This window comes from Hesperophylax consimilis, chromosome 10 (assembly GCF_061612785.1).
Source record: "Hesperophylax consimilis isolate HC1 chromosome 10, BYU_Hcon_1.0, whole genome shotgun sequence".
In the NCBI taxonomy this organism is placed as follows: Eukaryota; Metazoa; Arthropoda; class Insecta; order Trichoptera; family Limnephilidae; genus Hesperophylax; species Hesperophylax consimilis.
In genome coordinates, this window is record NC_142845.1 from 11,623,153 (window position 1) to 11,767,331 (window position 144,179).

The window sequence follows — 144,179 nt, forward strand, 5'->3', positions numbered from 1 at the left end:
TCGAAAATTGAAAAATCACGGGTTAGTAAGATTTATATCGAATAATTATACGAAACATTTGAATATTATTGATTGGGTGCTCATACAGACACCCATCAGTTGCCTGAGACAGTTGAGAGTCGTGTACCCTCTTATGTGGCAATCAATTACATGAAACAGTTGAAAAATCACGGGATAGGATGAACTAAATCTAATGTTGAATCCTGGGGAAAGAAAAATACAGTTCATCAAATAGGAGGCAGTGGTCGCTTCTATAACAAGACCACTAACCAAACAAAATAGAGATGACGATTCTCTTAAATAAAAACGTCAAAACCAAACAAAAAGCCTGGAGTTCGATAGTTCTCCAAAACAAACTATCAATAAGATCTTATTTTACTAGTATTTATTAGTATCACCTTATTATTATGTATTTATTAGGTTACCAAACCTAGAGTTTCGCAGAGTTCTTGGCACGAGATCCGAGCTTGGGATGCGAGGCAAGTAGCCTTGTATTGCAAGTTATAAGCCTTTCCCAAAACGTATGTATACATTTATTTATTCGTATGTACTGTTTACTGGAGAATGCGGACCTGCATACAGCTTGCATTTTAGGTCTTCTGGACCATTCTCGCATTTTCTCTTAAACGTAAAATGAGGATTCACGACCCGTAAGTCCACACCAACCGTGAGTATATGATTGTATATAGGACGAAACTGGTTCGCCCTAAGTAAATTGTAGTCCAAGGAGGGGCCGGAATTTGGGGGTTTCGGGACTCGAGAAGAGACTTAAAGGCAGTGCATGATGACGATGGAAGGTTCTTTGGGACGCGGTAACTGAGGTACCAATCAATGAACCGTGTCAAAAGATTGTGCGAATTTCTCGTTGATTCTCGATCATCTCGTTTATTTGCAGGAGGATAGGAGCCAAATTATGCCAGCAAAGGGCTATTCCGAGTTCGTCAAATATGCAATTAACTAATTACATTAACCTACTAAATCAATCTTTACATGTACCTTATAGCAGCAGAATCATAAAGGAGTGGCGCCAAACAGACACAAGAGTTTACCAAAATCAAATTTACTAACAATTAACCATTTGAGTTATATTTAATCACCTGTTCAAATAAACATGTATAATATCTTTATCAGCGTTTAACTACGACTTTGTTAGGGTGCAAAGAATCAGAATAGTTACAATAGGAAAGCTAGCTTATTCAGAGAAATCATTTAAGTCTAGGTTTGCAATGGAAAGACCAATTCAATTTTGAAACTCAACGCCTTGATCAGAACCAAGAGGGTTACCACAAAATTAAAGTTATTAAAATCCTATATCATAAATCAAAAAAATTACACAACGTTTGATGGAATTTAATTACAATATAAATACGAAAATATTTGCGTTCAAGTTCGTAAATAACGTATTAATTAGTTAAGTACATATGTCTATAAAGATATATAGTACAAGAGAGCTTTAAGTAGCTTTCTGTAGATATCAAAGAAATTAAGGGTCCAATTTTCATGGAGGCTTATGTGTTGTAGGGGAGGAATTTTCCATCCCTGCGAACACATATGCAAAGCCTTAGAGAAAAAAAAATTAAATATCGGTCATAGCCAAGAGAGAAGAAAATTTTATATTGTTTTAAACAAATAAAAGAATGGCATCTTCATTGAGAATATTATAGGGTTATGCGTGAATATATTTACTACATTTAGAGGTTTAACATCATTTGATGAAGTGGAATTTCGCCTTTTTAAATTGAAGTGGAAATTGGAAAAGAGTTTATAATTATTAAAAAATGATTGTTCAATTCATTCCACTGCATATGAAGTGAACGGCACTTTGAGGGTTATGTGTAAATATATTTACTTCATTAATAGGTTTAACATCATTAAATGAAGCGGAATTTTGCATTTGTAAATTAAGGTGGAAACTGGGAAAGCGTTAATAATTATTAATAAATTAGTGTTCAATTCATTCCACTGCATATGAAGTAAACGGAAGTTGGGGGTAATGTGTGAATATATTTACTTAATTAACAGGTTTAACATCATTTAATGAAGTGGAATTTTGTCTTTATAAATTGAGATCGAAACTGGGAAAGAGTTTATAATTATTAACAAATTAGTGTTCAATTCATTCCACTGCATATGATATTCACTCACGCAGAACCAAATTTACAATAAGTACAAAACTTTGTCGATTTTGTTTCAATACTTTAAGCATTAATGAACTTTTTTTAAGTTTTACATAACTGATAGTTGTTTACCATTTTTAGAAAATTTAAAACAGCGTTATTTGTAATGTGTGTTTAATAATAGTAAATTGAAGAAAGGAGGCTCGCTCGGTAACTGGAAAAGACAATCAGAACACAATATCCGGTATATCTGGCGTATTATCTTGGATGAATGAGAATTCGACGAAGCCACAACATAACGATTTTATAAACCGCACAAGCGTCTCAACTGCTACCAAATATAGGGTTTTCCAATAAGAGGTGTAATTTTGATATTCAATCGTAAAATATCAATGGTTTCGTTGCTTGTGTGGCACGTAGCGCCGTCTTGTTGAAAGTAAACGTTGTCGAGATCAATATCATCCAATTTCGGCCATAAAAAAATCATTAATCATCTCTCGATAGCGCAATCCATACATCGTAACTGTTGCTACAGCCTAATTTTAGAAAAAGGATGGTCCAATTACTCCGCCGGACCATAAACCTCACCAAAAAGTCACACGTTGAGGATAGAGAGGCTTTTCAACAATAACCCTTCAGTTTTCCGAGCCCCAAATGCGACAATTTTGCTTGTTGACGAAGCCACCGAGGTGGAAATGGGCCTCATCACTCAAAATGATTTGCATTTGATTTACTCAAGTAAATTTTAATAATTTCAATGCGTTGTTGAAGCGTGTATCATTCCATATTTATTAATGACGTAGTTTCTACTTGTCAAATGTCAAAAAATGACAGCTTCAAATGTAACATCTACCGAAATAGCGGGCGATTCGGTAAGATAATAACACCTCTTATTGGAAAACCCAGTATTATCGCATCCCCGCTTGGGGTATATTGTGAGGCTGAAGATTTCGGGGAGGGGAATGAGATAGGGAAGAGGAAGGTGGGAAAGTATCGGGTTATTCATATCTTCTCACGAAACACGGCCAAAGTCATTTCAAACAACCTTTAAATTTTGAATGGTGGTCTTACATCATGGCGCTACCAATAGTGTATTCCACTATGGAACATGCCTCAAATATAATTCATATTATTTTAAATGAATAAGTTATAAAGTTGAACATTAATTTAATATCTATAGCAACGTAATGCTATCATCAGGTTGTTTTAGCAAACAAAAGAATCTCCCTAAAATAACCTCAGCGCTTTATTGAGAAAATAATCTGTAATATGCGTCTATTTGGTTTTGAAATCATAGTATGCTTTATTTTTTACCGGCATGTCATTTATCCAGTTCCTACCTATCCCTAACCATCACCTTGCTGGAAAAGTGTTTTAAATTTGGAACAATAGAACACTTCGAATTCGTATGCGTTTGTTTGGAAAAAACAAGAAGGAATGAAGTACTGGTAGCAAGTTGTTGATGTTTCTCGTATACCAAGAGGTATCGAAGTGGAAATCTTACAAATTATATTGTGATTGTGTCGTGCTTGATCTCGCTATATTGTGTTGTGTGCTGCTTCTTGGTAAGTGATTGGTCATCCAGTCTCCCTGTTTCCATACGTTATTTCATTCCTTACACATACTATCACCCAATTTCAACAAACTCCATTTCATTTCGTATTGTTTTAATTCATTTACAGTCCACAATAATTAATGTTCATCTGTAGCAATTCGGAAGCATTTTCGGATGCAACAGCTTCTTTGTATGTATGTACGAGTATTACATAATCAGGAAATAAGTTTAATTTTCGTATGTACCCAAATTCATTAATATTTAATCTGTTTGAAACTTTGTATACCTACCTATTTCACATAATAATACATTATTAAGGGTTGGCGCATATTAAATTACCGATAGATAATGATTCAAGGAACTAGTAAACCGATATTTAAATATGTATGCGCTTAACTAATATCTTAGATTGAATAATGAATATACCACATTTTTAATATGATAAAGAAGAAACAAATATTTCACTACATAATAAATCTATTCGTACAAAATAAGTTTTTTTTAATCATAATAAAAATAATTATAAAAACAATTTACTGAATTTTTTAACCTTCCTCCCCAGGGACTGTATTTAACCGTGCTAACAACTGAGCCAGATCCTGATTGAGTAGGACAACATTTATTTCGTATATTAACTGCTGTAATACAGGGTTTTCCAATAAGAGGTGTTATTTTGAATAGCCCGCTATTTCGGTAGATTTTACTTTTAAAGCTGTCATTTTTTGACATTTGACAAGTAGAAACTACGTCATTAATAAAAATGGAACGATACACGCTTCCACAACGCATTCAAATTATTAAAATTCACTTGAGTAAATCAAATGTAAATCATCTTGAGTGATGAGGCCCATTTCCACCTCGGTGGCTTCGTCAACAAGCAAAATCGTCGCATCTGGGGCTCGGAAAACTCAAGAGTTATTGTTGAAAAGCCTCTCTTTCCTCAACGTGTGACTTTTTGGTGCGGTTTATGGACCGGCGGAGTCATTGGATCTTACTTTTTTGAAAATGAGGCTGGAGCAACAGTTACGGTGAATGGATTGCGCTATCGAGAAATGATTAATGATTTTTTATGGCCGGAGTTGGATGGTATTGATCTGGACAACGTTTACTTTCAAAAAGACGGCGCTACGTGCCACACAAGCAACAAAATCATTGATATTTTACGATTGAATATCAAAATAACACCTCTTATTCGAAAACCTTGTATAACCCAAATACATAAAAAATGTGATTGCTATCAAAAGTTTATAAACTGCACTATGTGATAATTTGAATACTCACATAAATAAACAATAAATAATAAACGAACGTGCTCCAAGAGATTTTTTGTCTAGACTGGCAACATGGGATAGATGAAAGACACGTTTTTTTTTAAGTAAACACGTTCCCACGGGAAGGGAGCAGAGATCGCAGGGCAGACAGTCGGTTTTTGAACTTGGATACGTTGACAGCTCCGAGAAATCAGTACAAATCAGAAGTGATGTGTGAGATTACAGTTAATTAGTGAATTCAAATGGTGTTAGAAAGTATTGTTGAATATTGAATTAAAGTGAAATATTATTGAACCGGTGTTTGTGTGAAGTGAAAGTGGTTGTACTCAGTGAGTATTAGAAATGATACTAATAACAGTGATAATGATTGGATAATTTGTAGAGCGCCGTTTTGTGAAAAATCACCTCAGGGGCGCTAGGTGTTGTGCGATCGCGATTATGTTCTAAAAAATTGTGTTAATTTAATCGTGATTTCGTATACGGTTCGAACTAGATTACTTATTTTAAAAACATGGAAATAATAATGATAATGATTGCGTTTTGAAACAGAGTGAACGTATTTAAAGGCAGGAAGTGTTTAATCGGGCTAGGGAGGAGTTAGTGGTTGGCAAGATGGCGTTCTGTCCTGAGGAGACCGTAAACCAGAGAATCAAACAAATCATAAAACTCGGGTTCGAATCCTGACAGAGATTAGGGAGGTACAATTTTATTTACAGAATTAGTTAATTACCCTTTTATAGGTTTAGGGAAGGGATCAAAAATTGAACAAATTGCAAGGATTTCGCTAAAAGGAGAAAATGATTAATGTAATGGAATGCCGGTAGGGAGGAGACCGTAAAACTAAACTGATTTAGCTATTTAGTGTGTAACCAGGTAAACTTCACGCTGAGATTGAGAGATGACTAACTGGGTGAGTTTTTTTAATATTATTTATTAAATTCCAGAGGACGGATTCATCCGAACAACAGAAACCAAGTTTACAACTCCTGCCACCCAAATTAATGTTTCAAAAAGGAATGTGCCCGACAATATTATCTATCAGCTGTGTGTGGGAAACGGGCCAGCGACCTTTTCATATGTAGGCCGAAAACGTTTGTTTAGGGGAATGCTTCGGACCGAGGGTCATATTGAGAATCTACCTACTGCCGATCTGTTATTCTTTAAAAACTTTACGAATCAAATCTTGGCGTTGCCCCTGCGATAGGTATTGAATAGCCGACGAAAACATTAAAACAGGTACTTATTACAAATAAGCCAAGCAATATAAACTCGCAGTATAAAAAACACCTATCTACAAAGTACCTACCAAAAAACTGGCGTACCATTTAAAAGGGCGATCACCACCAGCCGGGACAAGATGCCGGTACAGTCAGTCGAAGGGGAAATTTTGCTAGCGTATGACCGCCCGAATAGAAAGCGATCGGATGCAACCAGACAGAACAAAAATGAATACTTTTCTTCTGTTATTTGACTTTCTAATTTGATACTTTTCATCTATTGTTTGACTTTCTAATTTACAAATTGGGATGCACAAAAACAAATCTAGAGTCAAAGAGGGAGATGGTAATCTCCGAAATAAAACTACCAACCGAACAACTTTTCTCAACAGGTACCTTTCGAGAGGTAGGCAGCCTCTTTAAATTAAATGCAAAAAATCAAACCAATTATACGTTTATACCTACCTGAGAGGATAAGTATTCAATAGAAGTTACCCATACCTAATACACGAGGATGCTAGTAACCTCATAAAATAATTACTGGAACCAAATACTAAAATACAGACAGTCCTCATCCTAAATTTGGCATTTCGAGTAAACCTTGGATATATTTCACATGATAATTGGCTGAATGGATAGGCACACAACCTATCGATAGAAGCAGGCTAAATGTCGACAAGATCGTCGTGTGTTATCTATGTTATTGACCTAGAAAGGGATGTAAATTCCCGACGACGAGGAAGTTACAGCGTTTTCTGGAGGTGGCAAGTAACTTAGGACCTCACGTGTCACATTTTCGCGACTAGATTCGTGACAAGGGACGTCATGGTTTTCCCCTTCTACACTCAGTAAAGTAGATTTTCCTGGAGGTGCAATGAGGTTGGGGCATTTCTGAAATTGGTGAGGAGACCTGGTTTTCTTTATTCTGGCGTGACGGTTGCCAATTCGGAACAAGGGGAGACCCGGCCGGTTCGGATATCCAGACACGCAGATATCGATCGCCTTGTTCAAATTATCATCCATCAGATTTATTTGGTAAAGAGGAGGAGCCAACTTTAGCTTGAACAAATTCATTCCGTTCCTCTCCCTTCCCTCCCAAAATATATACATGGATGGCGCCAACAACTAACACCATAAATTTATCGTATGTTTATCACATATATAAAATCTAACACTTTATTATACTCACATTACCCTATGACAGGTAGAATCACGTAGCTAGTTGAAGAGCAGGCAACTCAGAAAAATAAGGTTTATGAAATGGCTTTAAAACACAGCGGTAATGGATTCAACTCACTATATCTCAAAAGAACCGAGGGTACCACACACATACAAAGATAACTAGGTTTCTATACCGAGAAACAAAAAACCAACACAACGTTCGGTGAAACCTTTTTATACTGAACCGTCACGTGAAATGATTACGTTCAAGGTCGTAAACCACGTAGACAAATTATGATGCACACAGTTGAAGGGGTGTGTAATTTTACAATAAATAATTTTTGATTTGATTTGATTTGAAAATAAAGGGAGGAGCAAAGGCTTGTAAGACATAACAATCATTATATTCTTTTACAAAAGTTATTAGGTCTAGGAATTCACGGTGACCTCTATAGATGGATCGCATCATACGTCAATAATCGGCATCAAATCACGGTTGTCAATGGTTTTGCATCTTGCTTAACGGAAATCGTCTCAGGTGTGCCCCAGGGATCGCATCTTGGACCACTCTTATTTAATATTTATATAAATGACATTTACGTATGCTTTAAAAATAGTTACTTTGTTTTATACGCGGATGACATGAAAATTTATAAAGCTATACAGAGTTTACCCGATTGTATGGAATTGCAAAGCGATCTTGATAATTTGTGCGTATATTGTGAATCAAATTTATTGTCCTTAAACATATCTAAGTGTCACTCGATTACATTTACTAGAAATAAAAACAAAATCATATATCCATACAACTTGAATAACAAACCTTTACAACCTATGTCTACGTGTAAAGATCTAGGTGTTTACTTAGATAGCAAATTAATTTTTGACAAGCACATTGAACACATTATTTCAAAATCCTACAGAATGCTAGGTTTCTTATTACGAATATGCAAAGTTTTCAAAAGTGCTAAGACTCTGAAAATTTTGTTTTGTTCATTGGTCAGAAGTCCACTGGAGTATGCTTCCACAATATGGAATCCTCAATATAAGGTATACATAGATTTAGTAGAAAGTATACAGAATAAATTTTCGAAACATTTGCTCAAGAAATACAACAAAACTACAAATAATATGTTAACTTTACAAAAAAGACGCACATTGTCAGACCTGTTGTTTCTACATAATCTGCTAAATAATAAAATAGATAGTCCCGAATTGCTATCCGTCATTGGTTTAAATGTTCCAACAAGGCGTACCAGGCACACTACACTTTTTCATATTGAAGCCAACAATACCAATACAGCAAACAACTCAGTAATTACTCGCGCAATCACAACATACACCCATTACGAAACATTACTACATTTAGACATCTTTCATGATTCCTTTCTAACATACAAAACTAACTTATTAAATTTCTTAGCATGACATATTTCAAAAATATTTTCACATCATTTTTCAAAACTCCTATGTACATATTAACAGTCAATTACAATTCGTGAGCTTATTATAATTATTAAATTTCTTGGCATGACATATTTCAAAAATATTTTCACATCATTTTTCAAAACTCCTATGTACATATTAACAGTCAATTACAATTCGTGAGCTTATTATAATTCTTGTTTTCAATTCATTTATTACTATTATTATTTATCATTTTTATTATTATCCACACACTTCCTTCCTTTTATAACAATCTCAGGCGAAATTACGTAATGATATTTTATGGACATACGTAATAGGTACTACAACTATGTAATAACTAAATTTATCTAACTGTATCTTATTGTACTGTGTATGTCTTAAAAAAAAAAAAAAAAAAAAAAAAAAAAAAAAAAAAAAAAAAAAAAAAAAAAAAAAAAAAAAAAAGACGACAGGGAGGATATTCCTACCCCGGATATATACATGACCAAAGCCTTATGGAAAAGTTACCTATGGGACTTAAAGAAAATTTATCGTAGAAAGAAGAGAAGGAAAATTTTGAAAAGTACAGATCATTACAACTATCTGCATAGTTTCAGTTCATTCGGATGTTGAGAAGTGGGATAATTTCCGCTTCCAAGATTTTTATTTATGCATTCGCAAAAACGAAATCGAAAACCGTATAGATACATTTAAAAATTAATCAAATTCTTTGGTAGCATTTGTTAAATCGTAACAGCATTGTCAAATAATTATAAGAATTCTTTCACTTTGTAAATTCCCACGTTAGTAATAAGTTTTTAATAACAATTTCCTTACAGAAATATAATGATCTCTATTCACAGGCACGTCAGCCGGAAGATTCACCGGCTTGGAGACGGTTTGGGGAGAGGGAGGGGGGTTGAAGGTTGCAGCAGGAAGCGGATGTGAACACCCTCCATCTTGACATTTTATCCTCTACGAGGTAAGCGAAGTGTGTGCAGAAATAGAGACCGAACAAGGACTCACAAATTTTACGGTTCGGCATTTCGGCGGCGGGATTAATAATGCAGCACGGGTCAGGCATAAAATTGTAATGAGTAATAAATGCCACATTGTGTAGTTTTGTTAGTGTTGTGGATTGAACAATTTCAAAATGGAGAAATGCTTGTGATCAGGTATTTGTTTCCTGACAAAATAAGTTATCGTTTCGGGTAACAAAAACAATAATATAAATATTAACCTTTCCCTTACTGTGCTAAAAAAATCCACGCGTTCCGGAGCTGTGTAGTCAATACACATCTCAAAATGAGCGATTTAATATCGGAAAAATATGAATATTCATAGTTAATTGCTTATGTTTATTTTATCTGATTTCAAAAGTGATAAAAATTGTAATTTAATTGCTGAAAACATGAAAAAATCATCGGTAGATGCTAAAAAAACGTGCGAGGGGTCCACATCTAACGACGGTCCGCGTCCGACTGGTTGGCGGCTGATACACACACAGCTGTGCGGTCGTAGGTATCGATGGTCTAAATCAAAATACAACTGCGGAGTTGTGGATTTCTCATATTCATAGCTAATTGCTTATGTTTATTTTATTTTATATCAAAAGTGATAATAATTGTAATTTAATTGCTGAAAACATGAAAAAATCATCGGCAGATGCTAAAAAAACGTGCGAGGGGTCCACATCTAACGACGGTCCGCGTCCGACTGGCTGGCGGCTGATACACACACAGCTGTGCGGTCGTAGGTATCGATAGTCTAAATCAAAATACAACTGCGGACGTGTGGATTTCTCATGTTCCCGCGTAGCAAACTAAAGCGGGATATTAATAGCGTGTCATTTCCTCGCACACTCTTCGCGTAGCAGTATCACACGGTTGATTGTATTGGTGTATTTTTTTCCGATTTTTAACAAAAATCTCTGATTTTTAACAAAAATCTCTGATTTTTAGTTGAATTTGAAAACTATGTAAAATATTATTTTTTAATACAGTGCATAAATGTATAACGGAGGAATACCTGAAATCTGAACCCAGAATTTATTATATTAATAGAGTTATTAAAGTTATTAGAAGCAATGTGTAGTAAATACACACCACAAATAAGAAAAAGTTAATAATGTACATTTTAATAATCAGATTATTTTTCATTTTATTTATTAACTTTATAAACAGTCTTCACACATTCATATTAATAAGTGTTTTTTTGAATTTTTCTATATCATTGACCAATTAAATATCGATGTTAAAAATTAAGACCAAAATGAAAAAAAAATTACAATATAAAGTACTCAGTTCTGATGAAATGTGTCTATAGCTGCAAAAACAGTTTTTTAATAATTCCTAGGTTTAAACTTTAGCATAAAATGTTTATCAATAATACTAATAAGAGGACGTGATGTTATCCAATTCAAAAGTTTAAAAAAGGAAATTAGAAAAATAATATGGTTCCTCCTATCCATATCGATATACTTGTATTATTTTAGTATCGGAAATTCACGGCGAATCCAACGGTTGGTCCTATAGCTTGATGACGTAGAGCAGTTAGCTAAAGGTTCTTCAGTTCTATTTCCGATAGCTACAATTACATCTGCCACGTGATTTTACCGTACTTACATATTTTTGTATCGGTTCTCACATACTTTCAATATTTAGAGCTTTATTTTCTGTACAAAAACCTTTACCTTTGAACAGGATTACATACAATTTTTTGCAAGTTTTTATTTATTGAATGACTGTAGGGCTTTAACATGTATAATACAAGTCGAAATTTTACATAATGTATAAGTACTTACACATAATAAATATCACTAGGAACAATAAATACATTTTAAGTTAAATTATCGAAGAATTCGCAAGGAGAACAAGCTTACAATGTTATCGTTACTCCCGTTTAAATATTTATTTTTATATTTCATACAATACATTCCCGAATATTCACATAGTTATTTGAATATTTCATACAATATATTCACGAATATATTCATATTTATTTGTGTATGTATTTATTAACGTGAAAAAAGATATATTTTTTAAATTTATATGCAACATTGTTAAACAAAATATATCTACTAAAATGAAAAAAAAATTGCGTTATACAACATCGGAGTATGTTTCCCAAATTTTGGATTCGTCTCATAGTCGTGTAATACTGCGACGTATAATGAATTTCTACAATAATATAGTAGGTTCTGTTTTCTAACTGGCCTACCAGGAACATGGAACGAAATTAAATAAAGCAACTCACGGGAATAGCTGAACATCGTAAAATTTTATTCTTAACACATTTACTTAAGTATCCATGTAATTTAACAAACACAAAATATAAACAAAACCCAAAACTCACCAGAAATAATTATGGTTAATAAATTACTAGATCTTATCAAAAACCATCAGAGTGAAAAATTTTAACAACAATGTTTTAGCGTTGAAATGCTACATAAGTAAGTACCTACTATGCAAAAAAAAAATTAAATTGTGTATTTTATTAAATTTCCATCCAATCCATCCAAAATGTAATGTCTAAATAGACTAATTTAGGAATACAAAATGGAGATGGTTAATGGAGATAGCAAAAATAGATACATTAAACCACTTGGACATCAGAAACAAACATCGCAAAAATATTTAAATTAAATTTATGCACAAATAACGTAACACTTAAAGCACGAAAATAAATTCATTACCATGGAAAATTCAGGCGATGAAGACATTTATCTAAATCTACACTGTATAATTAGTAAAAATTATAACTTCAGGTGGGTAGATGAGATTTATGGTAAAATATTTTGTAACTGAGCTAATTATGATATTCAACGAATAAATTGATGAAAGGTTTTCGCAATATGAATTCCAGGGAAGAGATGAAAAAATGGAACACAGTGGAAAGAAAAAACCCATCGGTTGATCTAAACGCTCCTGCTCAGGCGTGACGTCAGTTGACACTGATTCCCCTGCCCTTGAAACGACCTAATACAGGGTTTTCCAATAAGAGGTGTTATTTTGATATTCAATAGTAAAAGACCAATGGTTTCGTTGCTTGTGTGGCACGTAGCGCCGTCTTGTTGAAGGTAAACGTTGTCCAGATCAATACCATCCAATTCCGGTCATAAAAAAATCATTAATCATCTCTCGATAGCGCAATCCATTCACCGTAACTGTTGCTCCAGCCTCATTTTCAAAAAAGTAAGGTCCAATGACCCCGCCGGACCATAAACCGAACCAAACAGTCACACGTTGAGGATAGAGAGGCTTTTCAACAATAACTCTTAGGTTTTCCGAGCCCCAGATGCGACAATTTTGCTTGTTGACGAAGCCACCGAGGTGGAAATGGGCCTCATCACTCAAGATGATTTGCATTTGATTCACTTAAGTGAATTTTAATAATTTAAATACGTTGTTGAAGCGTGTATCGTTCCATTTTTATTAATGCCGTAGTTTTTACTTGTCAAATGTTAATAAATGACAGCTTCACAAGTAACATCTACTGAAATAGCGGGCTATTCAAAATAATATCTCTTATTGGAAAACCCTATATATGGGCCCTGTGTTAACGGGTGTACGAAATTCTTCAATACTTATTTCCATATGAAAATCTGCTTAACACGTTTAAATACTAAATTTTAAATTAGACAATGAATATCGATAATAATACACTGAATTGCATTTTGACATCAATATAATATAAATAAATAGCTTTACCGTAAAAAAGTCGAAAAAAAAAATCATTTTTGAACTTCCGGAATGTAATTATAAATTCTTAATTTTTTCCCATTTTTTTCCATATAATAACAAATCTATAGCTATATTTAAATTGATTTTCTCTCAGTATTTAAGTTTCAGCGTCATTACATTTTTACGGAATTTTCTAAGTGAATCCAATTTTGTGCTCTCTCGTCCTTCTGAAACCAATAACTCAAATGAAATGTAAAATTTAGCTTTTATAACATTATTACATGTATTTTCACTTTAATAAAACTGTGATTATTACTTTTAGCCATCAAATAAAACTATTACTGGGAACGCAGATATTCCAGATGTCATATCACTCCCTCCCTGTGAAACTACCTTTTAGTGCTGGACATAAAGTCAGTGGTTTATTGCTTGGACGCAGAATGCACACTTCCAAGACCGATTGCAATTGCCAGTAGCTCTGCTTTATTGCTTCAATAAAATTGAAATGCCAGGATTGTGAACTATAAAAATATACGTCTTTTAAAATTCCCGCTTGTCTAATGAAATTGGGTGGGATTTAATAATGGTTTTATTTTCAATGAAAACTGAAAGAAAAACATTCAGATGATACAATGTGAGGTGAAGCCATCCATTAATATTCTTAAAAGGACTGCCAGGTACTAGTATGTGGCTAGTATTTCAAGCCAGGATAGCAAGCTACTATGCCGGCATCTCATCCTGGTAAGATCCTGGCTTACTCTCCTGTCTTGGCAGAAGCAAGAGTAGTTCACACGATGCAAGGAAATTTTAAGCCAGTATCATCTCAGTGACTAAGAAGGTAACAAGCGCATCAACACCGGACACTAGTGGATCATTTTCGATTGATGAAAAAAATCCTTTGTTTTTAATTTTATTGAGTTATATAGGGTCAACCGGTTTCGGATCTACTCAACTTTCTTTAGGCTAGTGGTAATATAAACTACAATTAATTAAACGACAATTATAAAGTAAAAAATAGTAAAAGAGAAAGCAAGTGCGAGAGGGAGATAGCATCAAAGACAGACTGGTGTAGGGGTAGGAGGAGCGGTAGATAGATCATTGTCTAGTTCCGTTGGCCACCCGAAGCAAAACACAAAGCCAGGATAGTTACTTCACTAGAGGGGGCGCTACTAGCTAAAATAATAGATCCCTATCTGATTAAACCTTAGAATAAAAACTAACACAGGAAGTGCCTTGTGGGCGTGCTTCATGTTCCAAATATAAGCCTGATTCGGGCCTATATTTCCATATCATACTGTGTTTCTCCATGATTACGAAATCGAAATAGGATAGCGATATACGGTTTGTGGCAAGTGTAAGAGGGACACACCGCGAATTAAATGGTCTAGAACCGAAAATCTAAGTCAGTTGCACATTTGTTTTCATTCAAATTTGTATGGAAACCAGTTGATTTTCTTCTTTATTCTTATGACCCCGTTGTCAGGGTCAGTTTTACCAGTAGTGGAATGTTAATTAATATTCAGAATTTAGGCATAAAGCTGTTTAATTTTAATAATTTGCTCATGGAAAAACGGTTATTTTATGTTTCTGAAATTGGAATTGAATTTGAATTATATTTAACATAATACACAATTTACCTGGCCTCAAGAGAACTCTTACGACGGGTTGTTTCTGAGAATTTGAACAATTCTTCAAATTTCAAAGTTAATTTTCAAGTTCTGTGAAAGATTTTTTCCAGTTCTGTTATTATTTCAGTTATTTCAAGCAAATAGCCTATAATGATATAATAACCGAACTTGAATAGGACTTTCACAGAACCCGAAAATGAACGTTGAAATTTGATAAATAGAGCACAGTAATTGTTATATTGTGCAATGAATGCGACCAAAAAAGTTCATTCTGTCGTTCAAAATATTCTTCTTCCAATTGCAAACGTCCAGGTTTCACTGTGTTCCGCGGGCTATTGACGGCAAATCCGCACGTGTCAGGGCCATCGCCTGACGACGCATAATAAACGTACTTATTATAGTTAGTGAGTTATTCGCTTTGATACTACTCACCTGTGATATAATTATCCCCGGTCTCCCCTAATAAATACAGGGTTTTCCAATAAGAGGTGTTATTTTGATATACAATTGTAAAAAATCAATGGTTTTGTTGCTTGTGTGGCACGTAGCGCCGTCTTGTTAAAATTAAACGTTGTCCAGATCAATACCATCCAATTCCGGCCATAAAAAATCATTAATCATCTCTCGATAGCGCAATCCATTCACCGTAACTGTTGCTCCAGCCTCATTTAAAAAAAAAGTAAGGTCTAATGACTCCGCTGGACCATAAACCGCACCAAACAGTCACACGTTGAGGATAGAGAGGCTTTTCAACAATAACTCTTGGGTTTTCCTAGCCCCAGATGCAACAATTTTGCTTGTTGACGAAGCCACCGAGGTGGAAATGGGCCTCATCACTCAAGATGATTTGCATTTGATTCACTCAAGTAAATTTTAATAATTTCAATGCGTTGTTGAAGCGTGTATCGTTCCATTTTTATTAATGGCGTAGTTTTTACTTGTCAAATGTTAAAAAATTAGAGCTTCAAAAGTAACATCTACCGAAATTGCGGGCTATTCAAAATAACACCTCTTATTGGAAAACCCTGTATAAGATACGTAATAATATGTTCCTCAAAGTTCTCTTTAGTTTTTTCCAGTCAATTCAACACAGCAATAACGTTGTGATCATAATTAACTTGCTAGTACGCTTCCAACCACCCTCCGCTTTACAATTAATTCGACTGCAGCATTCAACTCACGGTAACAAATTGCATTCGCTTCAATAAATGAAATGAAAAATTGGAATTGAAATTGAAATTTTCCATTAAAGTGGTTCACTTTCAGCCATCGATATTGAATCCACCAGACGAGTTCTATGCTCACTGTCAATCTGTAAAATTCGGCGAAAAAATAACCAAATAATATTATTTCGTCTAGCTTTTTCATTTCTATGAAAATTGAATAGTCAAGCGTGGAGACAGTTTTCAACCTACGCACGTATATATATTTAATAATGCCACTTTTATTTGAGTTGCATGATATTATCTTCGAATATTATATACTGTGCCAGGAAACAAGAACGGAAAACTTGTGAATCAGTAATGTAACAAACGGATTACTAATAGTTACTAAAATAAAGTTATACTTTCTACATAACGGATGTTAGGTGATTCAAAAATGTTTGAAATTTTTTCTTATTTTTCATGAGCCACCCTTACATGTCTAAATAACATAATAATTTTTTTTTTAAAGTTGTGTTAGAGGTCGCTGTGAAAGTGTAAGGTTTAACCAAAAAATAAGAAGTTGATATTTAAACCGAGTATTTGTTGTAATCAATTTTTTATAATATTTTTATTCTATTAATATTTTTGTATTTAATTTTTACAAAATATAACATTATATAGCTTACATATTTTTTTACACTCTCCTACAAAAGCTGACGCTTGTGGTTAGGAGAGGACAACTTATTAATAACTTATAAATCCTTATCAATTACTTAAGAATTTAATATATTAGATTTAGACTTTATAATATTTTTTAAGATTTTATTTTATTTTTTAAGTTTTTTTATTCATTGAATTGTTTGTTACATGCATTGAGGAGTTTTCGACAACAATGCTAGGCACATGCCCGTGTTATGGTGGTCGTAAATTAGATTATAAAGGTAATCAAAACAAGATATGTATGTAGGATGTACTCGTACTTAAAACATTAGGAATAACAAAACAGTCCAGAATATATCTAAGAGAAAGTTAAAATTAAATGGTGGTACTACAAAAATATGTTTTAATTTTTTTTATGTTGGTCGTATTTTTTTTCTGTTCGCATATCAGCGGGTAATTGATAAAATAATTTTATTCCTTTTAAATACATAGTGATTCCATGCTGTTATGGTTCTTACGGGTGGTATAGTTAGTCCACCAACAGAAATATTCCTTATGCTAATATTTAACAGTGAGGTATTATTTTCATTAAAAATATCTTTGTGGAGCTGAAGTAGTGCAATTTTGCCGTAAATTTTTTTAAGTGTTAATATATTTGTTAAGTTAATATAATAAACATAAACATAGATGACATCAACTTGGACTACTTGGAGTCGGGAAATTTTTGTCGAAAACCTTTAACCGCCAAGAGAAGATATTGATTCTGAGTTTCATCGGTGGTGTGAAGACGATTATATTCTTCCATGAATCCAATTCCTCTCTCTGCTATTAACAAGTATCATAAAACGTACAAAATTATTATATTTGTTGTAGTCATCGTTATCTTTCCAGGTCTTAACATATTTCGTCGGGAGAGGAGTGTTTTAAACCTATCCGCAGCTTATGTATGCACTACGCCTACGCCTGCGTGGTCTAAAGTTTTGCAATAATTTTCTTTGATGGCGACCCTTAAAATTTATTTAAATGAAAAAATGTATAATGTAAAAGGGTTCTCCGACAAAAATCTTTTTTAGATACTAACATATAATTTTTTTTTAAAGAAAGACAAAGATTCCCGGGTCACGAATAACCCAACAATGTTTGAAAATCTCCTTCTACCACCACGAAATTATTTAAAAAATTACTTCGAAAGTAGTTCATTCGAAGTAATTATGTTGCATCCTGTAGATTTTTATTTTATATCAGTGTTCCAAGTTTACACAGGTTACCGACAACAACCACGTTCGTGAAGATTTTATTTGAAGGATTCGTTGCTAACGTTGTTGTGACGTTCTTAACATCCCCTGGCTTAACAGTAATTTAAGTTCGTGCTCGCCAGTTTTTAAAAAAGATCATAAAATAATTATTATTGGACACCCTGACATGATTTCAATATTTTATTTCAAATTCCAGTTACATGATTACCCTTTGTTTTGTCTTCATTATTATATCTTCGATATAAAAGATAATTCAATTCTGTTTATTCATTTCAAAAACATTACAAAATTGTTAATTTCAATGCGTTTTTAAAATATTTTTGTAATAATAATAATTTTGTAATAGTGTGTATATCAACTATACCGGTAATAATAGAACTTGCCTTTTAAAGGAAGCTTCATTGATGCTAAAAATGTCGATATCCGAATTGATTCTGTTCAACAGCAAGATTACTCTCCCCACAGGCACGACCATTGGCAAGTTAGTTCTGCAGGCCTAGTAATAGAGTAATAGAGTACTAGAAAGGTTTTCTTTGCGATGAAGTATTTAAAAAATAAATTAATACCTTGAATAAATCATTCAGATGATAAGTGCATTGTGTGTAACTTCTTAAATACGTAAAATGCATTGTCTTGTAAATGAGTATTGTACAGAGTGCAGCAAAACAGACAATGTAGTTTTGGAGAGCCGATATATCCCTTGTAGTGGTGATAATAACCTGGGAGGGGTCTCATTATGACAGGAAGGTCGTGCTATTTTCAGTCGTTAACATGGTTTAGTCAGGACAAATCCGGGGCTGTGACGTCCGGAAGTTTCTTGAAAATGGCCGTTCTTTCGTCGCCACCCAGCAGGCCTTCCGGCTGCAATTTGCGCCTTCTTCCTGTAGGGCTACCTGAAGAAAATGTTTATAAATATCGAAGTCATAACTTGGAAGAGATCAAGGATCAAATTAAGGAGGAAATCGCAGCTATACCGGTCGAGATTTTCCAAAATGCGACCGAAAACTTCAGATATCAATGTATCGCTGCTGGGGGTTATCATCTTTCTGATGTCATCTTCAGGACGTCATCATCGTAATGCATAAAACAGCATAGTGAACCAAATAAAATAAAATAAAACCCATTTTTATCACCCTTCAAAACTGCACTGTCTTTTTGCACCGTCTGTTTTGACGCACCCTGATTTCTGGTATAACGTCTTTTCCAAACATAGTCTTTTTGTAAGAATCTTTAAATAACTTTAAATGTTTCCTGTGTTCACCATGTTGATTTCAATTAATTTTTGCATTGGTTTATCTCCTTATAAGTTTGTCTTTAGCACCTTTTGATGTTACTTCCTTTTTAATGCGATTTCCACACGAGAGTTCCAACTGCTAACAGCCATGGCATCAACAATTTAGCGTATTTTGTATTTGTGAAGCCGAAGGAAGTGGGGAGTGGACGGTAAGGAAGTAACTGGTTAAAAAATAAAGCTACAACCGTTTTCTAAGTAACGTTTCCGGTCAATGGCTAAGTTGGCATCTCGCGTGGTTCCCACCCAGACGTTGTGAGTTCAATTCTTCTGCTTGCTACGTCCTCCATCACGAAAAAAACAATATTTTCCGCTTAGTCTGATGGTAGCAGGAGATTTTTCAATATTTTCAGGTTATTCGAAACTCGGTAATGTTAGCCTATCTTTTATATTTTTTTAATTGTATTGTGTATTGTGGTCAGTCACTAGGGCGATACTGGAAATAACTACAAAATTAACTCCTTGAGCTAATTCGTTCAGTTTTGGAAATAAACAGCTGATACCTACAAGTCAATTTATTTGCTTTTCGGAAAAGCTTAAATGGTCTTATAAAAATCGTTGTCTCTCCCGTCGCAGTTAGAAATACAAACTAAACGGTGTTAGAAATAGACATAACCAAGCTTTATATTGAAATATGGAAGTTAACCACAAAATAATTAAAATTTACACCTCTATGAAACCAAAGGATCCGACCGAAAAATGTGTAAAGATTATTTGTTGAAAATCTCTTTAAATTTGTGGTCATTCTTTAAAAACGGAACTGTAAGCCGCTTCCCGATAAAGTGTTGCTGACTTCGTAATAATATAGGAACACGTGTTCATCCACCTGCGTTTATCTTGGCAATGGTTTCATGATAACTCAACACATTGACTATTCAACACACCTTTAAAAAGTGATATAAAGTCATTAAAAATGGTGAAAAAAATATATTTAAACCTAACCTAACCTAACCTACTTAATCCAGTTAATAAAGTTTTTGTTTCATCACTTTCCATGACTTTTTATAACTTTTTAAAGATGTGATGAATTATCATTTTGATGATTTATCCGGTCACCCTAAGCAATATCTTTCATGAACACGTGTTCGGACATCGTGACAAAACATTGCCATTTTACAAAAAGTTTAACAGGATATCTATCAATTCATTTGTTAATGGCCTATCCTGTTGAATCCAGAAAAACGAATAATTTGATGAGATTTTAAATAAATTATCAATATTTACACCATCAGGAAGTTTTCTCCCTGCCGAATTTCAGAAAAAAATATGGAACTTTGTGAATTTTTTTACGAATTATTATTATATGAAACGACGAAAAAAGAGATAATAAATAAGCAGAAATTTTTATAAAACATACTCTTATTTGATCTTATCAGTAATTTTAGTTCAGTTTTTATGCGAAAACCCGTGAGGTGAGTAAATTTTAAAACTTTTAAAAATATGGGAGAGTATTATCACCTTTCAAAAACAGTTTTTATTTGTTGGATACCTTCAGAAATGTCGAATTTATTGTATTTTATTAACAATCAATCAATCTTTAATTATACTCGTAATAGTCAATATGCCAAAGACCTAAAGGGTCGATATAAAATCCCATATTTCACCTATTCTCTTTTTTTGTGCATAGCTTTATTAGATATATATTAGGTTTAAATGATTGTTTGCATTCACATATCAGACCAATAATAATTATCGCCATGCAATTGTAAAAACCTAATTGGTGGAAAACAAATAAACGATAAACAAATAAACCCTCAAGCTGTGATTCAGACCATCCCACAAAGCAGACAGGTATAAGACATTTAAAGTAAAATCTGATATCTATTTCATTTCTACAGCGAACCACAGAAACAATTACTCAAACCTAAATGTTAGCTAACAGAATTTCGGGACTTTCGTAACAGCATTTTGGATAATAACAAACCAAAGTTTTCAGTTTCATCATTTGGTACGGGGCCCAACAAAGACGGTTTGGCAAAATCCATCTGGGCAAATTTAGTTATACTGACAGCCCCCATGGGATTACAAGATAATATTATACTAAGATTGAGGACTATTTTGATAAATAAACTTCTAAAATGTATCGTATTTTTGCCTGGGGGCTAATTTACATATTATACATGCTAAGACTTTTAACAAGTTGATATTTTTTTCCGAGAAAATCTTTTGCTAGTTACATGAAACCACGTTTTCTTAGTTTAATTTTAGACGATTCTCGAAAGATTATGTTTTTTAAAGGATTTTCTTTAAGTACACGGAGAAAAAAAAGGTGTTTATGATTAATAGGCCGTTTCCTATTAAACTTTTTGTAAATTCCTAGTATATAATAAAAATTTTCGTTTATTTCAACTGAACTGAAAGTGGATGCAATAATCTGTCTCCCATATAAAAGCGTACATCTAAATATATAAATACATTACATAATATTGAGTTGAAAATAAAATTTTAAAAAACACATTTAGTACTTGTACCACGGTAGCTTAAGGGAAATTCTCTATCTATGGTGTAGGGGCGCGCCCTGCCACTGGGCGACAGCCTGGATAAGAGTGTTTTCCCATCTCCGGTATCGCTGACTCATCCCGGTACATAGTGTAGATAGATGCTTAACGGTAAGTATATATGTCAGAGAGATCTGTATCAATAATGCAAACTGTCTAAGTATATCAATCGGTAATGACACAAAAATACTCGCAATTTATAGATCTCCTTCTACACAAAATCTAGAACCATTCCTCAACTCCTTATCTAATCAACTAAGTCTACTAAAAAGAACTAAAGATGTATTTATCATCGGTGATATAAATATTGATATTCTTGAAAATGGCCATCCAAAAAAATTTGATTATATGCAAACACTAGCATACCATGGATATAAAAGCCTAATTGATGAACCAACACGTGTATATAATGAAAGCAAAACTTGCATTGATCATATTTTTTGTAAAACTAATAGAAAAACTCAAGCCATTATTTGTACTACCACACTGACAGACCATTATACAATAATTCTATCTATTACAAAAAAAATACATATGTAAACCAAAAAAAGAAATCACTCCTAACGAAGTCTGAAACAAATTGGGAAAACGTCAAATGCGAGTTAACAGTGAATGACTGGACAAGCCTTCTGGAAAAAGATGATACTGATACTGCTTGGAGTTATTTTATAGAAGTTTTACAGAACATTATCCTATCAAACACCAAAACCATAGAAAAAAAGTTATCTCATAAAAATTTACACATTAAACCTTGGATTAGTCAGAATATTATAAACTCAATCAGAAAAAGAGATGAACTGCACAAAAAAGTCAAAAACAACCCTTATGATATCCTAACACTACGATTCTACAAAAGATATCGTAATACATGTAAAAATGTAATACGTTATGCTAAAGAAACATTCTATAAAAACAAAATTGATGAATGTAATAATGATTCACGTAAACTCTGGCAGATCATAAATGAAATAACTAATGCTAAAGCCTCACATAATGACAATAGCATTAAGGAATTAAACATTGACGAGATTCCCACATCTTTTACAGAACACCCGGACAAACTTCTTGACTTTATAAACAACTATTTTTGCAATATAGGCTCAAACTTAGCAAATAAAATTAAACAAAATTCAATTAGTACTATCGAAAATACAGTGAGGATTGACGATGTAAATCAAGAAAACAGCCTCAATATTGTCGAGATAACAAGTGATGAAATAAGAAATATTATAGCCTCCCTAAATATAAATACTTCATCGGGAAATGAACTGATATCAAGCAAATCAATTAAATATCTACAAAATGAGTTAATCCACCCACTGACGTATCTTATAAATCTGTCAATATCAAATGGTATTTTTCCTGCTTGTCTTAAAATTGCTACGATCATTCCAATATATAAAAACGGTCCCAAAAATGATGTATCAAACTATCGACCAATTAGTATTTTAACTACACTACCAAAAATATTAGAAAAAGTTATAAAAAAATAAATGCTTACATTTTTGGATTCTAATAAAATATTATCATCTACGCAGTATGGTTTTAGGGAAAACCTGGGTACTGGTGACGCTATAGCTAATGTAACAAATACAATTATTAGAAAATTGGATGAAGGCAAAAAATGCCTAGCAGTTTTCATTGATCTTCAAAAAGCTTTCGATACCATTGACCACGAAATACTGTATTTAAAACTAAAAAAAATGGAATAACCGAAACAAGCCTAAACCTACTTAGAAGTTACTTAACGGGAAGAGAACAATTTGTACAAATTGGTAAAAGAAGGAGCAAAACTCTACCAATTAAGTACGGTGTCCCCCAGGGAAGCGTATTAGGACCTATACTATTTCTAATTTACATAAATGACCTTATGAATCTTCCCATCAAAGGAAACATAATGAGCTTTGCAGATGACACTGTAATTTTATTCCATGAACAAGATTGGACAAGCACATATAAGGAGGCTGAACATGGCCTTACTGTTCTTCAAAACTGGCTTAAAGCAAACTCCCTTACATTAAATGTGAATAAAACCAAATATTTAATTTTCTCCAAAAACAAAAGAGGACAACCAATGAATGAGCATATACTCAAACTACATGAATGTCAAAAAAAAAATCCTCAATGTTCCTGCTCGATTATAACTCAAACCAAAAGCATAAAATATCTTGGTATTGAAATTGACGATAAACTACACTGGGATTCACACATTGATCGAACTTCAAAAAAGTTAACTAAACTCATCTACTTCTTCAAAAAATTACGGAACATTTTGTCAGCTAGGGATTTAAAGAGAGTTTACTATGCTTTATGCCACTCCAAATTGGAATATGGAATAATAGGATGGGGCTCAGCAGTATCAAAACATATAAAACAGCTGAAGGTAACTCAGAATTGCATCATAAAGACCATACTAAAGGTTCCTATAAGGACGTCAACAACAGAAATTTTTAAACAATTTGACGTTCCAAGCATACAGAAAATCTATGCCAAAAAAATTTTGGTACAACACCTCAAAAATAATTCTCAGGAAAACACCTCACATACTCATAAAACCAGAGCCAAACAAACAGAGATACTAACTATACCAAAGTGTAACTCTACCTTTGGACAAAGAAGCTCTGAATTTTTAGCAGTAAAGGTATATAACAAACTCCCACTTAGTATCAAACAAATCAAAACAAAAAACAACTGCATTAAGAACATTAAATCTTGGCTTAAGGAATTACCGGAAAAAGAACTTACTAGCATATTTAAAACATCGTCGTAGAAGTTTCTGGAAACCCTTACCCAAAACATGGAGTCATACCATAGAAGTCGCTGAATAACTTATCCAAAACCTCAGCACAGGATCTCCTAGTGAGGAGGACTATGAATATAATCAACATCTATTTTTTATATATATATTCTTATAAAAATGTAAAAAAAATGTATAATATAGCTACTAAATAAAAAAAATTAAAAAAAATAAAAAATAATAGGTAAAATACATTTCTATTTCATTATTATGTATTTATAGATATGTATAATATTTTAAGTAATAAGGTAATGATATTATTGTATTTCTGGCCGGCACATTAAAGTTCATTAGCTGCAGTAACTCAGGGCTGTCAATTTTACAATACTTCTGTCACTCAAATTTAAAAAATTCGTTAATTTTAAAATATAAGTGTAGTTTATTTATTCTTAAGGTATATTAAGTTTATAATTTTAAAATCTAAGAATTTTTTTGTACTCTTTTTATTGTTTGAGCACATTGGATCATTAATTTCGGAAACAGATTCGAGATTGTTGTTATTTGAGCAAAATTGGATTTATTAACATTAAGGTAGAGCTTGTTTTCGCTACACCACTTAAATAGTTTTAACAAGTTTGCTGAGATAGTAAGACAGTCGTTTAGGATTTGAACTATTTTAAAAAGTTTCAAATCATTTGCGAACATAACTATATCGACGTCTTCAAAAATACTACAAATTACGTTCACAGAAAGATACATAAAAGAGGTCTTATGTGGGAACCTTGCGGTACGCCACTGGATGCAAAGAAATCATACAACAATACCCAACTTAGTTTAACACTTTTATATTTAAAAGATAGCTTTTAAACTAACGCAACATATTTCCATCAACTCCACCTTTAGACGGTTTTTTCTTTAAGAATAAGAATAGCGTGACAAACCTTGTTGAACGCTTTGCTGAAGTCAGAGAAAATCAAGTAGACTTGAAACTTCTTTGCCATTGTATCGAAAATTAAATTTTGAAAGAGGATACGATTGGAAAGTTTTGATTTATCAGTTATAAAACCGTGCTGTTCATGACATATGCTTTCTTTAATTGTGTCAATTATTTTATCCAGAGCAAAAAGTTTTGGAATTGTCTATAATTAGTTACTTCACATTTATTCCCCTTTTTTAATATTGGTGTTATATAAATGTGTTTTCATAGGTCAGAAAATATACCCATCGTCAAAGAATGACTGAATAACATATAAAACGGATAATCAAGAAGGTGACACAGTGCTGTAAGAGTAATGGTGGAATGTTATAAATAGTATATCAGTACTGAATGCAACGGGGGAGAAATTAAACTGAAGTGTTAATAATTCCCTTTGATATCGAATATTTTCTCATAAGCAGAGTGTATGAAGTGTTCAAGGAAGGCGAACAGTTAATTCAAAATTACGTACAATTTAAAACTCACTGACTTGGTTGAAATTATCATGAGGTAAGGTTTTCATTGGAAATGAACAACTTGCATGACTTTTTAATTGGCACTGAAAGAAATGATTTTTTTTTCACTGAGAATACAAATAAAAAAGCATTAACTAATTATTGATGTTTAATTGATAATGAATTAAATAATCTATATTTGTTTTGAGATCGTGACTTCACCTGAATTTTAGGTTTCTATCGACATTAATTATTTACTTTTATAAAACTTTGAACTGTTTTTTTAGTCCTTCAAACACAGCAAACTTATTTAATGGCACCGTTTTAATTAAGAATAAAAATAATTAATTTTAACCACTTTCAATCTTTAGATACAACCGACATGTTTCTTCAGTAATGCTTACCTCAACAGAGTGAACATAAACTGTTTTTTTTTTAATTTATACATATTTTTTTATAACTTTATGAGTAGAACCTCAAACTGTAATACTTCATTATTGAAGATAATATTACCGAAACGAAAATTTGAAAAAGAAAAATTAGAAAAAGACATAGTCACATCTAGGACTTGAACCCAGGATCCTTGCCTTGCCGGGCAGCTGGTTTACCTTCGGAAGGCAATTAATTGAATAATAATATTATTGGATATATAAAAACAAACTAAAAATTAAAGTTGATAAAAATATTTTAAAAAGATTATAGCTTGAAAATATATTGAAAGCATTAGAAATTAATCCCTCCTGGAGAATGTGAGTATTGTTAATTTATTAAGAATCCCTTTAAATCATTGGCAATCCAGTTGAAAACGAAATTACAGGCCTTTGATGAATACACTATCACGATGTCGGAAAACGTGTTCATACGAAATGTTACAAATATATTTTGTAATTTACTAAAAGTTTATCCAGAGACCTGTAAATTTATTCGTTAATGACCTGCAATCTCGTTTTTTAACCGGATTACCCATAATTTGAAGAGATTCTTAATAAACTTGGAATACTCTTTTTATACTGGAAAAAAGCATCATTATCGTGGCTCATTGTGGGGTAATGTGGTATTATATTAGAAATTGTGGAGGAGTTCGCTTTTAGAATTTCAAGTGGGCCCATCAGGAGCAATGGGGGTTGTTGCTGGTGGCAGGTGATAAGGGGGAGGGTTGTGTAGGTAAATGGATGGTGTATTCTTATCTCCAAGGGTAGTGGGGTGGTTAAACAGTCAAGCCCTGTCGCCAGAGGGCGGGCAGCTCTTGAATCCACAAGTGTCCTATTCAGTAGAGACAATGCCACAGTCAATGGTGGAAATATTACGAAGGATGTGTTTAGATTTTGAAATTTGGAAAATTAGAAAAATTTTACTCAATATCTGGTTGATTGCTTAAGGCTCTTTTTTTGCACGAAAACTGGAAACCCGGAGACACTTAAGCAATTATTTACATGATAGGAAGAATATGTTTAAATTATGATCATAATACTCGTACGTACATTAGCAGTTACTCGAACATAATCACAATCTCCATCGTCAAGTGGGACAGTGAACTATCTTGGAAACGTGATACGCCTAACAAAAGATGTCTGTTAGAAATTCAATGGATTTTATTGGTAAGAAGAGAGAAGTAGGGGTTTCACAGATAAAATTCTTAAAAAGAACTGCCAGTTTAAGATGGGTGAATTTGCCAAGATTCCAAAATTCTTTCAGAAATTAAAAATCTTCAGAAATGTTGCTTAAGCGCAAGACTGCATGCCAGAATATTCAAAGAAAATGCAAATAAGAACATCTTTAAAATACCCCTGATGGACAATCTAAAATTTTTATTTTACTTTATGAAATGGTTAAAAATTGCTGAATTGTACCTAATATATCTCCGGTGTACAAGTAAAATCCATAAACTCACGTTTGATCATCCTTCAGGTCCTAAAATCAGGTCGAAAAATCGTCTGGAATACTCGTACAAACTCAATAAGTCGTGTGATTTATCAGTTTATATTTAAGTGTGTTTTTTATTTTCACCAAACGTCATAAAACCGATATTATTTACAAGAATTTTACTCTATAAATCAACAATACATCGAATTGGATCAAAACACTTTGATTAAATTGGTAAAATCTCCACTAAGTCAGTTTTGTACCGTACAATACTCAGAATTTCCAAAATTGAAAAATATTGAAATGCGATTATCTCGGGATTGTATTTTAGTGACTTAATAATTTTTCCAGTAAACCGACGATATACAAAAAAATAGCTACAATTTTCTGGTTTCATCATATTACTATGGCGCCCTTGAGGTTTGCAAAAAACGACGCTATACAAATCATCCTAGTATTATTATTATATTCATTTTCTCTACTGCTTCTAGCTTTACTGTGCATAAAACCATATTAATTACTTTGTCAAAAGCTTCCATTATTTGGTTGTGTGACAATTTCATCGTTTGAACTAAACCACCCATAGTTATGCAATCTAAGAGAAATATCAGTTAACAGGTTGGAGGTTGAAAGCGCTACTGGTGATAGTGGTAAATTTCTTGGCTAAAACGGGTATCTATCTGTCTGATTACGTCTAAAAGGGATCCAAATGATAATCTAGTCTCCTTCAACGGAAGCAATCTTCCGAACAGGCCTTCCATTGATATGCTTGGTGTAACTATAAGTGACCAGCTCAGGTACGGGGGCTCCATCGAAGCCAGAGTAAAGTTGGCCTCTCAGAAGCTGGGCGTACTGTACAGGGCCCGCAGATACTTTAATAGTACACAACTGCTCACCCTGTACAAATCGCAAGTGCGCCCTACTGTCGAATTTGGCAGCCATCTCTGGTCTGGAGCCCCAAAATACCTGAAAAAAACCCTTGACTCTGTGCAGAAACGGGCGGTCCGTTTGATAGATTCCCCAATCTTAACAAACGGACTACAATCTTTAGAGCACAGGCGTCAGGTAGGTATGCTGTCCTTGTTCTATCGGTATTACAATGGAAGATGCTCTGAGGAACTAGCGTCATTGATCCCTTCGGCACCGGTGCGTAGTCGGGATACACGCCAAACGCGCGCCCAACATTTGTACACAGTTGACACTTGTCACATGAGAACGGGTCGCTTCTACGATTCGTTCTTAAGTTCAACAGCTCGTCTGTGGAACGAACTGCCGGCCTCTGTGTTTCCTCCCTCCTACAACATGGGACTCTTCAAGACCCATGTTCACTCCTTCCTCTCCAAAAAAGACCCTCCACACAGCATCCCCAAAGATGACATAGGCCCCGAGGGAAATTATTTTCTTCTGGGCCTCCTGTGCGGAGTAAATATAAAAAAAAAAAAAAAAAAATCTAATTGTCTTTGAAAACACATTGAATAGTCTCTGTTAATTATCAATGCATCTAGGGTCCTGAGAAATTGATGACATTGGGCGTAGGCATTGACATAGGTCTGTCAGATAGTTACAGGATTAAGCTTGTCACTAAAATGTTCAACATTTTGAATTAACTTAAGTCTATTGTTTTTACACGTACCTGGGCGTATTCGACAAAGTTTGCAAACGTTTTTATCATTCTTTTAATGCTTTCCATTACTTTACATACATAATGTTTTATTTTTAAGTTTCCACCATGTATTTTTTTGTCAGAAAAGTTCAGAAATTCTGGGACTAACTACCACAATATGTACTTCTATCTAATGTGGTTTCATAATCCATAATTACAGTACATAGAATACATAATTGATCACTTAATAAATACAAAAGATTGTTCCTGGGGCATTTCTTTTATGTAAAAAATGAAAAAGAACTGTACAATATTAATATAAATGTTTATTATTTTATAAACTATTCCTATGTAAAAACCCCATAGAGGGCGTTAATAATAGATAAATGTGGTCACGGAATGGAATTAACGGATTTTATACCGGAATAGATCAAAATCTTATGTTACTGGCATGAATGCAGTACTGCTGTATTGTGGCCTGGTTAAGATTAAAAATGATATCCAACCTTCGATAGGAAAGGACACTGATTGAAGAAGACAATGCTATATTTGGATGTCTTCAAGTCCATATTCCTTTTATGGAAGTCTCAACACAATTTTCACTTATTGTTCCAATCTCATTTAAATTTATTTGTGAAGTAAGAGAATCTGGATGTACCTAAACAAAATAGTGCAAAGTGCACAGCGCTGTATATCACTAGACTGATCCAGATTAATTATTGGAACGTGCCCAGACTGCCCAGTACTATTTGCATTGACGGCTTACAAGATCTGTAGATGGAATTCAATACTCTGGGAAACTGGACACTTGTACACAAATACTGGTCCAGAGCTCTCGAAGTCAATAGAACCAGCATTACTACAATAGTGGTCCACAGGAGTTATAGAGACATATTATTACAGTACACTAACTAGAGTTCAATTTACAGGGGTAATAATATATAATACAGTCGTATATGTGTGGTAACTCTGATCAAACGACAAACACCCTTTAGAGTCCACAGGCCGTTTTCAGTTACAACGATCTGGAATTTCATGGATGTATCCAATCAAACTCTACTACACTAATTTAGCAATTGACTGCGTTATATGTATGTTTCAAAAGTATGGGACTCCAATTAAAAGCCTTTGTTTTATAGACTTCTTGTAGACTTATTTGGAGGAAATTGACAAATTATCTAGTGTAGATAGGTATTTATATTTTTTGTGTCCTATATTTTGTTAACTATTTAAAATATTTTCAGTCTTGTAGACCACAATTACAAGACAAGACTAAGAACAGAACAAAGAGTGATGGTACCATAAATTAACATAAGGTTTAATATAATATAATACATATCTTTATTTAAGGAAGTTTGCAAATTACAACTATAAATGCAAATTATGGTGTATATTCTACATTGATTTGCAACTTTTTTTTAAGGTTATAAAATTAACAGAAAAATGCAAACATAATTTGATGAAGGTAAAAAGAAAGTAAAAGGACAGTTAGTTGAGGTTTTTCAAATACCGCCTCACTAGGCTACCCTATGTTGAGGCAGAATTTTTCATGTTAGTTCCTTATACCTTTGAACATACCTATATGAACAAGTATTAAGATGTATTCGCTCAATAATGTGGTGACTTCAATAACTGCGAATTTGGGTGAATGCACCGGTAAAGGCCCTACTCTTATTTTTGATCCAAGGTTTTACATTATCTTTGAAATTTTTTTGTGAATACATTGTTTTATATTGTCTGGAAGAATTTTGTAGAGTCTTGTCGCAAAGTATTTAAAGTTTCGTTGACCAAACGTAGTATGTGTTATCGGTATTTGTATTAAGTTTTTATTGTTGCTTCGAGTGCATCGTGTATTTCAACTTTGTTCGTAGTAATTATGTATATTTGAGTATAGATAAGTTAGGATAGTTTTTGCATATAGCCGAACATCAAACACATTCATGATATTAAAAATTAGATTCGAGTCTTTAATTATAGGTAGCATAAGGATTATTTTTTAAATTGTTTTCCGAGCCTTTATGATTGGGTCTAGGACAACGATTTCATATATTCTTAGCGCCTAAAGAATATAATGGATTCAAACAGCAACAGCAGTATAAAACGGACCCTCTTAATAAGCTAATTAGTACTGGCAGAACAGAATCGGAAAACTTTCTGAATAAAATCATTGTTGGACTGAATTGAATACTGGACTAGACTGATGACTGGATTGGATATTGGATAGATTGGACTCGAGGACTGGAGAAGCAAATTTAGAGTCTGCTGTTATACACGATGACCTCTTTGGATTTGCCTATCAACACCGATGCACCCAAATCAGATATTTTTGTTGTTGATTTTTTTTATATTATTCGTTTTACTACATATATGCACATCATTTTAGGTATTATTGAATATGTTATTTGTTCTATTTTACCTCCATGATACGGGCATTTGCCTAGTTTAGGGAATTCTCTAAAAATATGTACTACAGCTCACTGGAGGTTTAATACAAAATAAATAATTTCATTAATCGATTATTTTACACATCCTTCCATTGGTGAAAAGAAGCAATCAAGATCCCCAAAAGTTGGGCTGACTCTCCAAATAGTGCTGTTGATTTCGAAAGAGTGAGACCCACCAAAATGCCTGGAGATATAGGAGGGCGACAACCGTAAAGCTATGGATGGGTTGTTTTAAAGAATTTGAAAAATTCATAAAATTTTCAAGTTGATATTCAAGTTTTGTGAAGGTTGTATTCATATTCTATTATGATATCATTACTGAAGAAATGCTTTACAAAACTGAAATAGTAACATAACTTGGATAGAACCTTCACTAAACATGAAAATCTACTTTTAAATTTGATGAATTCATCCAATTCTGTGAAACAAACCGCCCTTAATAGTAATATACATAGAATTCTTTCCACTCTGTTCACTTCGTCATCTTATTCTATTAAAAAACCAAGTTTCTTTAAAACATACTACTATATGAAATCTGTAGTAGTGATTAAGTTTATTCCTGGTAAGAAAAGACGTTATTTGTGCCTCAAATGGACGTTACGAATTTGGTATAAGCATTTGTATTTCTCAGAAAACTATGATAACATATTTTTGTTATTTTTGGAGAGTTATGTATTATTTATATACTCGTAATACCCACCCTTAGTGAATAGATTATGTAGACAGGGCAGAAAACCCCACCGGTGGTGTTTACAGTTTCAACATGACGAAGGGATAGGTAATTAAAAGTCAACACGCCTCGTCTGTCCCTTGAAACAAAGTGTTGAATGTTTTGTGCCTAATATCCAGTGAAGGCATAAACTGCTAATTGCCTACGTTGCGTTTGCTGCCCACTGTTTGACGGAATTAGAAAAAGCCTTTTACAAATTGGACAACCCCCCAAACGGCGCTTGTAGCTAACTGTGAACACGATTCCTGGATTGTTTTTTTGTCAACGGCGGGTATTATTTTTAACCGTCGATTATAATACTTAATTTCTTCAACCCTATAGAAATTTTGCACATAACTAGGGTATAAGCCGGTAGGTTTCGCTCAATATTCAGTGTAATGAAAAATATATGTAATACATTTCATAACGTGACTAAAGTGTGAAGTCTAAAATTAAAACAATTCTATGTAAAAATTGGTATTTCTCAAAATAACACTTGAATCTGTCAATCGTCTAATCCTGTCAAATAGTTTAACCCTTTAAGGGCACAAGTATGGATAGTATTACCCAGAGAAAAGATATTGATAATTAATATTTTAAATTTATTGAGAATCTCTTCAAATTATTCGTTATCCAGTTGAAAAAAACGGGATTTCTTGCCATTAAGGAATCAATTGATAGGTGTCCTGATATATTTTTTTCTTAAAATACCAATTTTTTTGTAACATTTTCATTACATATGCAGGTGCATGAAAAACTTTTATCACGAAGCGCCCTGCAGTCCCGTTTTTAACCATGTAATTTATTTTCTCCATGTATACGAGAACTATATTTTAATAGAGCATGCAAGTAAAAATCACCGATAGTCTTAATTAATTATTACAAGTCAGTTCCAATTTTAAAAATTACGGTCAAAATAATTTTCCGTTAAAATATCATTTTATAGGTAGGTACGAGTACTTTATCACTTGTCTGAATTCTTGACACAATTATTTCCAATTTTGAAAGTGACATTTATTTATTTATTTATTAGCGGACATCGTCCAAGTTACAAAATAATAACACGAATAAATTAAAAAGAAAAATACAGGAGTAGACAAAGGTACATGAAAGCAAAGACATATGGTAGATATCATATAAGAAAATAAAGTGACAAGTCGAATCAAGTCAAGAATACGCCGTGGGTCAGGACCACGGGACACTTATAATATTCCGTCACTTGTTTAGCGACTGGCAAAAATCATTCAGACTTATCCCAAAAAAGTTAAGATTTTGACTTGAGTTGACCAGTCTACACATTCTGGACAATGGTGAATAATATACATAATTTGTCGAATGATGGTTGAGGAAGAGCAGTTCATTATTTCTGAGTCTTTGCGAGGGGATATTAAAGGGAATGAGTTGCAGTCGAGTAGGTGAATCAATAATACCATTTATAATTTTGAAGAAGCAAATGAGGTCATTTCTTTCCCGACGGACTACCAAAGGAGAGAGGTTTAGAGTTAGTTCAATTTCATCATAATATGAGTATTTGCCTTTTTCTAAACCTAGCCTCCTAGCAATCCCTCTTAAGAACCGATGTTGAACAGATTCAATGCGTCGAATGTGGACAGCATAAAAAAGAGACCAAATAACACAAGCATTTTCAAGATGGGGGCGAACCAAGGAGCAGTAAAGAGTTCTAAGGGTATTTACGTTTTTGAAGTCCGAAGTGATTCTAGTGATGAAACCAAATAGTTTGAGGGATTTATTAACGATTGCAGTTACGTGATCCCGAAAAGAAAGCTTGCTATCAAGAGAGACACCAAGGTCTTTAATAGATGTAACAGTTCTTAAGCAAATATTATTAAGTTTGTATTCGAAGATAATTGGTTTTTTTGATCATGAGGACATAATTTTGCATTTATCGATTTTTTTAAATTTAATTTTTATATTCAAAACAAATCAGAGTGTATTGAACCAGAGTTACAAACACGACCTACAACCGAAAATCACGACCGAGTGGAAATTTTGCCCAACTTATCGCAACGACAGAATGGAATTATTCCAACACTCGGTCAATAATAATTTAATAATCAGTAATTCTTATCTTGTGCATGGATTCTGTTCAAATTTACATAAAAACAAAAACAGTTTTCTTAATACCATCATTTTTGTAGACTATATGCCATAAGTATTTATTTAAAACTATAAAAGTCACTTTGAAACAATGTTATGCGACCGTTGAGAATAAAGTGCCTACGATACATAGTACTGTTGAGTAGTTTTACCCAATGGCTTGTGCAAACAAAACCGAGGGTAAACAAAAGAAACTACGAATTGTTTCGTGACGATAAATTTCCAGGAACAGAAATATTCGTTCACGTGTTCCCGTCACAATATTTATTACACGAGGAAACTCCACAATTTCGGCTTGATGTATTTTGATGAATAAATAACATACAAATGTTTTTTTGTGAGAATATTATTAGGTTCCTGAATATTTATTTTCCAATTCGCATAAAAGAACAAGAATCGGCATCCTTTAAAAAAAGTTATTCGATATATCATCTCTTCTATCGATTTCTCTATATTATTCAACAATTGTAAAATATGTAACTAAATATATATTTGTCTGATGTATTTTTTTTCACAGTAACCTCTACTAATTTATTAAGAGATTATTAAAGCGCTTTGAACTAGCCATTACAGTAAGGAAAAAGAAGTGTTCATTTTATGCATCAGATTTTTTACATTCAATAGTTTTTGCCGCTTCAGACAAAACAGTTGTTTAGAGTAATTTAATTAAGTTTAACTGCGCCAACTGTGTTGTATGTTGTATGGTATTTAAAGTGTGTAGGTAGATTTTATTCAAGTATTTATTTATTGAACGCCCATAAGACAGACATAATACAGTTAAAATAAACACCTAAGTATATAAAATAAATATCATTTAATCATTAGATACAATAATATTTCTCAACTCTCTTTTAGATTTTTTATTTTTATATATATTGATTCTCTAGAGCATTAATTCAACAAAAGCAAAACAAAATTTCATTTAATGTGTACCATTATAAATTCAAAATCTGCTTATAACCTTTCTTTACATCTTTTTTTTTTTTTTCTTTGTTTTAGTTTCTCAACTCTCTTTTAAATTTTTATTTTTATATATATTGATTCTCTAGAGCAGTGCTCCGCAACCTTTTCTCACCTACGACACACCAAATTTCTTCCTAGAATTCCGCGGCACACCAAAAGCTAAAATATATAGATATTTAATTGATACACAAATTATACAATAATTTGTTGATTTTTATTTGAAAAGTATACATACAAACATATAACTATAACATATTTATTTTTACGCAATCTTATTAATTATTATAAAATAATAATAAATTAATGGGGGATTAATTGTTAAATTAACCTACGCTTGTTTCAATGAACACAAAAGTTTTATATTCGGCTCGATTTTTGACAACGCAACCCGAAGTTCTTGGTCAAGACCTTTTATGCATGACCGCTTATCATTTTTAATTAATACAAGCGTTGAAAAATTTTGCTCACATTAATATGTCGTTGAAAATGAAAGTAGTGTTAATAATGCTTTGACGGAAATATGAGGATATTCTTTTTTAACGTAAATCCAGAAAACATCTAATTGGTCTTCGGAGAAGTGAAGTTTAAATGTCATGCCATTATTTAAATCTGTAAATTCCACTCGAATTTGCAGAGGCAGTGCTTCCGTAGCACTGAATTGGTTGCAAAGGGATTTCGAATCCAATCGTATTGTTTCGTATTAATGGAATAAAAATACTTACCAAATTTCTGCTGAAGCATACTTAAATGTTGTTGGGCCAGATCCACAGTTATTTGTTTGTTTTCAATTGTACTATGGTTGATCCTTTGGTACATTTCCAAACATCCTTTTTGAAACTCTTTCTGCCAAAGTTTGTTATTAAGTTCATTCAAATGCTCGAATATATCAGCCATGTATGCAAGTTTGGCTATCCAGTAATTATCATCGAGGTGCTGATATAGTTTGGGCATATTTTGATTTAAAAGAAACTCACACACCTCGTGACGAAGCTCAAACAATCTAGCCAAAACTTTGCCTCGGGATAGCCAACGAATTTCAGTATAAAACATTAAGGATTCATATTCGGCTCCCATTTCTGCACAGAGTATTCCAAAGATTCGGGAAGTTAGGGCTCTTGATTTAATTATGTTTACGATTTGAATGCATTCCTTCATCGTATTCAAAAGTTCCTCCGATAAATGTTTGACCATCAATGTTTCTCTATGTATGCAGCAGTGTGTAAATTTGTCACGTTGGATTTTTTTTGTTTTACACAAGAGACAAAACCATTTTTACTACCCGTCATTGCCGCAGCGCCATCCGTGCAAACAGCAATGCAATTGCTCCATATAATATTATATATTTTGAAGAAATCATCGGTTACTTGAAAAAAATCTTCACCGGTAGTTCGCTCTGGAACCTCCTTACAAAATAAATAATGTTCTTTAATAAAGTCAACGATAAGAAAATAGCTATCAACTGTGCTTTATTTTTAATATCGGTTGTCTCGTTGATCTGAAGCACTAATTTTTCAGCCAATAACAGTTTTCTAATCAGTGTTTCTAATATATTGTGAATATGTCTTTTAACAGTATCTGCATACAATGAAAAATAGACAATATTATGAAAAATTTTTGGTCATTGTGTATTAAATAAAATTGTAAAATGTCAAATACATTGAATTTGACCGCGGCACACCTGTGTCTGACTCACGGCACACCAGTGTGCCACGGCACACCGGTTGCGGAGAACTGCTCTAGAGCATTAATTCAACAAAATCAAAACAAAATTTCATGGAATGGAGAAAAAGCAGACATGTTTTTTTAATATTAATTTATTTTTTAATCTTCTATCTATTTATACTCTTCCTTTCAATTTCTTTTCTTTTTATATATATTTTTGATTCTCTGGCGCATTAATTTCACCAAATCAAAAGTAATATTTCACGGAATGGTTGAAAAGCTAACATGCTTCTATTTTTTTTAATATTTATATATATATATATATATATATATATACTTTTTTCTTTTTGCATATTTTTTAATTCCCTATTAGTTTTTTTTTTCTTATTTTTATTCTCTATTTTCTTTTAATCTCCTTTCTTTCTTTTATCTATTTTTGATTCTCTAGCTTATTAATTTCATCTAAATAAAAAGTAAAATTTCAATTTGATAAACTCACATGTCAATAATTTTTTACTGTATTGCTATTTTTGAATTATCATATTTGAATATTCTTTTAGTCTATTCTCTACGTTTATATTTTAACTAAAATATATAGTTAGCAACTTCTAATATCAACCAAGAAAACTTTTCAAATTATTTATAAAGTGCAATAATTAAGTAAAAGTCAATACACTAGACAAAACAAGAATCGCATTTAATAAATCTGCCTATTTCTGACTGTCCTAAAACAGGTTAATCTCCTAGTTGGACAGCCAAAGATCACTGTAATATGTAATATGTCATGTTTTTTAAAAATTAATAAATAAATAAAAATAAAATAAATCGATCAACTACATTTTGCACATCCAGAGTCTTACCCCTAATTGGTTTATAATGGTTAACATTTCAACAACTGAAAAAGTTCTATTTGAAGTCATAAAATGTATACAAGCGAACTTATTTTGGAATATTGTTGAGCTAAATATATCTACAACATCTGAGTGTATGTTTCCCAAATTTCGAATTCGTCTCTTAGGTGAGTAATACTGTGAAGTTCTAAAAGAATTGCTACAATAGTATGGTAGGTACTGTCTTGTAACTGTCCTGCCAGGAACATTAGGAATTATATTAAATAAACACATTTAATCGCATATAATTCTTCGCTCGGATTATTTTAATAAATTTAATATAACATTATTATTGTAAATTTAAATTGATTCGGGAACTGATAATGTAAGAGAGTGAATGAGACAACTTTTCATGCCTTTATATAATAATCAGCAAGCGTTTTGTCTCGCTTGCACACATCCTCTCTTACACTTGCATTAATAGTATCCAAAAAAATTATAGTGGATTAACTTAATGATTAAAACCTCATATTGTAATATTTAATGGTTGAAGAAAATATTAACGACTCTAAAAAGAAAAATGTGAAACGGAAATGACAGAAAAAGATTCAGTTGCATCTAGGAATTGAACCCAGTACCCTACCTTGCTGGGGAAGTGCTTTGACCACTGAGCAAATTCCACTTAAAAAATATTGAATATTCATCCTGGACTTAAAAACGTAAGAACGTCAAAAGATGTCGCATGATAAAATAAAAATTAATGTATTTATCCAAGACCCTAATCTAGATTGCAATTAAATTCGCGTAGAATCTTGCAATCATACATAAAAAAGATAATACATTGATCTGTGTAGGTAGAAGAATTCCTAATATAAATATAATAACGCAGTTGTATAAAACTTGTATACACGATAAAGGAAACCAGTAAGTTTTCATTTTATAAGTTGAAATTCCAGCTGAAGATATTTGTTATGCATGTAGTCACTTGGGAAATTGGTTTGTTGAGTGCTTACGTAGTGCATTGAATGGTTTCCTGTTTATCTTCTATGTGTGCATTCCTGGAGGGTTACAAGTGTTTAACCTTCAGCATTCATGGAGCATTATTCATAATTTCAAAGCATATGGAAATCGCTAAAATCCATATGCCTTTACACACCTAAAAAGCCGATTCGCTTTGTAAATCTATAAAGGGCATTAACATTTATGAATCTTATCCATAGATAACAGAAGCAAGGTGTAACCATTATAAGTAAAAACCCATACTACAAGTGGCGGCTCTTCCAAGAAGGTCATTTGGTCAATGACCTCCAAAAAATATGCTGCATATGAATATAAAAAAATAGAATTTAACAATCTACCCGATTATTTATTAAGGTTTAATATTAGTGCATATTCGTACGCTTTTCGATTCGTTTCAGTGCCATCTAGCATCCAAATGAGAATCTATTGTATGTACCTAAAGTGGGTCACTTTAAATTTTGTCCCAAACCAATCATCTTTCTTACTCTTTGCTATAGAAATAAAGGAGGCAAATACTACCATGTCCTACGTATGCTTAGTATCATACAAACTTTATTTTTAAGGGGTTTTCGGCATGATCACGGTGAGATTTAGGTATTAGAGGGAGATTGAATTGACTGAACTTCTGTCCCATATTAACTTTAACATGCCTTTGAGACGTACACAACGTACTGTGCTATTCCAAACGCTAAATTATAAAACAAATGCAGCATCTAATTCGCCAATTAACCGAGCTCTTCATACTCTAAATAATGTGTCAAATCACATGAGAACGGGTCGCTTCTACGATTCGTTCTTAAGTTCAACAGCTCGGCTGTGGAACGAACTGCCGGCCTCTGTGTTTCCTCTCTCCTACAACATGGGACTCTTCAAGACCCATGTTCACTCCTTCCTCCCCACAAAAAGACCCTCCACACAGCATCCCCAAAGATGACATAGGCCCTGAGGGAAATTATTTTCTTCAGGGCCTCCTGTGTGGAGTAATGGATAAAAAAAAATATATATGTGTCTTAACTCTAACATTGACATTTCTTCGGATTCACTGCCCAAATTCAAACGTGGCATCATGTCAATAATTTAAACTATTCAATATGAAGACATTCAGACATACACACACACACACACACACACACACACACACACACCCTCACACACACACACACACACACCCTCATACATTACACACGTCACACACAAACCTATAAACTACACAAGTCATCTGGTAATTAAGGAATAAACATACTACTTAGCAGACATTACAAGGAAACATATCATAGGTACCCAACATGAAGTATCTTATTCCTGTATATTGTTTCATCTCTGTAAATCATGTACTGTTTGTTTCTCATAAAATAAAAAAAATAAAAAATAAAGATGTGAAAAAATGTCAGTCGAAAGTTTTTTTGTGTGATAAACGATAGTCATCTTGAACTTGAATAATTGTTCGCGAAATTATGTTTATCATTGTTGACGTAATTTGCATGGAATAATTTAAATTTTATCACAAACAATTCATTGAATCACGACAACCGTACTCAAATAAAGTGACAATTAATTTATGTTACAAGAGAAAAAAATTAACAAGCTATAAACGATATTTTAAAAAGTTATTATTTTGTGGTTTATCGGGTGAAATGAATTGAGAGTTTGGGTGCTTTTGTTTTCATTGTTACATTTATAAATCTACTTCTATACAACTTAATCTACCCATACATAGAGTCCAACTCATCTTTGATTTGCGTAGGCGTGTAACCTTTCAACAACAACAAAATTAATAACAGCTCTATACTCAATTTTTTCATTTTCATAAAAAAACACACACATCGACTCACTCAAACGACTATCAATTAAAAACTGCGCGTCCAAAATGGCCGAAACTTTGGTGAGTAACTGTCAAAAGATGCAGAACTACATTCACTAGCTTTCATTGACGAGTACCGCCATCTTTGCGTTGAGGTCAGAAACTTTTCAGACCACCCTCGTACAACGGACTGAGGTTGGAGTTCAAAAGAAATAAAAACATTAATTAGTTATGTGTGTAAATAATTAGATAAATAATCTTAAATTAAACAATATTGTACTACCAACTTCAAAATATATGTGTACCGGAAAATTAATTACGTACATTGGCGTTTTTATAATATTAACTACTTTTTTTATTGAACTTCCACTTTTGGACCTCTAGAGCCGCATCTGCATACTACTATAAATTATGTAGCTCATCTTGTAACATTTGGAATCGGTCCGCTTACTATAACACCTTATGTAGAAGGCATTAAGGATTAAATTCCCGCATAAAACACCAGACGCCTGTTTTTGCCAACATTGCAAGAGCAAGGAAAAATATTTGTTTGGTAGATGCTTTCAGTAACCCCTTGGTCACCAACATGATTAGCTAGCATCCTACAGACCATCCTGTTCCACTTTCCTTTCGCCGTTTTATTTATTGAATTTGTGATTGCTCTAGTACCCTAACAATCAATATTGAAACGGCAACAGCAAAATATATTAAGGGTCTAAAATATTCCATTAGAATTTCAGCTGATTTTTTGTCGACTGCCTGGACAATCCATTGAAACTTTCCATCTTTCCAACACATATTGAACAAAATCAAATAGTATCCTTCACCATTCACTATTGGAATAGGTCTCGTGCAAACAGTTTTCAGTTAACAATACACAACTGTAGATCGTGAGGCAAAAATACTGCCATTTAAAGAATTTTTCAAGGGAAATTCTCGGAGATCTGTAACTTTCATAAATGGATGTATATCGATAACGTTTAGCCATGGCTACGAGCAAACGCATAAATTTCTACTTTACTGAGTATATGTTCTTAAATACAGAGTGAACCATAGTAAAATGTGTAGTGATACGTTAGAATTCCATTGAATTTAGAATCGTTTATTGGTGTTTATTATTACAAAATATGTATTATATATTCGTTTTAAAATAATAATAAGTCAAAGCACGTTTCTATAATTGCAGAAGATAAATTCCAGGTTTTAAAGAGTAAATGATCTTGTGTTCTCTCCAGATCGGACTATTATTTATATTATGCTGGTTGGACTTCAGTGTGTTTAAACAAACTGCAAGGGATGTATGGTATTTGTCACGGCAGAGCAGAGCAAGTAATGTTGTATGATGCCACCAGATATGAATTTTTATTTTTTTATTTATTGCATCTCACTATACATAAAACACTTTTTTTTCTTGTATCTTTTATCAGAAGATTTTTCAATGTGGATGATTGTTTCAGGCTAATAATTATTGCTTATAAAAAAAATAAGTATTAGATGTGTTACCAGATGGGTAATTTGACAGTATATTGTAACAATATTTGAACCATAACTAATCATTAATCATTATTCAAAAGAAGAAGCAAAGTAGATAATAAATTAAAATCACTCTTCCCATATGTGCTTGCCTACATTGGTTTCGATTACCGGAAAGAATGTTGAAAGTTGGCTTATGGTGTGTAAGGTCGGAACGGGTTATGTTTCATATATAACGGGTCTTATCTAGGTAAAAACATAATAAATTGCGTACACGTTTTTTAATGAGCAGCTATGCATCTTTAATGGTAAAGTTACAACCTTCAGTAAAACAATGCCAATTTAAAGCTCTCCTGGGGGTATCTTTTTACTCATGCGCCGTGTAAAATTGTCAAATAATAATGACATCGCTGTTTCGTTTGAGATTTTTTTTCATTTTGTCGCCTCTGTACTGAAGAGAAAATATTATAATGATGCAGTGCCTAGTAATAACAATAATTGGCTGATTTATATAGCGCCATTTTCGTGAAAAATCACCTCGAAGGCGCTGTAATATTGTATTGAAAATAAAATACTAATAAGTAATAATAGAACGGTGCACAAAGAATGTTATTGGAAGCTTTATTTAAATATTGGAAAATGGAGAGTAATTCGTTGTTGCATCGATAGAGTCTACTGCCCACGTCTTCTCTGCTTTGCTTTTCTTCCTTTTTCCTTATTTCTGTGACTTTCTTATTTCTTGTCTTTCGCTTCTTGTACCTTCTTACATTCATTGATATTTTTATATTTCTTATTTTAAACTTGAGCGACAGCGTCTCCCGCTCCTGTGCTTGTTTTTTTTCTTCTTCCTATTTCTGTATTTATTGTTTAGAGTTTCACGTTCCTACTTTCTTAATGGATTTTATTCATTTCTAATTTTATCTGTTCATAAACATGTCCTTTTTTATTCCCATGTGGCATTAGAAACTTTTTTTGATAATCATGTTATTATTAAATCATGTTTGCTTTATTTAATTATTCAAGACTTGTTGAAAAGTTAAGACATATGGCAAATTAAAATTAAAACATATGATATATATATATATATATATATATTTAAGACACTATCTAGATTGCATTTACTTCGAGATCTAAATCTGGCGTTCATTCATAAAGATAGCAGCAAATAAAAATGTGCCGTGTGAAAATGAAGATAATATTTGTAGGTCTTATTCGAAGCATGATACAGTTATACAGAATGAAATAGGGTCCCATTAGCTCCGTTGGTAGAACAGCGCCCCGGCAAGGCGAAGGTCCTGTTGAAGGTTTTTTTTTATTGGAACACTCAATTTTTAAAACGGTAAATTTTGGATAGGGCCTGACGCGCTTATTACGAATAATTTTTAGAAAAAAAACTTTATATTCGCCTTAATTACCATAAAAGAAAACTTTTTGCATTTCGGGCGGCGGAAAATTATGCATTTTGATTTTCAATTACGTAAAACCAAAATTCACTTCGCGAATCGATGTGGCGACAATGCGCCGCCATTAGGAACGCACTGTTATGTTGGTATCACTGATGCATTAACAAGAGCTAAATACGACCGTTGCTATCTTCGTGGGATACACATAAAAGGCGCTTAATTATGAAAAACAGTAATAAATATAAGTATTTATGTCGCGGGAGGCACTAAACATGCAAATTTTGTTATGTTAGTATTCTATTATGTGGCTATACGAAAAGATGCTAGAGCAAAGCGTAGAAAGCAAAATAAAGTGTCCCCTTTATACCGCCTGCTCGCGTCGAGGCAAGAAAAACATACCAGTTTTCAAGTAATTTAGCGGCTACGCGAGGTTTGTTTAATATGGTTTGTGATACAAAAGAAAGTGCCCCTTTATAACGCCTGCTCGCGTCAATGCAAGAAAAACATCCCAGTTTTCAAGTAGTTTAACGGCTACGCTAGGTTTGTGTAACATGGTTTGTGATACAAAAGAAAGTGCCCCTTTATAACGCCTACTCGCGTCAAGGCAAGAAAAACATCCCAGTTTTCAAGTAGTTTACCGGCTACGCTAGGTTTGTGTAACATGGTTTGTGATACAAAAGAAAGGGCTGTATCTCCCTCAATTTTAGAAAAATTAAAGTTTGTTAACATTATAATTCTGTTGTGTTTTCATAATTTCGCGCCAATCCATTTGTATTCCACGAAGTTAGCCATAGTCGTATCTACGCAATGTATCAGGGATAACAGTATAACAGTGACGTACCTAATGGCAGCTGATTGCCGCCGTGTGAATTTTGGTTAACGCAATTGAAAATTTAAATTCATAATTTTCCGCCCTCGAAATGCAAAAAGTTTTCTTTTATAGTAATTGAGGCGAATATAGAGTTTTTTTCTAAAAAATATTCGTAATAAGCGTGTCAGGCCCTATCCAAAAATTACCTTTAAAACTACTGGAGCTAAAAATATTTCAAATAAATTGTAACAAATCTCTGCCAAGCTTTCAAAATCAACTGGTTTATTTATATATTTTTTAAATTTATAATTAATAAGTGTACACGCTGTGGTAGAAAGGTGAACCACAAAGTAATTACTGCTCGTTTCTTAATATACGGTCGAACCTTCTGTATTTTTTTAGTAGTGTCTATCATGAATTTGAAACACTTGCACGAAGCTACGCCCTGGAGCAAGTAAGTTACGGTACATCCAACGACTGCGAAAACACGAATCACGATAGGTTAACTTGAACTCACCGTAAACTTGGCCAGTGTGGATTATAAAAACAATGTTTGCTTTTCAATTGAACAGAATGCACGTTAAATGTCAATTGCCGCAGTAGTGAAACTAAAAGTCCTTTTCACGTTAAACATTATCTAAACAAAATTAAGTAGAATTAAAAATAAACATATATGATCGTAGCCGTGTGGGTAGGACGCTTAGCTAACACTCTGGTAGGTTTTTGCAGGTTTATTAAAATTTATTACTTACTTTTGAAAAATAAATTTATACTTTTAAAAATTATATTTTATTCTAAAAGTATTTATTCACCGTACTTAAATTATGATTAGCTAATTCAGAGAGTTTCCAAGTGAGGTTCAATAAAATATTGATTTACAATAAACATACTAAAGATAGAAAAGAAGTTTTAAAATAGGGTCAGTTTTTTACATGATTAATAATTTATTTATTACAAACGGAGTCGGGAGTTCGAGGAATACATGAAAAAAATACTTATATTTAATTATTGAAGACAATATTAGAGAGTCATAAACGAAAAATTGAAACGTACAAAAAATGCGGTCACATCTAGGACTCAAACCCAGGTCCCTTGCCTTGCCGGGGCACCGCTCTATCAACTGAGCTAATAGGACCATATCCCCTTCGGTCACATTTAACTGTATCATACTTCGAATAAGAACTTCCAACATTGTCTTCATTTTTTCACCGCAAATTTTTTATGGCAGCTATCTTTATGTATGATCGCAAGAGTCAACCCGAACTAAATCCAATCTAGACAGTGTCTATAGATAAATATGTCTTATTTTAATTTTAATGTGCGTCATCTATTGACTTTATCAAGGGGCTAGACTAGGATTCTGGGTTCTTGTCATACATTTTTCTGATTTTCTGTTTCAAATTTTCGTTTAGGAATCTCTAATATTGTCTTCAATAATTAAATATTACAATTTGAATTTTCACTCATTAAGTGAATCCAAAAAAATAAAATACTTATCTGTAATGAAGTGAGGCGTATGTAAAAGGCTGATTTAAGCGAAATGGATAAGATAACGAAAGGGATGCTTAGATTGTTTAAACATGTAGAGCAGATGAACGAAGAAAGAATTGTAATGACATTATATGACCTGGAAGTAAATGGTGGAACATGTGGGGACGCCCAAGAGTTAGTACAATGAAGTGAATATTATTTCCACCTTAAAATTATCAGTTTACTAGACTTTTTTACTAAGAAGAAAAGAACCTCGAAACTTTATTCTTAACCATTCGTGAACCGACCTGTAACCAATGACTGCTACATGAAATGGTATGTACACATTACTAATGTTTGTAAACGTTTACGGGCTATAGATTTATAAAATAAAATACTTTGTGCCTATAAGTACCTTAAAATTAATCTACTCATCTCTGACCGAATTCACTATCCGATACGGAATTACGTCTTGAGGACATTCATGTAAAAAAATAATATAAGCTATATACAAACGTTACAAAACTCCATTATAAAATTATTAATCCATAAATACACAAATGCACACAGAAGTAACATCAAAATAATGTACATGTCTTTGAATGTTTTACCTGTTAGCGGATTATTGTTGTATAATATCATAAGTCAACAAATTATATCGTCGGATTCCTTGTATAAGGAAAGAGTCTGCCATAAACATAACACAAGATTCACTCAAAACGATGGATTAGTGGTTCCGAAATGTACCAATAAGTACAGAGAAAGAACTCCAAACTACATTGTGCCCAAGATATCTAATAATCTATAAATGTCAATAAAAAATAATACCTAATGTACCACTAAAGTATAATATAATCAATAAAGAGAATGGCTATTGGACACAGATGATATGTACTGATGTCCTACTGAGGCCCTTGTATAGCTAATTGGAATTCACAATGGAAGTTAAAAATATATTAAAGTAAATTGTACCTGCCTATGTATGCTAAATATGGATATTCTTTCGATGTGACTGTTTCAATTGCACTTGTCTGATATATAACGCTTTAACTGCAACTATATTTTTATTTTTTCTATTCTGTTATATTAACTTAACCGTGTTTAAATTGTAAAAAAAAAGAATATACAGAAGAGTGTTTGTGGCGGAAGGGGAGGGTGGACTCTGGAGAGCGGCGTGTTTATGAGTTTTATACAAATCTACGGATTTATTCCAAGATAAGGAATTTTGCACGCTTAACCTTCAATACATGAGAATCACCGCTTATATGAGATTTCGAATAACCACCCCATCCACTTTTCCCACCCCTTAAAACAGACTAAAGCCCGGGCAACTCCGGGTACTTCATAAGAAGAAAAAAGTACTATAATATAAATAATGTTTAAATGATTTCAACATCTTAAAATAATTAATTTTATTTAAGCCTTATTTTTCAATGCAATGAAGAAAACGTACACAGAGTGCAAAAAATAAACATGGCTTATTATACGACTCAGAGCGTAAAACGTAAAATACTCGTACGTAGTAGTTATTACCTTTCAGGATTACTCCCGTTCCTGGGGCCATGCAAATCTCTTGAATTTATCTTCACATTGCCCTTTTTTTTAAATGAATACCGCACAAGGTCTTAACCTCTCCCAACCATCTGGAGCCAGTGAGACTATGGAATCTCCAATAGGGATATATTGTGAGCCTGAAGATAGTGAGGATGAGTTAGAGGGAGTTGCGGACGAGGAAGGTGGGAAAGTACCGGGCTATTCAGATTTGGCCACCAAACATGGTAAAGCCATTTCAAGCAATGACCGTTAAGCGGAAAATGTTGCTTGTGGTGTGATGGAGGACTTAGCCAGCCGAGGAATTGAACACACTACGCCTGGGTAATATTACAGAGCTATCATGATTTATATTTGGGGTATTATTTAACCCACATATATATTATTCTCTAAACTCAGTCATCTTTCCAGTAAATTATCTGCAAATTTAAATGTTGTCTAGTCTATTGCCAAATACACCACAGATGCCACTATTGTGTTTATAAATTGATTCTCACATCGAAACGCGATAATCTACCGTCTTACGAAGTTCTCTGCGGATCACAACATAATGTGTTTATATTAAATAGAGAACCTCCTTGCAGAGCTTTGTAAGCTCCCAGGCGCTGGTTGGCGTCGAAGCTTTGACTAATCGAGCCAATTTGTCGTAATGGTGAACTAAAAGTGTGAGGTGTGTTGCTTTTTTAATTGTTTGGGAAGGTAAGTATCCACCACGTAGCAAAACGTTAATCTTCGTTCTACCGTCGGGGCTACCGGGGACAATGGACGCACTTTTGGCATTCCAATATTATACAGAAATGCATGGAGCATGCATTTAGTTATCATGTAATTTTTTTTATTTAATATTTTTTTACAAATGTTAAAAACAATGTGATTTTACTTCTGTACCCCGTTCTAAAATCACATTGTACATGGTTTTGTGTGTAAAATATAAATTAATTTTGTGTGTAAAATATAATTAGTTTTTTTTGTAAGTATTTTCATTTTTTAAGGATGTTAAAAAATTACAAGAGGAAAATTATAAATCAGTGCCCAGAAGGAAACATAGCACAATTATCTTAAAATATAACTAGCGCAGACCAGTGGAAAATAATCTGATAATATTATTACTCCAGCGTCTGGACGGTGTAGGCCCTGTGATTGGTCAAATTCAAATTGTGTTTAAATAAGACTTTAAAGATTAAGACACGATTTCATACTGAAATAGAATCGCCACATGTAATACGATATTTCTTAAAAAATATCGTTTCTGCTCATACAATTTTTGGATAATATCGAAGAAAATATGTCTTAGAAAGTTCATAATCCATTGGATTAATTACATTACAGTGAAAATTATCCACAATTACGTGATTACGTTTGACGTTTGACGAAAAAAGCACGCGTTAATTCAATATGGCCGATACCCGATACGCATTATAGGTGGCCGACAGAGCGCCCCTCTGGCGGTGAAGAAACGAATCAAATGACTGGCGCGTATATTTAAATATGCAAAATTACTTGAACATCAAGCGTTTAATAATAAGATTTCTTCTGGAAGTTTAGTTCAACTTTGCAATGGCATTTTTCATTATTATTTATAATTTTTTTTGCTTATTAATTACATCTGATTTTATATTGACATGTTTTCTAATTTCTAAAATTTCTAAATTATTTATTTGCGATGCTTTAATCCTGAGTGAAGTATTTTAAGACCTGAATTTTTATCGAAAGTGTGATTCAAAAGATGATTTGCAAACTCATATTCACTATTTCCATTTAGAACCCTGAGATGTTTTTTAGTTCTGACTTCAAAGTTTCTATTGGTTCTACCTTTGTAAAATAAATTACAATCCAGCCCAATTGAGTTTATAAACTCCTGATTTTTTTGTTTGATTTTCGCAATCTTTATTATTAAGAATATATTTATTCATTCTGTTATTAGTGTAAAACGCCGGTTGAATAGTACCAGGAATGTTTATATACATAATTTTAGAAGTGTCGTTATCCACAAACAGAATTCTACGCCATTGTTTATTTATATCTTAAGAACTAGGCTAAAAATACCGTTTGAAGATAATATGTTTAATTATTTTATTTAGTATTTCAATTATCAATTTATTAGAATAACCGTTATTAAATGTTATTTGTCTTATGAATATATTGTTTTATGGTTATATGCAAAAAAAAATTTCAGGTCTTAAAATACTTCACACAGGATATAAAGCATCACAAATAAATAATTTCGAAATTTTAGAAATAAGAGAACATGTTTATAAAAGTAGATGTAATTAACAAGAATTTTTTTTTATAAACTCTCTTTTAAATATTTTCCCACTTAACTGGTCTTTCATATTGTAATTCCTAATTCTTATAAACCCAGCCTACTCTTACCCCTCCCCCCTCCTTCCACTTCTTTTTTCCAATTGTAATCTATATTAAATTTTTGACTTCGGTGTATACTTCGTTCATGAAACATGTATTGGTTGTATATAATAAAGTGAAGTTAAAAAAGTTATTTGTTTTTTAATAAAATAAAGTTTAATCGGATAACATTATTTTATCTATTTCCATTGTATATCAATGCATACGTACATAATAAAATGTAAACATTATATTTATTTATTAATTGGACAATTTGCATGGCGCCGCTTTTGTGAGATATCACCTCAGGGGCGCTATATTGTAATAATCTACCTTTATATATAGATTTTTACTCTCCTGATGAAGGTGTATATATAATCTAACTTTAAACTTTATTAGATACAGTAACAGTTTTAGGTAAAGAATTACCACCAGTTGGAGTAAAATTCACACCTTTTAATTAAACCGACTGCTAATCACATTGCACAATTACCCTCCTTTTATCCATAAACACGGGTACAATTAATCAATATGTAATAATGTATTATTTCAGTCAACTTTGTTGTAACTATCTTTAATTGTTGTGACAAACTATACGATATTGATTCAACTTATAGACATTGACGGTTGTAACACATATTTAAGCACTGCAAGTCTCCTATGAGCAAATTATATTAGGTACCATAACAGTTAATATCAGTTGTAGACATGTAGTCAATAATAGTGTTTCATTTGAAATAATCCATCACAAATACGTAAAATTTCATTTATTCAAACAACTGTCATTCTTATTATGCCTAAATTGAGCATGTTATTGTTCATTAACTCCTTCCTGTTCCGTGTTTTAACAATATATACTCACCCTCTCTCTGTGAATGACCTAATATCTATCTATTAAATGTAACTGTTGTTAGTATCACTTAAACTGGGCGCAGCCCAACTAAGTGCCGCCCGCAGGGCCTAGCAGCAAAAACCCGCGGAGCGGGTTTTTAACTGTTAGTGGGATATGATTATTGGATAGGATTTGTGAAGCTGAAAGTATTTATAAAATATTTGCCTAAAGATCATCAGCCTTTCAAAAAAATAATTACAGATTATCAGAAATTTACCATTCGAATGAAAATAGTTAGTAAACTTTAGAAAAAATACTAATAATTTAACATAATAATAATAATTTAACGTCATGTAAAGATTTATTATTATTAATTCGTAAAATAATAATATCATTTCGTTACCTATTTATTGCTTGTCTGATATTATTTAGTACTTATCAAATCCAATTTTGAAAATTAAAGGTCCATTACACTTGAATAATTGTAAACATTACGCAGGAATATTTCACTTCACGCATGCATGCACACGCATGCAAAATTATTATGTTTAATAAGCAAGGCATGGTTTAAAAAAATATTTCAGTACATTAAAGTTATAATTTATAATTATATTATTTACTCTTATGAGTTTACCTTTGATAAATTTACCTTCCTTTGTTGAGTTCAGTGTAACTTCGGTGTAACTTCGGTGTACCTTCAATAAAACTTCACTTGGACTTTACACCTTTCCAAGACTATGTTATACGTCCTAATTGTAAGGAATGGGGTAAAAAATCTGATTAATACCAAACCTGTCGGAGCTTAATATGTTGGTACATAGGAAGGGTATGTAAAATGTAATGTATGCCAATGTGGTGTAGTGGCTGGAGTATTATTATAGCGGGTGAAGGTCGTACACAATAATGATACGTGATCTTGTACTGATATTTATTGGGGAGCTGCTATTAACAAAAGAGAAACAATCCTAGTATGCATCGCCTTTTATAGCATCTCGCAAGCATGCTATCTCGCTTGCACTTACACATATTCTTACAAACACCACGAATCAATCGAATCGCAGTCCCTGGAGCCAACTATCCCCGATCTTAAATTGAAAATATAATTCATTTTTCAATCTCAAGCTACATGCTTGAGACGTATGACGGCCGGCATAGTCCAGTGGTAACGCATTGGACTGCCATTCCGAAGGTCGCGGGTTCGAACCCGGCGTGCGCAAATAAATTTTATTTGATTAATTTGTGTTATTTCACAATTAATTAATTAAAATAACAATATATAGTATATTTGCGGCACGTTCCAGAGTGGAAGATACTACCAGTATCGCCCTGGTGTAAGACCACCATTCAGAATTGAAACGTTGCTCCAAATGGCTTTAGCCGTGTTTAGTGACTAGATCTGAATAGCCAGGTACTTCCCCACCTTCCTCTTTCCCTTCCCCACTTACCTTCAGCCTCACAACATCCCCCAATTGGGGATGCCATAGTCTCACTGGCTCCAGACGGGAGCAGTTGGGACTCTTGTGAGGTATTCACTATAAAAAAAATAAAATAAAAAAAACATCATTTAAAAAAAATAATACTGAACAAGAGTACCAATTGCTCCCAAACGTCTGGAGCCAGTGAGACTATAGCATCCCCTATTGGAGTATCTTGTGAGGCTGAAAGTAGTGGGAAGGGGAAGGATATATGGAAGAAGAAGGTGGGGAGTACCTGGCTATTCAGAACTTGTCAGAGCCAAAGACTGCTAAAGCCATTTTAAGGAACGTTTCAATTCTAAATGATGGTCTTAAACGAGGGTGATACTGAGAGTATTTTCCCCTCTGGTACGTGCCACAATAATTGTGTGCTCCAAAATATCACCTTATATTATGTATCTACATACATTAAAGTTTTACCACCTTGTGGATACCCCAAGATTGGACCACAATTTGGAAAGCTAATCATCATATCTTATGTATCGGTATCTTCGAAGATTTTTAATAATTTTCTACCAGGCGTTGCTCAGAGACTTTTATATAGTTTTGAGGTTGTGTATTCTAGAGAACCTGACAACTGGGTGCATTTTTAGGGTAGGTATTTGTTTCACTTGATCGTTCCATGTCTTCCTTGGGTGTGCTTGACCTCTTCTACCATTCACTTCCAATTCATACATTCTGCTTTGCACCTGTTCATCAAATACGTCTCATTTCGCCACAAATAATTATGTGATTCATTATGTCTTCCTCGGGCATCCCCGAGGCATACCATTCACTTCATGTAGTATTACAAAATTCACATTTTTACTGTTAAAAAACTACATTATAGCGACTTTCAATTGACTCCGTATCGCATTCCGACGTTTCCGACTCCTTCTACCATTCAAAGCACTTTCCAAACAACTTCTGGTACTAATGAGAACAAGCAATGAATGGTATTGAAACGCGTACAGAACAAAACAACACTATTTTTTATATATATAGATTACGAGTTGGTTTGTAACCTTTATACTGTTTACCGGAAAGCTACAATTTAATATCGAGACTCTTTTGAGAATAAGCGGGGATTCAGCTCACGTCAGTGAATTAACTGGAATTCATTCCATATTTACCCCACGTTCCTCCACCGTGACAACTAATCAATACTTTACTTCTCTTTGATCAAAATATATATATAGCCTTCCTCTGTTCCTTGATGTTTAGGAGTAACATAACTGTGAGGGATGCATCAGGATAAGTGTCACGATACAAGTTAAAAGGAACTCTGTGATCAGCTGTTGATGGGAAAGGAAAATAATTACTAGAAACCGTTGAATAAATAGCTCTAATTTCACCTAAAATTTTCAATTTCATCACGAAAAATCCTCCAAGAACCTTCGCAAAACAAATGGTTAATCAATACTTTAACATTTTTTAAGGGAATAGACAATCAATTTCATTCTAAAAATACATCCAAATTACGTTATACGTACATAAACATAGGAGTGTGTAGTTATTAAAAGTTTTTTTTTTTAATTTTATTGGAATAACTTTTCTTTTAAAGAAGCTTTTTGCAAGTTACGCTTTACAATTAAGACGAATTTAAGACGATTTTTTTGTTTGCGCCCGTACATACGCAATGTGAATATCAATAAATAGTTTAGTTAGTATAAAAACACAAATCTTTCAAGAAAAGCATACAAATACAGTATTGGATTGAATCATTGATAAACTTTTATAAGTTTTGAAGCTTATAATCATCAATGAAATATATCACTGAACAAGAAGATAATACATAAAATAGAACATACACAAATAAAAAGGAAACGGTCCCAACTAGGAATAGGACATAGGAATAAACTAACATTACAATAAAAATTATCCACAATTACGTTATAAATATTTGACGTTTGTAAAGAATCACGCGTTCTGAAGTTCCTTGAAAATAATAAAAAAATAAACCTAACCAGGTAGAAGCGAATATATTACATTGATGGGTATAACCCTTAAAAGTTTTTCCAATAAAATAGAATATTCATTTCATATAATATAATATATATCGGATAAGTTTATCCAACACACTATCTAGATTACAAACACAGTCTTTAGAACTTTGTAATCATTCAAAAAGATAGTAATTAGTTGAAATAGTATTGTTTATTCTTAATTTGAAAAATGAAGAAAAATAATTAGGTCTCAATGGCCTAGTGGTTAGAGGCGTTTTCCTGGTAAGTCAGAGATCTTGGAATCGATTTCCAGTTGAAACCGTTCCCTTTTTTTATTTTTCTGTGCCTTTCTCGGTTTCATTCTTCGTTTAGATTTATTAGTATTATCTCCTTCTTCATTGATATATTATTTTTTACTTATTTCATCTATTTTCGGTTTTTAAATGATTTTAAACATGTTTTCCTTCATATATTCAATATTTCACCATCAAATGAAGATATATTATATATCTAGACGCCACCTAGGAGGATATTTATTATTAAACAATGCGTTTCCTACAAAAATAAGATTAGTTTTATCTAGGAAAAAAATCGATAAGTTATAATAGTTGAATAAAATGCTAGTTATTTATTGAATTGTTTGGGGGTTAAAAATAAGCCAACGTAGCACAGTGGCTTAGTGCACCTGGCAGGTGACAGAAAGGTGCGGGTTCAATTCCCGCTGGCGGCATTTATTCTCGTAAGATTTTTTTCAATTTATATTTGTATTTCAGGCTAATAATTATTGGTTACAATATTTTTTTATATTTTGTGCTTTGCATAAAAACCTTGTTTTAAAAACCTTAAGTTTATCATATAAAGATATATTTAAATTTATATTTTTCTTCACTTATTAAATAAATCTAAAAACCCCTAGAATATGTCAGTTTAATATTTTTAGTTAAGTACCTACAGTTTGAAAATTACATAAAAAGTAAATGTATCAAAACATACGTTTGTTATTTTTTCACCATTTCTCCGTGCTTCGTCTCTTTCCATTTCGGAAACGCTTCTTGCATAAGTATCTGTGAACAATAGACCTGCGTTACTTTTGATGGAAAATATCCTTTTCACGTTCTTATTTCTTAGACGGAATTTATACTTAAATTCACGTCTAATCCCATCTTCCTGAAGTATTTTAGTTTTAAGTCTCTTGAACCGGGAATAGTGAAGAAAAATGACCTCCAATAATCCTCCATAAAGTAATGGAAAATGCATTTCATTTTTAGTAGGGAGCTTGCAGGTTGAAGCAAAAAGTATGGGCGAGGCCAAGTTGCCTGTTGAAACGCTGTGTATAGTTGGATCAGTTGGACTAACCTTATAGAATGGATTGACAGTTTTCGAATCTGATAATATTATTACTCCAGCGTCTGGACGGTGTAGGCCCTGTGATTGGTCAAATTCAAATTGTGTTTAAATAAGACTTTAAAGATGAAGACACCATTTCATACTGAAATAGAATCGCCACATGTAATACGATATTTCTTAAAAAATATCGTTTCTGCTCATACAATTTTTGGATAATATCGAAGAAAATATGTCTTAGAAAGTTCATAATCCATTGGATTAATTACATTACAGTGAAAATTATCCACAATTACGTGATTACGTTTGACGTTTGACGAAAAAAGCAGGCGTTAATTCAATATGGCCGATTCCCGATACGCATCGCGGCTAGGTGGCCGACAGAGCGCCCCTCTGGCGGTGAAGAAACGAATCAAATGACTGGCGCGTATATTTAAATATGCAAAATTACTTGAACATCAAGCATTTAATAATAAGATTTCTTCTGGAAGTTTAGTTCTTCTTTGCAATGGCATTTTTCATTATTATTTATAATTTTTTTTTTGCTTATTAATTACATCTGATTTTATATTGACATGTTTTCTAATTTCTAAAATTTCTAAATTATTTATTTGCGATGCTTTAATCCTGAGTGAAGTATTTTAAGACCTGAATTTTTATCGAAAGTGTGATTCAAAAGATGATTTGCAAACTCATATTCACTATTTCCATTTAGAACCCTGAGATATTTTTTAGTTCTGACTTCAAAGTTTCTATTGGTTCTACCTTTGTAAAATAAATTACAAATCCAGCCCAATTGAGTTTATAAACTCCTGATTTTTTTGTTTGATTTTCGCAATATATATTATTAAGAATATATTTATTCATTCTGTTATTAGTGTAAAACGCCGGTTGAATAGTACCAGGAATGTTTATATATATCATTTTAGAAGTGTCGTTATCCACAAACAGAATTCTACGCCATTGTTTATTTATATCTTAAGAACTAGGGTAAAAATACCGTTTGAAGATAATATGTTTAATTATTTTATTTAGTATTTCAACTATCAATTTATTAGAATAACCGTTATTAAATGTTATTTGTCTTATGAATATATTGTTTTATGGTTATATGCAAAAAAAAATTTCAGGTCTTAAAATACTTCACACAGGATATAAAGCATCACAAATAAATAATTTCGAAATTTTAGAAATAAGAGAACATGTTTATAAAAGTAGATGTAATTAACAAGAATTTTTTTTTATAAACTCTCTTTTAAATATTTTCCCACTTAACTGGTCTTTCATATTGTAATTCCTAATTCTTATAAACCCAGCCTACTCTTACCCCTCCCCCCTCCTTCCACTTCTTTTTTCCAATTGTAATCTATATTAAATTTTTGACTTCGGTGTATACTTCGTTCATGAAACATGTATTGGTTGTATATAATAAAGTGAAGTTAAAAAAGTTATTTGTTTTTTAATAAAATAAAGTTTAATCGGATAACATTATTTTATCTATTTCCATTGTATATCAATGCATACGTACATAATAAAATGTAAACATTATATTTATTTATTAATTGGACAATTTGCATGGCGCCGCTTTTGTGAGATATTACCTCAGGGGCGCTATATTGTAATAATCTACCTTTATATATAGATTTTTACTCTCCTGATGAAGGTGTATATATAATCTAACTTTAAACTTTATTAGATACAGTAACAGTTTTAGGAAAAGAATTACCACCAGTTGGAGTAAAATTCACACCTTTTAATTAAACCGACTGCTAATCACATTGCACCATTACCCTCCTTTTATCCATAAACACGGGTACAATTAATCAATATGTAATAATGTATTATTTCAGTCAACTTTGTTGTAACTATCTTTAATTGTTGTGACAAACTATACGATATTGATTCAACTTATAGACATTGACGGTTGTAACACATATTTAAGCACTGCAAGTCTCCTATGAGCAAATTATATTAGGTACCATAACAGTTAATATCAGTTGTAGACATGTAGTCAATAATAGTGTTTCATTTGAAATAATCCATCACAAATACGTAAAATTTCATTTATTCAAACAACTGTCATTCTTATTATGCCTAAATTGAGCATGTTATTGTTCATTAACTCCTTCCTGTTCCGTGTTTTAACAATATATACTCACCCTCTCTCTGTGAATGACCTAATATCTATCTATTAAATGTAACTGTTGTTAATATCACTTAAACTGGGCGCAGCCCAACCAAGTGCCGCCCGCAGGGCCTAGCAGCAAAAACCCGCGGAGCGGGTTTTTAACTGCTAGTGGTAATGATTGCACGAAATATAAATTTAATTTTTTGTATATTTAAAGCACCGCTATTATTTATGTGTGTTTTAAGGCCAACCAAAGCTTACACCAGAGCTGATGGGTTGACCAATTAACCCTTCAGTACCTGCAACACTTTTGTTTAGTTTGCAATGTTTTCTGTGTATTTCAAATGCGCTCTATTTTATTTCTTAATTTTCCCTAAAACTGTTTTAGAAGATAGATAAAAAAATTTGTGCGTTATATGCTTTTATAATAAACATTACTATTTCTAAATAATAAAATTTTAATATCTAACGTGAAAAATGTTGTCAAAAAAGCTAACCACATTTTTTACTATAATCGTAGAAAAATTGAGAAAACTCGATATTTCGAAAACACATTCGTTTTGTTTGGGGAATTGTAATAAAACTGTAACTTCACTTTGACTTTGTTTATATAATACGAAATAAGAAATAATTTTAAAAATTAAACCGATTATTACGATAGCAGCGCGAAATATTAATGATTCATTTTAGCTATTTTTAGGATTTTGTTAGTGGCATTCGGTAAAAATAGTTGATGCAAACTGGAAAGAATTATTATTTATCTTTCTTAAAATAGTTATTTCCGCATTTTAGAAAAAAATATAAAAATATTTTTATGAAATATGAACGCCCGGTCATATGACCCTGAAACGCTGGAAAATACTTTCAAGACACAATTAGTAATAATAGTCGGATTAAAACAATATACTAGGTTAGTATATTAAGTACAATCACAATTTTAGCAATATATGAAAAAAAAATAAAATCTGAATTATATATTGAGTCCTATTTATTATTACTGGTAATTAATGATTACTTAATTAATTCATTATAAAGCTTTATATGCAGAAGTCGACCCCTTGAAATCAAGAAAAGTATTTTCTCTTTTCATGAAAAGCTGTTACTTTGAGAAACATAATGTGCTTCAGATAATTATGAAAAAGCTGAATAGTATAAACCGAACGCCGCGTGCATTGAATGTTTTTTTCTCATTATGTTGGCACCCCTTGGTGTCTGTTTGCAACAACAACAAAAAACGTCAGGACGTGGCAGTTCCTGTCAGTAGGTACTGTCACCAGCGCTGTCACGTGCCGATTTTAACTCTTTTTTTTTAAATTCATGCTATCGAATATTGTATATTTTTTAGGGTTCCATGACAAAACGGTGACAGTGAAACTGATAAAAAGTGAAAATAAAAACGATGGTAACCTAATCTTACTTACATAGCCTAACCTAACCTAATTTTAACCTAACCGTATCTAAACTGACCAATTATTTTGTCATGTTTTGTTGTGTCCGGTAATTTTTTTTTAAATGAATGTAACATCGAGGGGTGCTTATAAACATGCAAGCTGAACTGCCAAACTCAACCACGAGTTATATGAAAGGAACGAAGAAACCGCAAACGTAGCGAAACGCCTCTTGCGGTTGCTTAGTTCCATCCCCGTAACTCATGGCTCGGCACGCGCGTTTTTTCTCATTTATTTCCTTTTTTTTAATTATTTATTAATTAACACCCTTTTTCGAGGCTTTTACATATGAATGTTAAAATATATACATTATTTATTTTACATAACTGAATTGCTTCAGTAACAACTTTTTATATTTGTTTAAAGATAAATTGAAGATGTCCACTGACTTGGTATAATTGTTTTCTTCCTATTAGTATTCTAGGCAAAAGAGGAATACATATGGTAGTTAGTCTCAGAATTTCTGCACTCAAATAAATCCTGACTTCTAGTATTACGTTGAAGGTTGTCTGTTCTAGCAATACCGGACTATTAACTAAATCATTTAAAATTTTATATAGAAATACCAAGTCAGTGAAAAATCGAGTGTTGTAGTTCAACATAATTGCTGGAATACCAATTTTAAAAATTGTAAAACGTAAGAATTTGTTTTGTATTCTTTCAACAGCTTGGACATGTATATTATAATGTGGGTTCCAGACAGGATACTTGTACTCAAGTTGACTTCTTACATATGGAAAATATAACAATTCAATACACTTTATATTGTTAAAATGTCTGGTTAGCCTAGTTATAACTCTTAAAAATTTTAAGTCCTTATTAGAGATTTCTGTTATGTGGAACAAATGAAAGATTTGATTGAAAAGTGATGCCCAAGTCTTTGATTTGTGATAATATCTCAAGAGCATTGCTATCAATGTTGTTATCAAAAATCACTGGATTTTTATTTTAGAAATTCTTACTATATGACATTTTGAGATATTTAAGTAAATTCTATTTTCATTACACCAAATTAATAATTTTTTGATATTGTCTTGAAGAATATGACAATGGTAAATATTTCGAATAGTTCTATAAATTTTGAGGTCATCAGCAAAAAGTAAGATAGATACATAATGAAAAATGTTTGTAAGATCATTTATAAACAAGAAAAATAAGTTTGTGTCAAGGTTTGAACCCCGTGGAACTCCACTTATTACATTGTTTTTTTCCGACAGGGAGGATTTTATAACAATTAACAATTTGTTATCTTCCAGTGAGATAGCTTTCAAACGCAGCATTAGGTATGGTTGTTTCGTCCAGAATTTAGCTGATCTTTCACTCAGTATATAAATAGTACAACGGAGTTAAAATGTGAAGTTGTAGCTCAATATTAGTTTGGCTAAGCCTTTGCTCAGATATACCTCGAATCAAACAATCCGGCCAAAAAAAGGTGTAATCCAAAAATTTATCACACATTTCAGTACGTTTTTCCGTTTTTGTTCACAAAGCTAAAGTTATTCTAAATTCATTTGAAAAAGCAAACAAGAGTTTGACAAAGAAAATTCCATCGCTATTTAATAATGTACACCTTGTTAGCTTTGTTCTGTTTCTGGCTTATTTTACTGCAATGTTCTCTCCTCGTTTTGGCGAATGCTTAACCGAAACTCTGGCATTGGCGTCTGCAAAGCGGAAATGCTTTTATTGCGCCGAAAAAGCAATGGAGAATATGTATGATTATTTCGTCACAAGGGACAGCTTTTGTTAACGGTCATGAATACAAAAACAGGCAAAATTTTCAATGACAATCGTATTCTCCTGTTGCAAATGCTTTGAATGTTTACAAACCCAAACCCATTTCTTGTTTGCTATATAAATAAATACGGCTAGCAACAACGCTGACTGAATATTTTGTCGTAATAATAAATTCAAAAGTTACATTACTTATATTTTTGTGAACAGAAGGCATTAGACCTCGCATTATATTCTTTCTAATTTTCCCTTATTTTATAAATCACAAATATACCCTCTGCAATCATAAAATTTGAAAGTTGGCACTTAAATACCTTCTTTATTATAAACCATAAATACATATATTTTTTCTACAATTTACAATTTACAGGGATTCATTTTTGTGATATTATAACGTGTTGCGTTACCTCCTTCTTTAACCAACGTTTCGGACAGCATTAGAGCAGATGTATTCAATTTGTACAAAGAAATGTCACCATCACAATTATAATTCTTTTTCCAACTTTCTTCAGACCGGTAGGTACCATAATATTGATTATTCCGACTGGCAGATGGTAGCAGAAACAACGATCAGTTGAACCGGAACCGGAACGTAACAAACCAATTACAGACAGATGAAATGGTGAGAGGTCGAGTTAAAACAGGACTTCGCAATGCCCAGTCAATTATTTATAGGCAGTTCACGGCTGGTCGACTGCGGCGATTGCTCTATGATTAGATTAGTTGCCCGGATAGCGAAAGATTTCGGCGATAAAATTCAGTGGCCGTTTAATCATGTGTTTTCTAAAAAAAAATTATTTGAGAATTTTTAATGTTATATTAAAGTATTTCAAAATTTTATAACTTCTGATATTAGTTAGAGATTACACATCTCTTTTTCCCCACATCGTTGGTCCATTGCTGAAATCAATCATCCGAATCAGCTTCCTTCTTTGTTATCTGGGGAAATATATAAAACACAATTTCTTTTCTGGAATTGCACCTTGGTCATCTTGATCATCATGTTTGGCATCTTGAGCACATGTCATGTCTAAACCACCTTGCCAGGGAGTTTTAAATAAGTTTATGGCTGGAGTATTTTTTTTGGTTTCAACATTTGAAATCTGATTATTGTAATTTCCTGTTTCCTATTTCAAAAAACCAAAGAACTAAACTCAAAGCTTCTATACTATTACTATTTGATGTGTTTGCTGTATCCTTTTTAATTCATTCTCCATGTTTACCGGTCGAGTTAAATGAGAACTTTTATGTTTCCACGTCCAAAAATTAAAACAATCGGACTGGTCATTCGAGGGCTGGTGCAAACAGAACGGGCGATGCCGGATCATTTGAGGCACCGTTTGGACCTCCTATCACTCCCATTCACACTTAATCACAATAGGGGAGACCGGGGACAATTGTACCAATTTGACTTTCAGCATTTTCTACGTCTTAGGTATAAGTTTTATGAAAAAAATACTTATACTCAACGGCAGATAATTTAGTTGTCTACCAAATTTTTACTCTATGATTTTTCTACATCTTATAGAAATTACGCTATAAGCGCATGAACAGATCGGGGGAAATGCTACAACTGACCCCTACCCCGGGGTTAGTTGTACCAGTAGCGGAATTTAAATTAAAACACAGAATTTATGGATAAAGTTGTTTAATTTTAATAATTTCGGTGAGGAAAAACACTTTTTTTGTTGGTTTACAAAATTACTTTTCAAATTTTCAATTACATTGAACGTAATATACGATTTATCTAACCACAAGAAAACTCTTATAGAATTCGTCAGTTGAAGTGTTACCAAGCACCTTAACTATTGGAATATTTTAAAATGACATTACAAATATATATTAACACCATAGCATGTTTTAAACTCAAGAAAAAGGGAAAAAAAATAATTAAAATTTTGTATGAAAACATTGTGGTACAATTGTCCCCGTGGTACAATTATCCCCAAACAATATGTATATATATACATTTTGCGATAAAAGTATTTAATATTTTTCTTTGACAATATAAAATGAACAAATAACTTCTTTGGCTCAAACGTTAACATGCTAAAGTCTTATATAAATTAAAATAATTATAATATAAACTTGTAACCATAAAATACACGTATTCAAATACGACTTATTGTTGAAAATATAACATTTATTACAAACAAAAAATAACAAAAATGCTGGCTTGTTGAGTGATCGGTCACCTAAAAAGACACATAAATAACAAATAACCTCTTACCATATTATGGAAAGTAAAAATTGTACTACGAAAAAATATTGGCTAAAAATTTTACATGTTAATTTTTTGAAGGAACAAATTACAAAAAATATATATGAATACGAAAATGTAAACTTGTAACCATTCAATATACATATGCAAATAAACTTAGTTTTGAAAATACAACATAATAAACAAACTAAAAACGAACAAACAAAAATAGCAAATATGCTTGGCTTGGTGAGTGATCGGTCGCCTAATAACTTATAGAAACTATAATATAGTCTTAATCAAGAAACAATAAACATTTTAATAATAAACAACCTCTTACCATATTATGGAAAATGGTCATTATAAATAAAGCAGAAAATTATCAAAAATCAAAAGAAACCAAATTGTAAAAATTATTACTTAGATTGACATATATGACAAATGTATCCAGGTTCTCGCTGTGTGCAATCTTCGTGGGACCAGGATTTGCACTGAATACATTGAACCCATTCTTCACCGGGCTTACTTGCACTGAATGATTCAAAGCACACCAGACATAAATATTCTTCATTTTGATTTTGCTGCTTTCTTGCTGGTTGATTTTTTGGTTTATTTTTCTTTCCAAGCTTTTTTAGGTTTTTTTTGGCTGATTTTGCTTTGTTTTTCCTCTCCCTTTCTTCCGTTTCTAATCTTATCCCTTCTTTTTCGGGCGTATCTGTATAGATAGTAGCCTTTCTCTTCTTTCGACCTCTGTTGGTTATTTTTCGAGGCGGAGCTTTGTTGAATGGCATCACTATCTCCGGAGAAAAGCACATCTGCGGGGCGGTAGACGTTGAAGGAACATACATTCCGACCTCGGTCAATGGATTTATGGAATCGTTAAGGCTTATACAATCTGAAATATTTATAATATCAGTTAACGGATTTTCGAGAATCGGTGTTGACAGCGGATCTATGTGCGATGAATTCATGTTAAAAGTCTCTGTCTCAGCCCAGGGCTCCTGCATTTGTAGGCTTTCAATTTCAATCTCATCCGAGGAAGTATTTACACTGGGAAATGCAATGATTATTTGTTGCTGGTTATGTTCATTTGAATCTGTGACTGGTGTTGGCATAGGCCTGTCGGTGACATAGGAGGGTGCGTAGTCCAACTCAGTAAAAATACACCTATTAAAGGGGTAGATTCCTGTACATCTGAACCCAGACTGGATATTTATTTGGGTCAGTGATAACGGTACAGCGGTAGCTACAATTCCCGGGATGTGATATATGGTCATTGTATTCCCTGGATTACTTCTCATCCAAGCATCGCAGGCAGAATTCACAGCTTTTTTAAGCGGTCCAAATACTGATCGGTCAAGTGGTTGTAGCTTATGTGAACAGTGGGGTGGGAATGATAACACAATGATTCCATTTTCCTTACAAAAATCCAATGCCCGAATTGAAATGTGCGATGAATGGTTGTCCAACAGAAGCAATACTTTGCGTTTAAGAGATGATTGGGTATGGTTCTGGAAGTGTTTTAAAAACATGAGAAAGTCATCTTCTTGCATCCATCCAGATGCGTTCGCTGTACCAATACACCCAATTGGACCATCTCTTACAAAAGCATTGTGGTATTTAATACGAGGAAAAATAAACATGGCAGGGATAGAATTTCCTATTGCGTTTACTGCTATGGTTACGGTGACTAGTTTTCCACGTTCGCCTGATGTTAAGGCTCCTACTTGCCGCACTCCTCTTTTGGCAACTACCTTGTCAGGTTTTTGGACGGTAGTCACACCAGTTTCATCAACATTATAAATGTCTTTAGCTTCGAATTTTTCGCGGTCCATTACCTTTTCCAATTTGTCGAAAAATGACCGAACATTGCTCTCGTTGAAGCTCGTTGCCCTGGATAAACTTGTTGCTTGTGGACATCGAATCGACAACTCTGGGTTTCTCTTCATAAAACCCGAAAACCAATCTCCTCCTGCCAAAGCGTTTACATCCCACGTAGAAGGTCTCTTTAGGTTGTATTTAACCGTTAACTCATATGCAAGTCTTCGTATTTCTTTCGGCGATAAACCGTAGTATATTTCAGCAGCTCTCATTAAATATTTTTTCATTTGGGATTCCATTTCTTCCGAGAAAACCCTATTGGCAGATTTGTATCCCATTGTTACAGCAGCCGGACGACACTCAGTGGCATCCGCAGCTTCTCTCTTTTGCTTATATCGTATTAGTGACACGTGACACAGGTCAAACATCCGAGCTGAGGAACGTATCGACCTACCAATTTTGATTTCTTCATATGCTTGTTCATATATTAAAAGGTCCTTTGAGGCTCGATCCGTTAATCTTTTTCTGTTTCGCGGCATCTGAGAAAATAAAAGATATACATGTTTTATTAAAATCTCGATAATGCGATAATCTCGATAAGGTCATTGACACGATAATTTAACCAACATAAACATGTTTATTATGACTTGGGAACTGTACTCACAGAAACTTTAAAAAAAAACCTCGGGGTTAGTTGTACCACGGGGTTGATTGTACCGGTACCATCACCCCCGAAAAAATTGGTACAACCATCCCCGAGGGGTCATTTTAAATTAAAACGAAAATTTTTGGTTAATCCCTACCCACGAACCCTTCAAAACCAGTCCTAAAATAAACTCAATTATCCAAAGAAATGTGTAGATAGCAAAATAATAACAAACAGAACAAAGTAATTGTAATATTAGAGTATGAACGCAATCGAAAAACTTACGTTTTGGGCTCGAAAAATTTCTTTTTCCAACTGCGAACGACCGGCTTCCACTGCGTCCCGCGGGCTACTGACGATTGTCCGCGCTTGTCCGGGCTATTGCTTGGCGATACATTAGTATACGTACCTATTATAGTTAGGGAGTTATTCGCATTGGTACTACTGACCCGTGGTACTACTGTCCCCGGTCTCCCCTACTTCTTCGTGCGAATATCCATTCCATGGAATATTCCCAATTGGAAGTTGACACGTACGCAAGTCTTAATTAATATACTGATTTACATAAAATGATATGTAATAACAAACTCATTCAAATGAATGTATTTACTATGCTTTGCTACCCGGTATCATATCCCGAGTGTCAATACTCCCTTTATGGAAATCATCAATATTTAAAAATGTACATAATCGATATAAAATACTGTACATATTTTGCTAATCGTTATAAGGCAACCATTTAAAATCTATAATGTTGCGTTTGTTCAAAAATATATTTAAATAAATGAAACCAAACACCTTTTCAATACTTTCCCAGAATTTTTTTTTCATTTGTGCTAAAAAAAGTTAATTTTCTTAAAAAACTATGAAATAAACTCATAAATTTTTCATAACAAGCCAGAAATGAAAATAGACTTAAATTTCCGGATATGTAAAAAACAGATCACGGAAATGTCTCATGAATAAAGGACCAAAAATCTATGATGAAATGCCTGCAAGTCTGAAGATTGATGGAATAATTAATGTATTCAATAAAAGTTGTATATAATATTATTAACGATTAAATTATTATATTCGTATGTAATATGAACTAACTCAATAAATAAATTATGAGAAATGGTTGTTCAAATAACCAGAAAGGAAAACAAAGATCAAGAGAACAAGTACAAACAACATCACTGATATATTTACCTATTTAGGAGACCTATTTCTATTTACCTATCTCTTTCACAAGTTTCCCGTGTAAAAAGGTTTGTGAAAATTTTGGCGTTGTTTGACTGCCACTGACTAGACCGTTCGAGTAGTTTGCAATGTTTTATTAAAAGGGAATTCTTAAGAGATAATTATTTGAACCCTTCAAAAATATACAAACAACTGTGGAATTTACGTTGTAATAAGCGTGCAGACAGTCGGTGGAAATCCTCATTTGTCCAACAAAATTTAAACGTCCGCGTCTCGCCAATTAGTTTAGAAAGTTCATGTCATCTGACAAATTACGACGATGCATTTCCACGAAACAGGTAAAATGAAAACTCTTTGCTAATTCTATCAAATTATAGTGCACTTTTCGAAATGAAGTATTTTGACTTTTAATCTAGGATAATTAATTCATTTTAATGGTAAAAACAGAGCTGTGCAATCTTTTGATTTTTTGTTTCAAATGCAGTGCATTTTGTATCATATTTTTGTATCATGCCGGTAATTTAAATACAACATGACTGCTCCAGGAAATCTACTTTGTCCAATCTTTTAATTTACGAAACGTATCAGAGACTATGTCCGAAGTTGATTCTGTTTATACCGATTTAATTCGATAGCATTCGACAGTGTTATATCACAATTGGTTGTTGGAAAAAAAGCTTCAGAAATATAGAATAGCAGGGTTTTTAAGTGCATTTTAGTGTACTTGTATGTGTTTTGAATTCTTTGAAGCTATCATCAAAGAATTTGGTTCCTAGGTACCTATTTGCAGTTCCCTTAACCCAATATTCTTCGTTACATGCTGAATATTTTAGGCACGTTATACTCCAGGGTTCGCTGTCCGTATTTATTGTTATATAAGTAGGATTTTGGCACAGCAATCCTTCATTACTTGTGAACCTAGTATTGTACTCATATTTTATTTTCCTCTTTTATTCAGATTAATATAAGTGCATACCGTTTCATTTAAGCAGTTTGGGGGCCTTTGAAGATGGGACCCTCAACGTTCTATCAGAGTTCTTTTACTTTCAAATGATTAAATATCTATACCGGTTGACACAATGGTAATGTGAACTTTTTAGCCTTTACATAATGTCATATAGAAATAGGAATCTAATGCCATAAGAAGGCTTTATACCATAAGATATCCAATAATCCATCCCTCGTGGAAATCTACATAAAGGAAAGATAGACACATCGTGATGAAATCTTTGAATAATAAATTTGTGCTTTCACAAAAAATATTATACGTGTATTTGAATAAAATGCCCGGAGGGTAGAATAAAATATTACCCATCTGATACGTTCTGTATTGAGGCTGTTTACCGGCGCTTTAGGGCTGTTCGGATAAAAAAAATCGAATAAATCCGAGAAATACTAATGGATTCAGTTAATGAAACGATATAAAACGTGAAAGACTTTTTGGAAATTTTTAAGAAGTGCTTGAGTGGAGTATTGCTGCATCCAACCACATTGTTAACTACTTCGAAACAATAGCTAGTACACAAAGAAATACACCAACGCTACCACATAGTTATTCATTTATTTATTTATCCACTCGAGTGATCACGTCAACATCTGGAATATGAGTTGAAGTTGAAAATTTCTCGCCCTCATCAAAAAAAATCATACCATAAGAATTTTAATACGGAGACATATAAACTGATTAAAATGCTATATAGCCAATGAATTCACCAATATTTTACCGTTGATTTTATATTTTTAGAATTTATAAAACCACTATTAAAACATCGTAAATACGCGAGTACTTCGAGTCAAAAAAGGCATATTCACTTTAGATTTATGGTGCCGACAGACGTAGCTATAAAAGATCAAAAGTTATTTGGCTTGGCGTATTTCGGCATATCGCTCGCCATACATTTCAATTGGAAATGTACGGCGAGCGATATGCCGAAATACGCCAAGCCAAATATCTTTTGATCTTTTATAGCTACGTCTGTCGGCACCATAATTAGTATTGGCTTCTTCTTCAGTGATATACGAACGTTCAATTTGTTAGAACTATTAGAACGTGTTGTTTCACAGAATTTGAATAATTCACCAAATTTTAAAGTTATTTCTGTGAAAGTCCTCAATTCAAGATGTCTTATTTTATCACTATGTGCCAGTTGCTTGACAAAAATGAAAGTAAAAAAAGAACCTAAATAAAATTTTCAAAGAACTTTAATATTCACTTTTAAATTTGATGAATTGTTCAGATTCTATGGATCAACCTGTACTGCATTGTACAAAGTACATGAACAGAAATAGCACAATTGCTTTGAGTATCGTTAAAGCAAAAAAAACACACCCTTTTACCTGCTTTACTTCAGTAAAAATAATCCGTTAGAAAAAAAAAATTCAACATCCCATTGAGGTTTCCAGAGGAAATTGTCGTACAAAACTTATATTTGGATTTTAGGCCAAAATACCCAAAAAAACCTGAATATTCAAAAGGTATAGTAAATATCTAGTACCTACAAATATTTACTACTTTATTTATTTGTGTTTTAAATTACAAACCATAAATTATGGGCAATTAAAGAAGTCAACTTTCCGTGATTTTAAAGGCAACTTTAGCAATTATGAGTTGAAAATTAAAATGTATAAAAATTATTGCTTTTAATAATTTGTTTTCCTGTGTGCTATACATAAAACCTTGTCTTATAAACATAAGTTTATCATTAAAAAAATAAAAATTATTTTGCTTTATACGAATATGAAATATAAAATAAAACAATTAAAATGGTCAAAAAGCAGTTTGATGGGCTTAAATTAAAATTAAAAACGACTGCTTTATGTTAGAACAAAAAAATTGAGAAATATTTAAAATTTCACCAAAAAAACGCATATTTTAATATGTTTTTATTTTATTTTATAATAACACAGTAAGTTTGCCAAGATTAGTTTTTCATAACAACTAATTTATAATATACATAAAATAACTCACATCCGTTCTAGATATACGTTATGCATTTTGATTAAAATTATTTAGTTTGGTTGGGTTTAGTGGTTATTTTGATCTCAAATCCCTTGTAGTTTTGTATGAAAAAGGCTGCCCAGCTGTTCTGAATAGATAACGATACTGCACAGTAATAAATTATGAAACCAACATTTAAAAAAAGCAGGATCTCTTACCTGTTTCGTAAGTATGATGACCACCAATATGTACCCATTGAGCAGCAGCCCGAGTCCGGAGACCAGCGTGAGGAGCACGCTGAGGGTCAGGGGGACCATCCCGGGCCGTTAAGGCTCCAGGGGGCCCGCTTCCGGTACTAACTTAAGATATCTTCGTCCCCCGATCCACATATTCCATCACAGTATCCACTGTGTATTTTTTAACCACACACGTCATTTTAATATCAAGTTTTAATATTTTTATATTGAGTTTTAATATTGTGTTTTAATATTGAGTTTTAATATTGAGTTTTAATATTGAATTTAAATAGTCATTTTGATAGTTTCTAACTCAATGAATATTTGGTTAATTATTGAAGTCTAGTATTGAGTTAAATATTAAAGTTTAATATTGATTTTATTAACGAATTTTAATCATCAGTATTAGTATTGTGTTTAAATGTAATTTTTACTGTTAAAATAATATTATATTGATTTTGATGATTGGTTTTTTAAACAGATTTTATATTAAATTTCGTTCTTGATTTATCTTATTTTAGTATTGATTTTTTAATTGTTTTTTTACGTGTTGTGTTATTATTGTTATCTTTACGACAAAAACAGATTGTTTCTAGAAATTATAGCCGGGAATAACGTATTGGTGAAATGTGACGTGAAGTTAGTTTACACTATTTAAAAAACTATTTTACTGGAATGTTCGAACCTAATACCTGTATTCGTTTATATTTTGGTGGTCAGATATGTTTAGTAATTATTCTGCTCAAGTCACGCTTATTTTTAGAAGTTTTTTTGTATAAAATAATTGATTATTGAAATTAATGTCAATAAATTTTATTGGTCAAACTTTTTCAAACCACTTCTGTAGTTATTATATTTTGCCCATTCAGTTCAATACGATTTCATGCAATTTCTTTAAAGCCTGGTATTTTAAATTATGAGAGCGCAAATATAAAATATACTTTTATTATTTTTGCCGGTTCCTTCGACTCTGGTAGATAACGGAGATTGCGGATATCTGAAAAGAGAGAAATATATATTTTTGTAAAAAGATATGATTTCAAAGGAAAAATAAATTATTTTCTATGATTTGCTGGAAAGCGTGAAAAAACGTATTTTGATTTCATCTTTGACTCTTTTTTGATACAATGACCAAAAAAGTACCCGAAAGCCCGTAGCCAAAGGTGAAAGAAATTTGGAAAGAAAAATGCAACGTTTGGCAACGTTTTTTCACACTTTTTTTGACAAACCATGACGATTGTCAAATCTATACCCTGGTAACTTAATTATTTGTAAGGCTCGCCTTCCCAATAAGCAATAAGATGGCGAATTTCCCCGCTAAAGTGTTTCCAAATAAAATTACAGTACCTGTCGCCGGTAATTGACTGCTAATGGCATCTACCGGTTTGGGATGAAACTACCCAACTTGTTAATTATTGTGTATTGAAACAGATTTTATATAAATATATATGGCATCTCCACCTTAATGCAAGTTGTTGTGAAAATACTAAATTAAATATAAATAGAAAATACGTTTGCGAACTCAGCCAAAACACTCAAATGGTGAACTAAAACCAATTATAATATATCAAAATGTATTAAAGTCAACAGCATTTACTGACCAATTATGTCATTACTTCAATAATTGCGAAATCACTTTGTGGCGACATTTTAATTTAAATTAAATAAATAACTTGTTAAACAACCCTATTTAATCAAAAGGATTCACATGTTTCAAAACCGAGTTTTTGGTTTCTTCGTCAGGATAAACGTACACTGAAAAATAATAGATTTATTTGTTTTCCGATAATTCATTCCAACACATCGCTACATTTCTAAATTCTCTCCATTCTATAGTGGACAGCACAAAAATACATGAATTTTAACACTATTCTAAACAATCATCGTCCATCTGATGATTATTTATGTAACGAATTCACACCAGAGTTTATACTCTATTATGGATAAAGAGATCACATTAAAAAATTATTTTATAGACTCGTTTGTCACACACACAACAATTTCAGATCATTATACCAAAGCTGTCAAAGAAATTATCCTTCCACTTCTGTTAAAACAAAAACAAAACAAAGAGAAAAACAAAAACAAAAAACAAAACAAAAAAACCAAAAAAAAACAACAAAATCAAAATATGCGATGCTAACGCCAGTTATCTATCGTTATATTTTAATCATTTGTATTATGTAGCTATTAATTTACTTATATTAGTATTTTAATAAGTATTCTAAACAAACATCAGTTAACTTTATTTTTTAATCCATTTTTATTTTTTTCTTTTCTCTCTTCTTGTTTCTCAAAATATGTAAATTTTGACTGTTTTAAAACCTGAATTCCTCATAGTTGGACAGTCAAAACATTGTACAAGTGTACAATGTTTATATCCTTTAGTAAATAAATTAAAAATACAATTTTAAAAAATCAACAAAATTTCAATTCAACACACATTTAAAAAGTGACTTAAAACCATGAAAAGTAATGAAACAAAACTAGGTTATGGGTTAGGTTTATAGGTTAAGTTTTTTTCATCACTTTTAATGACTTTAAATTAGATTATTTTAAAGGTGTGTTGAACTGTGTCGAGTTGTCATGGAATCCTTTCAAAATTAAAAACAATTGTACCTACTTAAAGAAGACGTTAAAATTCAGACAACTAATCTTTTGTTTTGGCTCCACCGATCTATTCAATGTCTTTGTACAATTTGAAGATATTTGAAAGCTAAATTTTTAATGGAACCGAATTGATCGATTGAGAACCAAAAGACAGAAGTTTTTTTAGAATTATTCTTTCTTTCAACTGCTTCTGATACTAAAAAATATCCAGAATTGTTTAAAATAGTGTGACTGAGGGTGAGATGAATGATACAACTGGAGATGGCCGAATACCAGACACTTATTTGTTATAACACGCCTCCGACGGTCTAAATATAGAGATACAATATTCTGTATTTAATCATCATAAATATTTTAAAAAACTTCAGATTAACAAGACGTACTTTATTAAAATTGTTGCGAAATATTTTATTGCGTTTTTGTCGTTCCCAGACTACGTCGAAAACTACGTTTTTTAATTCATGTAAAATAGAGTTTGACTTATTTCTTACTTTGAAATTTTTATTTCACTGTGAAATTCAATATTCATATGGGGTATTATTTATTAATTTAATAATGTTACTCAAGTTCAAAAGATTTAAAAACTTGTTTCAATCGTACGCTATTTTAAAATTCGTAAAAATAATACTTAATGAACTAAATTATTTAATTTGGCAGTTTAAAAAAAGGGTGACCAATCTTCAATGAGTTCTTTGAAAGAAGTGAAAATTAGCAGTTCGCCTAGTTTTTCAATATTCGGTGCAGGATGTTTTTTGCCAACTACGTATGTTCTGAAATCGCAACAGAAATCATCATCATTATCCTTTGCCCATCCCCTTGATAAGACACCTCCAAACTCCACGCATTTCTATTTTTTGTTTCGGTGGCCTTAATCTGTTGCAAAGCAAATCATGGTTCTTTTACCTATTTTGCGAGGTCAATGATATGTCTTATCTCTGGAATTTCTATATTATAACAAATTCCAAATGTGATGGCATCGTAATACGCGTATTTAAACTTCAGTTACCGGCTGCGCCAAATGTAAAATATCTACAAGCACTCCCTCCCGCTTGCTCTCTTATCTGCATATCCTTATTTTATATGCTTATCCCCTTTCTTGCACACATTACAGGTGCTGTAGGTGCAAAGGTAATTTTGCTGACTTCCTGAACTACCCTAGGAACCTTTATGTAAAGATTAAAATAATTTTTACTGTTTTCCAAGGAATATACAAGAGGTTCTCATAATAATAACAATCCAGAAGATAAGAGATTTTGCAAGAAAGATTACTTTATTGTCCATTTTATCTCTCAGTAATACTTAGTCAATTGCCAGATGTTAATGATATTTGAATGATTCATTTTATTTATACCAAGATTAACTTTTGTATCTTTGTATTAAGTTTTAACTTTGGGATTATTTTAGTGCCTTAAAATTATTACTCCCGTGTATTATATGAAGTTAAGTTCATAAATGTTAAGCAAGTCTTGTTAAAATGAAACTTTAACACGGAGTTTTGACTACTAGTTAATACTTTTTTTCAGAATCATAAAACGTCAATATATTTAACACTAGCTGACTTGTACCTGGCGTTGCTTGGCTTTTCTCTACTTTCGAGAAATATAATATCCATTTATTGTATATATAAACCTTCCGGAAGAAATTCTCTAAATGATAGTGAAAACCCTACCAAACTCCGTTGCATAGTTTAGAAGAATTGTGCGCACAAACAGACAGACGCGGATAGTGACTTTGTTTTATTGTATTAAGAGATACCAATGTATTGTCACGATTACGAATTTACTAAAAGTTTATCGGGAAACGGCCTGTAATCCCGTTTTTAGTTAATTATGAACTTGGATGTTCCGGGATGTTCCCGAACGTTCCAGACTATTCCCGAACATTTCACAACATTCCAGAATATTCCGGGATGTTCTGGAATGATGTGGAATGCTCTCGAATACTCTCAAATGTTCTGGACTGTTCTAGAAATTTCTAGAGAGCGAATCTTCCAGCCTTTATATCTTAAAAAGCAAGCCCTTCAGTTACTAACGGGAACCTTTTTTATGAATGTTGGATAGAGGGCTACCACACCATATAACTCCTTTGATCTTACCGGTACTCGTTCCAGAGTTTTAGCGGTACGCACATTGTTCAATTACTTTTATAAAATATATTGATTATTGAGTGTTGCCGACCAAACTTTTAATTGCGGTTAAACCTCCGTTAAACCCACAACAATACGGCGAATGGTGGCATAGTGGTTCGGCGATGAGGCTCACTTCCGGGAAACGAGTGTCCGTGACACTTATTCAATAAACGAAGGCTGTTCTCGCCGGAAACAGGCTACATATTAAGCTGCGAATAACATGGCAGGATAGTTTATTGTGGAAAATAAGAGCGCAGTCTGACCATGGTATAATAATTGAAATTTGAATAAGAAATTTTCATTGTTTTGTCACCACGCAAACCATCTGGAAAGAAAATAAAAGCTTTTCCATGTCAACATCCTATCTGAATACCAATTTGTATGAACAACTAAAAAATCTCGATCGATTAGCTTGGGCATCGTAAAATCGCACTGTGCTTCGATATGGAATTCTCAAAGCAAACGCATTTAATTTCCGTATTTTCCGTATGTTCACGGAGGGGCGAGTTCCCAGATATGCAGCCCTTATTAGATCCAGGGTGGCAGGAATGAGGGAAAGGATAAGAAGCTCTGGAAATATCCTCACTATGGAAGCCCGCCTCACTCCATCCTCCAGCATTGACGCACACTGGAGAAAAATACTAGCGCCTAATATAGTCACGGCTCTCTAAAGGCGTCAACTTTCTATTATTCTATTAATTTTATCATTTTATTCTATTTTATTTACAAATTATTCTGTTTTTTTTTCTTTGTTCTATTTTTATGTTTTTGATCATATATTTTTTATGTGTATGTTGTGAGGTTAAAGGTAGTGGGAACAAGAAGAAGATAGGGAAGAGAAAGTTTTAGAAATACTTATTCAGATCTAGCGACCAAACACTGCTAACGCCATTTCAAGCACCTATTCAATTGCAAATGGTATGTATTATTTACTGTATATATATATATATATATATATATATATATATATATATATATATATATATATATATATATATTTATAATGCATTCATTGTAAAAATACATGCTGTTAAGGCATGCAGAGTTTTATACTCGCGATTTCCGTGAATTAGCCACATTTATTTAATATATTGTTGCAACAAGGAAATTGCTGTGATAGAAAATATTAATAAGTTCAAAAATGAATTAAGAAAATATGTCTATCTCAATTATTAATGTTTCTTTTTTGTGACTTTATTGAAATATTTAAAGAAAGATTATGTTTGCCAAACAATGTACATGTTTATATGTTTATAAAACTATTAGCACACACGAAGATGTGAGCTAACTTAAGATTAAGATTAATAAATAAATAAACAAAACTTTTGTATTTTGTATAAAAAGAAACAAATAAAGCAAACAAAATAAGCTAACAAAAATGAATGAATAGGGGAGACTGGGGACAGATGTACCGTTTCGACTGTTACCTTTGTCTACATCAACTGACCCCGACCCCGGGGGTCGGAGACAAAAAATTGACAAAACAAATATGTGTTGATACCATGGGCAGTTTTAATATCAAGAAAAAGAGAAAAATTATAGAAAAATAATGTATTTATACATTGTGGTTCAATTGTCCCCGTGGTACAAATGTCCCTCGAACATTGTAAAAAATTTTAACAGTGAAAATAAGAACTTTGTCATGGAAAAGGGAGAGACAAAAAGTGTAACGAGCAAATAACTACACTGGCTAAAACTTTTACAAATTAAATAATTTTTGTATATTCAAATAAAGTTTTGAATTAAAAAACAAAACAGTGAAAAACAAAAAATAACAAACATTCCTTTTCTGTTTCGCAGCATCTGACAAAACACACTTTTTATGAAAAACTTAATTTTAGTTTTTGGACGAACATATACGGCTTAGCCGCGTTTATTAAATTATGTTGATAGTCAGGTTATTTCCCATCTTACCAATTTTATTCAGCCAGAAAACATACTCCGATTAGGGATGTCAAAGTCCCACTGGCTCCCGGTAGTTGGGACTCTTGTTCAGTTTTCACGTAAAAAAATGAAATATATGTGTCTCAACTTTGTAAGTACTCGTATATATCTCTTGAACATAAACCGAAATGGTAATGGTTCATATTGGTTAAAAGCAATAAACCTCTCAATCTAGCGGTAAATCGATAAAACCTGATGGTCAGGAAATGTTTGCATTTTTAACGTATTTTTATAGACGTTTATATGGCTTACTTTATACTGTATGTACTTAAAAAATTAGTATTTAAATCTACTTGATTGTCAAAAACGGAATTACACACTACAGAAATTATTCTCAGTATTGGGATCATTGAGATAAAACTCCGCAAAATGTGAAACCACAGAAATTAAAATTGAAATCTACTCATCAAAACGTGACCTTTAATTCAAGCTAAAAACAAAATTATTCGTCTTAATTTGATAACCTATTATAAAAGCTTTAAAAGGTTACGGATGCCTTTTTCGTTATTTTTCCTTCCCACAACCAGAAAGATTTTTGTTTTTAACAGACGGCACGATAGTAGAATTTAAATTCAATTATATCAAGAATATTTTCACTTTGCTTTCAAATCGCAAGTTTAAAAGTCGAAGCACGAATTGATTTCTCGATTTAATATAAATTCTTCCTTACTTTGGAAGCGTTTGAAACCTAAATTGGTAAAGATACGAAACATTCCGAAAGATTTGGAAGTTTCTAAGACTCGAGACTTTAAAAGTTATCGACTTAAATTAAAGTGTCAATTTTCTCCAATTCGGTAATAAACGTATTTATGCTATCTTTAAGGTATTTCAAATTGACTTCCAAAAGTTTAATAATTATGTTTGCATTAATTTTACATTGGCATAGTACAAATTGATATGGTGGGGAGCTATTGAATTACGGGTGTCATTAGCCAAAATAGCCAAGGGCGAGTTGACAAAGGGGTGCGAAAACGAATTACAAAATATTGTGTGTTTGATAGAAGTGACGTTATTGGGATCATCGAGCGATTCAATACTTTAAATAATTCAAAGATAAATATAGCTAGACAGCTTGCCTAACATTATGCTGTAAATACTCGCCAAAAAAATGTATCGCCCAGCCTACTTGTCGTTCTATAAAAATGTGACCAAAACGTACGTAGAGTACTTTAATCACTACCCTTAAATGTCAAATAATTGTTTGAAATGCCATAGCACTCTCATAGTTGAACAATATTTATATATGCCCTTTCAAATTCCTTAGTTGTACGACTAGTTTTCAACTCACCATCTAATGTACATTTTTGATCAAAAGTTTGCTAACAAACTTAATTTACTCATACTTAATTTACATTCCAATTGAACACAAGCATACAATATTTACGTATTTAATTCACATTCCAACTGAATACAAGCATACAATGTTTACACATTCACCACGCATATTAGAGTCAAAGCTAAATGGAAGAATATGAAAATATAATTAACATTTTTGTTAATTATATTTTCAGTTGTCACATTTAAAAGAGTTTTTTTAAGATTGACTGATTATGTCATCTTTTGGGATGTTGTGTGAAGGGTCATTTAAAAAGAGAGGTAGGAGACTTTATAATTAGTGACCCATGTTGCAGGAGGAAATAAACACAGAGGCCGGAAAATCTTTCCACAGTTCAACTATTTTGAAATCAAGAACGAGTCGTAGAAACGATCCGTTTTTAAACATTTATCTATTTGTATAAAGAAGAGTGCCAGTGGAGGGCAGGCTGACAACTTGCGGGGAGCGTGCATTTTATTTTTAAACATATCTACTGTTTTATTCTGAGATCAATAAATTTTTTTGCACACTTGGCGGCACTTATTTTGGTTCCTTGGTTATTGGATAATTGAGAAAAAGCTGTGCCAATTTTATGACATAGAAGTCATTAGACATTGCACGAGGGTTTCAGATACCAAACAGATTTTAAAAGTTGGGAGACATTAATAGGCAAATTAAGGAATGGTTTGCTCGTAGGTGTGTTAAATGATTTAAAGACATATTGACTTATCACACAATAACACCTCACTAAAACGATTCCGAAGTTTTCCTAAAAAAATCTTCGCGAAAACGATAATATTCTCATAATTACTAGTAAAAATATGATTAAATGGTTTTCAAATTTACAAAGGGCGTGTGCAAATTCCTACGTGAATATTTTTGGCTTGTTTTTTCGCCATAACTTTGACAGGTAGCTAGAAAATTAAGCACGCAACCTACAGACAGTGATGTATATTATGTTTTGTGATACAAGCCATGCGGGGACTAGTAGAAATTTCTGAAATATTTGAAATATTTTGACGTACACAAGGTTCATATTTGTTTTATTGTATTTAGTAAGCCAGACTATGTATTTTCTGCTTTACTACCCTACATAAAGATTACTCGCCTTCCTGACATTGTTAATGCATCACAAAATCAATAAATTCTTACAAACACTTGGTAACCTGAGGTGACTTGGTGTGACGTATAACTTAAGGTGATTTGACGACTTTGAATGGCTTATGGTGACTTGGTGACTGGGGGTGACATGTAACTTTGGGTTACTTGTGTCTTTGGGTGGCTTTGGTGGTGTTCGTCACTGGGGGTGACATGGTGACTTTATTCGACTTGGTGTCTTTAGGTGACTGGTGGCTTTGGGTGTCTTGTACTGACTGAAAGTTACAAGTCAACACAAGTTACAAGTTGTAACTGGGAGTGACTTCGTGAATGGGATGACATGGTGATTTTGGTTGATTTGGTGCCTTTATGTGATTTGTGATGACTTGAAGATCAACTAATAAAACAAACGGTGACTATTTATTGGGCAATGTTAAGAGTCAGGATAATATAAGAATATGTATGAGACGATGAATGAATGTGAATGAGGCAAGAAGTGTGTTCCAAGACCGAGTTGTTTGGCGGTACGTCCTCTCTGCCTACCCCTGTGGAGAAACGGCATGATGGTTAGTTAGTTACTTAGTGACTATTTAAATGGACACTAAGGACCGGTTGTTCTGTGAAGATTCTATTAAATTTCTGACATTATTTCAGTTACGTGAAACAACTGGCCAATGATATAATAACAATACTTGAAAATCAACTTTTGAATTTGATCAATTGTTAAAATTCTATGAAATAACACGTCCTAAACAAAAATCATTGAAATTTACAAACATGTTGTGAATTCAGAGAATTTTATAAAGCACTCAACAAATAATCACGAATTTATTCTCTAAAATCACTGTAAAATGTTTTTTTTACATTTAAAAATATCAGTAGGGTTTCTTGATTTGAGAAGTCTATTGTTGCTTTTACCGCGATCTGCATAATGATCCTCAATAATAAATTTAAAATTGTTGACTGTGGGTATCTAAAAGTTAGTTATTATTTTGTATTTTTTTATTTATTTAAATACAAGGATGTTTAATAAATAATTACATTAAGGCGATGAACTACGTAGTAATGCAATATGCTTTTATTAAGTACTGCGAGTAGAACACATCTTGGACAATAATCAAGTCTTTCTATAAGCCCAGAAAAAAATTATATTTCAGCCCTATAGTTAAGCTTCTATTGTCTAATGTGACAAATTAAGTTATTTATAAAATATTTAAATATTTGATCCTGAAATGAAAACAATTTTTTGACGATGTTTCTTTCTTGCTAATGTGAAAACGGGCAGATGGTGTTAAACGGGAATTTAATCGTAATCTCTATCGAAAGGGGTATTATTGTTAGCGGCTCGATCAAAATGTTACACGACGTAGTGCTTCGCCTTAAGTTATTTGCGTTATTACAAAATATGAACATTTATTTGTGAGTATAACATGAAAGGTTAATATGCAATGTATATTGTTTACATTCCGATGTGTATATATAGACCTAAAGAGAAATAGCGTTTCGTGGTGCCCAAAGATATTAGAAGAACGAGATGTGCTATGCGCAGTTCGTACTGAGTGGAATTGTTTTGCCGAGTGTCGCCGGTTTTGTTCACCAATACTACTGCACACCTTCGCTTGCGCTAAGGTATCCGCACTAATACATAGAACAGATTTCTGTGCGTACACGTCCCGATACCGTTCAAAGTACCCTAATTAGGTAGTACTCCGGCTGCGGCCAACATAGCATATCTCGTTCTTCTAATATCTTTGGTGGTGCCGTTTGGTAATAAAACAACGTTCATAATTTCAAAAACACTGCATGTATTGGGAAAATATTGGTTAAGGTTACCGCGATAATATTAACTCAAGTTCTGAAGCATACGCCTGGATATTTATATTCCTATATATATCCAGGCGTAAAGACAAACTTAAAGTTAACAAAAACGGTACATATCTTAAATATTGCATTTACTCAATACAAAATTTATTATTTATTAAGAATACAAATAACTTTGTTTACATCACTTTTATTTATATACACCATCTACATGTTTCGTGAACGATGTTCACATCATCAGGATTGTATGTATATTTGACCGGTCGGTGGCCGAGTTGACATCGCGCTTGAGTCCCACTCAGGCGTAGTGTGTTCAATTCCTCGGCTGGCTAAGTCATCCATCACAACACAAGCAACATTTTCAGCTTACTGTGGTGGTAGTAGGAGATTTTCAAATATTTTCAGGTTATTCGTAACCCGGGAATGTTTGTCTTTCTTTTTAAAAAAAAAATTATTACTAAATGTTATATCACATAATCCTGATGATGTGAATATCGTTCACGGAACATGTAGATAGTGTATACAAATAAAATTGATGTAAACAAAGTTATTTGTCTTTTTAATAAATAAATAATGACATCACAAAGTGATAAGCTTAATTAAGAACTTTTCTTCGAAAAATTAAAAATTATTACTTTTTTTCAATAGAAGCATGCTTGCAGTATTGAATCGTAATGGATATTCTAAAATAATTAATTTGCAGAAATAACTAGTTGCGTATAATTTACAATACCTCATTATTTTTATTTAAGCTTTAAAAAAATACTCCCGAAATACATGTTTAAAAATGTAAATTTTAATTTCGAATTACATGGATGGCTAACCCACGAGTAACTATGGAGATTTAAGACTTCCGAAAACAAATTTGTCGGGAACCCAAAATCTTCTATTTTAAATGATTTAAGATTTTCAATGAACTACCGATAGATTTCAAAGAAGCTAAAAGCATCGTAGGTTATGCTAATCTAGTGGAATGTAGTTAGTAAAGGTTTATACTAGATGTAATAAGGTAATTATTTATAACAAAATAAAAACATACAAAAAATTTAAGATTCAAAAGAAATTTTTTCTTTCGAATTATTTTGGAATTTTAAGAAACGGAAAACTTTAAGCTGCATCAAATGTAGATCTCAACAAACAGAGAGCCGACTTATATTAAGTTTTTAAAATTGGTGGTATGCACAGACATAGGAATTAATAGACGAGAAGATAATGGCGAGGGGTAAAATCAACTGTTGAAGAACGAAGGGAGTGAAGCTGACTGTGATTCGTCAATAAATCAATCTGACAGTAAATAGGCATCTCGCATTATAATATCACCATTTACTTCTTTAAAGTAAAATCTGCTTTTGAATGAATAGACATTTTTACATGGGAGCGCAAATTACTCGCCACGTTATGAACAAATTTGCGAAGTCCAAATTCGGCAAAAAAATCGGTTCTATTTTCAGAGTCGAATATTTCGTTTAAGTATTTAGTTAAGACACTTTTATAAATGTTCATAATTTACTTCCCAGCAACCCACCAGCTTTGTGTTTCGCGTCCAGTCGTTTCTCGATGTGATAGTAACAACTGATTCATATTATACGATGTGAATATGCTTAAAATAAAGTAAAATAATGCTTATATATGGAATGTAATACGATAATTGGGTTTATTCTCTTTTTCACATCTATTTTTACAAGTTTTCATAGTACAAGTCAACATTTTGCCGTGTTATTTCGTAAAATGAACCGATGATGCCTCGACCATAGTTCGCACAAGAATGATGACGTCACGTTTTCAAATTTCACTTGAGGCCATACGCGAGCACAGCCGGCTCCAATGGAACCGGTATGGGGAGTGGGGATAATACGCTTTTAATCACTTAGGGCAGGTCTACTAATATTCATATGTCTATGGTGTTTTGTGCAAAAAGTTTGTTGACACTAATATTTGACACTAAATTAAATTTTGTAAATCACATACAACAAATAACTAACGAAGATATGAAGACACTGGGTTTTATAATCAGAACCATCAAAGACATCAACTCGTTGGAGGTTATAAGAATCGTGTATCTGTCGGTAGTACGCAGCTTGTTAGAATACAATTCAATAGTGTGATCCCCATACTACCAGATTCATATAAAAAATATTGAACGTGTGCAGCACAAATTTTTACGATTTATTAACTTCAAATTACACATACCTATTCAACACTTAAACTATACATTCTTACTAAATACACTTAAAATACATTCCCAAACAGAAGAAAAATAAATGACCTAACTTTTTTATTTAAGATTATTAACTCCAAATTAGACTGTTGTGAACTCCTGCAATTCATAGATTTCAGAGTACCTACTCGAGCAACTAGGCAAAATATATAAATATTCTGCAACAATAACTTTAGTACCAACTATCACATACATGCACCTATTTCTCGCTTTCACACACTTTGAAACAAATTCACCTCAAATATCGACATATTTAATATAAGTTTGCCTGTGTTTAAGAGATACCTGAGTGACATTTTTATGTAGCATATTTAAAGAGCAATTGCGTATATTTGTTGTTTTCTTGTAGATATACTGTGAGCTTAAAAAAATTTGTTATTTTTGTGTTGATGTTTTAAAAATAAAACCTTCTGTTGTCACTGTATTATGCAGTAAATTATGTAAAATATGTATAATGTAAAAGCCCATCAGGGCGTTTAAATTAATAAATAAAACAAATAAATAAATAAAAATTATATAAATACGCTCGAAGTATTTTGAAATCTCGATCGTCTTACAAGAGACTTGTGGGCGATATTGCCAAGGGAAATCATTAGTTTAGTTTTAGGAAGTAATCGAATCCTCCTGTACGCACCTTCATATCATATTAATTACATCAGTGAAAAAGTCTGTATAATATTTTTGTTTTGATCCTGCCACCTGTGGCTTACCAGTTCCAAGAAGTTTACAATTTGTGACAAAGTTCGCCAACATAATTACGACATAAAAATGTAAATGCTATTGCCAGTGTTGAATGATTGAAATTTTACACCATCATATTAAAAAAAAAACCTTCATGTTTCGAAGGGTCAGACGCGATTAATAAATAGACAACAACTTAAAACTCACCGAGGCACAATTTTTGTATTACGTGTTACCACAATTCACACATCCCCTTTTTAGGGAATTCACACAAAGATATCGATTACGAAAACATTTTTTTTTCATAAACTGGAACCATGAATAAGTAAAACCAATATTTAAACATGTTATAATGTAATGTAATTTTACAGGAAAATCAAACATTAATACGTAAAAATAGTTTGAACTAGTTTGGAACTCCCGACCGCGGTCCCGTCTCAACTCGCAGTATTCCTATGTAGCAATAGGCCATTCATACATGGAGATACTTACAAGCTACGTGACTGTGACGCAACCACAAGTAGCCTACCGATATGCTACCCGAAATATACTGAACTTGATCACTTTTTCACATTCAGCCGTCGCGTTAATACGATGCCTGTGAAGTGACTCTAGCGACGAACACATTAATAATCTTTATATTTACAAGCATTAATTTTTTGTTTACTCTTTTTTTACTGCGATTGTATTTTAAGTCTTCTAAAACTAAGTAATATTCAGTTTGATTGTGAAAATCTCTCTCTTTTTTACATATTGATTTGTCTATGCAGTAGGTATTATCAGAAATTTTTATTTTTAATACTTAAAATTTTACTTGATACGTACTGTTGTATGACATTAAAATTGGTTTTTAAATTAAGGCGAAGGTTAATGCTAAATCACTATTTTGATTAATCTTAATAACGAATTGGTGTACATTGAGAATAGAAAAAAAGCTTTAGATAAATTGAAGGTTTTCCTATCGTTTCGCTTGAGTAGAATGCAAATAAAATAAAAAAATTATTCAATAAAAAATATAAATGTACACTACTAAAAAAATATTTTTGAAATAGAAATGTATGAACGCGTAATGGAAACAACTTTTAAAATACAGGATTATAGCTAAAACTATCTGTGACAGTTTCACTTGATTAACTTTTTTGCTTTTTTGTAAAATTAATTAAAAAATAAATAAAAATAGTTTTGTGCTTAAAATCGAACGTTTCTAGACTCCGTTTTTCAAGTGATTTTAATGCCTATTACCTGCAATTTAAGGTATTTCAAGAATATAGAGGAAGCTACAAGCCAAAAATGTGTATATTCCTGGTATACCTTATATTGTAGGTAATAGGCATTAAAATCGCTTGACAAACGGAGTCTAGAAACGTTCGATTTCAAAAACTGGTTTTTATTTATTTTGTAAATAATTTTATAAGAAAGCAAAAAAGTTAATCAAGTGAAACTGTCACAGATAATTCCTTTACGCGTTCATACATTTATACTGAAAAAAAAAATTGTATTTTTATTGGGTAATTTATTTTTTTATTTGAATCGAAACGATAGGAAAACCTTAAATTTATCTAAAGCATATTTTTAGGTATTCATAATTTACACCAATTCTTTTTAAAGATTAATCAAAATTGTGTTTTAGCATTAAGATTCGCCTTAAACATTTCGCTAATTTTGTGCCATTTTTTCCTATCTCGAATCAAATATTTTTTGATTAATTTATTAATTTAATTTTACTTACTTACACTATTTGCAATCACATCATACGGGAAAGGCTACATTTGTCACCCGTAAGAATATTGTTACGTTTGAAAAAATCGCAATCTGGCAATAAATCAACAGTTTTATGACCATGCAATATTATGAATCAGAGTGTGAATAAATAAAAAATTATAACATGTATTTTTACAGCCTTCCATTTTTTTTACGTTGGTATGTGGTGTGTACATTTGGTATGTGACGTTGTTCCAGAGCCTGAGCATGTCAGATAAGGTATATTTACAGCTAAATCGCGTAAATTCTCCGCAAGCCGTATGGCGAAGCTCAAAGGCGCGTTACAGCTTTTACGAGGAAACATTCCATCAAATTAAAATCGTGCGTTATTATCATAAAAAACTTTACTATATTTTACACGTGGCTTAAATATCGTATTTTTTCTACCATTTTAGACTGATAAAAAAACATCATAATCATATTTCGGAAGGGCAGAGATATGGTTTTCTTAATTTTCTGAAAATTTCATATGGCAATGAACGAGTTAAGAAACGGCCAAACCGTGCTACAGATTAAAAACCATTATTCACAAGTTTAAAAAAATATATATATTATAAGAAATTTTGCTTTAAAAATCAGCGGGTTAAAAAAAACATTTCTTGTGTAAGTAAATCTATTTTAAGTTTTGTCTAATTTTTCTGTTTCTTTTTTTCGTTTAGGAATCGCTAATATTGTCTTCAATAATTATATATTACAATTTGAGGTTTTACTGATTAATTTATTCCAAAAATAAAATATTCATTCTAGACTTACAGAAAAAATCGATAGATGTCGCACATTAAACTAAAAATAAGCTATATTTATCTAAGACACTGTCTAGATTGCATTTAGTTCAAGTTGAGTCTTGCGATCATACTTAAAGATAGCAGCCAATAAAAACGTGCGGAGAGAAAATGAAGACAATGTTGGTAGTTCTTATTAGAAGTATGATACAGTTAAATATGACCGAAGGAGATATGGTGCCATTAGCTCAGTTGGTAGAGCGGTGCCCCGCCAAGTGCCCCGCGTGCGCACAAAAGTGTCACCAACATCGTTTCCCCAAACTATTGCAAATTGTATCATTACACGCCACGCCTTTGTTTCTTCCTACACATCAAACGCCTAACTCTCATTGGCTCTGCCGCCCCGCTTCGATAGTGCGCGTATAAATCATTAGAGCATTTACTTAACGCAGATAATGTTATAGTACATAACTACTATCACTCTATAAATTTCTAGTACGCCTTACGGCTTAATTTAATAACTGAAAAAAAAACCTCGGACACAACTTGATAGATTCTCTTATCATTATTATTCAAATGGATTGAAAAGCATTAGAGCACTGGCGTCTGGTGGGAATCCTCTCATTATTCTACCAGTATTTCAATGGAAGGTGCTCCGAAGAAATAGCGTCATTAATCCCTTCGGCACGTGTGCACAGTCAGAAAATACACACCCAACATTTGCCACATCGACATGTTAGAACGGGTCGTTCCTACGATTTTCTTTGGTGCAACAGTTCGGCTAACAGCTCTTTGTCTTTCCTCCCTCTTACAAAATATTTCTTTACAAGACCCATGTTCACTCTTTTCTTTCCTCAAAAAGACCCTCCACACAGCATCCTCAAAGATCACGTAGGCTCTGAGCGAAATTATTTTCGTCAGGGCCTCTTATTTGGAACTAATGTAGAAATAAAAAAAATATATTGTTTTGTGCACACCGATAGTGGTAAAAAAATACCCACCTATAGTCCCTTCTTACCCCGGCAGTAGTCCTACGTTACAGAACACCACTACACGAACAAGAATATCTTCAAAATGATTCTACCTTTTCTGCCGACCTGCTTCAATGCCATACTCCCTTTGTTTCTATTATCTATGCTCGTCTTGGTTCTGATGACCAGAAAAAACATACCTACGTCTCTTTTGTGGCGTACTGTTTTTTTTTTAATCCGATGTCGGTTTCATAATCTCTGGTCTGAAATGAAATGCTAATATTCTAGATTTGTTAACCTAAAATGTTACCTTTGGTCAAATGAATCATTTATCAAGCCCCTGAATCGCTAAATTATTCAGCTGTATCCAGCATCGTATTACGGGTGTGGTTTTTCAGGAAATATTGTAAGAATAGTTCGGATATTTTGTAACTGAAATAAACTAAACTAGAATATTATTTCATGACCAATAATGAAAAGGTGCTATATTATTAATTAACTCTTGACAGGCCAAGATGCCAAACAAAACTTCTCTAACTAAGTGGGTCTTCCGACGACCCCATACATTTTTATGGGCTTATGGGCTTTTAAACTATAGAAATCTCAATTATTCAGTCAATTATTAGTGGTAACTTATGTATTTGCGCAGAAATACGTAAAATACTAAAACGATATGTCAAGTATTTAAGCTAATATAAGGAGGATAGTAATTTTGGGTACTACCTACTCCCCCACATGGCTGCGGAACAGTTAAGGAAATTAAAATTTAGTTGAAATTAAAGATTTCCTGATTGGTGAGTCGGACACTCGGCTAACACTCGAATAGATTTTATCCGGTTTTACTTAATTTTTCAATTGGTTTAGCATTTTCTCCAAAAAAATTTTGAGAGACCTTGTTTCAACTCACACTGTCTGCATATAGGATGTATTGTGTTCTCTCAGTCTGTGGGTTTCAATTCAAGTTTTCAGTTAATTTATTTGACTTTGATTTGATTTAACTTTAAAATTGTACTTTTGAAAGCAACGTTTAACTCTACACTCTACCTACATAATAGGACACAAAGCTCTTGTTTTAAATTATTTTGATTAAAAATATTTCCTTTAAATAAATTAACAGATAATTTGTCCTACATATTTGCCCTCAAAACTGATACATTTAAAACTTTACTTCTCCTTTTCATTCCAATTACATCATTTTTTGCAACAATATGATTTATTGTATGAATGGATACATATTTGCTTTAGCTTTTTTGTTTATTGTGTTTTTTGTTCTTTATTAGATCTTCGAACGGGTTGGTTATCTTCAGAGCAATCTTCAACAGAAGGTATGCTGTAACCTGGAATCACAGGAACTGCACTCGTAAAAGTATCGAAACCACGTAAGTTTCCAAAGCCCCATACTCATCTGTTAGTTAACAGTTGCAGTCAACAAAAATCATAGTGTGAACCTGCCGCGAGGAAATTAAAGAGCGCTCTCGATGTTACGGTTACAGTGGTCAGCACATGCACTAAAGTCTGGTTACTGTATCTTACGGTAACGGTTACAGTTAGAGGCTATACCGTAAGTGAGCACGCAGTGCGTGCAGGGCGTCCCCCGTACCCTGCGGCATGTTAACGGGGCGTAAATACAGCGATATCGTCATATCAGTTAATGTTCAACATTTATATAAATGACATTGGATATGTTTTCAAAATTCCAAATATGAACTTTATGCCGATGACATGAAAATATTCAAAGTTATTCGTTCTCTCTCTGACTGCAAAGCGTTACAGAGTGACCTAGATAGGCTTTGCAGGTATTGCAAAGTTAATTGTCTAGATATAAACGTTTCTAAATGTCACACTATGACATTCACCAGAAATAAACAGGTAATTAAGTACTCCTATTCACTCAACAATTAACCTGTCATCTCTAAAACGGAATGTAAAGACCTCGACGTTAACCTTGATAGCAAACTTATATCTAATAAGCACATTGACTCAATAGTTAATAATTCGTATAAAATGCTTGGTTTCGTGCAAAGTGTAAGTAAAATTTTCAGTAATCTGCGTACAATTGTAATGTTATATTTCGCATTAGTCAGAAACACAATATAAACTTTACATGGATAGTATAGAACGTATCCAAAACAAATTTATAAAATATATTACCCACAGATTCAACAAAAACTTTGAGCGTACATTTGAAACTTTCCAGCGAAGACGAGCAGTAGCTTACTCAATATTTATACACAGAATTTTAAACAATGACATTGACTGTACTTAACTTCTGCCTCTTATTAACTTCAACAAACCTTTGAAATGTACACGACATATAGACATATAGTGCTATTCCACTCTCTAAATTATAAGACAAATGCAGCATCTAATTCGACAATTAACCGAGCTCTTCATACTCTAAATAATATTTGTCTTAACTCTTACATTGACACATTTTTTCGGATTCACTGCCCAAATTCATGTCAATAATTTAAACTATTCAATGCGCATACATACAGACACACACACAAACAGTCACACATGCATTACACACGTCACACACACACCTATAAACTACACAAGTCACCTGGTAATTAAGGAATAAACAATAAATATACCACTTAGCAAAAATTACAAGGAAACATATCATAGGTACACAACATAAGGTATCTTATTCCTGTATATTGTTTCAACTCTGTAAATCTTGTACTTTTGTTTCTATAATATAAAATAAATAAAAATATTCAAACTAATTCTTATTAATCATTACAGCATTATGAATTAGATTTATTGCAAGCATTGTCTGTGAATTGTAATTTTTTAAATCATCCCATAATAACGCCACCCATTGGCATATGTCGGAATTAATATGCGAAACATCGTTTGAAGCTCATTAAGTAGGTGTTGCCGTGTAGAATGAGAAAGCCGGGCGTCATCGTCAGTTTCACGTAGTACAGAATCCCCGTTCCCCGTGGCAATGAATTGTAAATTCGATTGCTGAAATTTCATTACGTGTTATACTTTCTTCATTTATTTGCACCTAATGCACAAAGTATGTGGAATGTCCATAAAAGTTATATACGAGTTATACAAGGTATTGTAACTTTGTTCTCTTGAGTTAATAATTAATGCTATTTCAACTAGTTAAATCGAAAAATCGTTATGGTACCATAGACATAGGGAACGTCTATGGTGTGTACGTATGGGGCTGGTCTGCATTTACCACGTCTCCCATCATACTTCCACTGAAATATCAATTGATTCGGTAATCCAGTATTTGACGACCCCCATGGGGTTAACGATGTTTTAAAGTTTTACGTTTTTATTATACCAACAATTACGATGAAAGTTTCTTCATCAGAGGTTCCCAATCTTTTTCGCCAGTTAAACTACATGCCGATTTTTTCCGTAGACTCCTGCCTAACGAATATTCAATTTTCCTAAGCCAATTAACGTCAAATGTAATTATCATTTTCATATTATTCTCGTATTATTTCGTAAGAAGATTCCCTTTCCTTGCTTGCCCAATAACCGGGTGGCGATATAATTCCCCTGTCTTTACACTGTGCAGACGGGTCGCCCTTGTGAGGTGTTACATGGAGCAGGATAAGCAATAGTAATTTCTTGTTGAAGCTAGAACTACCCCTCGGTTTGTGTTTATTCCTGTAAGTCATATGATATCCGATTCTTCAACGTTCTATTTATACAGTCAAAACGTCAAACCTATTTTTGAAGTCTCTGTGAAATACTTTTAAATGTTTAACGTAGACCAAAACGTCAATTCCCCGGACGTCTGTCAAAGATAAGTTGAGAACTAGAAAAATTCGCGCCTTTATATTTGAAACATTTTTTAATATGACAATTCTGACAAGAAACGAAACGTAGTCTCTATTTTTATAACTCAATAAACAATTTTACAGAAGCTAGATGACAAAAGTATGTGAAATTTTTTTTTTTTTTTGAATTTGAAATATGGTAAACCTCAGCTCTACATCAATCACCCTATGTTTCTAAAAGATACACCTGTGGATCCAAATTTATATGGAAATGGATACTACGCCACATTAAATCGTTCAAAACAATAAATTAAATCGTATCTCGTTAAGCTATTTTATTTGCTATAGTTTAAGAAATATATGCATTTCCAACTACATAATCCAAGTGTAATTTGAGATTTTCACGGCAAAAAGTATCATAGTGTTTTATTTTTGGGGTATTATGCCGTGTTGCGCTAGCTCCTTCTTTAGCCAACGTTTCGGACAGCATTGCTGTGTCTATCATCAGGGCAGATGTGTAATCTAAGGTTGTAGTGAAATGTGTGTTTATATATGGATATGCGATACCGTGTTGCCAGCTCCATCCCTCTAAGAGCTGACATTAACGTATAAGTGGTTTTTTGCGTATAGTTCTGAAAATATTATTTTTTATTTTATTTATTTATTATTACATAATCGAATGCTATTATAATAAATATATGAAATATTATTCTTATCTTACGTATTTATATTGTAAAATTTTAAATATTATTCCACATTACTGTATATTATAATTTAGTTCATCTCAAGAATAAATAGTTTTCTTGTACATTTGTTTATTTGATTCTACGTTTTCGCTGTCGGGCTATCGAGAAAGTTATTGTAAATGTGGATACCTTTATGACCTATGATTTTTTTACGACATTAGCGTATAATTTATTACGTTGGCTTGTATAGTATTCGTGTACTCGTGACATTTTTTTATAAATTTTGTGTTCGTGTGTATTCTGTATTATTATTATTAGCTAAAAGCATCAAACTCATACGGCACTCATAGTTTTTTTTACGTATTTTCTTTTAAAAACAAATTATAAAACCATAAACTTCTGCTATGCGAATACTATATTCAAATTAGGTTGAAGAAATGCGGATATCCGACAAAGTTTTAGCGAAGCAATTTAATGTAAAAGCGATTAATACATTTCATAGTAAATTCAAATCATCTCGCAATATTCTATCAGTTTCTTCCTCTGCTCATATTTACAATTTTTCTGATAGTAATAAGTATAGCCGGGACCAGCTTAAACTCCAATCCCCAATACAAGATTGAAAACCACGGGGAAAATCCAAAATGAATTAAAAGTAAAATTCGGATTCAATCTCGCGTATCCTCCGCAAACTTTTATAGAAGTTCCGGATATTTCATTGCTCTTCCGTCCCGGCAAATAATCTGTAAGAATATACTGCTCTAGTAAAGTATATTATATACATATGTATACCACTGAGATGAGAGTATCTCTTTATATAGCTCGCTACGGAGCTAAGCGCTACGGGAGATTCGTAGCGGCCACGTAGCGGTTTGAATTGTAGAATCTGCGCAACGTATTGTGGGTTTTCTCTACGGAACATTCGTAGTCCTTGGCTGTAAACGTAATAATAAAGGACACTGAGCTCTGATTTTGTCAGACTTACGGTGTTCTATCATTCGTTACAGGGTATGGTTGTTAACTTATGATAACTGATTCTAAATCCGTTATCTAGCAAAATTTATATTTAGTTAAAACTTTATTTTTTAAATCCGTTCTACTGGGTGTTAAAGAACGAACTTGACTTACTTTCCGGTTATTCCTGATTTGTTTTCTTCATTTTTACTCGTTACCGATCACTCTGAGATTAAATTATGAATTATTTAAAAAAAAAATTTGTACACAGTTACTGGACGGTTTGTTATTATTTATATTTTTTAGTGTTAAATGTTTAAAATTATTCATAAATTGCTCGTTCCCAGAAAGCATTGATTTAATTATTTTAGGAATAAACTTAAGGTGAATTTTTTGTTTGCACTATACATACAGTATAAGAATATGAATAAAGAATTGTGTCCTTATTGTCCATATTGCGTATGCACGGGCTAAAAACAAACTATTCATTTTAACTCCTTAGGCCTCGTAGAAACCCAATGTATGTTTATTTATTATTTATAATACTTTTATTATCCGTAGCTTTTTTAATGTTTTGCCCAAAATTTGTTTTCATTTAAATTTTTACAACTCAACGCACTTTTTAAAAGTGATATAAATTCGTGAAAAGTGATGAAAAAATGTTAAATAGATCATGTTAAGTTAGGTTTAAAAGCCAGCTCAAATGGCCTGAAATCTCTTTTTTCATTTCGTTTTTTTTTTTAATAAATTGAATAAAAATATACTGAAAAGCAAGACATTCGCGCGAAAAACTTTAAATAGTTACAACTACTATAAAATGCCATGTGCTATAAAAAAAAGGAATTGTTTCCGCCCGGGATCGAACCGGGGGCCTTGTGCGTGTGAAGCACACGTGATAACCGCTACACTACGGAAACTGATAACAGATCACATGATTTTTTGCTTAAAATGATGGAAAATGTATAATTATTAAAAAGTCAATTAATTAAAATTATTTTTAATGATTATGTTTAATTTAAATTAATTTTATTTAATTTAAATTATTTTTTTAAATAATTATATTTAGTATTAATTAAAATGCATGCCTATTCTGTGAGAAAGTCGGTTTTCGCTTTGCAATAAAATCCAAATAAATGGAATATTTCTGAACGTATCCGAAAACTGAAAACTGTTTTAAAAAGGTGATGAAATACGCTGTTAAATTGTATTATTAGATATGTTTAATGAAATGTTAAAAATTTTCATGAAAACTTGAAAAAAAATTGTTCACTTTTTTTTGTAACTAAAATTACTGATAAAGAAAAAAAACATACCTATTTTATTAGACAAATGTATTATAAACATTACTGTCACCACTTGTTTTATGAAAAAATAATTTTATATAAAGGTGCACATTTTAATTCTACTGAGGTTAATTTCTAGATTTTGTTTTTTGTTTGTTTTTGAATCTTTATTTAGATGTACGCAAATTTTTTCATACATCTAGTAGGAATATATAAAAAATACAAAAAAATAACAATTAAATTTTAAGAGAAAAAGATTAATACACAAAATTATATTATATAAGATATCTAGGTGACTAAAATAATATTGGTGAGTATGTTCAACAATCAAAAATTATTTTTTACATATAAAGCACATTTCCTACGAAGATTTGACTATAAAGCGTGTTTTTTTCTCTTTATAACGCAATTTAGATTATATATTATTTTATCTCACCGCAAGAGTAAGGAAGATACAATTATTTCTGTGAGAACATATGAGTTATTCCCAAAAGTGAACAAATTAGCCTGAAAGGTTAGCACTCGCCAAAAGCGTATTTTCCTAAAATAACAAAATTAACGCCATCTATAAAAGAGCATGTTATGAACACTTTTTAGTATACCTATCCTTAACCCTCTGTCTGTTGTGTACATTGTAAATAAAATAAAATATGATTTATTATATTCGACTTAATGCTGTGTGTATAAGTTCTGAGTAGGTACTCGTAGCAGTGGGGCAGATAGTGAACTCCACCGACCAGGCAAGTCATTTCACGGAGGATTAGGCAACTCAGAGCCCGCCAATGCAATTTGCGTTCCATCAGTAATGTCGTAGCGAAGGTAGGTACTGTAATAACTGTCGGGCAAGAGAACCGTACCTACTTATTTGTGGTGATTGGTTTTTCTATGCGGAATTTGTTAGGTACATTGTACACAATGTAGATACACCCAGTTGTTCGGCTATTTTCTTGATAAGTTTTGTGAAATGTTTTTAGAATGTAAATGTGATGGTGCAATCAAGCAAATAGAGTTTCATAATGTTATGTTTTGATTACATGTTTATTTATATCTTTCTTTTATGGACCAAATGTTGCGTATTTTTCATAATCCACAAACATCCAAAATAATAATTTCAGTTGTGTTTTTTTCCTGCGTAACTCTGGTTGGATCTCTGAAACTTGCTTTGATTTGATTTTTATGAAGTGACATATTTGAAATTGGAACTGATTGTGGGAAGAAATCATACAAGCGATAGAGCACTTAACTACATATAACATAATTTTTAACAAAAAAATATTTTAGTTGTTTTTTTTTCGAAATTGGATGAAATTTGTCGAAAATTAAGACAATTCCGTAATTTTTCACGGGTCTACGCTAGTTATAAAAATGATACTCGGGAAAATTGATAAAATAAAAATGTATTTTTATTAATCAGCCATTTAATTGAGTTAAAGAATTTTGGGGAAATGAATGCCAGAACTCAGCCACTAATCGTTCATATACTTAAAGACATTTTAAACGTAAGAGTGTTTTATAATTTTACGCCGAATGAAGCGTACCTAACTTAAACTAACCTACCCAATATTTTAAAGTGAACATCGATCAAATCTAATAATATTATCAAGAATAGTGACAGTACAATATGTCATGAAATTCTTTTTGCCCTTTAATATCTAGTTAGGAACTTATGATTCGGAAATTTACAGATGTCCTATGCCCTATAGTCGCATTGGCTAAATTTTCGTAGGCAACACAATTTTAAAAGTTATTAAAATCTCAAGCAATCCATTATATGCTTTGTCGTCTTCGACCAACAGTAGTTCATACATCTATGTTTGTCGTTAATCAAACGCAAAATTTTCGTATCGCAATGCCTCTGCATTATATTATTTATACAAAAAATATTTGTATTCTTACAAATCAGATAAATTGTGTTTAAATAATAATTGAATTTCAGACTATTTCAGATTAAAATGCGTAAATATAATTTTAGCTTTCTACATTTAGCATATTTTTCAACTTTGAATAACTTCAATAAGAGATTGTAATATTTGTCTTTCAATGAGCAATTTATTACAAAAACTCCACTTCTCACAAATAGAATCAAATAAAATTTCATCATATTTTTATGATTGAAAGAAAAGAAAACGATTTGGGGAGAGACGATTGTAGGAGAGACGAACCAACATTTTACCAGAATATTTTTCTTCAATTCAATTGAAGAAATAAAGTCGGAAAAATAAGTGAATTATTATTTATTTTGTGAGTTTTATGAGGGTTTATTTGGACATAGTAAAAAAATGTTTATTATTCATCAACCGAGTATTCTGACTTTCAAACTAAACGCAATGACTTCATTTTGCTTTTTTGTAACCTCTCCCTTCGAAGGTTGACCACTAACGAGATCATTTTTCGCTCTGATAAATACATTTTATATGAATACTGAACAAGAGTCCCAACTGCTCTCTAATAACCAAAGCCAGTAGACTATAGCATTTCTAATAACTGGAGTATATTGTGCATTGTGAGGCTGATGTGAGAAGGAAGAGGATGGTTGGGAGAGAGAATTATTTCGAACTCGCCATATCTGGATTCGTTGTCGGGGGTCTTAGCAGCCTTAACTCGGAGGTCTAATGGTTAACTATCATGGTGTGAGGTGTGACTTAGACAAAGCTTTTTTTTATTTATGTCTCTAATGGGAAGGTTCTAAATTGCCGCTATTTGCAGATATTTTAAACAAATTCTGTTATGTATTGTAAATCAATGTATTCGTTATTAAATATTCTGCTTACTTGAAGTTATTCAAAAGTGTTATAATGAAAAAAAATGCGAAAGTGAAGTTTAATTTGCATCTGTCAAAAATGTTATTTTTCATTGCGGTACGTGTATTATCGTAAAATAAAATGTACTGTATCGTAACTTAGGTATATGATATACATGCTAGTTCAGTTAGAGTGATTCATAACATTCAGTACAAAGACATACAATTTTTATAGAATAATTTCTGGTCTAAATAATTACGATTGAAAAATTATACGCTAAGTGGAAAAACGAACAAGCAATTTTTGCGGTTTTCTCAAGATCATTCTAATTTTTAAAAATTGAAATATAAATGCATACTAAATATATATTTTTTAACCTTGAACGATGAAATGATTTTTTTATCAAACCTTATAAAAATTTATTAAGATAATTTACGAAATACAGGCAAATTCACTGGCTAAACGACGGATAAAAGTTTATCTGTTTTCGTGTCAATATTGGAGGTATTATTTTTTTTAATGAGCGAGGGCGAATTCTAAACCAAACGTCCGAAAATCTCCATCGCTCGCATTTAATCGTAAATTTCCTGGCGCTTCTGTAGCTACTTGGTCGAGTACAGTACCGATCACATCAGCCAAGCTCTCGGCCGAATGCACTGTCTTGGCCGAGCACTCGGCATGCGGAATTCAGGCGATTGGTAGTAAAATATCTGAACCAATCCAAAAAACTCTTTTTAAAAATTTTTATATTTGAATCCGCCACTGCTCATTAGATGAAAGTTTAAATGAATATATCTCCAAACCCACATCAAATTTCCTTTGTTAAGTTTGATAACTCTATGTTAATTGCTAATCCATTTTAATGGCAAAACCAAAGGGCATCGAAACGAATAATCCTCTTGTTGACTCAACCGCTAAATATCCTACTTTGCTTTGAAGAGACGCTGCTTAAATTGTTAGGAACACTCGGTTATAATTTTATAATCCGTTCGTTTGTCCGGGACTATTCGTGTTTGAAATTAAAGAGGGTTCTTTTTAAGCCACTTAATAATATAATAATATTTATAGATTAAATTATGTGAAATTAGCGATCAACTTATGAGCTCCCAGGCAAGCTGGTAACTGGGAAATATATATTATTTTAATTACGTAATTGTAAAAAGCATTCACTTTGTGGCTCATCATAATTTATAATAAAAACACATAAATTTGTTTTTGACCACTATAGTTTTATTTTCACAGAGTGAAAAACAAATTTATGTGTTTTTATTATAAATATATTATTTTATTTGGTTTTACGCCCAGCTTGGCTTTTACATGAATTATATGCCCAGTGAGCTCTCGAAAACACTAACAATTTTAAAGCATGAAATAACGTTTAACTGATTAACTATATATGAAACAATCTTATTTAAACATGTAACAGTAATATAAAATAAAACAATGCATCATATTGGTCAGTGAGTGTGTCTGATAGTAGGTTGTGTAAGTAATGCACAAGAATGTTACATTTTGGCTTGTGTTCCTAGTTGGAACATTGAATTTAATGGTGGCGACGATGGTAGAATACTGGGAATACGTGCCTACTGATGAGGGTTCTCGTAACCACATTTTCCGGCTTATACTTACTTATTTGTTGAGAAAGAGGGAGAAGAAAACAGATTTTTGATTTATTTATTAAATGAAATACCAAACTAGGCGGATGCCGGTATTATTATTTATTTATTTATTTTTGTAAGAAACAAACAGCTTTTATATAATATGCAGTGATAGTTATAAATATACAAGTTAATTGTAGTCAAGCCACAGAAGTTTCTTATGTTAAAGTGCATTAGAAATGAAGTTTTAGTTTCTTAAAATTAATTTGGTGTTAAAGGAAGGGGAGAGGAAGAGGAAAATAGGAAGAGGATAGGAAGAGGAAAATAGGAAGAGGATAGTAGATGCTGCCGATACATTCCATACTCTCATATTAATGAGATGATAATAATAAATAAAACTTGATTCAGCGTAGCGAAGTCCGGTTTTAACTCGACCGTGTGTCATTTCACTTGCCTGTAAACTTGTTTGTACATTTTGTTTCCAGTTTGAAAAATCTTCTAAATCCGCTTTATTAATCAAGCCTTACTTTGACTAGATGGCTAACATTGAGAGCTTTTCAATATTATCATGGATTAAGAAATTTTGAAATAATAATAATTAATCATTGTCATTGAGATAGTAATATTTCTTTGGACAAGTTATAAAATAATTCCAGATTTGATTTTTTTTTTAATTTTACATAAAATATTTTACGGTTTATAATAATTAAAAATAAAATTTTATATCCATTGTATTTAAGTAGGTAACTACTTTACTTACTTTTGGTGGACTAACTGTGCTTATGAATTACAACAGCATAGCATCACTAGTTATACATATAAGAAAATAAAACTATTTAATCAATTACCTCTTGATATACGAACAGAAAAAATACAGGACAGTTAAAAAAAATAAAACAAAATTTTGTAGTATCCCCATTTCATTTTAATAATTTTACATCTTTATTTATATTGTTTTTTAATTTTATATATTCTTCATCATTTTTTAGGTTTATGTTGTCTTCTCTATTATCATCTAATATGGTTAAATAATGATAATTATTATCTAATTTACTTTAGATTATACGTTCAATTTGGAAATTAATAATCATCACTTTTTTTATATTTACGAATCTGCATCACTAACTTTTCAATTAACTTGACTCAGTGACCTTTCGCTTTGTAACTTTTCCCTACTTTAAACTTCGCTTTAAAAATAAACAGTTTATAACTTCATTATAATTTTTAAAATTATTTAACTTTAAGGTAGTGACAGACCACACTATATGCATCAAAGCTTTTTAGGCACGACCTATACGGATTATATATTGAGGTGTCACACTACGCTATAATCTTCTTCAGGAGAGAAGTTCAGATCAATTGGGTGACTGCCGCGGAATATCGTTTCTTTGTATGGGCGCTGTCACTTTGACAGATGACAGCTGCGTGATTACGGCGCTCCGTAAATTGATATGAACCCCTCTGCTGCTGTAAGCAGGATGAGGAGAACTTTCAAGTATAGCCTGGCTAGCAGATCACGGCGCATCATCGTCGCCACGCCCACAATTATAACACGTCATCTGTCAGGTGTGACATGTCTGTATGGGATTGTATTTTTTTTTTTATAGTGAATACCTAACAAGAGTCCCAACTGCTCCCGTCTGGAGCCAGTGAGACTATGGCATCCCCAATTGGGGGATGTTGTGAGGCTGAAGGTAAGTGGGGAAGGGAAAGAGGAAGGTGGGGAAGTACCTGGCTATTCAGATCTAGTCACTAAACACGGCTAAAGCCATTTGGAGCAACGTTTCAATTCTGAATGGTGGTCTTACACCAGGGCGATACTGGTAGTATCTTCCACTCTGGAACGTGCCGCAAATATACTATATATTATTTTAATTATTATTTTAATTAATTAATTGTGAAATAACACAAATTAATCAAATAAAATTTTTTTGCGCACGCCGGGTTCGAACCCGCGACCTTCGGAATGGCAGTCCAATGCGTTACCACTGGACTATGCCGGCCGTCAAATAAGCCGTATGGTGAGCGATATGAAGTTATATAAAACGCTTCGATGGGCATAGTGTAATCTGTCACCCCCTTTACACAATAATATACTTAACTTCACTCTCTAACCTTTTACCTTGAAATTTAACTTTGTAATTTTTCATTTTAAACTTTAAACTTCGCTTTGAAAATTATCACTTAACAACTTCACTTAAAAAATTTCAACTAATAACTTTTCACAATAATAAACACAAGTAGTTGATGATATATAAGTTCTCCTCCCCTAAACACAAGCTTCAGTTTTATCAAGAAAGTTTATGTAACAAAATATAAATATGTTGTAAAAAAATTTATGAAGTAAAATTTTATGGTTATGCTTCCAGAGGAAATTTTTGTTTTGATCTTTAAATAAGACAAAATTAAAAACACGCTTTTTGGACGTGAGGCCTACTCAAAGATATTAGTTCTTCTAATATCTTTGGGCCTACTGTTACCACCAGTTTTACTGATTCCAACGATTCGGGTTGGATTTCCAGAGGGTACAAAACCATAACATTGATATTTTCCAATAAATACCATATTTAGTAAGTATTACTAAATTCTAATACCGTATTTAGTAAGTATGACCAAATTCTACTTCCATATTTAGTAAGTATTACTAAATTCAAATACCGTATTTAGTAAGTATGACTAAATTCTACTTCCATATTTAGTAAGTATGAATAAATTCTACTTCCATATTAGTAAGTATTACTAAATTCTAATACCGTATTTAGTAAGTATGACTAAATTCTACTTCCATATTTAGTAAGTATGAATAAATTGTACTTCCATATTTAGTAAGTATGCCGATAAATTTAATATAAGCTAACTATATTACTACATAAACATCTTTTACGTTGACCAAATTTGAGCATATTTGAACTACAGAAAATTGTACAATTATTTTGTTGACCTACGCAACATGTAATTATTGACACATTTTCACAAAATACGTTTTGATATTAAAACGACAAAATAAATAATTTTTCAACATTTAAAAGTTATCCGAACAAAACATTGAACAGAGTTTGCCCTTTTGAAAGCAAATATATTTATATAATGTACCGTCATTACTGTGAAAACACAACAAACCACAATCTAATGGCAACGTTGAATAATAATGAAATTGGTAACACCCATTGGTACCAAATTTGCAGGATTGGCCACTGTAACAATAAACTTGACTGAAAACGCACTGAAATTGATGATTTTATGAAATAATAAATTGAATTGAATTAAATTGACCAAAATTATAACAGAATTGGGGCCCACCTACAACATTCTGCGTCCAGTAAATGGTCTCTTCCATCTATATTAGAATTGGGGTCCACCTACAAGGTTCTGCGTCCAGTAAATGGTCTCTTCTATCGATATTACAATTGAGGCCCACCTGCAATATTCTGCGTCCAGTAAATGGTCTCTTCTATCTATATTACAATTAAGGCCCACCTGCAACATTCTGCGTCCAGTAAATGGTCTCTTCTATCTATATTACAATTGGGGCCCACCAGCAATATTCTGCGTCCAGTAAATGGTCTCTTCTATCTATATTACAATTAAGGCCCACCTGCAACATTCTGCGTCCAGTAAATGGTCTCTTCTATCTATATTACAATTGGGGCCCACCTGCAAGATTCTGCGTCCAGTAAATGGTCTCTTCTATCTATATTAGAATTGGAGTCCACCTACAACGTTCTGCGTCCAGTAAATGGTCTCTTCTATCGATATTACAATTGAGGCCCACCTGCAATATTCTGCGTCCAGTAAATGATCTCTTCTATCTATATTACAATTAAGGCCCACCTGCAACATTCTGCGTCCAGTAAATGGTCTCTTCTATCTATATTACAATTTGGGCCCACCTGCAAGATTCTGCGTCCAGTAAATAGTCTCTTCTATCTATATTAAAATTGGAGTCCACCTACAACGTTCTGCGTCCAGTAAATGGTCTCTTCTATCTATATTACAATTGGGGCCCACCTGCAACATTCTGCGTCCAGTAAACGGTCTCTTCTATCTATATTAGAATTGGAGTCCACCTACAACGTTCTGCGTTCAGTAAATGGTCTCTTCTATCTATATTACAATTAAGGCCCACCTGCAACATTCTGCGTCCAGTAAATGGTCTCTTCTATCTATATTAGAATTGGAGTCCACCTACAACGTTCTGCGTCCAGTAAATGGTCTCTTCTATCTATATTAGAATTGGAGTCCACCTACAACGTTCTGCGTCCAGTAAATGGTCTCTTCTGTCTATATTAGAATTGGGGTCCACCTACAAGGTTCTGCGTCCAGTAAATGGTCTCTTCTATTGATATTACAATTGAGGCCCACCTGCAATATTCTGCGTCCAGTAAATGTTCTCTTCTATCTTTATTACAATTAAGGCCCACCTGCAACATTCTGCGTCCAGTAAATGGTCTCTTCTATCTATATTACAATTGGGGCCCACCTACAACGTTCTGCGTCCAGTAAATGGTCTCTTCTATCTATATTACAATTGGGGCCCACCTGCAACATTCTGCGTCCAGTAAATGGTCTCTTCTATCTTTATTAGAATTGGAGTCCCCCTACAACGTTCTGCCTCCAGTAAATGGTCTCTTCTATCTATATTACAATTGGGGCCCACCTGCAACATTCTGCGTCCAGTAAATGGTCTCATCTATCTATATTAGAATTGGAGTCCCCCTACAACGTTCTGCGTCCAGTAAATGGTCTCTTCTATCGCTTATATTTATGCAGAGTTCAAATTCTGAAAAAAATCTCAAATTAAAGCAATCTACTCTTGGCTGAAAATAGATTTACTTGTATGGTAAATATTATGTAGCTAGGGACGAATTGATCAAGTATTCATAATAACCATTCGTGATTTGCCAACAATGTCTTTTAAATTTATTTTTATTATTACTACCCTCCCATGGGCAATGTACTTTTACCCCTTTGGATAGGCAATGTGGCCTGACCAGGCTGTATAAGAGGTGTTGTCCATCAAATTGGTTTTAGGCAGGTGTGTAAATAGTACGTATGAATGTGCATATATATATTATATATGTTGTATATGTGTAAGTCCTTTTTCCATCAGAATTCTGGTCAAGTCGAGTGAAGTAAAAAAGTTATTGCAGTATACTGTTCGACCGGTATAGCGATCGATACTTTTCAACTAAATCCAACACCAATCGTGCATCTTGATTCACTATACGATAAGCATCTGGAAGCTTTCCGGTGTACATTCGACCCTAAGTGAGTAGTTGGTATTCGAATAGCAGATCCACTAGACCAGTGATACTCAACCTTTTTCTTCTGCGGGCCACATTCATATGTTTGTAAAGCTACGCGGGCCGCAACACTATACTGGTCAGTGTTGCCAACGGTGTGATCTTGATTCCCCCTTTTACTATTCGAAATCCATGGGGGGGGGGGGTTGTTAGAGAATTTCTGTAAAACATAATAATTCCCCAAAAACATCATATGTAATTCCCAACAACAATTTTTCGAAATCCATGGGGGGGGGGGTAGCTACGGAATTCCATTTTCGAAAATTTCCGGCCGCGAAAAATATTATATCATATTATATTCTTCGTTGGTAGTAACACTGGTAACCATTTAACTTTAGAACTGTCAAAATTTTATGTGTTGCCACGGGCAAAATTATTTGCGCGCATATTTGTCTGTCAATTTTTTGTTTTTTAGAGATAGATCTAGCGTGTGCAGTTATGGTGTGTAGTAGCAACACTCTTATAGAATATTATATTATATAGATAGTATATTATACTTATACTATCCTCTTCGAGTTTCAACGTCTGTACGTCAAAGTCGCAATTAATCTCAAATTAACGTGATATAGAATGCCAGATTTTGTAAATCATGTTCCTGATATTAAATGTATGGAGGGCCGCACAAAATAGCTCGGCGGGCCGCATGCGGCCCGCGGGCCGCAGGTTGAGTATCGTTGCACTAGACTTTGATGCCAAATGAACAGGTACAGATCATGTGGTACACAAATTCATCGGCAATAGCACCATTCGGCTCACTGAGTTGTATAGTATATTGATACCGCTTGCCAAAAAGTCAATTCGAAAAAAAAACATATTTAAAAAACCAAATTTTCAAGTTTTCTAACATTGTAAACTTCTTATTTTGAGGCAAATATTTTTTTTAAATTAAAAATTTAAATTGAGAAAAAAAATTAATTTCAGTAACAACTATCATTACTGTCGTATTTTTTAGTCTTACACGGAGAAATGTAATTGATATAATGTAATTTTTTTTGTAAATCTGGTTAAATTATTCGTGTTCCTGTTAAAAACGCGACTGCAGGCCGTAAACGAATGAATTGAGTTCCTAACAAAGTATCAGTTATAAGCGAATGTTTTATGAGGACGGCGGAACACGTGTTCATACAAATTTTTATAAAGATATTGACAAACTGATATTGTCGCATTCTGTCATGATATTTATTAGGAAAAGAAACGTGTTCTCGATATATTCTGAATGACTACTATTTTATCAGGAAGTTTGCATTAGCTCACTGAAATGTTACGGACCGCCACTGGTAGGTACCTCCCTTTATTTCTAATCAGTGGTTCTAATTTTATTCGCCGGTTTAAACGTTGAATACTAACCAGGTAAAATCTAGTTAATCACGCTCTGGTAGCACCGGTTTTATTTTACAATTTCCACTTTAACTAATATATCGTCCTTAGCGTGAGTCTGCGTACTTCTGAAACATCCAGAAATCAAAAATAATAATTTGGTGTGGACTTATATTCCGAGTGTATTATTTAGAAAAGCAATGTCTAAATCATGTCAAGTAATACTACTTTTTGTGGTTCCATGATAACTCAACATAGTGACAATTCAACACACCTTTAAAAAGTGATATAAAGTCATTAGAAACTATGAAAAAAATAAAATTTAAACCTAACCTAACCTAATTTTTTGTTTCATCACTTTCCATGACTTTATAAAACTTTTTTTAAATGTGATGAATTATCATTTTGATGATTTATCCGGTAACCACTTTTTGTATATAAAATTTTTTCTGTATTACTATCTTAGGTGGTCGACATTATCATATCAAATTTCAACTAAAAATCGAATTACAAATACGCTGGGCCTTTGGCAAGACCGTCGGAATCACAGTTTCACCGGATGGCGTCCTTCTTTGCGAAAGAGAAACAGAGGCCGTCCACAGATGCAATGGGCTGAAGATTCCAAACGATCTGCGGGCTTCGAATTGGTGAAAGATGGGCAAATTTTGGTAAAATTTAAGCCTATTTCCAAAGCTGGAAGCTGGAGGGCTCACGAAGAAGAAGAAGATGAGATTTGTTTAATTTAATGATGTTTAATGAACATAATAAATATTTAAGAATGCAACACTAGTACATCTTATTAATAATGTTGGGTGGTTAGTACAATCCACACTTCCCGTAAAGTGTGATATAATCGTTCATCTCAAATGTAATACTAGAGATGGATAGCATAAAGTTAAACAATAAGTTCCGAAACGGTTGCAACAACTTCTCGGATTTTGAGATAAACGTTTTTTATAAAAAATCAGTGTAACAGTGTTCACCAGCTCGATATGATTCCAATACAACACAAATCGTTTGAAACGGCTCCCCGCAACACTTTACTATACTACTATACAATGTAAAGGTACATGCCGTAAACTGTTACAAAGAAATGCTTTCCGCACAACGCCTTCGAAACGGCTGCAAATTTTTTTGCCTGAAACTCAAAGTTGATTGTTCCTAGGAAACGTTTTAGAAAAAAATAAACGCCCCCCCCCAACACCGTAGATACAAAAAATAAATACATATTAAAAATGCATATAATATAATTATGGTATTCAATGAAACAAAACTTTATCTTTTTAACATTAAGTTTCCACGTTAACGTTAACGTTATTTCCACGAAAAGCTATGAAGTTAAATGCTATTAGTTTATGACTGGAAAAATATAACACACAAAATTATATTTGTGAGTTCTATGTTTTTTAATTGTAAAAACTCGGGTGAAGCTGGGTCGTAAAGCTAGTACGTATAGATTACAATTTGATTACATGAAATTTAAAATGCATCAACTTAGAAGCGTACATTTGGTAGAAAGCGGTAGGTTATGTGACGTCATTAAGCGCACTTGAAGTGAAACGACACTAAACTGCGCTATATAAATGGCATGTTATTATTATATTATTATCCGTACGTTGAGCGTCCTGTGGTTAGTGCATTTTATTTGCACAATGAAAACCACAAAAATTACATAAATAAAATAATTACTCTGTAATAGGTACCCATACTTTGAGTTTTTAGCTTGGTTCTAAAACACAAAATCTGAAAACTGTCGTTTTGTGTCAAATACGCTATCAAATATCATATGTTTGTGAGTGGCGGTTTTTGAATAAAGGCTCCAATATTTTTTTTATTTAACGTTTGCATATTAAGCAAAACAAGCAGCTGGGCTAGTAAAAAACCAATATCTCATTTGAACCTAATTGAATCTTAACCTTTTAAAGTTGGGCGGGATTTTCACGGTATTCCAGAACCGTAATTACAAAGCGATTACACTTGCCAAGAATAAATAACGTTCCTTAATAATTATTACCCATCGGAATTTTGCTCCATTGGGTTCAGAAAAAGATAGGTATGTTTTAGGATAAATGAATTAACGTCTCTTGTTATTAAGTGTTTTTATAGGTTATTTTTTTAATGCATCGTATTTTAATTTACTTAGGTTGGGGTAATTCAAACTCTTACATCAATCACATTTTGTTTTTATTTCAAAGTGATATTTATTTTAAATAACAGATATTTTGACAAGTGTAATTTTGTCCGTTTGTATTTTATGAGAGTAATTAATGATCGTATGTGAAATTCACGCTCCTGTAATTTCGTACAGACGCCGTATTTTGTACATTTATTATCCACGTGAAAAAAACGAATTATTCCCTTGGCGCAGATTACGAAACAAAAAACATTTTACCGACGGGTTTTTAAGCTAATATCGACCATCATTACAATTTGATAAGGAACTTGGGAATTTACCAAAATTTTTCAAATTAATTAGGATTTAAGGATCGTACCTTATAATAATCAGGGACATTACTGGAGTAAAAATGTGAGCGTAAAAACATTTCTCACACTTGGGAGGCGGTAGGGGTACCGCCGCCTCGGGGACCATTTATTGGGTAACCAACGCCTCTGCCATAGGTCACCCCAAAGAGGTTCTCTACGTTTGGTGACTTGCAAGGGTTTCCCGGGTTAATAGGGTGAGGTTTGTTCAGGTCTTAACAACCAATGCGTCTACCCACCAACTGCTTGGCAGGCCCGATCGAGAGAGGTCGGTTGAGGGAGACCCTTTGACCTCTACACCCGCTCTCTCTCGACCCATCGCTTTATATACAGGTAAAAACAGAATTTTATTAGGTAATGTGTACATTCCGCCTAAATCGGATATTAATATTTATACTAAACATTTTGAAGATATTGAAATTTTACAATTAAAATATCCAAAAGTAAACTGGCGATTTTAATCTTCCGAACATCATTTGGAATCAAAACTTTATGGAATTGACATGTATAGAAAACGCTGGCTTGTCAACTTTAAACAAAGAAGTTATAAGCATGTCAAATTTTATAAATATAACACAATTAAATAAAATTGAAAATTGTAATAACAAAATACTGGACTTGGTATTTTCAAGTGATACTTCAGTAACTGTAGTAAAATCAAGTGAAATAATATTACCTGTAGATAACTATCATCCTCCATTAAATATTAGCGTATCACTAAATAAAATACCAAATCTACAGTGCAAAAAATCACTTCACAATTTTAATAAAGCTGATTTTGATCATATTAATGAATGCTTAAATGCTACTGATTGGACTTTTTTAAAACAAGAAAATATTAACGAAAATATCAACGTATTCTATAAAATAATTCACAGTGTCATAGAAAAAAATGTGCCTTACATTAAATGTAAAAATAATGTTTTCCCTCAGTGGTTCAATAAAGATTTAATTGACTTGACTCTATTGAAGAATTAAATACATAAAAAGTACAAAATTCCAAATCAATTAAAGATTATATTCAATTCAATTCAATTCGACGCCAATGTCACGATCTTTCTAAAAATTGTTACAAAGAATACTTAAATAATGTGGAAAATTCAATTGCAAATAACGACATCAACACTTTATGGAAGTACTCAAAGTCATTAAAAAGAAATGAAATAGACATACCTGCTAGCATGTATTATAATGGCATAAATGGAAATAATGCAGAAACTATTGTTAATTTATTTGCTTCATTTTTTAAAGATGTATATGACAACACAATTGATAATAGTGAAATTCCTTTTTTTTCATCTAACATCAATTTACAAATTTCTAACATTCACATAGATATAAATGAAATTAAAACCCATATTAACAAATTAGATATAAAAAAAAGTTCGGGTCCTGACAAAATACCACCAATTCTATTGAAACACTGTATACATGCCTTGTCGTATCCCCTCTATTTAATTTTTAATATGTCATTGTCATCGGGATATTTTCCCATTGCATGGAAAAATAGTTACATCACACCCATATTTAAAAAAGGTGACAAATGCGATATACGCAACTATAGACCTGTGTGTATACAGTCAACTATTCCAAAATTATTTGAAAAAATTATTTTGGATAAAATTAGTTTTAAATTAAATGGGATTATAACAAGGTTTCAACACGATTTCATGAAGAATAGATCAACTCTGACAAATCTACTAATATATGAAAACTTTATAGCGAATGCCTTTGCAGATAAATGTCAAGTAGATTCGATATATACTGACTTCAGCAAGGCGTTCGATAAAGTTTGTCATAAAATATTGATAAATAAATTAAGGAGTATGGGTATAACCGGGAACTTTCTTAAATGGGTAGAGAGTTATTTAACAAATAGGCAACTTTTTGTAAAGTTAAATGACGTAATATCGGATGCCTTTTCTGCCACAAGTGGTGTGCCACAGGGCTTCCATTTAGGACCAATACTGTTTATTTTATTTATTAATGACATTGTAGACGTTTTTTTCCGATGTTGATATCCTGTTATTTGCTGATGATCTAAAATTATATAAAAAAATTAAAAATATTTCTGATTGCATAATTTTACAAAAAAATTTAAACAACTTGTTTAATTGGTGTATATGCAATAAACTGGCACTTAACATTAGTAAATGTCAAATAATAAGATTTTATAAAATAAAGAAACCGACAATTTATGAATACAATCTTGACAAAATTATATTAAACTCAGTAGAAACAATAAATGATCTAGGTATTATTTTCAACTCAAAACTTACATTTATTAGCCATATAACTAATATTATTAATAGATCAATGAAGATTTTAGGATTTATTATTAGAATAACCAAACAATTTTGTAACATTGATACTATTCGCATTTTATACATAACGCTAGTGAGAAGCATTTTGGAATATAACTCTACGATTTGGGCTCCACATTACAATATCCATATTGAAGCTATTGAAAAAGTCCAGCATAGATACCTTAGGTATATTAATTTTAAATTAGGTATTCCAAGAGAATCCGTGGACTATAATTTTTTATTGAACTGGACTAATCTCGTAAATTTATCAGATCGCAGAAAAATCTGTGATCTATTAATATTATATAAAATAATTCACTCGGTCCTGGATACCCCTGATTTAATAGAACTAATACGATTTCATTGCCCTGGTCGCGCTAACAATAGACTGACTCTACCGTTCTACTATAATAACACACATACATTATCACATTATTACTCACCAATCAGTCGATTACACATTTTGGGAAATGAACATGCCAACATCGGCGACATTTATTTCTTAAAATTAGCGCAATATAAACATGCACTCAAAACTTATTTTTCCATAATGTAACGTTATATACGCAATATGGACATGTTGAAATGAAATGATGATATTTCTTATTGTTCTTTTTTTGTTATTTTTGGTTGTGATACACAAAATAATTGTATGTTATTTTTAAGTTTAAAACTACTATAATGTAATAATATTATTTTCTTACTTTGTACTCTATTATATGTTTTTTTATAAAAGGCAGTATAGCCGTTTATGTATTTAAAATAAAAAAATTAAAAAAATAAAAATAAAATTATACTTCCTCTACATCATTTTCTTTAAAAGACCCTCCCCGGTATCCCCAAAGATGGCATAGGCTCTTGTTTATTTATTTTTTTATGTGAACACCGCACAAGAGTCCCAACTGCTATCAACCCTCTGGACCCAGTGAGACTATGGCATCCCCAATTAGGGTATGTTGTGAGGCTTAAGTTAGTGGGAAAGAAAAGGAGATGAGATGGTGAAGACGAAAGTTGAAATGTATCTGACTATATGTTTGCTAGTCATCTAACTCGGCTAAAGTTTTAAGCCAAACTTAGATTCTGAAAGGTGGTATTTCACCGGGACGATACTTAGAATAGGTACACTGAAACGATAAAAATGTATGCCTGAAGTAAGTTTAGTGTTTCCTTTCTATTGAATTTTTTAAACTTCACAAAATTTCTTAAATGTCTTATCACATGACTTCACTTAACCAAAACTTTATTGTATTTTTTGTTGTTGTTTCACATACTGCATATTGTTTTCTTTCTATATATCGTTTTATACGTTATTGGACAGTTTGTAAACTTTTTTTCTAATTTTTTTTATATGAACTCACTGTATGTTGTGTACATCATATAAAGAATTGCAAGTAAATATTCAGATAATTTTTTTTAAATAACTTATTTTTCTTCACTTTTAATGCTTCTCTAGGGCATACGAATCAAAGGGACTTTATGATAATCACCCTATCAACATAAATTACAACAATCACTCAATAGCTAAGAAATAAGAAAGTTTATACAGATTATTTCTCAGCGAAAAACCTCTTTAGCATTGTGTCCTTTGTTTAATGCTTACGTATGAAGTAAAAATTATAATAATGATTATTTCTATTCTAAAACCAGGCTGGCACCATCTGAAGGTAACTAAATTGCTCCTTTAAGCACCAACTTCGCTATTTTACAGTCAGTGAATTCATATAACGATTTCCCCTCAGGAAATGCTTTCTTCGCCTTTTCAACGTTTACAGCTGAGGATAAAATGCATTTTTAATTATATTTTAAATTAATAAACCAAAAACGCATACAATCTTAGTAAAATTTAGTTAAAAAGAAAAATGCACGTTATGGAAACTGTAGGTAGTTACAGAAAATAGTTCCATGATAACACACCTATAAAAAGTGTTATAAAGTTATGAAAAGTGATGAAACAAAAACTAGGTTGAATAATTACATTTTTTTTATTTTTTTTTATTGTTTAACTTATAACATTGTTACATTGTACATAAAATTAGGTAATAATAAGTAATAGTGTAAAACATATGTTGTTGAAATTCTACTCCAATGAAGAGTGCTAGCTCTTGAGCTTGGCGTAGGAGTTATTTGACAATTATTTCATGTTTATATCAGTAATTAACATTATTACAGTACAATAAATATAAACTTAAAAGAGGATTGTGACGTTAATTTTGGTTGTAACATGAATTGAAGTTTTAACATTTGATAGGTGATATTAATTTTTTTTTAAAGATAAATTTGACCTTCTTTTTGAATAAAATAAAATCTGGTATTTTTTTCACTTCTTCGGGAAGACTATTAAAATATCTTATGCCTTTGTAAATGTAGTTATTGTGCATTTGTTGTGTTGAAAATAGAGGAATTTGGATGTTAAAATTATGCCTTAAGGATGAGTTAAATTTAAGTTTTTTTACTACAGTTTCTTTATATATTTGTAATATTGCATCTTTTTTATAGAGGTCTTCAATTTTTGGTACTTCGAAAATTTTGAACAATGATGCTGAAGAGAAAGTTGGTTTTTTTTTCAAAATTACTTTGGTAATTAGTTTTTGTACCACTTTTACAGAGCTTAAAAATTTTTCATATGCACCTCCCCACCCAATGATTCCATACTGAAGTAATGATTGGACTAGTGCGTAATAGACTTTTTTCACGTTGTTTATCTTGAGAACATTTCTTAATCTAATGAATATATAGATACATTTTCTAATGCGTTTAACAAGTTCACATATGTGTCTGTTCCATTTCATATGTTGGTCTACAATTACACCGAGGTATTTTATTTCAGTTGTTTGGTTTAGTATGGTACATGATTTATTACAAACATCTTTGTTACATTTTTTGTTGTGTATTATTATATGAATGTTGGGGTTAGTTTTGAATTTATTTATTGTGAATGGTATATAAACTGTTTTTTTGCGTTAATTGTAAGTAGATTTGTATCGAACCAGTTTTTTAGGATTTGGATGTCATTATTTGCATTTTCATTTACAATTTTCCAGTCATTACCTTTAATTATGATAATTGTATCATCTGCGTAAGATATAACTGTTCCACTGAGGTTTTGTTTGAAAATATCGTTTACGTACATGATAAAAAGTAAAGGACCCAAAACAGTACCTTGTGGTATCCCAAAATCACTTGTGAGTGGTAGACTAGATGCGTGATTAATTTTTACAACTTGTGTTCTTTGGTGAAGATAACTTTTTAGCCAACTTAATGCTGTGTCATTAAAACCTACGATCTTTAATTTTTGTATTAGTTTGACATGAGATATGCTGTCGAAGGCTTTTTGGAGATCAACAAAAATACCAACACATTTTAATGATTTGTCTAAAGCGTCTTGTATGGTACTAGATAATTTAGCAATGGCGTCTTTTGTGCTTTTGTTTTCCATGAATCCAAACTGATTTTCGTGAATTATATTATTAATCTTTATGAACTGAGTTATTCTTTTTTTGGCAATTTTTTCAAATATTTTTGCAATGTTTGATAGTAAAGAAATAGGGCGGTAATTGGTTGGTTCTTCCGGATTGCCGGTTTTAAATATTGGTATAATTACAGATTGTTTGTACATGGATGGAAAAACTCCGCTTTGAAAACTTGTATTGATTATATGAGTTAATGGTTTTGATACTTGTGATTTTATACATTTCAGTGTTTGTATTGTGACCTCATCAAAACCAGGGGCAGAACCTCCTTTCATACCTGTAATAATTTGTTCAATTTCTTCTGGTGTTGTTGGTTGAAATAATTCAAATTTATGCTCATTATTTACTGTAGTATTTGGGTCATTTGGGGTAAGGCCTTGTTGGATTTTTTTAGCGAGGTTTTTTCCTACATTAGCAAAAAAATTGTTAATTACATTTGCGGCTTCTAGAGGTTTATCTTTACAGCAGATTTTTGAATCATTATGATTTACATTGTTGATTGTTTTATTTTTTAAATGTTTTTTATCGACAATTTCATTTATGATGGACCAAATCCTTTTACTGTCATTTCCAGATAATTCAAGTTTTTGTTTGTAGTAGTCATCCTTTGTGTTTTTTATTAGATATGTAAGTTTTTTTTTATAAGCTTTGAAATGTTTTTGTAATGTTATATTTTCCGGTTGTTTTGTATATTGTTTGTAGAGTGTTTCTTTGTGTCTAATTGAGATGATTAATCCGTGAGTTATCCACGGTTTGATTGGCTTTAGTTTTGAAGATGTTTTGTTAGATTTAATATTTCTACAAGCATTTATGTGAAAACTCAGTTTTTTATCAAATATTTTGCAGCATTCTTCTACATCGTTACATTGATATATTTCTTGCCATTCTTTTTCGTTACTTAATATTTTAGTGAGAGAATTTATATTAATACTATAGTTGTATTTATCAGTATTATTAACGGTCGTTGTGGTTGATAATGAGAGGTTTTGATGTTTGTAGTCATATTTAAATATACATGCAAAATGATCCGTTACAGATGTTTTAATTACCGCAGATGATATATTTTGTATATCTTTGGTGTTTGTGAATATGTGATCGATACAAGACGGTCGTTGTCCGATAATGTTTCTGGTGTATGAATTTATACATGAAATGTAATTTAATTCTGCTAACATATTTAAATAGTTATCTTTATCGTTAGAGGAGTAGTCATTAGCGATATTTAAGTTAATATCTCCGATGAGTATTGTTTTTTTGTTTCTATGATGTTGTAATATTTTTTTTATTCTTCTATGTATGTGGTTATAGCAGAAGAGTGTGTCCGATAAATAGCAATGATATTAAATGAATAATTCATAAAATTTATCTCCAAGTTTAATAAATTGACATTATTCACCATTATTTCATTTGCACTTGTGACAGCGTAAATATTTGATACAAATATGGCGACGCCGCTATTTCTGTTAATTTTATATTTTGTTGCATAGTACGAGTAACTCGGTATATTATAATTAATTTCACTCGATGAATGCGTTTCTGATAATATTATACAGTCAAGTCTATTTAATTGTTTAATAGTTATTAGAAATTCTTCGAAATTTTTTTCCAAAGATCTAACGTTCATGTGTATTATTATTAGGCTGGCTGTAGGTTTTATATCTATAAAATCGTTTGTATTATTTACCGTGTCAAAAATCCTTTCGTCTATTTTATATGAATTATCTATTGCGTTTATTATAAAGTCGTTCATTTTGAGGTAGTAATAAAATTAACAATAATGTTGGCGCTGGGAATACACTTCACATTTGCAATTATAATATTATATGTGTTGGCTTGTACATTATCACTGCGTGTTAACACTTTGCGGGCGGGCTTTTCGTAATATTTTTTTGAAATATTGTGCATATTATTTAGGTTTTCGTTACACTTGTAATTAATAATATGCATCATTAGTCGTAATCGATGCGATCCCTCGCAATTTTCAGCATTTTGTTTCTATAGTTGCACCTAATACTGTTGGCTGCGTGGTCCGTGGTGTTTTTTTCTCCATATTTAGAATTTTGTCTGGTGCAGTTTACACATGCTGGTACTGTTTCTTCTCTTCCCGGACATTTTGAAAGGATGTGATCGCCCATGCAGTGTGGGCAAATTGGAGGGCTGGTTCGGTGTAGGCATCTTTTAGCCGTATGCATGAACATACAGCAATGAAAACATTGAGTCAGTGGATCGCAATCTTCAATTTTTACTCGTTGAAACTGTATATTTAGTTTACCGAGTGCAAGGAGACTTTTTCGCATTTTGCCACTAGTTTCCATGATGTAGCTAGTGAACTGGCGCTGCTTTTCGTTTATGTTTGTGTTTTTTATCTCCGTTATAAGTGTGATTTTGTTGTCTTCACTTTCCTTGTAAACATCTTCAATTCCTTCGTTCTGGGTAATTATTCCGCAAACTATTTCGTCTTCAGTAAGATTGGGTTTTAATCCTTTTATTATTATTTTTGGTCTTTTCTTTTGAATTTCATTTACCACCAAATCGGTATTCAGTTTTTTTATTTCGGCGGATAAGGTATTTGCATATTCCTTTTTTGGGTATGATATTATTATTTTTTCTTCTTTTGTTTTTCTCAAACCATTTATTCCTATCTTTATGTTGCTTAAATTTATTTCTTTTTTTATTATCTTTTCAATTTCTTCTGCTTTAGCATTATTTTTGGTCGACGAAATGATGATTGAGAATCTCTCTTCTTCTCGAGGAGTGACTTTGGTTGTTGATAATACCTGTGCATAGGATGGTGTTGATGCGCTTTTCATTATTTTTTCAAAGTTTCCCACCAGTTGGTCGTTTTTTTCGATAAGTTTGTCTTGTAGTTGAATTATTTGTTGTTGCATTTTTAATATTTCAGATTTCACTTCATTGTCAAGATCAATAATAATTTTTTCGATATTAGTTTTGGTTTTCAAGTCTTTAACGGTTTGTATTTTTTGAACTTCATTTTTTAGCGTATTCAACAACTCTTCTACCGTCATGAAAGTGTTACGTTGCGGTGTAACGAGAGCGCGAAGACAGTACCGTGCGGGCTGCCGTTACGAGCGTAAGATTAATACTGAACGTAAGATTAATACTGAAATGTAATCTATTGAAATGTAATCTATTGAACCATATTTTTGTTTTATTACTTTTCATAACTTTATAGGACTTTTTATAGGTTTGTTGAATTGTCATTTTGATGAGTTATCACCATAATATCCTAAAATATAGGAAAATAAGAAAAAAGGTAAAATATAAGTTAAAAGTTTGTTGTTATATCGTAGAAGTTCTGAGTAAACTTCCATAGATAGTTACAAAATAAACGAACATAAGACATCCCTTTCGAAAGTCAAAATAAGATAACTCATTACCTACCATACAGAGCAGTGAATAACTTCCAAAAAATGCCGACCAATTTAACCCTTTAGTACTTTCATCACATTTTTTCAGTTTGTAATGTTTTACATCTTATTTTTTCAATTTTCCGTAAAAAAAATACTTATTTATAAACAAAATAAAATTGTCTTTCTGGTGTTTGCATTTAAAATAACCATTACTAATTCTAAATTAATTCTAATAAAATTTTAGTATCAAACGTGAAAAATGTAGTCAAAAAACGTTAACCACATTTTTACTTAATTTTTTACATCAATGGTAGAAAAATTGAGAGAACTTCTATAGTTTGCATACAAAAAACCTGTACCTTAACTTTTATCTCGTTCATATAATAAAAAATAAGTTAAACCGATTGTTACGATAGCGAAACGAAATGTGAATTATTCATTTTGGCTATTTTTAGGTTTTTATAAATGGATTCCAGTATAAATATTTGAGACAAACTGGCAAGAATTATTATTCCTCTTTCTAACGTCAAAAATTATGCATTTCCACATGATAGAAAAAAAGATATAAATACTTTTATAAAATAGGGACGACCGGTCATATATGACCCTCAAAGGCTGGAGGAGTTAAAAGAAGATAAACAAGTGTTAAAGTTGAAAAGAAGCGATGAAATACATATTATGTGAAGCATAATTATATTTTTTTATTTACGAATTTGAACAATTCATCAAATTTCAAAGTTAATTTCCAAGTTCTGCTACTATTTCAGTTATGTGGAGAATCAGGCCAATAATGATATAACAACATAACTTCAATAAATCCTTTATAGAACTTGAAAATTAACTACGAAATTTGATGAATTGTTCAAATTCTGTGAAACAATACGTCCTTAGGTATCAATATATAACTACGAAGACATATACCACACGGAGAAATATGACTAGCATTGAATACTGCTAATATATTAGGAATCTCTTCAAATTATTTGTAATCGGTTAAAAATAGGAATGCAGGCCCTTAACGAATGAATTGATAGGTTTCCTAATAAACTTTTACTAAAACATATTATCACGATGTCTGAACTCGTGATTACATATATTCTAATTAAAACTAAGTATGTACAATGTTTTATAGGTGTGTTATCATGGAACCATTTTCTGTAACTACCTACAGTTTCCATAACGTGCATTCTTCTTTTTAATTAAATTTTACTAAGAAGTTATATTGTTATATCATTATTGGCCTGCTTCTTCACATAACTGAAATAGTAGCAAAACTTGGAAATTAACTTTGAAATTTGATGAATTGTTCAAATTCGTCAAATTTCAATTTTCGTCACTGCGTCCATATATTATAGTATGTTAATATTGCTCGCATTGTTTTGTTGGTAGGTATATTCCTCTTGTCAAACTTGTTCGTTTTATGTACCTTTGCCTTTTATTTTATCTGTCGCATAATTTATTTACTTATTTTACGTCTATTAAGGCTTTTACATACAATAACAATATTTAAGAAATTATACTCGAAAATAGTGCAGGAAATGACTGTTTAAAACACATATATAAATTAAAATATTGTTGAATTTGATCCACACAGTATGTAAGTACAAAATATAAAAATTAAAAATCCAAATTTTTTTTTGTTCTTTCAGGTCACAAAATACTGTTAACGTGCAAAATACTGTAATACCTACTGTCAATTTAAATAGATTTATCAAAATATTCCCCTACTTGATGAAAAAAACTTCAATAAGGTATGCTTATATAATGAAATTGATGTACAAAATATATCAACAACATCGGAGTATTTGTTTCCTAGCTGTTGAATCCATCGCATAGGAGTTTGATATTGGGACGTTGATATAAAATTGCTGCAATAATATGGTAGTTACTGTCTTGTAACTGACCTGCTTGGAGTATGAAAAGAGATTGCATATAATAAAACAGGGGTATCAAACAATGAATTAATGATTTTATACAAACAGGTTAAATCGGAAATGATTCTACAATCAGATAATTTTATTAAATTTAATGAACAAAGTACGTTATCGTAATTTAGACATTCTCTAGCAATGCCCATTTTAAAATTTAATTATCTTAAAAATTTATTTTGGAATCTTTCAATCGCATGTGAATGAACTTCATAATTTGGGGACCAAATCGTAGAATTGTATTCTACATGACTCCTTACTAGTGACATATGTTATATAATGTTTTTACAGTATTGACATTAATGAAATCACTAAAATCCCAACATTTTCAAAGCTTTATTGGTTATTATTTCTTTATGCTTGATAAAGTTGAGTTTTGTGTCAAACCAAATACCTAAGTCATTAATTTCCGAGACAGATGCGAACGTCATATTGTTAATAGAATAATCAAAAAATATTGGATTCCTTATTCGATAAAACCTCATAATTTGACATTTGCTTATGTTAAGTTGCAAGCGGTTATCCCGATACCATATAATAAATCTCGACAAGTAATGTTAACTATTAATTTTCTTCCTTTATTTTTATAAAGAATTTATATAAAGTCAATATACATTACATCGCATTGCACTACCCCTGCATGTAACCCGTAATAAAGGTATTAATATTATTTATTTTAATTTGTATTACCTAGCTATAAAGAAAAAAAATCAGGTACACAGTGGTTTATTAACTTAGATTAAATTACTGTGTTAACAAATAAAATCCAGACTGCTTTCCAGAACCACCAAGGTATTAGTGTACAAAACACTAACTAAACCAGTGCTTACGTACGCAGCCGAGACGTGGGTTCTAACTAAGAAGAATGAGCGAGCACTGGATGTTTTTGAAAGGAAAATTTTGAGGTGCATCTTCGGACCGGTTCTAGAAAATGGATTTTGGCGGAGACGTTATAACAATGAGCTGTATACTCTGTTTAAGGAGCTAAACGTCACATAGTTCATAAAACTGGGTAGACTTCAGTGGCTAGGTCATGTGGAGAGAATGACCGGGCATCAAGAACCAAAGTCCCTGCTGAGCTAAAGACCGATAGGGAAAAGGAGCCTGGGAAGGCCAAGGTTAAGATGGAGCGACAACGTCCTCAAAGATTTGTCTGCCTTGGAGCTTCGAAACTGGAGAGAGCTGGCGCGGGACCGAGATGAGTGGAGGAAGACTTTTGAGGAGGCCAAGACCCACCAGGGGTTGTAGAGCCAAAAGTGATGATGATAATGTTAACCAATACTGCCGTCACAAAGGCAGCTGAAAATTTTCACAAACGATGATCACATTCTGATACAATTGACTGCCTCGTGGTCGAGGGGTAAGGCTCTTGACTAGCAAGCCAGAGATCGCGGGATCTAATCCCGGCGAATGCATGGAGAAACATGAATATTGCTAATTTATTAAGAATCTCTTTAAATCATTGGTAATCCGGTTAAAAACGTTAACGAATGAATTAATAGGTTTCCTGATAAAGTTTTAGTAAACTGCGAATATTTTATAACGATGTCTTCTTAATATTACTATTTGTCTCCGTGCGCAAGTAGATTTAATTTGATTAATTTGTATTATTTCACAATCTAGTCATTTAAAATAATATTTAGTATATTTGGGACACGTTCCAAAATGGAAGATAGTATTAGTATCGCCCTGGTGTTGGGCCACCATTAAGAATTGAAAGGTCGATTTAAATAGCTTTGGCCGTGTTTGGTGACTAGGAAAAAGTATGCGGGGTGGGTAGGAATCTACGGATCAGTGTGTCCAGGAGTGACGGACGAATGAATATATCCCTCGAGAGACAAGTTGGAGAGTTTAAAGGGTCCCCCTAATCTAGCCTTTCCCGATCTGGAATGCCACGCAGCCTATGAGCATGTATATCCTGAACACACCTCACCCGATGAACCCGGACACCCCTACTAAATCACCAAACGCAGTAAACCACTTGGGGTGACCTATGGCAGAGATGTTGGTTATCCAATAAATATTTGCTGGGGCGGCGGTATCCAAGCCCGCCTCCCAAATCGAAAAATATAGGATAAATAGATTTGAATCCCTTTTATCCTCTTCCCCATCTCCTTTCCCTCCCCACTACCTTCAGTATCACAACATACCTCCCATATGGGATGCCATAGACTCCAAATAATTTATCTTACTATATTAATATATAAAAATTCATCCTGCTTATGTTTGTGCTCGCAAAACTCGAAAAGTAGTCTATCGATATCGCTGAAAATTTTAAGTTTTGTTCTTACAGTGCCAGCAGTTGATCGAATGGTAGAATAAGTCGGAGACGCCCGAGTAATACTTATAATATATTATATAACGCTATATCTCTGCACATGGTAGAAGTAGTCGGAGACATCCCAGGAAGACATTAACAATAGCGAAACATTGTGGGGTCCACTAGTAGGTTGATAAATTTGAATGGTCTCGCACATCAGAGATCAGAATGAAACCATTCGAAATTTACGTACCTTTTTGCTATGATTTCGAAATTGTTTTTATGGGGTCAAGATATGAGTAATGGTTAAGATTTAAAATTTAAAAAAATAAATCACCATGTTTCTAAGATTCTGATAGAGATCGTGTACTGAATTCAGCTCCCTAAGGTACATTTTCCGTGTTGTTTCAATATCCTACTACCTAATATTTTATTCATAAAAAGGTGACCAGCGTAGAAACGTAAAAATAGAATTTCAGAACTGTGAAAAACAAGATATTATATTTAGTAACATTTCACATGTGTTAAATAAAATATTCTTGCTTTTTGTTACAAAGTTACATAAAATGGATAAATTTTTGATTTAGATGTATAGGGTTTTCCAATAAGAGGTGTGATTTTGAATAGCCCGCTATTTCGGTAGATGTTACTTTTGAAGCTGTCATTTTTGACATTTGACAAGTAGAAACTACGCCATTAATAAAAACGGAACGATACATGCTTCAACAACGCATTGAAATTATTGAAATTCACTTGAGTGAATCAAATGCAAATCATCTTGAGTGATGATGTCCATTTCCACCTCGGTGGCTTCATCAACAAGCAAAAATGTCGCATCTGGGGCTCGGAAAACCCAAGCCATATTGTTGAAAAACCTCTCTATCCTCAACGTGTGACTGTTTGGTGCGGTTTATGGTCCGGCGGAGTCATTGGACCTTACTTTTTTGAAAATGAGGCTGGAGCAACAGTTACGGTGAATGGATTGCGCTATAGAGAAATTATTAATGATTTTTTATTGCCGAAATTGGATGGTGTTGATCTGGACAACGTTTACTTTCAACAAGACGGCGCTACGTGCCACACAGGCAACGAAACCATTGATCTTTTACGATTGAATATCAAAATCATACCTCTTATTGAATTTAATTTAAATATTAAGAAATTTAATAATATGTCTCATACCACTTGTATAGAGCTTACATTTTTTTATATCACATACACCTCCCCATACAATTATTATATACTGAATTAATGACTGAACTAGCGCGTAATATACTCATTTTAAATAAACCAACTTACTAACTTACTTAATCTAGTAAATATATAAATACATTTCCCAGTGCTCTAAGTTCACATATGTGTTTGTTTCATTTCGTATGTTGGTATTTAATTACAAAGCGATACCTACCTTATTTCACTTGCTTCGTTTTATATGGTACATGAGCTACTGCAGACAGATTTTTACAGTGTATAATTATTTCAATCTTTGGGTAAGTTCTGAAATTATTTGTTGTGTAGGAAATATAAAGTGTTTTTTTTGGCAAATTTTTTTTTTTTTTTTCTTTATTTATTTTTATTTCTTCACATATATTATACATAATAATAGACAGTAAATAATAACATAATATATATTACCAAATTGTATACACAAGAAATGAAAACCCACTAAGGCACTGCCTGAGTGTGGGTAATATAAAACCATTACTATATTTCAAGTACCTAAGTATAATATTTATATAAAAGTAGAAATTTTTTTTTTTGTTTATAGTTATTATAAAAGTAAAGAGAAAATATTATGTACAATAGTTTATAAAGTTTCAGCAAGTGAGTTGTAGAAAGGATCAATAAATTTATATAAAAAGCGTTTCAATATCTGCGTCATTCAGCCATAATTTTACCTCCTTAACATATTCTATTGTTTTATTTATCATTTGAGTTTGTAGTGGTAGAAGGTCAAATGTACGAAGACCAATGAAACTGCTATGTGTCTGCATTAATTTAGTATTTGTTTGGGGGGTGTAAAATATATTATTTGTTCTTTTGCTCATTCTGTTTTCATTTATTTTGAAACTATTTTTGTTTTTAAATAAATATTTCATAGTTTGTAATATAAATAATTTACGAATGTTAAATAATTTAGATTCTTTATATAATAGGTCGGTCGATAATGTTTTATTTTTGCTATATATGACTTTAATTATGTGTTTTTGTAGGGGCTTAATAAATGTATCAGGTGCACCGCTCCATCCTATTATGCCATAAGTGATTGCAGATTGCACCAGGGAGAAGTAGATAAATGATAAATATATTCACTCACCATATCCATGCATGCATCTTTTGCTTAGAGCAGCAGATGTAGAGACAAAGTATTGTGTATAGATTACATTCTGTAATCAAAAGCCATCAGCTAAACAAAAGGATGATTTAAAAATGCTAAATTTAAAGGATTACCTATTACTAAAAACATACGCCAGCTCAAGCAGTAAAAAAACACGAAATGATAAAGCTGTCTTGAAGCAAATTTTCCCTTTGAACAGAGTACTTACTGAAGAATAACCCCCTAAGGATGATAAAGAAATCAAGATCCGCTCCGCCAAATGAAAAATCGGAATAAAAATAGCGTTGACTCTTCCGGTCTTCCCTTTGAAGTGAGGGGTGGTTTTTTCATTATTTTTCGATTACTGCTCGCTACATCTCTCAGTTATCGCAAATAATATATTAAATTTCGATCGGACCGCCTTGGGGACTTAATTTCCTCCCTCAGTCACGTGACGTGTTGGGCTTGTACCGGAAACGGAAGTAAGATGCCGCAGGCATTTAGAAAAAGTTTAATCGCGGTCTAGTATAACGTTAACTGAGCGTAACTCTATATTTATTCTGATAAGTTCTTAAAATTATTTTAATGGAATTCGTGGGTAAGTTTTACGTGAAGGTGATACATAATTATTTTTAAAATCATTGACAGTCTTAACACGATATTCTAAGATAAAATGTTAAAACAGCATTTATAATTGGTCATCTATTGTACTCATAAAAAAACAATTATTACTCTGTATCTTGATACACGGAACAAGCGTACAAGCGGAAAACTGGTGAAACTACTTTTACATAAAATATTCAAAATTGGGATTGGGATTACTCGAAAACTAAAGCTCAAATCATAAAAATGATGTAATGACATCGACTCCAAATGCGATTTAGATTCATTATTTTTCAACATTCACTATAGATTCACCATGTATAATATTAGATAGTATAGTATTTTGTGGGATTGTCAGCTACGGATGTCGACAAATACCTACACTACTGTTTTAAAAGACATTTTAAAATATAAACTGTGGAATGAAATTCCACTAATGCCAATATTTAGGAATGATTTGAAACTACCGTATAACGATATGTTAAGTATTTTATTGGATCGTCGACCCAGTACCTAATGCAAACTTTCTCCTACTTGTATCGACTAACATTTTATTATGAACCGTACCAGTTCGCTACCTTCCTGGTCTGAAAATAACAACAAACGTTATATTTATTGTGCTCTAAATGTTCCGAAATTCGGAGTTGTTTTGTTATATGCAAAGGGGTAGTGTTATTTCCTAATGGTAATTTATAAGCCCGGGCCACCCATTAAAAAACTCTTTTTTGACTTATGTAATTCCAGTAGGCGTAATTGTTACCGTGTGCAATTCGTTCGTGTAAAATTCTGGCAATGACAAGAAATAATTTAATTTGGTAAAAGGACGAAATTACTCAGGAGTGAATTTCACGAACTAATATATTGCATTGCCAAAATTTTACACGGACGAATTTACACATGGTGTAAATTACACTTACTAGAATTACACAAGTCAAAAAAGAGTTTTTAATGGGTTTTACTTTTGGAGTGTCAACTCCTTAATAATAAACGTTTTTCAAATTTTACGTTTTTATTTTTTTAAGTTTGTCATTTATCGGTTGTGTAAAATTTCAAAAAAACTTTTATAAATAAATAAAAAATTATAATTTACAACTCGTTTATCAGTAAGGCTGAGTGTACTAACAAATAAAATAAAAACTTCCAAAAAGTTTTCAGTGCGTCTTTTTTTTCAGACGTTTTTTCCTTACACCTTTATATGGTGTTCTTAACCACCATTTCAAATTATGGAGAAAAATGAGGTGAATTTATGAATTAATTTTATTTAAATGAGAAAATTTCAAAATTATATTAATAAAAAAGTGGAAGCGGGTTCTTACTTAGAAGAGATAAGATTTTTAATGGAGTGGAGCCAATTTTAGAGAAGGCTTGATAGAAGAGAGGATATTTCTTTAGAGAGGGACAACATGTAATTTAAAATATCTGTTTTTTCATTAGTTTAAGAACTGGTCAAACTGATTTTTTTTGTAAAACTTTTATTTTTTTTAATTTACTAGAGTTTACTTCTTTTAGCGTGAATATCAACCTAAAATCATGATATACTCAAGCGATAGGTACCGTTAACTATCAACTTTAAATCATGATATACGCAAGCGATAGGTACCTATAAATATTAATTTGAAATCATAATATACGCAAGCGATAGGTACCTATAACTATCAACTTTAAATAATGATATACGCAAACAATAGGTACCTATAACTGTCAACTTTAAATCATGATATACGCAAGCGATAGGTACCTATAAATATTAATTTTAAATCATGATACACGCAAGCGATAGGTACCGTTAACTATCAACTTTAAATCATGATATACGCAAGCAATAGGTACCTATAACTGTCAACTTTAAATCATGATATACGCAAGCGATAGGTACCTATAAATATTAATTTCAAATCATAATATACGCAAGCGATAGGTACCTATAACTATCAACTTTAAATAATGATATACGCAAGCAATAGGTACCTATAACTGTCAACTTTAAATCATGATATACGCAAGCGATAGGTACCTATAAATATTAATTTTAAATCATGATATACGCAAGCGATAGGTACCTATAACTATCAACTTTAAATAATGATATACGCAAGCAATAGGTACCTATAACTGTCAACTTTAAATCATGATATACGCAAGCGATAGGTACCTATAAATATTAATTTTAAATCATGATATACGCAAGCGATAGGTACCTATAACTATCAACATTAAATAATGATATACGCAAGCAATAGGTACCGTTAACTATCAACTTTAAATCATGATATACGCAAGCGATAGGTACCTATAAATATTAATTTTAAATCATGATGTACGCAAGCGATAGGTACCTATAAATATCAACTTTAAATCATGATATACGCAAGCGGAGGTACGTATAACTATCGCGAAATGGAATCGTTTTTATGAATTTAAAAGCGGAAAATGAAAAATATCCACAAAAAGACATTGCAAATATACGAATGTCAAAACGTCAAAAGAGTAAACGTCTCAGAAGTGAATGAAATAGTGGAAAATATTGGTTTGTTGTGAACACAAATAAAATTTGCGTGGAACCTAACTTTTCATTGTCATCTTTTTCCATAGAAAACACGTGGCAAACTAAAATTCTTTAATTCTTTTCAAAAAACGATTTCGTAATTATATGCTTGCCCATGAACCTGTGACGTGCCCCGTGACTGTTTGGTATGGTAAGTTATAGGAACACACGCATGCTATAAATAAGTCCCTGATTGGCTAAGGTTAACGTTTATATTCCTACGAAATGAACGAGATACTTGGACTATTATAAAATATTGCTAATTTATTAAAAATCTGGTCAAATTATTTGTTTTCCGGTTGAAAATGGGACTGGAGGTCTATAACGAATGTTTTGAGAAATTTCATAAAAAACTATCAGTAAAGCACGAATAAATTATAAGGAAGTTGTAACACGTGTTCTTCAAAATAATAATATTACGCATCTCGTCTATTGCATTTGTGCGGACAAGGTGACCTGCGTGAACACGTGTTCAAAAATATTCTGAATCACATTTTAACAGCATCTTGATAAAAAAGGCCGTATTAATTTTTCTCCAGTTTTCAACAGTATTTTAGTAAATCAGCAATTCACATTTTCTCGGTGTGGTTTGGGCATGGAAAGCGGATGAACAAAGAAAAGGGCCGGAGGAAAATATATGACGTGAATATGAATGGAAGAGCGGACACACGAGGAAGATTAGGCATGATCAAGTAAACAATTTATTTATTTATTTATTTTAATATCAACGGTATAAAATATACCAAATACAGTAAATTATAAACAGTGACATCAGAAAATTTACAATTAACAGAAACTCTAGATGGATATAAAAAGTTAGAGATACAAGTACATGCAAAACCTATAGGTAGACTAGGTTGGATTAGTATTGATTGAAATATATGATAGTATAGATACATGATATAATATATTAAAATAGCTAAAATGTATGCATTTATTTTCTGTGCCAAGTGCCAATCGAGCTGTTGGTTCACCTTATTGACTATTTTTATTGACCCAAGTTTCCTCAGTTGCCCCAGGCAGTTCATTTTATATACATATTTATTTGACTTTTTACGTAAGTATGAGTAGACTTACATTTTATTGGCCATGATTTAAAAGATATGATGTTAAGGCATAGACATATGAATATTAGTAGACCTGCCCTAAGTGATTAAAAGCGTATTATTCCCCACTCCCCATACCGGTTCCATTGGAGCCGGCTGGGCTCGCGTATGGCTTCCCGTGAATCTTGAAAATGTGACGTCATCATTCTTGTTCGAACTAGCGTCAAGCTATGGTCAAGGCATTTTATGAAATAACACGGCAAAATAGTGGCTTGTGATATGAAAACTTCTAAAAATAGATGTGAAAAAGAGAATAAACCCAATTGTCGTATTACATTCCATATGTAAGCATCATTTTAAGCTTATTCACGTCGTATAATATGAATCAGTTGTAGAAACATATACTATCACATCGAGCCAACATTGGTCGAATGTAGCGATTCCCAAGTGTATCGTTGTTACTGGGAAGTAAATTATGAACACTTATAAAAGTGTCTTAACTAAATACTTAAACAAAATATTCGACTCTGAAAATAAAAAAAAATAAAAATTTTGCCGAATTTGGACTTCGCAAATTTGTTCATAACGTGGCGAGTAATTTGCGCTCCCATGTAAAAATGTCTATTCATTCAAAAGCAGATTTTACTTTTAAGAACTAAATGGTGATATTATTATGAGAGATGCCTATATATTGATTTATCGATGAATCACAGTCAGCTTTACCCCCTTCGTTCTTCAACAGTTGATTTTACCCCTCACCTTTAATTTCTAGTCTATATATTCATATGTCTGTGTGTTAAGGCTTTTTTGTACCTAGCTTCTGTGCAGTTAAACAGATCCGCTACATCTGCGTACCTTTTACTAATTTCATGTAATCTAGGTACAAGCGAGTGTTTGAAATGTTCAGTCTTAGCATTGTTACAATTAAAGAGGGTTTTAGAGCGAGTAGCTCTTATGGGTACATGAAATTCAATGAGGTTAATTAAATCAAGGCTGTCTACACTACCATTTACAATTTTGAACATAAATATTAAGTCGGATATAATTCTTCGATCTGAGAGTTTTAATAAATTTAATTTTTTCGTTAAGTAATTATAGTTTATACTTTCAATGGGAATACCGAGTTTAAAGTTAATGTGTCTTAAGAATTTGTGTTGAATTTTTTCTATTGAATCAGAATGTATTTTATAATGTGGGGACCAGATCGAGGAGTTATATTCGACTTGACTTCGAACTAAAGATGTATGACGATGTATGAATGTCAATGAAGCATGGTGTGTGTCCCAAGACCGAGCTGTTTGGCGATTCGTTCTCTTTATAATCGTAATCCTACGGCGAAACAGCGTGTTTGTTAGCAGATGCGTCCCGTGACTTAAATTTTCAGCAGTGCATTTTTTTTTAAATGTATCGAATTCGTTATATAGTTGTAGCAAATGCATTAATGGAGGTGCTGTCATTCATTGTTTCCACTAAGTTATACCTGTACAATAATTCAATAAATGATTCTGCTCCATCAAGGTTCGTATACGGAGAAAACGTACTGATATAAAATACTGTTAATTTATTAAAAACCTGGTCAAATTATTCCTTCAGTTCCTGACAAAGTATCAGTTAAAAGCGAACGCTTTATGAGGACGGTGAAACACGTGTTCATACAAATACTGATGTCATTATATTTATTAGGAAAAAACACGTGCTCTTGATATATTCTGAATGATTAATATTTATTTGAGTTACTTGTCATTCTATCCCCTTTTTAACAGGATTATTTTTCTCCGTGTAAGATCATGTAGAGCAGTGATTCCCAAAGTGGTCTATATCGACCCCCAGGGGTCTATGACAACCTGCAAGGGGTCTACGTCAGCGAAAAAAAAAATTGGGGGTCCATGAAATGAAAATGGGGGTCCACGATAGTGGATCTCAACATACACTGATAGTACCTATTTACTTACATTATACTATCTGAAAATATTAAGACATATACATTATTTATAAAAGTACCTATGAAGTAAAAAAAATATTATATCTTTTTATAAAATTGTGTAAATTGTAGGATGTAGGCATTCGCTTTGTGGTTGCAATATATTTTGAACTTGTAAAAACCTGCACATAATGATATACCAGTATCATCTTGTTACAAGCATACGCGCAGTAAAAATTCTTGTCAATTTTAGTTTAGAGCTTCGCGAACTTTCACTGACTTGTTCAATTCGTCACTCTATATATACGAATGTGAGACAAATACGTTTATTCGTTTCCTGAATCTTGAAAAGGAAAGTGCTAAGAAAATATTTAAAAAAATATAAAATGGTAGTTTATCACACAAATTATAGTGAATCAGTGTTGTTTTGTTTGAGAGTGCCGGAGAAAAGTAAGTACATTATTTTTTATTAAATTTTAGTTTTGTACTCGTACCTAGCAAAGATAGATAAATAACGCCGATCATGACTTCAGTTATTAGTAGTTTAATATTCAAATAATGCAAAATTATACGAGTACTCCTCAATAGTTTCTTTTTCAAAGTTTTAGCAATCGGTCTTATAATTACAGTGCAATCTCCGTAATCCGAACTAATTACCGAAAAGTTCGGATTATGGAATGTTTTCGGAAAAATCTAAAAAAAGACAACTGTACATACATATTATGTATGTATTTTATTATTAACACACAATATGTTACCACTTTGAAAGATAAATTAAGAAAATAAGAAATCCAAAACTGTACAGCTGCGTGTATTTTGAAGAATTTCCAATACACACTCTCATTTCTTTGTTTTTTTTTTTCATAGAATTTAAATGTTTACATATAGGAAACATATTAAAAAAATATATTTTGGAATTAAACTAAATATTTTGGCCGGTCACGTGTGTCAATATTTACTTAATTATGACCTTGCTAGGTATTTATTATTCTTTTATAAATACATATATCTTACCAAATAACTTCACAAAAAAGTAAAAAAATTGTCCTTTTGTCCATTGGTCGTTACACTGTGGGCCAGTTCGGATTACTGGAACGTTCGGATTACGGAGGTTCGGATTATGGATATTGCACTGTACATACTTCTCTATATTAAAATTTAAATTTTGTATTATTGCTAAAGTGGAACCAGTGAACTTTTACACATGACAGTCGAATGTACGTAGAGATAAATCGCATAAAAATTTGTTATTATTATTCGTTGTATAATATTTTATTTTAACATTTTTTGTCATGTTACTTTCAAATTTCCTTAAAGTTCCATCATACCAAAACCTTAGGTAACATTCATAACATTCCCCTTCTCACATTAATTTATAATGGCTGTACGCCTATGCCTGCCATAAAATCTAAAACCATACAATTTAAATTTGACATTGATTTTTTAATATACAGCTGCTGGACTTTATGTCTTATTTAAATAGATTAATTTTGGACACAGATGATTAATGCCATGTTCGAATCTAAAAAGAAATATAGACAGTACAGTGTTGATTATTTGAAGCTTGGCTTTATTCCATCAATGTCGGACAAACAATTGCCTATGTGCCTTTTATGCAACAAAGTTTTGGGCAATGACGCTATGAAACCATCTAAGCTGCAGGATCATTTGAGAAGATGTCACCCTGATAAAACAGATAAAGATTTGAAATACTTTCAAACACTCAAAGATAAACTTCAGAAGAGACCTACGCTGGACAGAATGTTCGCTTCAACGTCACAAAGAAACGATGATGATGGGCATCTTACAATATCTCGCTACTTATAGCAAAATCCGGAAAACCGCATACTATCGGAGAGAAGTTAATTTTGCCAGTCGTTGAAGAGGTTTTTAAACTGTTTTACATAAACCTGCATCTGATATCATTAAAAGAATTCCCCTAAGCAACAATACTGTTAAAAGACGTATTGATGAAATGAGTTCTGATATTGAAAAGTTCTTGTGTAATTATTTGCTAACGACCCATTTCTCTATGCAACTGGACGAGTCAACTTTACCTGGTAATGAAGCATTATTATTGTTCATACATATGTTCGTGTGTTCTTTATGTATATATGTTCGTTTTATTATGAATCAAGAAATCTACGAAGAACTGTTCTTCGCAAGAACTTTGACAACGACACTAAAGGTGAATCAATATTTCATGTTTTGAAGGATTACTTCATTGAAAAGGCAATCCCTTTATCAAATATAATATCAGTAGCTACAGATGGAGCACCTGCCATGGTTGGACGTTATCGTGGATTTATAAGCTATTTAAAACAAAATGTGCCAGGGGTGTTAGCAATACATTGTGTCATCCATCAACAACATTTAGTTGCTAAAAATTTGAGTGTTAGATTACATGAATCTCTTCAATTAGTCATTGATGCAGTAAACCGAATCCGAAGCAACCCGTTGAATTCGCGGTTATTTGCGCAGTTGTGTGAAGAAAATGACGAACACTTTCATCAATTTCTCCTTCACACTGAAGTACGCTGGCTGTCGAAAGGCTTATGTTTGACAAGATTTATTGCACTTTTTGAGACTATTTTAGAATTTCTGGATACTAAAGATAAAATTTTAAAAGACAATTCAATGAAGTGGAAAACAGACATCGCATATTTAACAGATTTGTTTACAAAATTTAATATGGTTAATTTGCAGTTACAAGGCGACAGTCTAAATTTGATTAAAACAAAGTCCATCTTATCAGCGTTTCTTGCCAGAGTTAAACTAATGAAGCAAAATATTGGACGGGGCGAATTTTCCCAGTTCCCCAATTTGTCACAGACAAACTGCCAAGAAGACGAAGTTTCAACCTACGTTCAACATTTAAATGCCCTCTATTCAGATAATTAACCCATATGGTGACATAGAAGAAACGAATGTCATAAAACAAGAGGAACTGACTGAAATAAGTACAAACGAAGAACTTAATGTTCAGTTTAAGCACGGATATCAGCACTTCTGGCTGCAAAAAAACATACCCGTTACTCATCCCGTATTATGGAATATAGCGAGGAAATTTTTAATTTCCTTTCCATCGTCATACCTAGTGGAAAGGGGGTTCAGCGCTGTTAACAATCTCCTAACGAAAAAAAGAAACAGACTGGACATCATTAGCCGAAGAGACTTAAGATTAAACCTTACAAAATTGACGCCAAATGTTGATAATTTATTATTAAAGCATCAGGTTCATCCTTCTCACTAAAAACATTTACTTATCGCTTAGTTTATTTTATGTTACGTTTATTTTATATAACAGATACAAAATTTTATTTGGAGTAGTTTTAATTTAAATTCAATTAATAAATTTATAAAACTGAACATGTGTTTTTACTTTAAGTTTTTAACACTAAACTTCAAAACAGTTAGAAATTTAGAAAAAATCAATATCAGGTAAGTAGGGGGTCTACCAAAAACAGAAAAACATGGCAAGGGGTCTACGACACAAAAAAGTTTGGGAACCTCTGATGTAGAGTGTAAAGGCCACGCAAATTTCGCAAACCATTTGAATTTACCACACACGTGTGTATTACTTTTATCTTAATTCTTTATGAAATTTATATTGTTTCTATTTTTATATTCTAAGTTTATATTGTATTTATAAAATCATTTTATAATATCAGCATTACTAATAACAAAAACACTTCCCAAACGTTAAAAGGTGGTTTCGTTACACATTGTATAAAGACTATATATGTTCAGATTCGATTTGGAACTAATAAAAAATATCTTTAACTGTGCACCGATAGAGCTGACAACGTTGCATTTCATCAGACTGACACATGAAATTTCCGTCATGAAAAATAAGGTTATTTAAACATTTTTTTTTTATTTACTATTTATTACCACGTGATTTTGATGAGAATTCTTCGAGAATAATGTTTTCTAATTACATAAATGTGTAGGAACATATAAATCCCAAAAATCATGTTTTAATGATTCCAAATTGGCCAAAGTTTAGTTATTCTTTAGGAAATATTATTAAATTATTTACGTTTAAACAAGATAAAAAGTGAAGTTACAGTTTTCTTTCAGATAACCTTAATAAAAGAAATATAAATAAAAATAACTTTTTTGCGAATTTGCGACGTTTGGAGTAAAAATATATTTGTTTTTTAAACACTTGATGTTCAAAAATTTGATTGAAATTAAAATATTCCGATTTAAAATCTTTAAAGTACATTTCAAATACAAAAATCTCAAAGGAAATTTTATTTAGTTCATTAAATGGTATTTGTTTTCGCGACATCTTCAAAAAGAAGAAATATATAATACATATTCAAATTCAAACAACAGATAAAGGACCCTCTTTTGCTGTATAAACAATGTCTATATTTTACGTTTCTATTAATAAGTTTTTTTTTCACCATGTTTATTAGTAGGTCTGTATACGATACTTAAGTTATTGTGGGACTGTAATAAATAAAAATAACTTACTCCTGTTTTGATCAGATTTTAAACGTTTATACATCATAAATGAAAGTACCTCTTCTAGGGTTACTAGATATCTATTAACATATGTCCACTATACATTAAAAACATACATTTCAGGGTCGGGTCTAATAGCAAACCCATTGTTGAAAACTTAGCTCATAAATTAATAAGATTTTTGTTAGAAAGCTTACGTTAAATTTTAACTACTCTAGTTTTGAAGGATTTCATATTTAAATCAACTGAAAACTTTAAGTAATATTCTTGCGGCACAAAATAGATAACAATACTCCAGTCTACAATTTTATGCTTTTTTAGATTCCAATAGGCTGAAACCTGAGGTTATATTGTGCCTCAAATGCAAGAAAATTTATCGAATAAATCAGGGAGAAGAAAGGAATGGGTTATGAGGAATATAATGAATATTAGACTATTTATATTAAGTCACTTAAAATGCAAATCAAACAACTTTCAAAACTGGCATTTTACCAAGTTCCCATCATTCAGGTATTGTGGAAACAGCGAGTGAACATACGTATATATAATGTTTCACGTAAATCATTTTATTTCGTTTTATATAACATCTTAATATCTCTTACAAATTTTAATTAACTATATATTAAAACGTATGTCACTTTAAGAATCTCATCACTACAAAAAAAACATTTAAATACGTGCTCAACTGTAATTATTGGAAACTAGGTACCGTCATTTAGCGATGGGTAACACCAATATAATTGTATTAATTGAATAATTATCGTCGAACTATAATAGAGAACCAACAACTATTTATATCTAATGCTGTTATGATGAGAAAATATACCGGTTTTACATAAATTTGGAAAAACATGGAAAAAACTCAAGTTTATCATTCACCATATATCTTTTTAACAACCTTTTTGTGAGCTTTTACATAGGAATAGTTAATAAAATTATGTAAAATTATAATATTACTAAACAGTTTATCTTTTTTCAATGAGTAATCGAAGTGCCCCATCAACAATCTTTTGTATTTATTAAGTGATAAATTGAAGATGTGCACTGAAGAATCCACATTATAATCGTCCATTACTATTTTGGGCAGTGGGGAGTAGGTACATACATATTATGGTACACGTAAAAGATGAGTATTGCTAATTTATTTAGAATCTATTCAAATGATTGGAAATCCGGTTAAAAACGGGATTGCAGGCCGTTTCGTGATAAACATAAATTAATGATATATCGGAAAACGTGTTCGTGCACCTGCATTATTTGCCTTGACGATATTTAATGATGAAATGTGAAATTTGATTTGATTTTTTTGTGCACGTGTTCCGAAATTATGAGAATGTATTCGTATTTTATCAAGAAAAGTTTATCAAGAAACCTATAAATTCATTTGTTAGGGGCCCGCAATCCCGTTTTAAACCAGATTACCAATAATTTGAAAAGATTTTCAATAAATTAGCAATTCTCATTTTTCTCCGTTTAGTTGGTCCCAGAATTTTGGCAATGAAAAAAAATGACTTCTATCAATCTGGTATTGGTGGAAATTTCCAAATCAAACGAGTGACGTAACGGATAGTATAATAATGATAAAAAACATGTACAAAATTTGGCGGAAACGCCCGAATATGGAATAAAAGAACGCAGTGGTAAGCGATAGTAAAAACGTTAAATATTATAGAAAAATTAAATATTTTTAATTACATATGTCCGTTTGTAAAATCCAAATCTGAAAGAGTCTTTCAAAGAGAATATTTTTTAGAATATTAGTTTTCAAAAGCAGCGAATCTATTTGAAATTTAATGTCAAGCGGGAATATTTGATTGGTTAAAAGGTCTATTTTAGGCCACTTAGTTATCTAAACTGAATTGCATGTCAATTCCAGCAACGTCATGCATTCTGGGAATGTATTATGCAGGTGATCAGTGACTGCGCTTTTCTGAACTTCATACCCAATTCATCCAAGGTCATGCCAGACAAATAATGCATCCCAAACTGTAGGTCAATTCAAACATAATTCAATTCTCAACTGCAGTCATTCAAAATTTATAAGATTAAGGCGAATTCAGGCTGGAAGAAGTATGGACGACATGTGATATGAATTTATTTTTATTTTTATAGGTTATTTCCGAAATTTGGTCCTCCTGTCTCTACCTCTTACGGCGTGATAAAAATCAACAGAAACTATAAAAAGAACTCGATGTTGATAGAAGCTTTCAGATGAACCTATACTACCTCTGGGGATATATGACATATGCCTTATTTGGTTCGAGCGAAGGTTGGAAATAATGCCTCGCGTACAGACAGTCGGTCGACCGACGACGTGGCGCTGACGAGCTGGGGCTCTATTCCTGAATCGAGGGCGCTCGTAATCGCCGTCGAAAGTACGTACGTTGGTCGTCGTTGCTATTCCCGAAATTGGTCGAAGGTACATACTTCGACGCCAAACGTCAAAAGTCATTCCACAAAACAACTACTGGGTATAACGAGTAGAAACAGGGCAGCGAGTGGTAGGTTGTTGGCGTTTCTATGGAATTGGCTGTCAAAATCTAGTCTAGCTGTCAATTTATGTTTTACCGCGCGGATTCCGCAAATGTAAAAGTGGGTGAAATTTTCCCACTTACTAAGTCTTTATCGGAGCTTACAAGCTCAATTAAGAGTTGCTTTTGGCAATTTGTAATATGTCCCGCAGCCATTTCTGTTTTGAATAACGAATAACTGTTGTCTGTTTGACAGTCACACCATAGAAATCCCAAAAACATCAGGAACATAGACAATATTCACAGGGGTGCCAATATAATCATCTCTTCTACCAACTTCGACCGTTCGACGCTCAAGAATACGTAAAATTGAAACATTCGAAAAAGTTATTCGCGACGACTAGTAGTTTTTCACTCGAAGACGGCGCATACGAAAACGATTGATCGTTTAACTCCAGAATCGCAGGCCTGGACCGATGGTCCTCGTACGCAGCGCATAGCGAATAGCGTGGAACTAGAGTTCTTCATTCGTTCACCTAAATATTATCGCATGCGCCCGACGTACGCGTGGCACTATTTCCAACCAAAGACCTGAAGAAGATGAAATAATAGTGCCATTTTACAACTTTGATTGGAATAAGGCTCAGGAACTCTATTATAAAGCAGGAGTTTAAATACCCAATAACAAGAGTGTTGCTTTTTTTCAGGGTACTGTCGATAGAATAAGGTAAGAAACAGTAGATATGAGATAATGGAAACAAATGTGCCACTGACTTAGTATCTTTTGGTTCTAGACTATTAGTAAATTGCCATCCCATTTGAATTTCGTAATCATGGTGAGTAACAGTTTTGTATGGAAACGTAGGCTCATATTTGGCTTAAATTTGGATCACAAAACACTCCCACAAGGCAATTCTTGTATTATTCTTGAGTCAATGTTTTCGTACACGCTAATCTCCGAAACCGCACAACCAATTTCAATGAAATTTTGTGAATGAGTATGGTTGGTTCCAGCTCAAAATATAGGATAGTTTTTAATCCGATAGATAGGTGGCACTGTTGTCAAGATACAAAAGTTTAAAAAATTCAACGAAATATATTTTGTTTTCAGATTTCTCATCCAAAAATACATAGGTACAACCACAAATTTTAACTTCCCTACATAGAAAGCGGTCTGTGGTAGGAGAATTTCTACCCGGACCCACTAGTATATTATATTTTAATGCTTGCTTATCATCTCGTATGAAAACGGTTAGAAATTAAAAAAAAAATGCATATTATTAGTTTTTAAGATGTCTATGTTTGCTGTGGTTCTTCTGTGGTTTCCTGGATAGGGTCCCCCCTGATGGCCCTCTGGAGACGGGAGATATCCTCCATAAATTGCTGCTTGAACACATTTTTCACTTCTATTCCGCATTGCCTATTAGTATAGGATCCCTTAAAGAACGACCGTCACCGAGATGTTTATTTGATGAAACGTATTTTATATTTAATTTAATATGTCAATAAATATATTGCATATCGGTTGCCTAGCAAATTTTAGTCCAGGGTATGATTAATTAATAATTAAAAAAAATATATTTTTTAAACATTTCACCGGTTTGATTATTATACAAATTCTATACCAATCGAAAGTATGAAACCCATAGAATATGCAAACGTTAGGTTGCCTACTCTTTTCCGGTCACAACTCTCAGGTTGCCATGTATAAACAGGTAAATCGAAAAAGCATTTTGCACCGGTCTGATTATTGAATAAAAATTATATGAAATTAAAGATTATTTCATTATGAACACGATGGTATAAGGTTGCCTGCTAAAAATCAGTCCCGAATTCCGGTTGTCGAATTTTGAAAACTAAAACATTTGAAAACATGCCGCGAATTCTCGTGTGCGACTGAGAGGTCCCAACCAACCATCCCATGCGATAGAAGAGGACAAAGTATAGCAGCTGACAAAGCATAGTAGACTCGTGCACTCCGTGCACTCTAGACTAGATGGTACCTTGCACGAGTCTATCGCTATCCTTTTCATTTTCAAGAACAAATAGCATGCGCACTCTCCTTGTTTTAATGGACGGACAGCTGCTATGCTTTGTCCTCTTCTATCGCATGGGATGGTTGGTTGGGACCTCTCAGTCGCACACGAGAATTCGCGGCATGTTTTCAAAAAGTTTTAGTTTTCAAAATTCGACAACCGGAATTCGGGACTGATTTTTAGCAGGCAACCTTATACCATCGTGTTCATAATGAAATAATCTTTAATTTCATATAATTTTTGTTCAATAATCAGACCGGTGCAAAATGCTTTTTCGATTTACCTGTTTATACATGGCAACCTGAGAGTTGTGACCGGAAAAGAGTAGGCAACCTAACGTTTGCATATTCTATGGGTTTCATACTTTCGATTGGTATAGAATTTGTATAATAATCAAACCAGTGAAATGTTTAAAAATTTTATTTTTTTAAATTATTAATTAATCATACCCTGGACAAAAATTTGCTAGGCAACCGATATGCAATATATTTATTGACATATTAAATTAAATATAAAATACGTTTCATCAAATAAACATCTCGGTGACGGTCGTTCTTTAAGGGATCTTAGACTATATCTGTGTATTCTTATTATGTGTTTGTTATTTTAAAATATACAATGTGTTGCATTGTTCTAACCCTTCATACATTCTGGAATAAACTCTTATTATTATTATTATTATTGTAGTGACTAATCCTCTTCAGTTATATTATAAAGCAAAGTGCATCATGCAGGCGAGTGTTAGTTGAGTCTATTTCGGTTAGAGTGAAGGCATAACAGTTGAAAATTGCATTATCTCACCCGTGCTTTTGGATTATAGAACTGTGGAAAACGGTTTGAGAAGTTTTCGAGATAGTTTTCAAAGTTAATCCAGTGTTACGTATCCTCTTCCACCTGTTTAAATAGTATTAAATTACTAAGAAAAAATGTTGTGTTCCCTGACTTTTCTCTACGAAGAAATAAATGGGCACGAAATACGCGGCTGCGCTTGGAGAGGCAATTTTTTTTGTTGTTGTTCAAAACCAATCTTCGACGGCCTCCGTGATTGAGGGGTGGGGCTCCTGACTAAGAATCCGTAGGTCGCAGGATCAAATTCCGGCCAAATAATTTGTGTTGATTTATAACATATCAGAGAAAATTACCAACCTAAAATTTACCAAATCACTTATTCAAATTTGTTTTATATTTATTTGGAATGTTGCTTTTCTTTGGAGACGAAGTTGGTATATTCTGACTCTGTAAGTAACTCGCCTTCAATGAACTCTCGAGCTTTTGCTCTGAATTTAAGTTCAGACGTGCGATAAATTATCTATTTATAATATAATATTTTAAAAGAAAATTAACTTAATTTGCTATTTTCTAAATTGGAACTGATTTGTCGAGAATTCATACTGTCCCCATTGATGTTTTATATTTAGATGAGATATGAAGCGAAAAAAACGGGTCCATTTTTTACCTTCAACTAGTCCAATTCGACCTCCAACGTTCCCAAATGTCTAACGCCGAAAGACCGGAAACTACTCTCGGAGTTCCCGTGCACTTCTACTCACGTGATAAAAATACAAGGAGAGAAATCGGTTTTCGCCCCCACGATAAATCAACAGTCCTTTTTAATAAAAGATCAATTTAAAAAATGTTTTATCGGTATGCCTTGATAATGTATCATGACGATGCAAAGAATTTTCGTTGTAATACAAAAATATTCGGATTTTCACGAACGCGTGTTCCGAACTTACGATAATATATTCGTAATTTACTAAAAGTTTATCAGGAAAGCTGTTAATTCATTCGTAAGGCCTGCAATCCAGTTTTGAACCAATGAATTACCATTAATTTGAAGAGATTCATAATAAATTAGCAATAGTAATTAGCAATATCTAAAATTAAAGAAATTCTATCTCAATCAATTTCATTGGTTCTCCGAGAGCGTTAAAAATCGTATTGTAATTTATCGACTTTGAGAGATGGTGGATGAATTCAATAATCTGAGATCTTTTGAAACTCTTATAAGTTTAATATTAATCTGATCAATTTTACCGAAATTGTACCTACTTACCACTGACTAGATAATACGCATTATAAATGCCTTCAACGTAGATTTGAATAGAAACCAATGTCACCACTAACTTTACTTTTTGCTTTTGGAACATGTGTCTGTCTTATGCTTGCCAGACATTGAATATTTCCATCCCGCTTGAAAAAAAATCAAAAGTTCATAATAATGATGAAACATAGTACTCTAATTGAAATTTAAGCAAGAAATGGTCAGACTTTTGGACCACGAAACACGCCGATGTCGCTATTCTTGTGTTCTTCTTAAAGGTACCTACCCATAATTTTCTTGACCATAGATTTTCAACTCAAATTACTCAGGTACAGGAATACATTTATATTGATTTTCCCGCGACAATTTCCTTCAAATGACAAAAACCAATATTTACCAAGTAATGGCCGTTATTGGGCTGCACCCTCGTGATCGTGCTATCGAAATTTATTTATTCACGTTGTTAAAATTTCATCAAAATGTATATTTATTATCCTCGATATCTTGCCAGTATTTGAAATAATTACATGTTCCGTTTATGACATCATGTCAAACGGGGTTAAGGTAGGTGGGTACCAACCTACATTTATAATGGTTTTCTAATATTAGGATATACGTCGTTCTTTTTTTAAATGACTTGGTTGGTTGGACACAAGGTTCATAGAAAATATATAGGTACCTAACAAGTTTCGGTCAAGGCACTTTTCAAAATAAAAAAAAACGCATTAAGGCGATGCCGTACGTAGTAATGCATCTTGGCCATTAAAATAATCGAGTATTTTTTATATAAGTCTTTTTATAAGCCCAGAAAAAAACAATGTATACTGTATAGCCCTATGAAAACTGCTTTAAAGTTCAAAATCTCCTACTTACGAACCCATTTTCGGTTATGATTTTATTTTATAATGTGGCAAATGAAGCTATTTACAAAATGATCGGAAAAAATTAAATATTTATGCCTGAACATCCACAAAATAAAATAAAAGGCACTTTTTGGCCATGTTTTTTTCTTGCATAAATCAAAACAGGCGGATGGTGTTAAGCAGGAATTTAAACCTTATTGCCATCTACGTAAGGGTTGTTATTGATAGCGGCTCAATTATATAATAGGGGCCGTTCAAGTATTATGTAAGCATTATAGGGGGGCAGGGGGGTCTTTGCTTTGCTTATTTTTGATGACATGGGGGATGGGGGGGTCGAGATAGTGATTACGTCAGCACTGCTCAAGAAGTAGTTATTTTTTTTTACACATTGGCAACCCACACATTGTCTTTGTTTGAAAACCGAATTCATATTCGGGGATTCCCACAAATAATTAATACGTTTAGGTACTCGCTTAGTTTGTTTAAATGAATATAATGTGCATTAAAGTCCTCTATCCTAAGTCTATTTTATAACTGCTGCTTATGAACCAATAAAAAAACAGAATACATTAACAGAAAATGCATATAGGTACCAATTTTTACGTAAGCATTGGGGGGGGGGGGGTAAGAGTTTTGCTTACTTTTGGTGACAAGGGGGAAGAGGGGGTAAATAATTGTAATAAATCTGCTTACGTAATACTTGAACGGCCCCATACTATTTATATAATATTATTTATTTGTAAATCTAATTTAATTTTCTCGCACTTATGTTTGGACATACGAGTCAAAATAAAGTCATTGTAATCTAGTTTTTTTGTAATGTGATATACAGCAGTGACAGGAGAAAAAGTCGGGTCGTTTACACGACTCGTTCTTGAGTTAGCCGATTTTATAAAAATATTTTCGGGTTTCCTCCCTCCTTCAGTATGAGTCCCATGTTCAGTGTAAGACCCATGTTCACAACCTCATCTCCTCAAATAGACCCTTCACACAGCATCCGCAAAAATGACATTGGCCCTGAGGGAAATTATTTTCCTCGGGGTCTCCTGTATTGAGTTAATGTTGAATAAATCTAGTATCTTTATCCATGTTAAAATTTGGCCTGTTCCGGTATGATTATGTTGGGTTTTAAATAAATTGGATTTTTATTTTATTTTTTTTAAATTTTTTTTTTGTATTTATTATTGTATTACCTATTTATATGACTATTTTATTTATATTTTAATTTTATGTTTAGGTACCTGCCTAGTATTTTTTTTTCTCTTTGTTTTATCTTATTTCCATTTTTATATATTTTTTTTACTTTATTTTATTGTTTCCCTATTTTACTGCATTTCATGTAATATGGCAGACTGGGATTGCACTATCCTCCCAGTCCTGCTGGATTAAAACTTAAATAAAAAAATAATAATATAGCTGTGACGAAAAGAGTTTAGGCTATTTCGGTATGGAGAGGGGAAGGAAATGGGGAAGAGGAAGGTTAAGAAGTACCTGGCTATTCACATACGGTCACCAAATACGGCTAAGCCCATAACAAGCAACGTTTCGACTCCGAATGTCGTGGTCTTTCACATCTTTCACAGAGGTGATACTGAGAAATCTACCACCCTGTTCGAATCTTTGTATATGAATAAAATATTCCCAATATTTTCCGTGTCATATTCTTGTCATGATACCTAATTTGCTCAGTGAGACCTTCAATTTAAATATTTGAATATCTACAAAGACAATATATAAGGCGCCAATATCCTCGATTCTACATAATATAACAATATTAAACAAAATTTTCCCCTTAAATTCTGAAAAATAGTTTTAAAATTATGATAATTAGTACAATATTACCAACGTATTATAAATACATAATTTACAAATGCATTTTAAGAGTCGATCGACGGTACCTACTTGTATTGCAGCAAATTCAAATGTCCCGGTGGAAAAAGAACTTCAAGCTACGTCACGACTTTCTAACCAATCACGGCTCTAGCCCCTCGATGAGCCAACCTTGTATATATTTTCTAGGTACCCTGGGTAATATAATGAAATATTTTATGAATAAATAAATCATTAAAAAAAAGATATTATATTTATAATAATTACAAACCTTAGTCGTTTTGATTAAATTATTAAAGATTGTGGCCTGGGCGGATATCCGTGGAAATTAGTGACTGCAGTGCAGTGAAAAAGAGGTTAGTTACATAATAAAGCTTATGTAAAATGTCCTTGAGGTTCATTATTATAGGCCGCTTTATAACAAAAACTAACTATTTAAAAAAATACAGTGCCTACGTTAGTATTCAATACCCATAAATTAAAAATACTAATTTCAGTTGTCGGTTTATGGGTGCGTGATTTAAAATTGTATTCTTGAGTAGTATATAAAATTATTCAAGTTCCATGAAATTTTAATTTTCAAAATTGGAACTGAAGTGTAAATCATATTAGACAAGCGATAAAATAGATACCAACACTATTTTATTGATAAATAATGTTTTTTTTATTTGTGTTTCTTTTGTGTAAATGCTTAGATTAATTAATAAAGTGAAGACACTTTATAAAGTAAACGTTGTCCAGATCAAAACCATCCAATTCCGGCAATAAAAAATCATTAATCATCTCTCGATGGCGCAATCCATTCACCGTAACTGTTGCTCCAGCCTCATTTTCGAAAAAGTAAGATCCAATGACTCCGCCGGACCACAAACCAAACAATCACACGTTGAGAATAGAGAGGCTTTTCAACAATAACTCTTGGGTTTTCCGAGCCCCAGATGCGACAATTTTGCTTGTTGACGAAGCCACCGAGGTGGAAATGGGTATCATCACTCAAGATTATTTGCATTTGATTCACTCAAGTGAATTTTAATAATTTCAATGCGTTGTTGAAGCGTGTATCGTTCCATTTTTATTAATGACGTAGTTTCTAGTTGTCAAATGTCAAAAATGACAGCTTCAAAAGTAACATCTACCGAAATAGCGGCCTATTAAAAATAACACCTCTTCTTGGAAAACCCTGTATTTGGTACACACAATACATGTTCTTTTCAGGGCCGGCCCTAAGTTAAACGGTGCCTGGCGCGAGTAGAATTTGGACGCCCTTTTGTCAAAACAA

General features: G+C 32.4%; 1 protein-coding gene and 1 non-coding gene across 2 annotated transcripts; both read right to left on the bottom strand.

The window, feature by feature from the left end:
- Positions 1-18,879: 18,879 nt before the first annotated feature.
- Positions 18,880-70,107, bottom strand: LOC149420291 (uncharacterized). Its single transcript, XM_089636336.1, has 3 exons — positions 70,009-70,107; positions 64,780-65,407; positions 18,880-18,992 (listed from the first exon to the last, which is right to left on the bottom strand). The coding sequence occupies exons 1-3, from the start codon at positions 70,105-70,107 to the stop codon at positions 18,880-18,882; spliced, it is 840 nt and encodes a 279-aa protein (XP_089492462.1).
- A 23,427-nt stretch (positions 70,108-93,534) lies between these two features.
- On the bottom strand, positions 93,535-93,607 carry TRNAV-CAC (transfer RNA valine (anticodon CAC)). The gene has a single exon. It is a non-coding gene; the product is annotated as a tRNA-Val (tRNA).
- Positions 93,608-144,179: the final 50,572 nt, after the last annotated feature.

Excerpts from the sequence above, each read along its gene's own strand:
- LOC149420291 (XM_089636336.1), bottom strand. The coding sequence starts at position 70,107 with ATGGTCCCCCTGACCCTCAGCGTGCTCCTCACGCTGGTCTCCGGACTC. Across the intron at positions 65,408-70,008 it reads TCATCATACTTACGAAACAG|AGAGAAGCTGCGGATGCCAC; the intron begins GTAAGAGATCCT and ends TATAAGCAAAAG. Across the intron at positions 18,993-64,779 it reads TGGTCCAATTGGGTGTATTG|GTAGCCCTACAGGAAGAAGG; the intron begins GTACAGCGAACG and ends CATTTTCTTCAG.